This window comes from Capricornis sumatraensis, chromosome 17, assembly GCF_032405125.1.
Source record: "Capricornis sumatraensis isolate serow.1 chromosome 17, serow.2, whole genome shotgun sequence".
Lineage (NCBI taxonomy): Eukaryota > Metazoa > Chordata > Mammalia > Artiodactyla > Bovidae > Capricornis > Capricornis sumatraensis.
Window position 1 is genome coordinate 71381914 of NC_091085.1, and position 144179 is coordinate 71526092.

The window sequence follows — 144179 nt, forward strand, 5'->3', positions numbered from 1 at the left end:
GCTTGGAAGAAAACACTCCGGGGCAGGGGGTGGATAGTGGGTGGGGGTGGAGGGTGGGATCTCTTCTTTCTCAATGTCCTCAGAGCCTTGCTGGAGGCTAGCCCAAAATCAGCGGCAGGAAGCAACCTGGGAGGACCAAAGATGCCTCTGAGGGCTCAGTCCCTCCAGAAGCGGACTCTGGAGCCTGGCTCATTGGACTGTGCTCCTGAGATGCAGGGCCTGGGGGGCGGTGGGGGTGGGGCGGGCCCAGCGGGGGGTGGGGCGGGGGTGGGGGTGCCCTGGGCCCAGGACTCCTCCTGTGGGCAGCCACACTGTCTTTTCCGGCATCCCACTTACAAACAACAAAGGTGATGCTCAGAGTGGGGAAGTTACCCAGCGTCACACAGCCAGCCAGGGGGCAGAGTCTCCAGAAAAGAACAGAGCTGTTCTGTCATGGAGAATGCCTCTGCAGAGAATATTCTACACTGTCCTGGTAACCTACATTTATTTAGCACGTCTATGTTAAGCACTTTACGTGTGTATCTCATTCATCCCTCCCGGCAGCCAGCCCCGAGTTAGGTACAATTATCACTTCCCTTTTATGCAGGAGGCTTCTGGGGTTCAGAGAGTTTAAGTAACTGGCCCAAGGATGCCCAGCTGGTCTCTGTTAAGAGTCTGGACTTGAACCTAGGTCTGTCTGGCTCAAAGAAGGCTGCAGAAGCTTAGGGTTTTGAGCATTCATATATGCGTATCCCTCAGCAGATTCCTGTTAACATCTTAAAGGCTTTAAAGGCAGCTATGCAAATAGCTTTCAAAAATGATCCAAAGTGGCAGAGAAAATGTGCTTGGCTCCCAGCTCCCTTGGCACCCATCTACACCCACCCACCCTGGTTCCCACCTCCTGTGTCCACACACACCCCTCCCCACCGCCCCACCCCACCCAGCTCTCCAGGGAGGGCGGCGGGGAGGGAAGCCTGGAGGGAGGACCCTTTGGCCTCCGAGTGTCCATATTCCATTCTCTTCCAAGTTTCTTTGTTGTGAAACCATTTCTCCAACAAGATGCAATGAACAGATGTAACGTCTACACAGCGCCGGGCAAGTTCCCCAGGCCACGGGCTGTTTGGATTCGTACCTCATTTAGAGACAAACTGTTCCTTCACTCTGTTGGGTCATTGCGCTTGTGAAAGGCAGCTCTGAGTTGACCCTACTGGGGCCTCCAGTTGCTTCAAGCAGTCTGAACTTAGCTTGAGCAAAGGGAGCTTTCAATATTGCCCAGAGGCCCCTGTCACCCACTCCCCACCCACCCAACTTCACAGTGAAGAATCCAGGCCATGAGATGGAGTCAGGGGGGTTCCAGGCCCCAGAGACAGTCAACAGCCACTTGGGGAGGGCCACACTATTTGCTGGGGCTCAGTTTCTTGTTCCTTCTGGGCTGCGTGCAGGCCAGCCCAGGCCGGGGGAGCCAGGAAATCATTTTGTCTTTGGAAAAGCTGATGAACAGGAGCAAAATGAAAACCAGCTGTGTTCCTCCTAGGAGCCAGGCCTTGCTTTTTCTGGCTGCCCCACCAGTCTTCCTGTTCTGACCATCAAATGCTTAAGTGCAGCCGTGACAACCTTTTCAGTCTTGTCCCTACAGCTACTTCTGAGGGTCCCCACTGGTCATACGTTCGAAGACCCTGAGTTTCACACAGCACGTTCACCTGAATTACTCCACAGGCAGGTAAAATGGCGCTGTGTGCCCAAGAGCCCTCCCTCCGGGGCCAGGACCCCCCCCCCCCCAGTGGGTCCTGCAGCACTGCCTCCTGGGTGGGGTGGGGCGGGGTGGAGAGGGCATGGGGTTATGGGCAGAGGGATAAAAAGAGAAGATGCTGTTTGAGGGCGGGGGGAGAGGGAGGGAGGAGAGAAGTGAGAAGGAGAACAATGATGAAGAAAAGCAATCTGGCATTTATTAAGCACCTACTGTGTATCCGGCCCAGAATCTCATCAAAGCCTCAAAAACGACCCTGTCAGAAGAGGACCATCAGACCCGAGTGGGGGGTGCAGAAAAGGAGGTTTGGCCTGTGGACCCCACTTGATGAGAGTCACACGGTAGTAAATGGAACTGGGTCTGCTGCCCGAGAGAGTTCCCAGCTTCTTCAGCCCTTGGGAGGATGGAGAGGGAGGGGGAGGGAGAGAGGAGGAAGAGAAACAAGAGGGAGGGTCTGAGAAGGGCAGTCGGACCCAGGCGCCGGCCAAAGGAGGAGTTTGCTTTAAGCTGGACCCCAGGGTCAGCCTGGAGAGCAGAGCCCAGGATGGATGGGAGAAGAGAGAATCCAATCATGAGAGCCTCGAGGGCCGTTCAGGCTCATCCCCACCAAGTCCTCCCTGTTTCACAGAGGAGGGAGCTGAGGTTGCAAGAGCTGCCTTGGAGAAATCTGCAGAAGGAGGTGTGCTAGCTAGGATGGTGCGGTCAGTGGTTTCCCAGCTCCTGGTCCTGGCCTTCCTCTCCATTCCTCTCTGACATGCTCTGGCTTTGGAGAGCTGCTACTGGGACTGCTATCCAGGACGAGGGGGAATCAGGAGGCAGCTCGTCTGACCGCGAAATAATTCAGTAGGGGGTTTGCTCGCTTCCTCTCTGAAGACAACATTTCTCTTGAATAAACAGCCCGAAGCAAGCATGAGAACTCTCATTGCTAGAGGGTCCTGCCCCTTGCCTCCCCCATCCACCTCATGGAATGCCAGCTGAGGCTCAGAGAGGAGAAGTGTGCTGTCCGGAGTTGCACGGCTATGTTGTGAGATGGCAAGAGAACCCTTGCAGCTCCCAACCTCCCATTCCCCAAATTTTGGGCCACAAGAAATCCGTATCTTGAAAAAGTTCCCTCCACTCATGTAATTTTTCTGGGAACCAAGGATATAAGACAGGTAGTGAGTGACTTACCCAAGACAACACAGCCAGCTGCGGCAGAAAGGGGACTAAAAACTAGGACTCCTTGCAAGTCCGTGCTTTGGCCCCCCCAAGGACAGACACTCTCATCTGCACGTTCATCCAGCCATCCTTTCAGGCACCCGTCCATTTCCATAGCCACCTATGTGTTAAGTCCACCCATTCACCGGCTCCACAAGCATCCATCTAATACCCCTCTTTGCTGGGCCTTGTAGTCAACACCGGGGATGTGGGGATGGTCAGGACATTCACAGTCCCTGTCCTCTTAGCTCATTCATTGGACAGTAGTGCCAGCCAATTAAAAAAAAATACCCCAAACAGAAAGCAATCATAGTAAGGGTCACCCACATATAGAGGGAGACCCTGGCCAAGGCCAAGAAACTTCCCCAGGGGCGGCACCTGTGTGCCCAGTCATGTCTGACTCTTTTTGACCCCATGGACTGTAATCTGCCAGGCTCCTCTGTGGAATTCTTCAGGCAAGAATACTGGAGCCTGGGTTGCCATTTCCTCCACCAGGGGAATCTTCCAACCCAGGGATCGAACCCACGTCTGGTGCACTGGCAGGTGGGTTCTTTACTGCTGAGCTCCCGGGGAAGAGACTCCTGAGATTTGAAGGATGGATAGACACTGGCCTGGTGGGGAGGTGCTGGAGAGGGTGCTGCAGGTGGAGGAAATGGCACTGATGTGGGAGGGAGCAGGGTGACTTTGGGGGGCTGAAAAGGGGGTGAGGGACGCAGCCAAGTGAGTAGTGAGCATCGGCCAGGTGGGACGGAGAGAGGCAGGGCCAGACTGTGGGATGGGGTGGCGGGGAGGGGAAGCCATATGTAAAGGGGTGACTCAGATCTGTCTATTAAAAGGAAGTTTGGGACCTCCCTGGGGGACTGGTAGTTAAGACTTGGTGCTTCCAACGCAGGGCATGGGTTCCATCCCTGGTCTGGAACTAAAATCTCATATGCCACGTGGTGCGGCCCCCCAACAAAAAAAGGATAAAAGGATGCCTGATGCCCAGGGCTGCCCGGGAGGACTAGTTAGAGAGGGGCAGGAGGGGAAGCTGGAGGCTGCTACTGCATCCAGGTAAATGTCCTGCTACCTGGACTGTGGGAGCCGAGGTGGAGCCTGAGAGAAGTGGACTTCTCCAGAGGTAGTTAAAAGCTACCCAAGCTTTCTCTGGGGAGTGGTTAGTGGGAAACCAACTCAGAGCTCGATTCAGCTGCACAGAGGCCTTGGTGTGTTGCTTTATTGATGGAAATTAATTGTAAATATTATTCAAATTTGCCTCCCAATGCACAATTATATTTCTCAGGGGAGCCTTCTGAGCACATAATAAAGCCCCATAAATAATACATATATTAACCTAAGAGGAACAGAGGCATATTAATGTAGCAATTGTGGGTGGAGGCTGCGGGGAATTTAACAGACTGGATGCCAAGCGCTTGAACTTGGGGTTTAACCTCGAGGTCACCTAGAATCCTCCAGGCACCCACCAAGCACTTTCCTCTCATCATTTCACTGAATCCTTGCAGAGATCTTTGTGGTAAGGGCCATCTCCATCTCCATCTACAGATGAGGAAATTGGGGTTCAGAGAGGTGAAGTGACTTGCCCAGTGTCACTCAGCTAGTAAGTGATAGAGCTACAGTTTAAACCCCAGTCTCTTCGACACTAAAGCAACTTGTAAATACACATTGTCCTCTGAAGAGACTCCTCCCTGGAGAAGGACGATAAGCATACGCTACTTCTCCAGTGTCAGATTTTGAGGAGGTGAGAGAGGAATCTGAGAGGTTGCTTTTTCGTTTGGTGGAAGAAAATGTTGTCTGGGTGGACTTGTCACTTCCTCCTGACCGTGGACTTGTCACTTCCTCCTGACCCTGAGAATCTTAGGGTTGCTGAGTTTGCAGGAAGCTCGGCTTCATCAGGTTCATCCCTTCCCATCCCCCCATTTTGCAGATGGTGAAACTGAGGCTTCTTTGTAATAAGACTGGAGACCTCCTGCCTTACCCACTGCTGAGCGATGAGATATGCATGGAAATGCTCACATGAGTCACTTTTAAATCACCATCATTCTAGAGACCTGGGCCTTCACCAAGCCACCCTCTTCACTTCTTGGTCTGTTGACAAGGGCTTTGGTGCTGCTCTGCCCTGAAGGACCCCAGCCTAGGCTCTGGGAGTCACTTGGAGTTTCCAGTGAGTCTTCCTTCCTTGGGGAGGTAGGAGATCTTAGACAAACCTGGTACAGGGCAGAGACGTGCTGTGCTTGGGGCATAAACTGTACCCTTCAAAAGTGTTCTGGGTGTAGGCGAGAGGGCTTCCCAGGTGGTGAGTGGTAAAAACCCACCTGCCAATGCAGAAGACATAAGAGACGCAACTTCAATCCCTGGGTTGGGAAGATCCCACAGGAAGGCATGGAAACCCACTCCAGCACTCTTGCCTGGAGAATCCCCTGGACAGAGGAGCCTGGCGGGCTACAGTCCATGGGGTCGCAAAGAGTCGGACCCAACTGAAGTGACTGAGCACGCACGCAGGTAGGTGAGAAAGATGCTCTCTTTCTTGATCCAGGTGGTGGTTCCATGGTTGTCTTCATATGAAAACCCCATTTATCTGCACATGTATGATTAATGCCCTTCACAAGTGCACTGCACTTCATTATGTCTCAGTTAAAGGTATTTTTAAAAATAAAAAAATTCATGGCACCTGGAGGAATAACTTCCCACTTGCATTGGCACCCTGGGCAGACCCAGATCTGGGGGCTTCCCTCTGATTCAAGGGAGCAGCTCAGAGAAGGGTGGTTCTGAAGGGGCCCATCTGGACAGGCAGCATCTCAGGAAGGACTTAGCCCTTCCCCCTTCCCACTCTGCCCTCGGACTCAAAGGGCCTTTGATGGTTAAGACCCAGGATCACACGGGCTTGGGAGTCAGACTGCCTGGGCTGGAATCCCAGCTTCACCATTTACATCAGCTAAGGTTAGGGCTAGGGTTAAGGCGCTATGACTCTAAGCAAGCTATTCAACATCTCTAAAGCCTCAGTTTTCTCACCTGTACAATGGGTATAGTAAGGACCTACAGCTCACAGGGTTGCCATGGAGATTAAAGATGTGAAATCTAAGCATTCAGCAGTCTGGGCTCACACGCACTGCCCTCTCTCAGCAGACATGCGTCTACTCCATTACTGGTCCCTCTATTTCCAGCCTTGCCCCCCACCAACTCACTCTCCACAAAGCAGCTAGAGTGAGCATCCATCCGGTACAAAGTACAGCAATCCAAAACCCTCACTGTGACTTACAAGGCCCTAGAGGACTGACATCACCTCCTCCATCTTTATCTCACGATGCTCCCCGGCCAGGCATTCCTCTTTGTCTCCCCAGAACAACGCAACATCAACAGCGGCAACAACGCTAACACATCTGAGACTGTTCCCACCTCAGGGCTTCGAGTTTGCTATTCTGGGACCTCTGTTTGCATGACTGGCTCCTCCACTTCCTCCAGGTCTCAGCTCCAGTGTCACCTCCTGAGACAGGCCCTTCCTGACCCCTCCTCCCACTTAATGTAGCCTCCCCCTCCCCACTCACTGTCCATCAGATCTCTTGTTTCTTTTTCACCATAGTACTTCCTGTCATCTGGAATAATTTGATTTATTTCTTTGTTTAGTTGCCTTAAGACGGTCTGTCCAGGGACTACCTCTTGCCCACCTCTGTACCTCCAGCACCTAGAAGTGCTTTGTACAGAAAAAGTTCTCACCGTGTTATGTTGAACGAATGAAACAAAATAACCATCAGCTGGTGTTATTTTTGTCATCACTATCATCTAATTCATGGTGATGTATTAATCTAAATTTAATTCATCATCTAAATTGTGATTACATCATTTCCACAGTATTTTCACATTTTTTCTCATACTGGTAGGGAAAAGGTAGGACTATCCCCCATTTCACAGACATGGAAACTGAGGCCCCAGGTCACATAGTTCGGAAGTGGAGTAACCACAATTCTTTCCCTTGTATCTTTAGGAGCGGTCACAAGCGAAGGAGGGAGGCTACCATTAAATGCGTCTACCACCCCTGGCCTTTTCGCTTCCCCTTCGTCTGATTAATTGCAGCCTGAAAATAAAGGATCCAGATGCCTCCCTCCTCCTCCTTCCCCTCCTTCTATTGTTTCGTAGTTCTTTTCCGGTCCAGGATTCGGTTAAGGGTTTGGCTGGTATGACCGTGACCACACACTTCCTGTGTTTATCCTGCCACTCAGAAATCGTGGATGGAGCGGTCAACTGGGCTCCAGGTCTGTGCTGGGCCCTGGGAGATGCTATGGGAGAAAGCACAGCGGCACGATTAGTCCCCAATGCCCAAGGATCCCTGGAGTCCAGATGCCTAGCCTTGGGAGAGATGGCTTCCTGATGATCTTTTCCCAGGCGTCCATCATACAGATGTGTGACACCTACGGAGCAAACATCCAGATAATCGAAGGAATTTCCGGTTGACTCCCAGAGGCTGGCGCCACAAAGGAGGGGCTCACACAGGGTGGTGGGAAAGGGGCTCTTGGCCGTGGCTGGTGGCTAGTAACAGCCTAGGAGCTCCTGGTTCACGGCAGGGAGTTTACGATGGTCAGGCTCCAGTGCTTTACTGGGAAGAACGGACTCACGATGGAATTTTAGGCAATTCCACATCCATCATCCCATGCCATCCTCATTAGAAGCCTGATGCGTAAAAGCATCTTAACTTTGGAGATGAAGAAGTTGAAACTCAAAGAGGTCAACTTTCGCAGAACCACAGGGTACTTATCGCCATCTGGAATAATTTTACTTATTTCTGTGTTTAACTGCCTTCAGGCTGTTCCCGGCCCGAGTGGTGAGCTCCATCAGGCCACAGATTGTGCTCATCTTGCTTACCTCCAGCAGCTAGAGCGCTGCCTAGCACAGAAGAAGTGCTCATGATACCTGATGGAATGAATGAAGAAATAAGCGCAGACTGATGTTAAGTTTATCATTGTCGCCATTGAGTTTTATGACAATGACTATGACAATTCACTGTTTCAAATTTATTTTACCTTTTTTCTATATTGATTACATTGTGAAGCTAAATTGATTTTTATTGAGCACCTACACTGTGCTGGGCTTTGGAGATGTGAGAGCAGTCACTCTTCACTCTCCTGAATCTTACAACATGTTAGCATGGGGAAGAGCTGGAGCTTGAACCCACATCTGCACAGCTTGCTTTTTCATTAGGTAGGCTGTTTCTTGTTTCAACAAAGGAGTGCTTTGTCACTCAGTTGTGTCTGGCTCTTTGCGACCCCATGGACAGCAGCCCACCAGCCTCCTCTTTCCATGGGGATTCCAGGCAAGAATACTGGAGTGGGTTGCCATGCCCTTCTCCAGGGGATCTTCCCAACCCAGGGATCAAACCCAGGTCTCTTCCATTGCAGGCGGATTCTTTACCGACTGAGCCACCAGGGGAACCCCAGGAAAGGAGGGATGAAGGCGTTGGTACAGAAGGGAGAGAAAGACTTTCTGTTGTAAAGCATTGAAACTCTCAGGGGTTAGAGAAGCCTCATGTCTTGGCTGGGGTTGCTGACCTGGGATTGATTCTGGGGGCCAGGGTGCAGCTGTCAGTGACTGCTCCCCCATCTCTGACTCTTTAAAATAGGGGAGTGATCTGATCCAATACTCCTTCCCACCCTTGAAAGAGCAGCCGGGAGGTGGCACTGCTCAGCCCAAATGAAAGGTGTGGTAAAAGTGCAATTGCAGGAACCCCGAAGGTTGGTGGGGAGAAGGCGATGGCACCCCACTCCAGTACTCTTGCCTGGAAGATCCCATGGACGGAGGAGCCTGGTGGGCTGCGGTCCATGGGGTCGCGAAGAGTCGGACACAACTGAGTGACTTCACTTTCGCTTTTCACTTTCATGCATTGGAGAAGGAAATGGCAACCCACTCCAGTGTTCTTGCCTGGAGAATCCCAGGGATGGGGGAGCCTGGTGGGCTGCCATCTATGGGATCACACAGAGTTGGACACGACTGAAGCGACTTAGCAGCAGCAGCAGCAGCAAAGGTTGGTGGAATAAGAAAGTGGATACGGAGGTACCCTGCTCCATGCGGGGAATCCCAAATGTGGGTTCCACACTCCCCTACCAGGCTCACCATTGGGGCGATGGGTTTTCAGCTTGGGATCTTAAATGTCACACCTTTCTGGTTCCTAGATTTCCCAGTTGTGTCACTTGCTTATAAACCTCCTCCTGGTCCCCTGGCCACAGCATCTTCAAGGATGCAGAGAGTTCTATGGAAATGGCTTGCTCACACTTAACATGTCAAAGCTGACAAGACCGTTATGGTCAGTCTGGTTGAGTTGGTTCCCTGTATCCCTGATGGGAAACAAGTCCCACAGTTCACTGGAGGTGAGCTAGGGCAAGAACCCAGATGCCCACACGCCCAGCCCCACTGTTCTCTGCTCTTCAATGTGGGTATACATCCCCTTCAGTGGCTCCGTCTCTCTTTCTGTAACATTTTCACTCAGACATATCAATCAATGTCAATCGCTCGTTAGGGCATTAATTGCTGAGTTGCTTGCGTAGCAGACCTAGGAGAGAAGAACCACAGTTTATTCAGCCAAATCCTATTGAGAGGCCTGAAGACTGTTTCCTTTCTAGAAGCGTCATTGGTGCCGTTGTTTTTGTAACTCCCTGATGGGTTCTCCCCAGAGAAGCTAAGTACAGCCTAGCTTCTACAGCCTGACCCTCAAGCCCAGGGAAGCCTACAGATCTGGCTAATCTTCGCCTTCTGCACACCAGTACCCCACTTCGGGTCCCTGCCCCACCCCTTCCCTTGAGGGAGAAGGAAGCGCTGTTTAAGGCTTTAGGAAGAGGTCACCCAGCTCATGAAAATGAGGCAGGTACAGCGGGCAGTGTTCACACACACAACCTTTGGAATCAGGCCAGGTTGACCGGGCAAATAACTTTTCCTCTCTGAAACTTGGTTTCCCCATCCCTAAGCCTGGGAGAGTAGGAAACACGCCTTGTAGGGTTGCATGAGGATTCGATAAAATCATCCGTGTCAAGAGCTTATCAGAGCATCTGGAAAATATTACACATCCCCAAAGTTGCTAGCGCTCACTGTTGTAATGTTTTATTCCATTATTTTTCCCCTCTTTTACTGGAGCTACAAGACTGCAACTTGCTTTGTTATCTCTGGGGGCCGTGCCTAATCCAGGCTATTGTTTCAGGAGGCTGCACAAATCTGCTTAAATTATGTATTGGGGTTGCACGTTGAATGCTTGCTGCAATTTGAGTGTGCGAAGAAAATGTAATTGCTTTGTCTGCAGCTGATCTGATCTTCCTTACGAATTCCATTCCAACTTCTCCCACCCCCCTCCAACTTCTCCCACCCCCCAGCACTGGCGGGAACAAAACAAAAGCACAATTAAGCTTTACCCATGCTGCGGTTTGAAGTGTGTCCCCCACATTCCTGTGTGGAACTCCTGACCCCCAGTACTTTAAAATGTGACCTGCTTTGGGATCAGAGCTTTCACAGAGGTGAGAAAGTTAGAATCAGGTCATCGGGGTGGGTCCTGATCCAGTTTGACTGGTGTCCTCGTAGAAAGGGGAAGTTTGAACACAGATGTGTACAGAGAAAAGAGGACATGGAGAGACACAGGGGGAAACGGCCACGTGCAAGCCAAGGAGAGAGGCGTGGGGAAGACCCTCCCCTCCAGGCTCTCGGCAGGAACCAGCCCCGCTGACACGTGATCCTGGACTTCCAGCCCCCAGAATTGTGAGACAGTGTTTTTCCATGTTTAAGCTGCCCAATCTGCGGTCCTTTGTTACAGAGGCTCTAGCAAACTGATCTAACTCCGTTTTGACATTTTAGTCCAAACAATCTTCATATAGGCTCTGGAGGTTAAGTGTCCTCTTGCTTGTCTCCTGGGGTGGTTTCGGGCCTGTGGAGGGTAGGGCCTGGTCTGATGGTCCCAGGGGAGCATGGGGGAGTCTGGAGTTCCTGAGGGCTCTGCCCCAGTGCGTGTGAAGGAATGTCTCCACTTTCTCAGTTCCCTGCGCTGGCTCCCCCGAATGTAAACCCCGGCACCCCTACTCTGCCCTCCTCCCAGCTGGGACTGAGATGAAGCATCCTAGCCTGTGAGAAGGTCACTGCCCCCGCCCCATATCCACAGCACATGAGAACCGAGGGCGTCGAGAAAGCCAGAGAGACCAGACTGTGATCTGGAGGCCACCCCCTGTCCTCTGTGGACCTGGGGCAAAGCTGCAAGGAGGAAGCAAGCCAGGCAGTCCTCTCGCCTGCACCCCCCTCCCCTTCTGCCTCCCGGTTCTTGAAAAGCAGCAGCTTTTCTTTTCCTCTTCCTGTGCTCTATCCTATTATCCGGTGGTAAAGCCTCGGAGTTGTTGCAGGAAGGGGGTCTGCTCCTTGCCCTGGCAGAATCCAGGAGCTGAGCTTTCTTTTGTGCTAAAAGGAGAGAATAAAGGGAGGTGGGAAATCCTCCCTCAAGATAGCAGTACACCGTTAGCCCAGAGCCTGGCTGAAAATCTCATTGCATGCATCAGAGCAGATATCACATCATTCTTCCTCTTATGTAACTGGTCCAGCTCTCCTCCCATGCACACAGACTCCTGGGGCAGACTGGACAAAGATCTTGCATTTGCAGCACTAATTAAAAAAGCTCCTTCATCATTTGCAGAAGAGCCATCTATTACCAACACTTCTAACCCCCCAACCCCCGCTGCACCACACAGCGTGGCATGCAGAATCTTAATTCCCCAACCAAGGATCGAACCCGTGCCCCTGGAAGTCATGCAGTGGAAGCGCAGAGTCCTAACCACTGGACCGTCAGGAAATTCCCCCTTCTTGACTCTATCTGCCACTCCCAACAGGGTTTGGGTCTTAAGAATCGGAATGAAAAAGTCATAACAATCACTATTAAGATCATGACTAACAATCTTCAACAGTTAATGACAATTATTCTATATTTCACATTTGCAGGAGGAATGCAGGCTCAGAGGGGCAAAGTCTCTCGCCCAGGGTGACTGGGCTGGGAAGAGGATGTAGTGACTGGGAGCCAAACCCCCTTCCCCCCTACTCTGGTCTAACTTCCAGCTGTTTATCCTTGCACTATGAGGACTGCATCCTTGCAGCCCAGGAGGGTTTGGCATTGCTGTAATCAACGTATAGTTGTACATGATTTTTCTGCCCACTTAGGTGGAATTGCTTCCCAGATTTCTGAGACCTGGGAATCAGCCAGTGACAGGGCTGGGAAAGCTCTGCGGAGAGGACGGTGCTTCGTGAGGTCACCTAGGACTCCTAATGCCTCTGTAATAGGATTAACACTGCCTGGAACCCTGGGCGTCTGTTCTCCCTTCCTGCACTGTGTCCCCTGGGTCAGAGGGTTGCCAGGGATTAGAAACCCAGCCTGGAGTTTTGGAGACCACAAGAACAGATGCTCAAGACACTTCCCCCAGTGTCTTGTGTACAGTGCTGGTTGCAGGCAGTCATTCTGCCTTAAAGGGGGCTTTCCCCTGCCCGGCCTTGCTGCACCCTAAACGTTCACTGGGATGGGGTGACGAGCCCTGCTTTTAATGAGGAGAAACTAGGTGCTCAGAGAGGTTAAGACACGTGCCCAATCAACACAGCTAAGGAATGGCAGTGCCAAGAGGCTGGGACACAGAGGCTGCCAAGCTCTTGTGCTCGACAACAAACTATTTTTTTTAAACCATTTTAAAAGTCTTTATGAAATTGGTTACAATACTGTTTCTGTTTTGTTTTTTTGGGCCATGAGGCATGTGGGATCTTTGCTCCCTGACCAGGGATTGAACCCTCATCCCCTGCATTGTTAGACAAAGTCTTACTCACTTGACCACCAGGGAAGTTCCCTCAGCGTCAAACTTGATGACCCTGGCTACCAAGTGCCCTCTACAGTTCATGCCTCAGTGTTTTGGGCTTTGCTTTCATGTGGAAAGTGGAGTGGCAGTGCAGGTTCTGAAATAAAGTGCTAAATTGGAAGGGAAGAGACCCGTGCTGGAGTCGTACCGCTCTCACGGGCTCTCTGTGTAACTTTGACAGTCATGCTCCCTTTCTGGGTCTCAGCCTTCCTTTCTGAAAAAATAGGGAAGGGGAAGGAGATGGGTTTCGACAAGAGTGCACTTATCAGAAGTTAGCATGTAACAAGCACCTACTATGTACCAGTTACTTAAGACACACATCACTTCATCAACTCCTTCCCAAACTAACATGGCTGTATACATTTTCTGCTCTGCATGTGTGCTTGGAGTCTGACTCTTTGCAACCCCATGGGCTGTAGCCCACCAGGCCCCTCTGTCCCTGGAATTTCCCAGGCAAGAATACTGGAGTGGGTTGTCATTTCCTACTCCAGGGGGTCTCCCTGACTCAGTGGGGGAACTTGAATCTTTGGGGTCTCCTGCATTGGCAGGTGGGTTCTTTATCACTAGCACCACCTGGTTAGGTATATGTAAACTCAGGGTCTGTGTGTTTCCAGACCCTTGCTCCTGGCCAGACAACCTGGAAGGCTCCTTTAAGCTCTGACATTCCAAGATTCCAGGGAGAAGGTTTAGACAGATCAGGACACGAATTCTTCCTTTGTCACTTCCCAGTCGTGGGACATTCTGGACAACTTATTTCGCCTTTCTGAGCCTCAGTTCCTTCATCTGCAGAATGGATCAACTGTGTCCACCCCTTGGACTTACTGAGATAACTGGATAGGGAAGTTTGGCGTGCTGCAGTTGACGAGGTTGCAAACAGATGGACACGACTTAGCAACTGAACACACACACAGATAATTAAATGATACAGTACACAAAAGTCCACCCTCCAGCACATGGTAGATGGTGGATCTTTTTGCCCTTTTCCTACCCACACTCATGGAATGTTGGAGAGGCGTCTAAGTGGGGATGTTGGAAGGTCTCTTCTCTCCTCAGCAAAAATCCTTTTCCTCCCTCCTTCCCTTCTGTTCTGCTCTACCACACTCAAATTCCAGCAGCTGTGCTTAATTGGATTTAACTTAATAGTTTTATTGATGCCTTTTGGTTGGGGGGACGAAGAGGCCTCTGGGTAATTTGCACATTTTTAACAAACCCAATAAAGAGCTGATAAGCATAAACAAGTCCGTTTTAATTGGATTAAGGAGAGGCTTGGCTTGGGGACTGCAAACCTCAGAGGAGGTGGAGAAAAAGAAGGCTCTCGGAGATTTCAGATTTTCTGCTTCCTTGGACCTCCAAAGCGCTCTGCACAAGGCGCTGGTTTCTTTCTGATCAACAGCATTCTGGAGTATTCATGTCCATGTCTTACTTGCTACATGGGATGGCAGCATCTTTCTCCCCGCCTTCCTTCCCCACCTGCTGTCACTCTCCGTGTGACAAGTGGTTCAGCCCTCTGGACCTTTGTTCTTAGATCCACCGAAGTTCAAATCCTGGCCCTGACTCTTGCTTGCATCTCTTGAACAATTAAGTGATCATCTAAGCCTCCACTTGCTCAGCTGTGAAAGGGGCTCATGGTGGTTTCTAAACCGTAGGGTTAGTGTGAGAATCACATGCTGGGAAGTTGCCTGCTTCTGAATAGGTCCAGCAAAATGGCAGCCACTCATAGCAGGGGAAGGATCACAGTCCTTGTTCTTACGGGGGCTCACGTGTCTGTGAGTCAGATATTCTCATACGTTTTGTCCGAAGCAACCCCAGCTGATGGAGCAGGGGAGTGTTCTGTCATGTGAATCTTCTCACAAAACTTAAATATTCCAACAACTAAACTCTCATACCAGCTTCCCAGGTGGGACGGCAGTAAAGAATCTGCCTGCCAATGCAGGAGATGCAAGAGGCACGGGTTGGATCCCTGGCTTGGGGGAGATTCCCCTGGAGGAGGAAATGACAACACACTCCAGCATTCTTGCCTCGGAGAATTCCATGGACAGAGGAGCCTGGAGGACTTCAGGCCATGGGGTTGAAAAGAGTCAGATACGACTGAGCTCAAGCACTGAAAACTCTCATATACTCCTGGAGGGAGTACATAATGGTGTTGACTCTTTGGAAAAGGTTGGCAGTTTCTTTTATTAAACATATGTGTATCTTGTGACCTGGTAGCAGTTCCACTCCCAGGTATCTGCTCAAGAGATTGAGAATGTTACATTCACACAAAGACCCACATGTGAACATTTGTAGTACTGAATTGGCCAAAAAGTTCATTTGGGTTTTCTGAAACATCATATGGAAAAACCTGAGTGAACTTTTTGGCCAACCAAATAGCTTTATTGATAATAACCAAAAACTGGGAAGAAGTCAAATTGCTATCAATTGGTGAATAGGTTAAAAAAAAAAAGATGTGGTATGTCCATACAATGGAGTACTACTCAGCAGTGAAAAGGAACGAACTATTTATATATGCAACAACCAGGATAAATCTCAAATGTCTTACATTAGCTAAAAGAGCAAGATCGATATGATTCCATTTACATGAAATTCTGGAAAATTATGATAGAAAGAAGACTGGTGGTTGCTAGAGGCTCTGGAGGCTATGGTGGTGGAGGAAAGGAATCAACTGCAAAAGGCATCAAAGAATTTTGGGGAGAAATGATAACGTTCCAGGGCTTCTCATGTGGCTCAGGAGACGCAGAAGATGCAGGTTCGATCCCTGGGTCAGGGAGATCCCCTGGGGGAGGGCATGGCAACCCACTCCAGTATTCTTGCCTAGAGAATCCCATGGATGGAGGCGCCTGGCAGGCTGCAGTCCATATGGTCACAAAGAGCCAGACATGACTAACGTGACTGAGCACGCACACACCATAAGGTTCCACAGCAACACGGTGATGGTGGTGACATGCCTGTGTATGGTGGCAGTTAAATCCATCATACTGTATAAGTGAAAGTGGCAAATTTTGTTATATGCAAAATATACTTCAATAAAGCTGACCAAAAAACAAAACATCAACAGTGGAGAAAATACTGACATGGACAACAATAATAATTACATCCCCTACAGTGGGTCAGGCACTTCATATACACAGGTCTCCTTTTCTAGATCAGAAAACCAACGCTCAAGAGCATGAACCTTCATTTCTGAGGCCGCACTCCTGGGAAGTGGCAGAGCTCGGACTTGAACCCGGGAAGGTGAAGGTACTTCATGCAGGTTCCGAGACCCATGAGCTGGCCACCCTGTGGCTTGGGAATCTGGACATTTGCTTGGGAAAGATGCAGTCCTAACCCTTGCAGGGCTCCTGATATCTCCTTGGGAATTAGCTAACCATTATTGAATCCATGCATCTAATGAGGTAGAAAGCAACCTCTGATAACAATGATTAGTACTGAAGCACTGTTCTTTAACATTAGCTTGCTTTGAGGGCATGTTTAATAATTAAACACTTCCCACAACCCTACAAGGCGAGAGAAGAGTAAATGGCTGGCTTTCAAGGACAGCAACCAAGGGGAGAAAGAGGGTGTGAATTTCCCTAGGCTGAGCTCCTGCCAGCCCACCATCAGGACCCTGTGGCCTGAGTCCATTTAGCCCATCAACACACAAAGAAAGGGCGTGTGGAAGATGACTGTTCTCAGAATGGCAGGTTTGACATCAGGGAACATAGGTGTGAAACATGATTTGGGGCCAGGCTCCTCCCTCTCAAGGCCTTGTTCCCCAGTGGGCTGGCTTGTATAATTCTAAGTTGTCCTGTCCCAGGGATGACTGGATCCTTAGGGGGTCACCCAGTGCAGCGATCCCGGTTTTACGGAGGGGGAGACTGGGAAGTCCAAGGTCAAGGTGTCGGCGGGTTTGGTGGTGCCTGTTGAGAACCCCGTTCCTGGTCTGCAGGTGGCTGCCTTCTTGCTGTGTCCGCACAGAGAAAGAGACCTACTGCCTCTTCCTTTGATAATGACACAAAATCCCACGGACAGAAGAGCCTGGCAGGGTACAGTCCGTGCGTGCGTGCGTGCGTGCGTGCGTGCGTGCGTGCCCCGCCCCCCATCCCCACTGTATATAGAGTACTGGGCCCAGTACTTCTATTCCATGATCATCTCCATTTTAGAGATGAGGAAACGAAAGCTCAGAGATGTTTGGCAACTGGTCCCACGTCACACAGCTGAGTTCAAACATAAGTCAGTTTAGTCTGATGCTGAAGGAACTCCCCACTCAGTTCACTGAATGGGTGAGTGAATGAATGAATGAGCAGAGCCCCTTTTACTATATTACACCAGGGTCTGCCAGCATTGGCACTATTGGATATTCTTGGTTGTGGCGGTTGTTCCGTGTTTTGTAGGATTTTGAGCTATGTCCCTGGCCTCCACCCGCTAGATGCAAGCAACACCTCCCCGTCCCCAGGCTGTGGAAACCAAGGACATCTCCAGATATTGCTAGATGTCCCTATGGGAAGATCCCTCCTGAGTGAGAACCACTGTATTAGAGACTGGGATTTCACTTCTGACTCTGATTGAAGATAGGGTTCTGCTGCCCTAATTTGGAAGCCACTGAATTAGATGATTTATTTATTTCCTGCTGCTGCTAAGTCGCTTCAGTAGTGTCCGACTCTGTGCAACCCCATGGACTGCAGCCCACCAGGCTCCTCCGTCCATGGGATTTTCCAGGCAGGAGTACTGGAGTGGGTTGCCATTGCCTTCTCCTGTATTTCCTAGTTTAGGGAAAATCCCATGGGCGGAGGAGCCTGGTAGGTTGCAGGCCATGGGGTGGCTAAGAGTCAGATATGACTGCGCGACTTCACTTTCACTTTTCCCTTTCATGCATTGGAGAAAGAAATGGCAACCCACTCCAGTGTTCTTGCCTGGAGAATCCCAGGGATGGGGGAGGTGGTGGGCTGCCGTCTATGGGGTCGCACAGAGTCGGACACGACTGAAGCGACTTAGCAGCAGCAGCAGCAGCAGTTTAGGTCTCAAAGAGGCTAAGTGCTCCTTGAAACTCTTCGCAAAACTCTGCATGCGTGGGTGTATGTGTGCCTCACCTTTTCCTGGGAAGACAGTTCATGGCCTCCACGAGACCGATAAGCCCATCTGGAACCCCCTTCCCAGTCTGAGGAATGGACCTGTGAGGTCTTAAGCTCCTCTTTGTTCTTTCTTCTGCCCCCTCCGCCAAACTTTGCTCCTCCATCATGAAAGGGTCTCAAGGCCATTTCTTCTCCTCCAGCACAGTCTGTCCTGAGGAAGAAGCTGTCACCCTGGCTCTATTGGCTGAGAGGAACGGCAGTAAAAGAGAGTGGGATGGACTTTACAGAGAATCACTGAGCTGAGGAGTAAGAGAGTATTGCTTGGCAGTTGCCATGGGAACCTATAAACCACCTTGCTGCTAAGAAGCCAGAGCTGCTTGGAGTACCAGCTCCTGGCCTTGTCTCTACCCCCTCCTTACCCCAGGGGTCCTTGGCCCCAGAAAGGCCAGTCCTTTGCAGTTTGTTTTCATCCCTCATCTCCCGATGCAGCAATCTTCTCTGTGTTGACTTGCTAGGATCACCCTTACCTTCTGGGCTCTTGGACTGTTTCTCCCCACTGGGATACAGCATTGTGGCTAAACATATGGATTCAGGAGCTAGACTGCCTGCCTGAATTCAAAGCCCAGATCCAATCATTGCCCAGCTGTGTGACACTGGGCAAATTAGTTAACCTTTCGGAACCCCAGTTTCCCTCACTAAAAAGTGAGGAGACTGTGTCCCTGCCTCCCAGAGTTCTGGTGACGACTCAGTGACGTTATACATATGAAGCTCCTAGCACAGTGCTCAGTATATAATTAGTACTCTGGGCTTCCCTGGTGGCTCAGCGGTAAAGAATCCACTTGCCAATGTAAGAGATGCGGGTTTGATCCTTGGGTCAGGAAGATTCCTTGAAGAAGGAAATGGCAACCTATTCCAGTATTCTTGCCTGGGAAATCTCTCAGACAGAGGAGCCTGGCGGGCTACAGTCCATGGGGTTGCAAAAGAGTCAGATACAACGTAGCAACTAAACAGCAACAAATATTAGCTACTATCACCAAGGTCCGTCTAGTCAAGGCTATGGTTTTTCCAGTAGTCATGTATGGATGTGAGAGTTGGACTGTGAAGAAGGCTGAGCGCTGAAGAATTGATGCTTTTGAACTGTGGTGTTGGAGAAGACTCTTGAGAGTCCCTTGGACTGCAAGGAGATCCAACCAGTCCATTCTGAAGGAGATCAGCCCTGGGATTTCTTTGGAAGGAATGATGCTAAAGCTGAAACTCCAGTACTTTGGCCACCTCATGAGAAGAGTTGACTCATTGGAAAAGACTTTGATGCTGGGTGGGATTGGGGGCAGGAGGAGAAGGGGATGACAGAGGATGAGATGGCTGGATGGCATCACTGACTCGATGGATGCAAGTCTGAGTGAACTCTGGGAGTTGGTGATGGACAGGGAGGCCTGGCGTGCTGCAATTCATGGGCTCGCAAAGAGTTGGACACAACTGAGCGACTGAACTGAACTGAGCTGATGGCCAGTGTGAGTGGTTTCTCATTCCCCTATCTTCTGGCCCATTGTTTGGGCAGTAGGGGGGGCGCTTCTTCTAGCTACTCACCCCAAAGTCTGTGATGACTGAGAGGCTGGTGGATGGTGTTAAATGTAACTGACATATCCATTCTTCCACTGGGTCAACATTTGCTCGTCACCTAGTCTGGACCAGGAAGTGCGTCGGAATCCAGAGTCAAGGTTCCTGCCCTAACAGAGCTCATGCCCTGAGCTCTGAGAGAGACACCTGTACCAGATTACCGAAGAGATCACAAGAATGGCTACGTCCAGAGTTGTGATCGCTCAGGTTAGAGGAGGAGCTGAACTTGGCCTTTGGGATCAGGGGAGGCTGCCTGGAGGAGGAAGAGCCTGAGTTGAGTCTTAAGGAGGCTTTCCAGATAGAGGGGGACAACGTGAATCAAGGCATGGAAAAGACCAGAAACAGCATGCGTGTGCCTCTGTGCTTTGGGTACTGGTGTCCTAACGACTGGCTCTCGAAACAAAGCCACAAAGACACTCACCTGCTCTGTAGCAGTTGCCGATTTCCATGGTGTAAATATTCCCACCATGGCCAATTTTGAGCTACGGATGTGATGTCACTGAATGTGAGTTTGAGATGCGCACAGTGGGCTTTTGAGAGCCGGTGTAAGTGGACTGCACCACACCATCGGCTTTAGGGGCTCAGGCTGGGGGTGAGAGAACAGAAAATCAATTCAGTGTTACTGGAGAGAAAATTCAGGGCTGCCAAGGGCCTGCTCTGGCTGATGACTTGTGGTTTTTCTCTGAAGATCCTCTAACAGTCCTCGATTCACTCATTCCGGAAATCACCAAGCACTTCCATTGCACTTGTGTGCCCGGCACTGTGCTAGTTCTAGGGACCATGTCTTGAGGTCAGTGATTAAGACTGCCCTTCCACGCTAGGGGGCCTGAGTTCGATCCTTGATTGGGGAACTAAGATCCTGCATGCCGTACTGCACGGTCCAAAAAAAAAAAAAAAAAAAAACAACTACTACAGTGGCACGTAGATCAGGGCCAGGAATTATCAACAAGGCAACTGTAAATACAACTTTTCCTCCCAGTAAGCCCAGCAGATCCTCTCGTCCATACCTGGACTCCTAGGTTTTGGGAAATTTGATCCTTATCCCAAGTCTGGGATAAGGCATGGGCGTTCCACGTTTTGGAAGCCCTGGGAACTCTATGGGTCAGTTCCTAACCCAGGTCTCAGAAGAAAATCTGACCCCTAAATTGCCTCTCCCTCCCTCTTATCCCCCATTTTTCAGGACACACACACACACACACACACACACACACACACACACACGTCTCCACTAAGATCAATCCCCTCTCTCGTGTCTGGCAGACTGTTCACTCCCCATAATTGTTTAGCGAAAGACTCCAGAACACACAAAAATCATCTTGTTGCGACACGTTCCGTCCTATAATGACTGTTCGTTTCAATTAGCTGTCAGAGACCAGAAATAGAGACGCATGGTCCCGCTCAGATAAATCAGCACCGTGGTCTGAAAGTGGGTTTAAGGCAGCCTGGGTGTGGGGGTGTGGATGGAGGGGATAAATATTTCATTTCTTCACTCCCTGATGTTCTGCCAGTTTGTTCTCATTGCCATGTTTCCTGCCGCCCCCCAGCCCCCTGACCCTTGCCTGCTGGCAGATTGCAGACTGTAAATTTGAGGGGAAATAGTAAACGTGCAAACATGATAAATAAACATGTTTCTTTTGTGGGGACGGATATTATTATCATCCAGATTTATAGGTCTCCACGCCTGCACACTTTATTGCATTTGGGGAAAAAAATGGAGCGAGGTGTTGGTGTTACATCATTGATCACCTTTCTGCCTTTCGCCCCCGCCACCCGCTCGGAGTCATTTAAATATCAGCCTAGACTGGGGACACAGTCCGTGTCCCTGGGAGTGGATGTGTCTTGACAGGTGTTTTCTTTGGGGACAGTTATTTATAGCTGCAAAGCTATCAGTCCGTAGGGGGCTTCTGCTTCTTCCCTCCCCCTTGTCTTGTTTCTCTAAAATCGAACGTCTGTTTTGTTTTCCCAGTAGGAAACTGCCCAGTCGATGGTTTAAAATCTCTCTTCCTGTTTTCTCTCTCTCCCTGTCTCTTCCTGTCTCTTTATATTCTACCCCCTTCTGTCTCCCATCTTTGGGACAGGCTCTGGGTCCTTCCCAGGTTCCAATCCAAGGGTCACCACCAACTTCTTGTGCCACACGATCCAATGACGTGCCACCCCTGAGCCTCTCAACCCACCCTCGGGGCTGTGCTTTTTATCTCAGGGTCCTTGTTGCCAGTTTACAGGGCGAATCGTGTGAGATATTTCTGTGTCTGTTCCCACCTCCCCTCCCTCAATGTCACCCCAGCTGGATGGTGCACTCTTGGGGACAAGGAGCTTACCATTCCCCTCCCTCACCTCTCCTCTGCCCTCTGTTATGGACCTCAAAAGCCCTCCTTCTGAAGATGCTCAGACAGAATCTTGGTGTCTCTTTGCCTACCCACTCCATGTGTCCAGTCTGTCCCCAGGTCCTGTGGACTGCTTCCCTGTCTCCACTCTGCTTCTGACCCTGCAGCCCCTCCACCTCTCATATTTTTGAATGTCCCTAAAGTGCTTCTCTCTGACCACTGTCCCCTCTCAAGAGGACCCATACAGCAGTGTCTTTACTGACTTCCTCATCTCCAGGCTTGTCCCCCGCCCTCTCGGTACTTACCGTCACAGCTAAGGGACGGGGCAGTGGAGCGCGTGCCTGCAGCTTCTGTTGCTAAGGAAACCACTTCCTTGGTTACCAGGCCGGGTAGCATTCGTCTCACTGTGTCTGGATCCCACTGAGTCGCCCCCACCCTCCAGGAAGATGCGAGGGAGGAGGGAGGAGAGGAAAACAGAAGTGGAGAGGGAGAGAGAGGGAGCGAGAGACAGGCAAAGACAGAGACTGAGAGAGATGCAGAGACACGTGGACAACGAGAGGCAGAAATCAAAACAGAGAGAATGCAGCCAGGGAGACTGGTTCAGGGATGGGGCCAGGGAGGAAGCGACGGAGAGGAGAAAGACGAGAAAGAACAGAGGTTTAATGTGCATCTCGAGGAAATAAAAGAGACCACAAAGAGAAACTGAGAGCAGGAGGCAAGCGTGATAAGGAAAGACGGTGAGGGGGGCAGGGATGAGGATAAAATACATGGGTGCAAGAGAGAGGGGGAAGGAAGGAAAGGAGCTGGTTCCTGAAGGACCTTGCCCCTGGCAACCCCTCGGCCTCCCCACCCTTTCCTCCTGCCCACACTGTCTACCAGGGATGTTTGTAGCAGCTTCGGGGCTCCTGGAGAAACCAGGAGGCAACCCCTGCCATCGGCAGATGCAGGCCCTGATGTTCCTCCTTGGGTCCTGGAGTCACAACGCGCTGGGGGAGACAGCAGGGTGGGGTCCCAGCTTGCAGGCTGGGCATGTCCCGGGCTCTGGGGACCGCTGGACCACCGAGCTCTCCTTCCTCCTCAAGGGTCGGGGTTTGGAGGAGGGGGCACACAGACACACCAGACATGGGGTGGTCATCATGTCAGCTGGTGGGGTGCAGTCTCCCCACACAGAAGGGTGGCTGAACACAGAGGTAGAGACTGTTCTGCACACCAAGACACACAGTTCTTTAGAGCCGCACAGACACAAAAGCAATGATGCACCCAGAACATTCCCGTCTCACACACACACACACACACACACACACACAGCAGAGAGAACATCCCATTTGTGACCTTGCCTTACATGACACCCCATCACGTGGTAGAATTATCAACAAAACTCGCTTTTAATGATGGTGTTGACCTGAGGAGTCTTCAGACAGCGGCTGGCGGCCTGAAGGGGCCACCGGCAAAGAAATGGCCCAGGTCTTGGGCCCAGAGTCTCCCAGAGAGAGAGCTGACCTCTTAGAGGGCAGGGAGGCCAAGCCCTCTGGTGCTTCGAGAAAGAAGACTAGACATTTGCCTGGGGGAAAGAAATTTGGTACAAAATACATTCAGAGCCCCCTGGCCGGGCCTTGGGGTGGCCCGAATCCTAAAGAAGAGAGGCTCAGGGACGAAGACAACGGGTCTGATCCCCCAGCCCTTCTCTTTGCATGGCCGGGTTCCCAGGGGGTGGAATGTATGAGTCATATTCCTCTTAGAAAAATATATCTCTTTACACGCGCCTTCTCCATAGTCTCTTGGCTATTTGGGAATGAGCATTTACCTGCACCCCAAGGCTTCAGAGGGGGCTGCTTGGGTGGGGGGTGGTTCCCGACAGAACAGCAGAGAGCTGTGACCTATGGCTTTTGCATCTACATGGGGGTGGGGTGCAGGTGCGCAGGTGGGGGCCGGATGCGAAATCACGGGTACCCAAGGTGAGGGGAGAGAGGGAATCCTGGAACTTGATGCTTTCTAAGACAGATGATCAGCCACCCAGTCCTTTGGTTGGACGTCTCAGCATCGAAAGAGCAGCGTCTGTATGGACATGAAGAACCATCCCATTCACCCCTTTCCTTAAAGGGCACCCCCTGGACTATGACCAAAGCAGGGGCCGCTGGTCTGGGAAGGTTGTGGGGATCTCTTTTGGTCATAGGTCCACGTGATTTGGGGCACACTTGTTTCCCCTCCTGGACAGCAGAGGACCTGCTGGTAGGGGTCGGAAGGGCAGTGTCAGATCAATGTGTGGGACTCCACGGTGGAGAGAGGTGTCACCCCTGGAAGCGGGTCACCCCCTGGATACAGCGAGGGAGGAAAGGGCAGAATCCCAGGTCCCAAGGTGAGCATACCACATGGGGGCTCGGGATGACTGTGACCCCCCCCCCGGTGGACCCAGGTAACCTCCCCTGAATGCCACGGCCTCTTTGACCCACTCAGAATGTCAGAAACCTAAACCCATGGAGAAACCTCCCAGCAATCTTCCTGCAGACAGAAGCGGCCCAGATAAACCCTGTCACCTTGCATCCTGGGTGGGAAGTACGGGTGGCTACAAGCGCTCAGCCCAGCACTGGGGCGAGTCTGGGGCCACTCTGTTCTACGCCATTCCCTTCAGCTCTTGTGCCAGGGTCCCCCACACCCGCGGTGGGGAACCCGGATCTCCGGGACACCCAGGAGCCCTCCTTCCCACAGGTGCGGGGGTCAGGGACACGGGAGACAGAGCAGGGTCCAGGCGGCGGGAACTCCCCAAACTGGCAGCCCCTCCATCTCCAAAGGGTGTGGGGGGGCGGTTGCGAGTTGGTGGGAGGTGCCTGCACCATCTCTTCCCTTGAGCCTCCTTCGTCATGCGGAAAACTCATCGGAGGCCAACGCTAGGCCAAGGGGATGGTCCCTACCTACACGGGAGAGCGGACTGGCAGGTGGGGTTCCCCAGGGGCGCGGAGTGCCCGGTGCCTGCTCGGTCTGGACGGCCCGCCCCCTGCCCCGGTCTGATCACCCATCATCTGGGGTAGTAGTCTTCGGGCACGCCCGTGAGGTTCCTCCCCCGGAGCGCCGCGTCCACCGTCTTGATGTAGGCGGAGATGGTCCTCTGCATGTCCGCCGTGTAGGGGTCGTACTCCAGCTTGCGGAGCCCGGAGCGCTTGAAGTTGCCGTCTTTCTGGCTCTCCACGCACAGCAGCCGGTCCTCCCTGACGGCCACACCCAGCAGGCCCACCATGCGGCCCAGCTGGACGAAGAGGTCGCGCTTCAGGTCCTCAAAGTGCACCACCAGCACCTTCTTGCCGAACTTGAGCCAGTCCAGCGTGTGAGTGGCCCACCAGGGGGCGTAGTTCCTCACGAACTCCGGCCACTCTGCGTGGACAGAGAGGGGAGGCGTGGGTCCAACGTGCGTGCACCACCACCACCGCTCAGCCCTGACACGGCCAGACTCGCCTCCCGCCTCCAGCCTCCCGCCTCCCGCCTCCGGGCTGTTGCTTCTGCCCGGCACAGTCTTAGTCCTTCCTGCTCTTTGGGGAGACCCAAGACATCTGTCTGGAGAAGGCAATGGCACCCCACTCCAGTACTCTTGCCTAGAAAATCCCATGGATGGAGGAGCCTGGTGGGCTGCAGTCCATGGGGTCGCTAAGAGTTGGGCACGATTGAGCAACTTCCCTTTCACTTTTCACTTCCACGCATTGGAGAAGGACATGGCAACCCACTCCAGTGTTCTTGCCTGGAGAATCCCAGGGACAAGGGAGCCTGGTGGGCTGCCGTCTACGGGGTCGCACAGAGTCGGACACGACTAAAGTGACTTAGCAGTAGAAAGACATCTGTCTGGGCCTTACGCCACACCAGGCACAGACATATATAAATCTTTGCTACTCTGTTTTTATGTTTTAACAGGCAGGCATGCTCAGTTGCTCAGTTGCTCAGTTGTGTCCAACTCTTTTTGTGACCCCGACAGGCTCCTCTGTCCAGGGGATTTCCAAGGCCAGAATACTGCAGTGGGTTGCCATTTCCTTCTCCAGTGCATGAAAGTGAAAAGTGAAAGTGAAGTCGCTCAGTCGTTTCCAACTGTTCGAGATCCCATGGACTACAGCCTACCTGGCTCCTCCATCCATGGGATTTTCCAGGCAAGAGTACTGGAGTGGGGCGCCAGTGCCCTGTAGATGCTCAGTAAACTCTGGTTATCATTACCACTGTGATTATTCTGTTCTCAGGTGAGATGCCACCTTCCCTAACTCCCTAGGCTCAGGCAGGTACCACCTCTGGGCTGAGGGCATGGTTTGAGTCGGATTATTTACAGTGTCAACTCTGAATATTCATTGGAGGGACTGGTACTGAAGCTGAAGCTCCAGGACTTTGGCCACCTGATACGAAGAGTTGACTCATTGGAAAAGACCCTGATGCCGGGAGAGACTGAGGGCAAGAGAAGAAGGGGGCGGCAGAGGATGAGATGGTTGGATGATATCACTGACTCAATGGGCACGAGTTTGAGCAAACTCAGGGAGATAGTGAAGGACAGGCAAGCCTGGAGTGCTGCAGTCCATGGGTTCACAAAGAGTCAGATACGACTTAGTGACTGAACAACAACGAATTTACATTGTCATCTTGACACCTTTCTATCCGATTCGTTCTCTCTTTGCTTCTTATTGACGTATCACACACGGCTCCTCTGTGGTATGGTAAAAGCACAGGATGGATTGTCACGAAGACTGGGAATGTTTGTATGGGATCTCCTGGCTCCAAAGACAGGCTACAACAGAATGTGGGAAATTCCCTGGAGAAGACCTCAGAGAGACAGCCAGCCAGCCCCTGGAGCTGCTGAAACTGTGATCAAGGGGAACCCAAGAGGGGGGTCATGAAGGATGCTGGGAACAGAGAAGGGGATGTGCAGCCTCAATGCTGAGCCCCAGCTGGATAGTAGTCAAAGGGTTGGTCCTCAGGAACCCTGAAGGAACCCTCAGGAACCCTGAAGGAGCCCTCGGGCATCCATGACTTCTCACAGGGACAATGCCACCCTGCACCTTCCAGAGGGATCTCTTTATTGAATGAGGGTCAGCAAGTTTCCCAAGCTGGGCTGGGGAGCCCAGCTGGTCCTTCACAACTAAATCCTCACCCCTGTTGGGTGATGGACACCCCTTATCTCATTTAATCATAGTGACTACCCAGAAAGGAAAAGACTACTGTTCATTCGTCACCAGCGAGGAAATGGAGGCTCAGAGAGGTGAAGTAATTTGCCCAAGGTCACATAGCCGGGAAGCACCATCCAGACCAGGCCTGCCTCATTCCAGGCCCCCATCTCTCCCAGAAAACAGAAGCCTCACCCCCCCACTCCCTCCCACTGCCTTACACCCAGCAGGGGCTTAATAAATGGTTGTTGAACTAAATTGAAATTCCCAGCAGCCAAGTGGCGATGTGATTAAGGGTTCCTCTTTCTTTGCAGACCACATCAGAATCTGTGGCAAGGCTCCTGCTCCCCCAGCGCCTCCCAGGAACACCATGGCTGCTTGGAAAATATTTATGCTGATGACAGAGGTATTTTTTTTAGCCTTCAAATAGATTATTTACAATGTATCTGGATAATTGGGCCCTTACTGTTATAATGGGTTAAACACAGATGTATCTGTGTGATTAGGGAAAAATCTCGCATGTGTATAGTCTGTTTTCCTTATTTTGCAGAAGCATTTCCCTGCTGCTGCGTCATCTCACAGCATCCCCGGGGACTCAGGACAACTGCCGCGCCCACAGCAGAAGCCCAGGGGGACGGGGATGACCATCGGTCACCCAGCAGCCCACATATCTGGACTTCCAGGCTTGCGACCATCTCAAGAGGCCCCTGGAGAGTGGGCCTTAGGGAAAGGAAGGGTCCATCTGCACAATGGTCTGGGTCCCCCAGCACATGGCTCCCGCCTTGGATGCAGGTGGGAGGGAGATGTGGGTTCCAAACCTCCCTGGGATGGGAATGTACATTGCTTGAACACCTACTGTGAGCCGGGGGTCTGTGCCAGGCACTTCGCAGGCCCTGTCTCGGGCAGTGCACACAAGAAGCCTGGAGAGGAGGAAGCACCAGCTCCTTTATGTACACGGGAACAAAGGAGGCTCAGAGACATGAAGCCATCTGCCCCAGCCCACACAGTGGGCATCCGTGGCAGGATTCGTGCATCTATCCCAGACTGAGCCTGGCTCCTGCCCTCCTGGCAAACCCTTTAAGAGCACCTGATCTGCCCATTTCTAGCATTCTTTTCGCCCCAGATCCTAGTCTACGATCGCTTGCCTCACCTTCAGGTGTTGTCTAAGATACGGGGTCTGTTCACAGATGACTTTGAAGTCAGATTGCTAGGGTTCAAAACCCAGCTCCTCTTCATATTGGCTGTGTGGCCTGGGGATGCCAAGCACTGTCCTTGAGCCTCAGTTTACCCATCTTCACAATGGAAGCCTTGCTAAAACCTCCCCCGTACAAGCGGAACTGGTATAAGACTTGCAGACCCTGCCGCCAGACCTGAGACCCAGGAAGTGCTGGATAAATGTTGGCCACAATTATTGTTATTTTTTTGGCGGCACCGCATGGCACGTGGAATCCTAGATTCCCTGACCAGGGATCAAACTCAACCCCCCTGCAGTGAAAGTGTGAAGCCTTAACTACTGGGCCACGAGGGGAGTCCCGTGGCTACCACAGCCCTGATGTTGGCACCCAGCATCTCTGAGATGCCCCACATGGCCCATCCTTTATGGGCAGCAGATATTTGCTCCCTTCATACCTCTTCCTATAGCAGAGATACCTCACTTGAAGCTCCTGAACGACTTCACTGGAAAGAAGAACAAAAATGAAAAACAAAAGCCCTCAATTAGCTCGGGATTCCCGGTAATTAATGGCTGCCTTCAAATTGGGTAATAAAGGCATGCTACGCCATGGACCACTGGTAATGAGTGCTGGTTCCGCCGGAACTGCTCTTCACGTGGGCCTGGCAGGACACGGGCTGACCACCCTCTGCTTCATCTTGTCATCGGGAGGAACCGGGGCCTGATTAATAGCTTAACTGTATTTAATTCCCCAAGGAATGATTAAACATGGTCTCTGTTTCATTAAGCAGATCCAGGACGATTCACCTTGTGTAATCATATCACATAAAACTTTGCTTTGGACTCACTCCAGGGAGATCGTAAAATTAACGTTATGGAACCAAAAGCTGGGGGTGGGCGGGTGGGGGGTGACAGGAGCCTCGACCCAGCTGTAACCGGGAGGGGTCACAGGCAGGGTGGGGTGGACACACTCAGCAGGTGGCTGACCTCTGCCCTTAGGTGAGAGTGACCCTCACATTCTAGGCCGATTGAGTCCTGAATCAACGATTCTCAAACTCTAAAGTGCACGTGAGGCTTCTGGAAGGTATCTTGTGAAAATGCGAGTTCTGATCCAGGAAGCCTGAGGTGGAACCTGAGAATCTGCATTCCTAATTCCCAAGTGATACTGATGCTGCTGGAACAAGGACCCTAAAGCAAGGGTCTCAAACCCAAGTGCCGTCAGGGGTCAGATGTTAATGAAAAGGGGAGGGCTGGGCAGGGCGGGGGCCGTGAGGAGGGTGCTCTTTGGGGAAGGCGCTCAGGCAGAGCACTTGAAGCCCTGGGTGAGGTCTGGAAGGAAGCGCCATCCCAGACTGATGAGGGGGCCAGGCCCCCAGTGTGAGATGTGTGTCCCACACTTCCTGTCCCCTGCAGCCTCTGGACTCAGCCTCTCCTGCTGTCTCCCTTATCTCTGGTTTCAAAGCTCCCAGTCATCCTGAATAGGGAAGAAGAGGCAAGGTGGCTCCTGGGAATTAGGAAATTGCCTGAACCTGAGAGGAGGGGTTATGCCAGAAGAGGGGAACCTTTGAATGTACCAGGTCAGAGACACACCGGGGTAAGACAGAGCCTGGTGGCTAATGCCTGGGTTTGAATCTCAGCTCAGTCAACTCCTGGCGCCTGAGACACGTGACTCGCTCCCTTCCTGGGGTGACTTTCGGCTACCGGTGGTGGTGGCGGCCCTTCTCACCTCCCCAGGGAATTAGAAGGCTTAAATGAGATAATGACCGCTAAGTGCCTGGTCCCATGTGAGCTTCCCAAGTGAGTCCCGCACTTCTTATTTGGAGCAGTCAGCTTCCCTGGTGGCTCAGATGGTAAAGAAGCTGCAGGCAGTGCAGGAGACCCAGGTTCCATCCCTGGGTCAGGGAGATCCCCTCGAGAAGGGAATGGCAACTCACTCCAGTGTTTTTGCCTGGAGAGTTCCATGGACAGAGGAGCCTGGTGGGCTACAGTCTATGGGATTGCAAAAGAGTCGTCGGACAAGACTGAGCGACAAATTCTTTCAGTTTCAGGATTACTGGGAGCTGGAGAGCTGGGTCTGGTTTGCCATCGCATGCCTGAGTGATCCTGCCAGGCCCCTGTCTCTCTTTGGGCCTCATCTTCCCCATTAACAGTGAAAGTGAAAGTGAAGTCACTCAGTCGTGTCCGACTGTTTGCGATTCCAAGGACTATCGCCTACCAGGCTCCTCAGGCGACAGTCCATGGAGATTTTCAGGCAACAGCACTGGAGTGGGTTGCCATTTCCTTCTCCAGGGGATCTTCCTGACCCAGGGATCAAACCTGGGTCTCCTGTATTGCAGGCAGACACTTTACCATCTGAGCCACAGGGAGAATGAATCAATTTGCCTGCCTGCAGACTGCTTTAAAAAATACCGATGTCCAGGCTCCACCCCTGTAGCGGTCCAGTGTGCGGTCTGAGCACTGGGATTTTCCCATGCTCCTCCTGGGATTCAGATGTGCTGGCGGGAATGAGGACCCTCGGGTACAGCGACCTCCTGGGTCCTTTCCCGCTTGGCAAGCAGAGCATGTGCTCCTGGAGCAGGGTCCTGCCATTGGTGCCTGTGGGCTTCTCAGCCTGGCCACAAATAATGTTCATTTTCGATTGTTCTACAAATAAATAATTCAGAGACCTCTTTATCCCCTGGGAACAAATGTCACCCACTGAGGGAGTGGGTTGGCAGGGGAAAGGATAGACAAGCCCCCTGAGCAAACTGGGAAGCCAGGGCGCACACAGTTGGTCAGGCAGGCCCAAGGGTTTTCATCGATGACATCAGCGCTGAGTGTGATTGGCTGGGTTAATGTCATCCTGTCTGCTCTGGTTTTCTCTGGGGAGGGGCTGGAATGTGGAGCAGCTGTCAGGGGGCGGGGGGCATGGGGAAGGTTTGGAGGGAGTGGGAAACACCTTTGGGGCCAGAGGCTGCAGCAGCTTGGTTCCTCGAGGCTGAATGAGGCGGGGAGGGCTCACGTTTACAGACCAGCTACTCAGCATCAGGGGCTCTGTGTGGGAGGATTTGTGGCCATGGACGTTCTGATCAATTCTTTATCGTAGCTCAGTGGTCCCTGGGTTCAAATCCCTGATCCACCACTTCCGAGAAGAGCGCCTTCAACCTCCCTGAACTTAGCTTGCCCCATCCACAACACAGGGTTAACTGTGGGAGTTTGCAAACACTCACGGAGGTGACTGTCACTACAGTAATGGAGACATGGGTGATAGCTGATACGGGGGTTTGAGGGGTTTTGACTTTGGAGCTCTCCCCCGCTACGGTGGGGCCACTGCTCTGCACAGAGACATTCTCCCATTCTGGAATCTACTGAGCACCAGAGATGAACACCAATCTCAGATCATCTTAATGAAGTTCAGCGCTTGGAGACTGACAGTGTGACTTTCCAGCTGTGACCAAGGGCAAGTCACTTAACCTCTGCTGGGAGGGTTGATTGGAATGATGCTCACAGGAGCTCACAGATGACCTCTTGGCCACTCTGCCACTGACCTAGGTTCAGGTCTCTTGATTCCCAGGAAAGGGTCTGGAACCTGCTTTGAATCAGTGTGGGAAAAAATGAAAGTCGTTCAGTCGTGTCAGATTCTTTGTGACCTCAGGGACTGGGGCCTCCTAGGCTCCTCTGTCTGAGGGATTCTCCAGGCAAGAATGTTGGAGTGGGCTACCATTCCCTTCAATTACATGAGGGTCTATGGAGTGCTTCTAAAGGGCTGACTTCTTGAGTTTTATTACTTCCATTTTATAAACTGGACAATCCAAGTTCATGGAGGCGAAGGAGATTTTCCTGGAAGTGGTGGAGTTGGAATTCGAACTCTGGGAGTCTTGCTCCAGAGCCCAACCCCTAACCTCTATGCCATGATAACAGCCTGGCTCACAGAGCGTGATGCTCGTGGGCTGAGTGGCATGAAAGAAGCATACCTTCTCAGCTCTAAGTGGGACCTGGGACCTCACACACGCCCTCAAGGGTGTCCTCCTGGACCCCTGGCAGGAGACAGCCCAGGCCCCTCCCACTGCCCTCGGCACCCTGGTGCCCGGCCCCCGCTCCCAAGTGGTACCTTTGCCCTTCCAGTGGGCGTGGGCAGCAAAGCCAATGTGTCCGCCGTACTTGCGGTTGAACTCCGCCATGAGGGCCTTGTAGGGGTTGCGGATGAGCAGGATGGCCGCGTCGAAGGCCTCGATCTCCTTCCGGCCACTCTCATGCGTCTTGATGCAGATGGTCCTCCCACTGCGCCAGTGGTCCCGCTCACCCTTGAACCCTTCCCGCAGCCGGGGAGGGGGCCAGGGGACACGGCAGTGAGCTGGGGGAGACAGGAGGCCTGCCCCACCCCGTCCCGGGCCACCCCCGGAATCCTCAGACATTCACTCATCCACTCATTCAGTCACTCGCATGTTTGTTGAGCACCTACTATGTGCCAGGGAGCTGGGGAGAAAATGACTTGCAAAAACTCCATGGGTCACAGTTCTTGAGAGCCAGACCATTCGAATAGTGGCATGGATGTAAAGTCACTGCCCTGGTTAGGACTGCAGAAGAGGAGTATTCACGGCCAGGTGCCATGCTGGGGGGCCTGACGTGATGTGCCTGAGGGTTCCCCTTAGCGCAAAGTCCGCATTTCCACCCCACTGATGCTGGGAATGGCCGTATGGCTTGCTTTGGCCAATGGACGGGGTGGGAAATGGGTCTTGGCCAACGTCTTAGGACCCAGCACGTCTCTGTTCACTTGGGTGTGTTTTGGGGGCATCCCAGGTGGCTCAGCAGTAAAGAATCCCCCCCACCAAGGCAGGAGATGCAAGAGACACAGGTTCCATCCCTGGGTCGGGAAGATTCCCCATAGAGAAAAACGGCAACCCGCTCCAGTATTCTTGCCTGGAGAATTCCACGGACAGAGGAGCCTGCAGGGCTGCAGTCCCCGGGGTCGCAAGAGTTAGACACGACTAAGCAGTGAGCGCAGCACACGCGTGTGTTTCTGCTGTTACTGTGAGAGGGACACGCCCTGGAAAGCTGTTGGTCCCAGAGGGCGAGACACCCACGGAACAGACATGGGCCCAACCTGCAGTCCGCAGCTGGAGCGGCCCAGCCAGCCTGGCCAAGGTCACTGACCCAGTCAGGCACCATCCAGAAAGGCTTCCTGGGGCAAGAAGGTACTTAGGCTGAGAACTGAAGGATGGGGGAGAGTTTACCAGCCCAGGTGAGAAGAGCCAGTGAAAAGGCCCTGTGGGGGATGGGAAGAAATGTGTCACACATGAGCAGAGGGCGAGAGGGGAGCATGAGGCCAGAGAGGGTTGTGGGGGTTGTGATGACGAGTTAAGTCTGTGCTGAGTCGCTTCAGCCGTGTCTGACTCTTTGCGAACCCCATGGGCTGTAGCCCTAGCCTGCCAGGCTCCTCTGTGCATGGGATTCTCCAGGCAAGAATACTGGGTTGCGTTGCCGTGCCCTCTGGCAGGGGATCTTCTCAACTCAGGGATCGAGCCTGCTTCTCATCTGTCTCCTGCACTGGCAGCTGGGCTCTTTACCACTTGCGCCACCACTGGACCAGAAAGACTACATGGTCCTTGGAAGGTTTAATGCAGAAAAACGAGGGACCTGATCAGGTTTTCATTTCAAAAGCTGAGGAACTGAAAGAAGTTCTGGGTAGCCAGTGGTGGCTTCTAGAGCATGGGCTCTGTGCCGGACACGGCTCTAAGCCCTTTACATGTCGTAGACAATTTGATCCTGTCAATTATCCTATGAGGGTTTTATTTGATAGATAAGGAAATCGAGTCCCAGAGACATGAAATAACTTTCCCAAGTTACAGAGCTGGCAAGAGGCAGAGCTAAGGTTCAAACCCAAGCCACGATGCCGCCCAAGACTGTGCTCTTCACCTTTTCGGCCTCTCGTGCCCGTGAAGGCATTTGGGTGGTCTCTTCGAAGCCAATTAGAAAGCTAAGGTACCAGGCTTTCAAGATGCTGGCTGTGTTTCCAACTCAGTGAGTGATTTGGGATATCCTGTTGCCTTTCGGGCCTCACTGTCCCGCATGAGGTGCCCAGCATACAGTAAGAGCTGAAGGAATGGCTTAAATGGAGGGAAGGTCCCAGACACATAGTAGGTGCTTGATAAACAGATGCAGGTGAGATACCAACGGCATGATCTCAGGAAATGTCTGTGGGATGTAAAGTGAAGGGAAGATACTAAGCATGTGAAAGTGTTAGTTGCTCAGTCATGTCTGACTCTTTGCGACCGCATGGACTGTAGCCTGCCAGGCTCCTCTGTCCATGGATTCTTCAGGCAAGAATACTGGAGTGGGGAGACATTCCCTTCTCCAGGGATCTTCCTGACCCAAGGATTGATCCTAGGTCTCCAGCCTTGCAGGCAGATTCTTTACAATCTGAGCCATCAGGGAAGCTCACTAAGCACATAGTAGGTCTCTATCAACATGCCCGGGAGAGCTGAGCGGCTTGCAGTAGGTGCTTAGAAAGGGGTACTCCCATGTCCTTCCAGGGGGTCCAATCCCCATCCCCCGTGCCTCCTCACCTTTGTTGTACAGAGAACCATCGAAGTAGTAGCTGCCAGTGTAGAAGCCTGTGGCCAGCTCGATCAGGTGGCGAGCCCACGTGTTGCCAGCTCCCGGGAAGCTGGCCAGAGCAATGAGCTGCTTGGACTTGGCTGGGAGGAACCGTCTGTCCATGCAGCGGTTGTCTGCAGAGGGCAGGGCACAGACAGGGTTCAGGGGCAGGGGCCGATCGGAAGGAGACTGTCCAGAAGGGACTAGGGTGTGAGTCTCAACCCTGCCACTTCCCAGCTGTGAGAGCTGGTGCTTTCCGAGCCTGTCATCTCCTTATCTGGAAATGGGAACAGGGTTATGAGATAATATATGAAAGGAGGATGCACACACGGAAGGGATTCAATAAAAGCCAGCCAGGAGGATGAGCCTCCTCTCCAACCTGTTTATCACCTGAACAGTGAGGGTCTGTCTTATCATCCCCACACTTTCCTCCAGGTTAAAACCCACGCGTGGCAGCCATCTGCATGGGGCCCAGGCCGAGGTTCTCATCTGGACTTCCAAGCTCTGTGCGGCCTGGCCCTCGCCTCCTCCTAGGCTCATGCCACCCACCCGCTCTCCCTTCCCGCCTCTGCACCTGCCAGCGCCGGGCCCGTCTGTGCTCTGCTCCTGCCTGACTGGGCGGGGCCAAGTGCCCTGGTCCCTCAGCCACAAGCATCGGAGCTGATGCAAAACGTCACGTCTCGGCATCCCCCCACTGCAGCCGCTCCTGGAGCTAAGAGGCCACAGTGCTGACTTCTCTCTACAGACACAGGTGATGGCCCAGCAAAGGAGATTCGGCAGTAGGAAAGGGAGAGGAAGGAATCCTGGATTCTTGGTCCTACCACTGCTTCTTCAGTCTGGACCGATGACCTCGATCCTTACCGTAAAGTCACGGCAGGCAAGCCCCCTCCCTCCTCTGCCCTGGCTCTCCTGCCCCTTGAGCCCCAAGCCTGCTCTCTCAGCCTCTCTCCTCCCCTATGCCCCCACTTTCTGGGGAGAAGGGAGTGACCCCTGCTCTAGCGTCTGTTCCATCTCCTTTCTCCTCCCCCAGCTCATAACTCCATCTATTTTCCCCATGTCTTCTCTCTCTCTCAGCTGACTTGATTATTAGCATTCAAACATGAACAAATAACTCCATCGTTAAAAATAAAAGTCCCCCTCCAGTAAGCACACTTTCTCTGCACGCCTGTGGCTTCCTGGGTGGCTCAAACAGTAAAGAATCTGCCTGCAATGTGGGAGACTTGGGTTTGATCCCTGGGTTGGGAAGATGCCCTGGAGAAGGGCATGGCAACCCACTCCAGTATTCTTGCCTGGAGAATCCCATGGACAGAGGAGCCTGGTGGGCTACAGACCATGGGGTCTCAAAGAGTTGGACACGACTGAGCAGCTAACACTTTCACTTTCCACTTTCACTCCACACCCGATTCAGTCTCACTTTTGGCAGAGCTGTCCACCCCCCATCCCATTTCCTCCTTCCACCGTTTCATGGGGCTCTTTCCGGCTCTGCCCTGCTCACTGCGCAGAATCAGCTTCTGCTAAAGTCACCAGTGACCATCCACCATTCAATCCAGCCTTCCCTTGCTTTGTTAACTTGGCAGCATCTGCTACCTGCCATCATCCTGCCCTTAGAATCCTTCCAAGATGGTACCCTGGTCTTTCCTGTTCTGTATTAGCTGCCATTATCGAAGTCTCATCACAAGCCACACTGCTTTCTCCAAAGAGCCCTTCAAGGGGAAAGTCTGAAGTCGTAAACTTAAATTCCAATTCTGCCACCTCCTTGTTGGGTAGGCAGCCTTGGAAAAATGATGGATCTGAATAAACCTCAGTTTTCTCACCTGTAACATGGGACGCTGATAATGGTGACATCCTGGGGTTCTCAGGAAGGTTAGAAGAGAGAACGGGTATTGAGTGTGAACACAGGGCTCACACACTGTGAGCTCTTAGTAATGATGCTGCTAGCCAGAGACCAGCTCTCTTCCCCTGCCATGCATGTTTAATCTGTTTGTTCAGAGGAGAGCAGACTTTGGGAAAACAAACAAGCGGAAAAGCATCTTTATCAAGCCAAGCAGGTGTCTGGGAATAGTTTTCATGGGAACACACTGCAAAAAAGGAGCCTAGATACAAAACTTTCTGGAACGTGGTTACGTTTTATAATTCTGACAGGGGTGTGGATTTGATAGGACCCAGTTGGCATTAAACAGTACACTCAAAATTTGTGCATTTTGCCCCATGTAAATGTTACTTTGAAAAACCATAAGCAAATATTGAATTATAATTAGTGATATGAGGACTGAAATGTAATCATGTTGCAACTACTTTGAAATGCATCCAGGAAGAAAAATTGAGGGATGGAGAAATGAAGAGATGCATGAGAAAGTAAACAGACCATAACGTTGAGAAATGTAAAATCTGTAGGATAAGTCTAGCATGTTCACTGTGTAACTCTTCCCACTTTTTTTTTTCTGGAGCTTTGACATCTTTTTCATAATAAAATGTTGGGAGAGAGAAAGAACCGGGCCCCTCAATTTCCCCTGAAAACAGAATTCTCCATTTAACTACTGTCTGGAAGGTGAAGTAAAGGTGCTTATTTTCAGCATTAAAAAGGAAGTGTATTTGGTTCTTAAGTTCCACAAATCAAAACAGATGCTGGAGGCAGTGTAGTACATAGTTAGAATCAGACAGGCCTGGCCTCAGTCCAGGCTGATCATGGCCTAGCTGTGCAATGTTGAACAAGGCTTTCTACCTCCCTGAGCCTCAGTTTCCTCACTTCTAAAGTGGGGCTGACGGACCTTACAGGATCCGATGGACAACGCACGGGAAGTATGTGCAGGGCATGTTGAGAAGCTGAGATCGGGAGTGCAGGCTCAGGACCCAGATTGCCTCGGTCTGAATCCCAGCTCTGCTCTGTCCTAGCTGTGTGGCTCTGGCCGAGCTCTTCAGCCTCTCTGTGCTGAGTTGCCATGTTTGTAAAATGGTGATAATCGCAGTACCTATGTTGTTGGACTGTTGTGAGGATTAGATGAGTTAATTCAGTCTAAAGAGCTCAGGTAGTCCCTGGCACACAGTAGGTGCTCAATAAATGGCAGTCATCCTGGCACATGCTCTTGGTGGCTTCATGAACCACATGACTCTCAAACCTCCCCAAGGTGGGGGTCCTGCAAGTGCGACGTGGGAGCTGAAGAGCAGTAGTGGCCTGGGAATGAGCAAACCCATCAGTCAGGGGCTACTGACTAGGCTCCGGGTCCTGTTCACATCAGAGCTGCTCCTGGTCATGGGATAATTAAGCTGAGTGTGACCCTCCCCCCAACCTGTAGCTACACAGTTCTGTACAGACCAACCAACTCTTCCTGGAACCTAACAAACACTCATCCTTCCTCATTGGAGTGTAAACAAAGCCAGAGGCCACCCTGGTGAAACACATTCCTGCTCACTGAGCTCTTAGTGGGATTCAGCTGCCAGGGAGGAAGCCACAGTTGGCCACCACTACCCCACAGCAGGCCACACAGGGGCAGACTGCTGGTGGGGCTGCCGCTAGCTCTTACAGCACCTTTGTGCAAGTCAGATCAAGGTACCCACCCCTTCCCCTGAGCAGACGCAGTGTCGGCCCAAGTGCACAGCACAGCGGGCCGAGCACGGGCTGGCTCTCAAGCATCACTCTTCCTTCAGGCTGTGCCTGTGCAGTGCTCAACCTGCACAACTGTACATGGGCTAGGGTCCTGGGAGATGAAGAGGAAGTCTAGCCCAGTGGTGTTTTGTTAGTTCTCCAGGCTCCAGAAGGTGTGCGGAGTGCCCTTTGCCCTGTGGTCAGAGGTTTCTAGCTTGGCCTGTGGAGTCAGAAACCTGAAAGCAAGCCCCTCTTACAGATGTGTGATTATGGCCAGTTCTCAAGCCCTCTGAGTCTCAGTTCTCCCGTCTGTAAAATGGGGATGATACTGCCCTGATCATAGGCTTACTGTGGGCTTTCTGTAATTAAGTGAGATGAGGCTTGGCACAGGACTGACACACATAGGTGGAGAGTGTTCTCAGATGCTGGAGTACTCCTTCGCAGGTTTTCTTTGGGTCGGGCATCCCAACAAGTTACCTTTCCAAGTGCCACTCACCCTTCATCATGCCTCTAGCAGGAGAAAAGATCTTCTTCTAGAAATTTTATTAACCCCATGATCTCAGGTAAGTCCTGTTCTGAGTCTCAGTTTCTCTACCTGTAAAGGAGGCATAATGACTCTTCCTGCCTCATAGGAAAGCTGAGGGGAATCAGCGAGAAAATGCATGCGAAGGATTCAACACTGAGCCTGGAACAAAGAAAGTCCCTAAGGGCCACCACCACTACCACCACCATCACCACCATCATCATCACCATCATTACCATCATTATCACCATCACCATCATCACCACCACCATTATCACCACCACCATCATCACTATCATCACCATCATTATCACCATCACTATCATCACCATCACCACCATTATCACCACCATCATCACCACCATCATCATCACCACCATCATCATCACTATCATCACCATCATTATCACCATCACTATCATCACCATCACCACCATTATCACCACCATCATCACCACCATCATCATCACCACCATCATCATCACTATCATCACCATCATTATCACCATCACTATCATCACCATCACCATCACCACCACCACCACCACCATCACCATCATCATCATCACCACCATCACCATCACCACCATCATCACCATCATCACCACCATCACCATCACCACCATCATCACCATCATCACCACCATCATCACTATCATTACCATCATTATCATCACAATCACCATCATCACCACCACCACCACCACCACCATCATCACCACCATCACCACCACCACCACCATCATCACCATCACCACCGTCACCATCACTATCATCACCACCATCATCACTATCATTACCATCATTATCATCACAATCACCATCATCACCACCATCACCACCACCACCACCATCATCACCATCACCACCGTCACCATCACTATCATCACCACCATCATCACCACCATCATCACCACCATCATCATCACTATCATCACCATCATTATCATCATCACTATCATCACCACCATCACCACCATCATCACCACCATCACCATCACCATCATCACCATCATCACAAACACCATTATCACCACCACCGTCATCACCGTCACCAGCACTATCATCACCATCACCATCGCCACTATCACCATTATCACCACCACCGTCACAATCACTGTCATCACCATCACCCCCATGATCAGCGTCACCATCATCATGACCGTCACCATCATCATCTTCATCATCCTCACCATCCTCACCAACACCATCATCACCACCATCGCTATCATCACCATCATCATCACCATCATCACCACCATCATCATCGCTATCATCACCATCATCATCACTGCCTGGTGCCCCCAAGAGGTGGAAGAGGAGATAAACATCAAGTGTGGGTTCCACCGGCAAAGGGAGAAAGATGAAAGTAGAAAGGATGAGTAAGATGGAGAAAGAGAAGAAAAAATTATAAATTTGCAGGATTCTAGAACTGGAAGGCCAACAATCTACCGCTTCATTTTACAGATGGAGAAACTGAGGCCCAGAAAGGAGAAATGACTTGGCCAGGATCGTGTGAGTGATCTGGCTGGAGGTCTGGTTGAAGACCCAAGTCTCCCACTCCCAGTTCAGATGTCTTCTCGCTCAATCTCTCTGCCGCCTTTACAGGAAGAGACACCAAGGGGTGCTCAGTCTGAGGGCTGGAGAGGAAGGTCTCCAGAACCATCCCGCTTGCCGAGGGCCCTCCCTATGCTGCCCCTCCAGGATCTCTAAGCCTGGTCATGCCCGCTAGCCCTGCCTCTGCCCTCTGCCCCCTAGCCTGCATGCTTCTCTTGCTGACGGGCTGGCTGGAGCACCTCTGTGTGGGAGGCGGTCACTGGGAGAGCGTCTGGGGGCCTGCTGCGTGGGGTGGGGGCTGGCTTACCTTGGACCTGCGTCTGGTACACGATGAAGTAACTGGGGGTCCCACAGCTCTCGAACTCCTCCGCACTGCACTTCTGGGCACAGAGCTGCTCGTCCTCTCTCTCGTGGAGGGGGAACCGTGTGGTGGGAAAGCCACAGTGGCAGGCAGTGCCTGCAAGGGCTGCCAGCGGGTACTCCTGGGGATGACGCGAGAGAGGAAGGGAAGAAAGTCCCTGAGTCCCCCGGCAGCCTGGACTCTGGATGCAAACAGGATTTGCGTTCCAACCGCCGCCTTCTCCATCACCCTCTCCAACTCGAGGGTCCCCAAGCTTCACTAGGAAGATTCTGTCCTATCTGCGTACCTCCTGTACTATTTACATTTTCCAGCTTTCTTGAGCTATAATTGACAGATAAAAATCACATTTATTTAAGGCGTATGACTTGATGTTTTGATATATGCATACACTGTGAAATAATCACCACAATGAAGCTAATTAGCATGCCCATCACCTCACATAGTTTTACTTTTTTGCTTTCCCAGGTGGTGCTAGTGGTAAAGAATCCTCCTGCCAACGCAGGAGAAGCAGACTTGGGTTCAATCCCTGGGTTGGGAAGGTCCCCTAGAGGAGGAAATGGCACCCTGCTCCAGTATTCTCACTTGAAAAAATCCCATGGACAGAGGAGCCTGGAGGGCTACAGTCCACAGGGTCGCGAAGAGTCGGACATGACTCAGCACGCATGCGTGAGCGTGCACATGTGCCATTTGTTTCCTTTTGAGACACACATTTCCAGTCACGCTTTGAGACTCAGATTTCAAAGGGAACTTCTTTTTTTTTTAATCACTCTCAAAAGTAGTGCTGATTGAGAAGCAGCGTTTTCATATATTTTCATACTGTAGACTCTAATACTATAGAAAAAAAACCATGTAATTAAACTCTAACTAGGCACCCTGCCTGCCAAGAACTCCCTGGGGTCAGCTCCATTTTTCCTGCCAAAGGGAGATTAGTGTAGTGGAGAGAGGTGTTAAAGCCATTGCTGCACTGAGAAGTAGCTTTCTCCTGGAGGACCTGAGAGAAAACTGAAAAAGGAAAATTTTTCTCATGGCCTTGAATTACTCCCCAGTCAATCTTCCAGGGCTGATCATGGTATGAAGCCCATGCTTTGGGAAAAGCTGTCTGAAACTGTTCTTTTAAGCCAAAGAGGCTGTCGTTACCCATGTGTAACCACTGTCTTTGCTGGGAGTTGTGGTTCAGTCGCTAAGTCATGTCCGACCCTTGGTGAGAGGCTCCTAATTGCTTTAATTGCTCATTGGAAGAGCTAAGTGGGAGCAGGCTGGACCTGAGATTTGGAGGGCAACAGACTGTCCTTTGTCCAATTTGCTCAGACCCATGGAGCCGAATTCTCCCTGGTAGCTGGTCCAGGAATAATCTGCTAACAAACCAAGGTCACACCTCTGGGGCTGGATCCGGTGAGCTTGGCCACGGTAGGTTTGGTTTCTTTTTCAGATACTGAATCTGAGCTACAGCACCTAGCCTAAGATCAGAGAGTTGCTGCTGGGAGGCAGGTGGCTGAGCCTGGGCTGTCTTGGAGGCTGTTTTCTAGCCGGTGACACATACTGAAGCCCCCTCTGACCCCCTAAGTCTCAGACCCTCCACCACTTGGCACAAGCAGCTTTGGACCCCTGTCTACCTAATCCCCTCCAGTTTTCTCCTGTGGCCCCTTCTAAGGAGATTAGGGGAAAATAGAAGCGGGAGGCATGCAGCAGGGCCTTCCTGTACCCCACACGCCCCTACAACCTGCCCACACCTTCCCTTCCCTCCAGTTCTGTGTACAGCAGGACACTTTTCCACGCTGGTTTACCCTGTGACCTCACCATCTCCTCTTTGTCCCTCACCACTAGCTGATCTGTAGTTTCCCCTTGGGCCCTCAGGACAGATGGATGTCCACCTGGAGGGGAGGCCATGGGAGGGGGATTCCTGCCCAAGAGAGAAAGCTGGACCAAAAGATGGTCAAACTTTTAAAAATCTTATGAACAGCTCCCCTGACCTTCCAGGAGGCCTCCAGGGAGCAGAGCAAGCACTCAGGAAATGCTTGGTGACCTGAAGTTACCTGGCTGCCCTTGAACGGCTCCTGGACCTTGAGGAGTTCCTGCAAGCCTCTCTGTGGACATCTCTGACTGTGTGCATGCTAAGTCGCTTCAGTTGTGTCTGACTCTTTGCGACCCTATGGACCATAGCCAGCCAGGCTCCCCTGTCCATGGGATTCTCCAGGCAAGAATCCTGGAGTGGGTTGCCATGCCCTCCTCCAGGGGAGCTTCCCAGCTCAAGGATTGAACCTGCATCTCTTATGCCTCCTGCATTGGCAGGTGGGTTCTTTACCACTAGTGCACCTAGGAAGCCCATGGAGTCTCCAGAGGAGCTCAGAAGACCATAGATTTGGTGTCAGAACCCATTCTGCCACTTGCTTGTGCTGTGAGCTTGGGAAGTGACTGTCTGAGCCTTGGTTTTATCATCTGTGAAATGGGGAGGAAAATTCCCAGTTCCTAGCCTTGTTGTGAGAGGTAAGCTGTGTGACCCATGGGACAGAGGGGTGCATGGAGGGGCTCAGTAAGTGGCAGCCTCTACGACGTTGCTGCCTCTCGATCTTTCTGGAAGGTGCTTCGTGAATTAGGAGCCTTGATGAAAGAAACAGCCAGGCAGGATGACAGAACAGGCGGGAGCATTCAGGAGCTGGGGTGTGGGCTGAGCACCCAGGAGGAGCCACAAAGCGGCCCCCAGCCAATGCCAGCATCACTGAGGATAAAGACCACATCTCGCTAACGTTGCACTCCCCACGTTGAGCACAAGGGCCTGGCACAAGGGAGGTTCTCATCAAATAGTAGCTGAGAGGATGAATGAAATGGGTAACCATTTTCTTGTGGTGGGGAAGTGGGGGTTCTCCTGGGGACCATCATATAATTAGCTCACCTTGAATGTTGGAGGGAGCTTCTCAGATATCACTGGATGCCAGTGATGAGCTTAGCTCCATGCTGGGTATCAAGAGTGGTCACAAAATGTTTTAGGCATAGCCTCTACTCTTGTGGAGTTCTCTGTCTGATTTGGGAAGAAGGATAAACAGTCAGCCATCCATCAGGGATCTCAGGCTGAGAAAGGACCATCCAGTTGGATCACCCAGTCCAGCTGCTATCCAGCACCCGAAGTTCTTGATGCCACACCTGCCCTGCCTCTGCTTGCATACCTCCAGCGATGGGGAACTCACTCTTGTCCAAAGTGGGATTTTCCTGGGCTTTACCTGGCAATCCTTGATGCCTGCTTCTAGGCCCAGTTCACATGTCACCCTCACTCCTGAGCGGTCCTCACTATTAGAACAAACACACTTCCTCGGAGGGAAAGAAACAGACCCTGCACAACTCCCAGCCTTTGGATCCAAGTTCCCCTCCTGCGTCACACGTCACAGTCAAAACCTTCCTCAGAGCAGCCAGGTGGCTGCTCCCCCAGCCAAGCATCTCGCTTCTCCAGCTGCCCCACACTGCTCTCCCTGGAATTCCGTGTGTGAAAGCAGGCTCACCTTCTCTGTGCAGAAGTCCACACACTTGTCCACGGACATGTTGGGCATGGCAGCCGTCACGGGCAAGGCCAGGGAGAGGTTGTCGGGCCTGCGGAAGCAGCCTCGGAAGACTGCACTTCCATCTGGAGAGCCAAGGGGAAAAGGAACAGTCAGGTGCAGGCTGGGAGAACCACCTTCTGAAGGAAGCACTGATGAACTGACGCCCAGCGGAGGCAAGGACACACAGTGGAGATTCATGAGCTAGAAAATTCCAAGAATGTCCTCAACCCTAGGATCTCTGTCCACAACCCGGGTTGCTGAGATGTTCTTGCTGGGCCATACAATCCCCTTTTCTTTGCCACCATTCCTACTTCTCACTTTTGCATCCTCGGTGGTGGCAACTTAGATGCTATGGAGGATTTTCGTGATCTCAGGAGAGGGTTGGGCATTTGAGATGGAGGGAAGCCAAGGGGTCCAGGGTCCTCCCGCTCCTTCTTCCAGCACTGGGGTGCTCTGCCCCCTCATCCTGGGCTTTAGGGGAGACACTCAGTACCTCAAGAGTGTCTGCCCCATGCAGTGCTACAAGAGGCTGATTTACTGGAGAGATTCCCTTTAATTCCCTAATGTGGAAGCATCCAAGCTACATAGTAGAAAATTTGGAGGCCATTGCTACCTCTTGAATAAAATTTATCCTCAAAACAATACTCAGCTGTTGTCTTCAGCTGAGTTTACCTGAAGCACACCCTGAGACAGTGTTTTATTGAGGGCGTGCTCTCAGGAGAATGGTGAGAGGGAAGCGGGCAGAGGAGGGGAGGCGCTAAGTAAGCATGCGACCTTAGCTGGGTACCATCTTCAGCCTGGAGGGTAAGTGACATCACAAGGTTGGTTCCACTTTAAGGAAAAGGGTCTGACCTTGGCCTTGTCTGCCCACCCCTCCTCAGTGTCTGTCATCTGGGAAGCTGTTGGGTCAAGGATCATTTTTCAGGCAAGGGGGCAGATGTGAGCCACTGGTGGTAAAGAGGATTTGGGTGGATACCTTTTGCATTCACTACAGATACACATAAAGATTTCTCAGTAAGAATGCTCATTGCAGAAATGATTTAAATTAACACAGGAAAGACTGAAAACAACCTCATTGTCCAACAATGAAGTGTGGACAAATAATGTGTGGGATGATGACACACTGGGATTCATGCCCCATAAGAATAAGGAGGCTAACGTCTACTTTAGAGAGAGCTTTGTTTCTCCAAAGATGTATTCAAGATAGGATGCCAAATAAAAACTGAAAAGATGACACTCCACTTATTATAAAATGTCAGTTTTGTACACAAATGATCTCTCAATATAAATCTCTAGAGGGTTATCTCTGAATAGTAGGTGTGATGGTTACGTTTTATGTCAACTTGTGAGGCTATGATGCCCAGCTGTTTGGTCAGACACTGTTCTAGGTGTTGTTGAGAGCGTTTTTTGTAGATGGATTAACATCTACAGTTAGCTGACTTTAAGGACACTTTCCCTCTGAAATGTGGGTGAGCTGCATCCAGTCAGTTGAAAGAATGAGAGAGGAAAATAAAAGAGGTTTTCCAGGGAAGAAGGAATTCAGCTTCTGGATGTCAGGCCTGCCAACCTCCACAATTTCATGAGCCACTTCCTTAAGCCAATCTCTTAATTTATACATTTCCACACAGCCTGCTTGTTCTGTTTCTCTGGAGAACTCTGACTGACTGGATAGGATTATAGACAATTTTTATTTCCACCTTTTTCTGTAAACCTCTTTCCCAACCTTTTTGACAGTGCACATTTATTTTTTAATATAATAAAGACAAATTTTAACAGTTAAAAGTGGCCCCTGTCAAATTTATCTAAAGGCTTATTGATGCCCATTTTAAATTGGGTTCCATGGTTCTCAAATTTGAGCTGAACATGTTTTTCTAGAAGCACAGCTTTGGCAGAAAACAAAGGACGCTGTTGACGAGTGAATCCGAGCCAGGAGCACACAGGCAGGAGCCGTTTAGTGAGGGTCTACTACGTGTCGGTGACTACCGTGTGTTATCCACCCTTCCGAGACCTTTGCAAATGCCATCTCATTTTACCTTCTTGAGAACTCTGCAGGGTCCATAGCAAACTCTCATGTGACAAATGAGAGAGACAGGACTTAGAAAGGGAGGTTGTATGGCAATACTGAAGACCCACTGTCAGCAAAATCGTGCTGAGGATTATCTCAGAAACATGATGCTAACCCTTGGGGCAAGGGAAGCAAGCTGCAAAAATTGTATATCTCCATCCATGTATGTATCCGGGTCTATGTACTGGTAAGCAGCCCACCGCCACCAACCCCCGCCTTTTTTTTTTTTTTTTTAGCATACCTATATTTAAGTGCAGAGAAAAAGATATGAAATTACTCCTCAGGCAGAAGGATGGTGGAGGAGGGGGAGGGAGTCTAGGAATGGAAATTTTAAATCTCAGCTGTCAAAGGCACCCCAGTGATTATCCCTACAACCTGGCACCCTGGAGCCTGAAGTTGTTCGTGGTGGAGGGAAATCTAGCAAGCTGAGATGACATCTGGAATTGGGTTAAATGACTACTCTCCGGAGCATGCTGCAGACTCCTGCTATCAGCGCCATCTCCTCCACTTCCCCACCTCTCACTCCGGGCTGGGGAGAAGCGAAGGTGTTGGGTGCTGTGGTCTTGGCCTCAGTTTCCCCACGTGTAAATGATAAGGAGGAGGTTAGACTATGCAGATTCTCTTCTGTACAGGACGGCCTTCCACCTTCCAAATGAAGAATCGCCACACCCCCAAATGCCACTGGTGTCCCGTGGTCTCCCATCCCATGGCCCAGGGTGCACAGAGGTGAAGCCCCATTGCATTGGTCACCCCAGTTCAGTTCAGTTCAGTTCAGTCGCTCAGTTGTGTCCGACTCTTTGTGAGCCCATGAATCGCAGCACGCCAGGCCTCCCTGTTCATCACCATCTCCCGGAGTTCACTCAGACTTACGTCCATCGAGTCCGTGATGCCATCCAGCCATCTCATCCTCAGTCGTCCCCTTCTCCTCCTGCCCCCAGTCCCTCCCAGCATCAGAGTCTTTTCCGATGAGTCAACTCTTCACATGAGGTGGCCAAAGTACTGGAGTTTCAGCTTTAGCATCATTCCTTCCAAAGAAATCCCAGGGCTGATCTCCTTCAGAATGGACTGGTCGGATCTCCTTGCAGTCCAAGGGACTCTCAAGAGTCTTCTCCAGCACCACAGTCCAAAAGCATCAATTCTTCAGTGCTCAGCCTTCTTCATAGTCCAACTCTCACATCCATACATGACCACAGGAAAAACCATAGCCTTGACTAGACAGACCTTTGTTGGCAAAGTAATGTCTCTGTTTTTGAATATACTGTCTAGGTTAGTCATAACTTTTCTTCCAAGGAGTAAACGTCTTTTAATTTCATGGCTACAATCACCATCTGCAGTGATTCTGGAGCCCCCAAAAATAAAGTCTGACACTGTTTCCACTGTTTCCCAATCTATTTCCCATGAAGCGATGGGACTGGATGCCATGATCTTCGTTTTCTGAATGTTGAGTTTTAAGCCAACTTTTTCGCTCTCCTCTTTCACTTTCATCAAGAGGCGCTTTAGCTCCTCTTCACTTTCTGCCATAAGGGTGGTGTCATCTGCATATCTGAGGTTATTGATATTTCTCCCAGCAATCTTGATTCCAGCTTGTGTTTCTTCCAGTCCAGCGTTTCTCATGATGTACTCTGCATAGAAGTTAAATAAGCAGGGTGACAATATACAGCCTTGACGTACTCCTTTTCCTATTTGGAACCAGTCTGTTGTTCCATGTCCAGTTCTAACTGTTGCTTCCTGATCTGCATACAGATTTCTCAAGAGGCAGGTTAGGTGGTCTGGTATTCCCATCTCTTTCAGAATTTTCCACAGTTTCTTGTGATCCACACAGTCAAAGGCTTTGGCATAGTCAATAAAGCAGAAATAAATGTTTTTCTGGAAGTCTCTTGCTTTTTCAATGATCCAGCGGATGTTGGCAATTTGATCTCTGGTTCCTCTGCCTTTTCTAAAACCAGCTTGAACATCAGGGAGTTCACGGTTCATGTATTGCTGAAGCCTGGCTTGGAGAATTTTGAGCATTACTTTACTAGCATGTGAGATGAGTGCAATTGTGTGGTAGTCTGAGCATTCTTTTGCATTTCCTTTCTTTGGAATTGGAATGAAAACTGACCTTTTCCAGTCCTGTGGCCACTGCTGAGTTTTCCAAATTTGCTGGCATATTGAGTGCAGCACTTTCACAGCATCATCTTCCAGGATTTGAAATAGCTCAACTGGAATTCCATCACCTCCACTAGCTTTGTTCATAGTGATGCTTTCTAAGGCCCATTTGACTTCACTTTCCAAGATGTCTGGCTCTAGATTAGTGATCACATCATCATGATTAGCTGGGTCGTGAAGATCTTTTTTGTACAGTTTTTCTGTGTATTCTTGCCACCCCTTCTTAATATTTCTGCTTCTGTTAGGTCCATATCATTTCTGTCCTTTATCGAGCCCATCTTTGCATGAAATGTTCCCTTGGTATCTCTAATTTTCTTGAAGAGATCTCTAGTCTTTCCCATTCTGTTGTTTTCCTCTATTTCTTTGCATTGATCGCTGAAGAAGGCTTTCTTATCTCTGCTTGCTATTCTTTGGAACTCTGCATTCAGATGTTTATATCTTTGCTTTTCTCCTTTGCTTTTCACCTCTCTTCTTGTCACAGCTATTTGTAAGGCCTTCCCAGACAAGAAAGTTTTAATGATGCTCAGAGAATGTGCCATACAAGGCAAGGACAGGCAGGAGAGTCAGGTATTTGAGAAAAAGTGAAAGTGGACATCCATGGAATTCTCCAGGCCAGAATACTGGAGTGGGTAGACTTTCCCCTCTCGGATCTTCCCAACCTAGGGATCGAACCCAGGTCTCCTGCACTGCAGGCAGATTCTTTACCAGCTGAGCCACAAGGGAAGCCCATTTGAGCTAAGGTTTACAGCAATGAGATGGGAGGCCAGAAGTGGTGTGCACAAACCTTCTTAACCAAACAACTCAGTTAGCTGGATGCCAACTCAGGTGCCAGGACAAAGAGATGCTGGCCTTGCTCTCAGAAATAAGGGGGCTCCCCTTCTCTCTCTAGACTCTACTAGTGTTTGTTGAGCCTCCACAGATGCCAGGCTCCTGGCTGGGTGCTTTGGATCCATTGAATCTTCACAGTAGCCGTGAGCCGTAGCTGCCACGGCTGGTTCAAGGAGGCACTCTGGCTTCCAGGATCACAAAATTGGCTAAGGACAGAGTGAGATCAAAGCCAGGTTACTCGGTCTCCCAATTCGATGCTTCTTCCAATAATAATGATGCTACTAGAATGGTTAGATGCTTATGCTTGCTCTTTCAGTCCTGTCTGACTCTTTTGTGACCTCATGGACTGTAGCCCACCAGGCTCCTCTGTCCATGGCATCTTCCAGGCAAGAAGACTGCAGTGGGTTGCCATTTCCTCCTCCAGGGGATCTTCCTGGCCCAGGGACTGAACCTGCATTTCCTGTGTCTCCTGCATTAGAAGGTGGATTCTTTACCATTGTGCCACCTGGGAAGCCCCCTTAGATAGTTATAGTCACATCAAACATGCTATTAGCTGGGAACTAAGCTGAATACACATGGCCTCGGTGAACACTTGCATTGCCCCGGTGGTATAAGGAGCCCCATTTTTAAGACAGGGAAACACAAGTCTTAGACGACTGAAACCACTTGATGAAAGTCACCCAGATTATGAGGCAGAGCTAAGACTGGCATCTAAGTCTAAGATCGTTCCACTTTTGATCAAATACTCTTCATGTGCCAGGCACTGTGTAAACACGTGATACACTTTATACTCCTAATGACAAAGCAGGTCTCACTCTCCCCATCAAACAGAAGGGGAAACAAGCTCAGAGGGGGAAGTGATTCCCTAAGGCCACAGAGCTGACAGGTATCTGGATTCCAGCCTGGGAACATCTGAGCTCTGAGTCCCTACACTCTGGGCTACCCTCTCTAAGAAACCAGCCCCAGACCCTGTTTGGGCATTTCCAAAACACTGGGGTGTGTACTCACTCCCCTTTGACCACTAACCATTCACAAAGCCAAGGCTGTCACTCTGGGGTTTCTTGACATTGGAGTTTGATTCTCTTTGTGAAAAGTAAAAGTGTTAGTTGCTCAGTCGTGTCCGACTCTTTTTGACCTCATGAACTGTAGCCCATCAGGCTCCTCTGTCCATGGGATTCTCCAGGCAAGAATACTGGAGTAGGTAGCCATTCCCTTCTCTGGGGGATTTTCCCAATCTGATCCGGGGATCAAACTCAAGTCTCCTGCATTGCAGGCAGATTCTTTACCATCTGAGACCCCAGGGAAGGGGCAGGCAAAAGTCTATGGATCTAGCTCCTTAGAGAAAGTAGAATTCCTACCCTGGCATCTCCTAGGTGGTCTTTTCCTGCCTTCCTGGATGCAGGGAGGCCAGACTGCAAGCTGGGAAGAAGGAAGACTCTGTAAGCCCAGCACAGCTCAGACAGGTCTCCCTTTGACATTTCAGCATCTGTTAATGAGTCCCTGAACCTCCCAGCTTAGAAAGCAGAGCTGAACTGAATGCCCTGAATACCAAGTAAAGTGAGGTTTTCCAAGGCCTTAAAGGGCCAGAGAGGGATCAGAAGCTCCTGTTGCGAGTCTCCCCTTGGTCAAGGTGTCCACTGGGGTGGGGGTGGGGAGGCGCACAGGTTTGGGATGTTAGTTCTAGGAGCACTTAACCTGCCAATGTGCGGTGTTTCTACAGTCCTGCCCATTCTGTTTTTAGAGGGAAACCATGTGGATTCACAGAGAGCCTTGTGATGCCCTGTGGGAAGGCTGGAGTCCCAGGGGCCTGGGGAACACTTTGGAGGGCACCTCTCTCTGCAGGCTGCTCTCCATTATGGCTTGGTGATCGGAACACTGAGAATATGCAAGGTGGCCAAGATGCTGAATCATCCTTCTAGCCTCATTCCTTCCATCTGTATAATGGGTCAGGGCTTCCCTGGTGATCAAATGGTAAAGAATCGGCTTAGAATGCAGGAGACCCATGTTTGATCCTGGGTTGGGAAGATCCCCTGGGAAAGAGAACGGCTACCCACTCCAGTATTCTTGCCTGGAGCATCCATGGATAGAGGAGCCTGGCGGGCTATAGTCCATTGGGTTGCAACGAGTCGGATACGACTGAGCGACTAACACGTTCAGAACGGGTCACTGGTTCTCCCTACTGCTGGCGCAAGGCTCTCTTGTCTCTTACATCTGAAAACACATGAGAAGCGGCCAGCCTGGATCCCTTAAATTTCCTGACACTCTCTGGTGATACAATTTTGGACTTTCACAGCACTAGGTGGATGCCTTCCTGTTTGCAAAAGGTCTCTCATGCCCAGCAGAAAGGGCACTGGTTTTAAATCCAGACGGACCTGGATCCGCACCTTCCACAGCTGTGTGTCCTTGGCCTGAGCCTTGGTTTCCTCGTCTGTACTCAGGGATCATCATCTCTAGCCTGTACAGTTGGGATGGAAGTTGATACAGTGGCGTCGACAGGGCCCAAGACCTACCAGGATTTAGCCAATGTCTCTTCCCGCTCCTTCTCCATCACTCGATCATGATTAAAGGGTGGCCAGACCCTACATAGGAGACACTATCAGTGCCCCATTAATACACTCCTGGCACTCACCATCCCAGAACAGGCTGCCAGTGACGTCCTGTAAACACCTAGGGTGTGTGAAGGATGGACTACGCTTCCAGTGGGAGCCACCCTCAGCTGATGTCGGGTGAACTTTGTAGCATAAATATTGCAGCTTCCTGCCCCTCTGATGGTACATCTTTGAAGAACCCTCTCTACTGCCTTCCCAACAGGATTAAGCTTCCTCAGTAGTGACTTGCTTCGTAAAGGGTCTGTGTTGACTCCTTCCCTTCCCTGGTCTCATGTCTTCACTCCCCTGGAGGTCCATCGTGGGGTCATCGTTCAAGTAAACCAAAGCTCACAGCCTTGTCTCTGGGGGAATCCAACTCAAAATATTTTGGATCTTTGTGCATTCTTAATTCCCAAGGGGAATCCTGCATGAAGTTCAGAGCTGCTGCTCTTCACAGCCTGCAGCCCGTGAGAATGGCGCCCCCTGGAGTTGTGCAGTACACAGTTCCTGGACAGTAGCAGTAACCCTGAGTAATGTCTTCCTAATGAGCAACCCTTGCTGAAGGAGAGCAACAAAGGAAAATAATAACAGCTGTTAACTCTATGTCGTTGATGCCAAGTATGTTACACGTGTGTGTCTGTTTATCACTCAGTCATGTCCGACTGTTTGCAACGCCACGGACTATAGCCCACCAGGCTCCTCTGTCCATGAGATTCTCCAGGCAAGAATACTGGAGTGGGTAGTTACTCTCTTCTCCAGGAAATCTTCCTGATGCAGGGATCGAACCGAGGTCTCCTGTATTGCAGGCAGATTCTTTACCATCTCAGCCACCAGGGAAGCCCCGATGTTACACATGTTCCCTCAGTTAATCCTCAGAACAACCTAAGCAGTAGATGATGCTATTATCCTGTTTTGCAGCTGGAGATCCTGAGACATAACAAGATTTGATTGGTATTACAGCTCACACAGCTAGTGGGGCACAGAGTTGGGATCTGGCTCCAGTCTTACTTGACGTCACATCCTAGGTTCCCACCTCTCTGCCATTCTGCAGGAGGCCTATCAAATTCCAACTTGGTTGGGCTCCGGAGACCCTGTGCCAGCCACCTGAATTTCCCAGAAACCCTCTCAGGCTCCACAGGAGGGGTCCAAGGATCACAAAAGCCCGTGCCCCACATTCTGATAATGTCAGCTCTTCATTGCCAGGCCAGCTGGGATGGTGCATGACCTCGGCAGCTTGGGGTTTTTTTACTAGCAAGAGGCGAGCAGAGCAACTGTTCATCAGCTCTCTTGATGGGGGGCAGCGCAAGTCTCTCTGAAGCCCATCACCTCTTTGTTCTGGGGCTTCACAAAAATGAGGGAAATGCCACCAGGCATCAGCTTAAAGGCAGGCGAGGAAGAGTTCTCCTTGGTTTGAAAGAGGCCACCACCCCCTAGGGTAATTAGGCCAAGCTCTACTGCATTAAAGATGCTGGTGAAGAGGAAAGGCAGTGAGCTGGGAGCTGTTAATGGCTACCTATAATCAGAGGGAGATTGAATTACACAAAGAGCCTAACTGTCCGAGGAGAATTCAAAACCAGCTATTTTTAGGCATCACCAAAGGCTCCTGTGAGCTGTTGGAAATTCAAATAACTTGAGCTGGGTGCTGCTCGGAGTGAATTGAGGAGTTTTCATTTTAGGAAGGAAGATGCATGACCATTACTCCAAACAGGCACTGTGCTTTCTCGATTTTATCTCACATGGACGTCATAGCAATCTTTCAGGGTTGGAACTATCCCCATATTACAGATGAGGCTCTTGGGGCTCAGAGGGAATGAGTGGCATGGTCAAAGTCAAAATAGCAAATCAGTGAAAGAGCTGGGATAGAAACAATGTGTGCCTGATCTTGAAACCTACATCCAGAGTCTTCCCTGGTGGTCCAGGGGCTAAGACTCCATGCTCCCAATGCAGGGGGCCCGGGTTCAATCCCTGGACGGGGAACTAGATCCCTTATGCTGCAGCTAAGACCTGGCACAGCCAAATAGAGAAATGCAAAAAACCCTATATCCATTGCTCCCATAGCCTCCCTGGAGTTTGGTTTAGGGAGAAGTGCAAATTACTTTCCCCCCACCATGATACAGAAGGAGAAAAATTTTCTGGCTCTCATACCTCGACCGTACACAGCAGAACTCATGAAGACCCATCTGAATTATAAAATTCAGGGATCGCAGGCATCTATCAAGGGAAAGGAAAGACCTCCAGGCCTGGCAAAGAAGGAGCTAGACATGGCCCCTCCCTCGACCCAGTGTGACTTTCCATGGTCATCTGAGGCTAGATGGTGAGGAGGTTAAAAAGAGTATAGTGAGCATAAAGGACAAGCGTTGTCTCCTTCAAGAGACAAAAAATCGCTAGAACTAAGAACAGTGCGCAACAAGAACAGGATACAAATTACACTACGTGAACTGTAAGCCTGAAGTCAAGGTCTATCTTTTCAGTGATAGCATAAGCTTCACAGAGCTTTCCTCGTGGCTCAGCGGTAAAGAATCCGCCTGCAATGCAGGAGCCGCAGGAGATGGGGGTTCGATCCCTGGGTCGGGAAGATTCCCTGGAGGAGGGCATGGCAACCCATTCCAGTATTCTTGCCTGGAGAATTCCATGGACAGAGGGGCCTGGCAGGCTACAGCCCATGGAGTTGCAAAGAGTCGGACCTGATTGAAGCAACTTAGCATGCACACACAATGTAAGCTTCATAATACTTTCATCAAAGAGAAAAAAAAAAAAAGAGGGAAAAAGGCTGAGTCCTGGGAGAGGCTGGTCTGCAGTCACGGGGGTTTTGTTGTTGTTTAGTCAGTAAATTGTGTCTGAATCTTTTGTGACCCCATGGACTGTAGCCCACTAGGCTCCTCTGTTCATGAGATTCCTCAGGCAAGTATGCTCGAGAGGGTTGCCATTTCCTTCTCCAGGGGATCTTCCTTCCCCAGGGATCAAACCTGCATTGGCAGGTGGATTCTTTACCACTGAGTCCCCATAAAGCCCGTGAGGGTTTTAGGCGGCATTGAAGGGTGGTCAGCACCACGGACAGCCACCCATACATATATACACATACATATATATGTATGGCACCACATACATATATATATATATATATTCCATGTAATTCTAGTGAACCTTGCAAAGCAAATCTTGCAAGAATCTTTCAGGCAAATGGAATTTCTTGCAACGTCCTATAAAGCCATAATATTCTCAAATCGCCAGCAGGTCTCTGCCCCTGGGAGGAGAAGCCGCACTTGCTGACACATTTAGCAAACCGCTGTGAAAAATGTAATCCAACCAAGAAGGAAGTCCATTTCTCGGTCCTTTTGTAACAAGGGCAAAGAGCCCCTGTGCCTGAGAGTCTGTGTCAAGGAAGAATAGCAGGGTTCCTGCAGACATTTGCTCTGCCAACCTTTTAATGCTTTCACTACTGTAGGAGCATTCCATCACCTCGGAGACACGGAGGCCAGCTCCCCCCACGAGGCTGGCTCCCCATACAAGGCCGACACCCCATGCAAGGCCAACACCCCACCATAGGGGTGCTCAGGAGACAGTAAGCCTCCTTTGGATCTTCACAATCATTAAGAGTTCTGTGCCACTGCCCTGGGAAACACAATTAGGACACAGTGTTAATACAAACTAATGACTCTACAAATGGAATCTGGTTTCCACCACCCTTGTTTCCTGGAGCGTTTGCTCATTACCCTGCCTAAAGTAATACATGCCAGTGTCACATGGTGGTGGAAGGCCCCCCTTTCTAACTTATTTGTGTATAAATCAGATCTCAGGAGTGGGAAATCAAGCATGCCACTGAGCCGTAGCAAAGACACTGGATATTCTGTGTCGTGTAGAGACAGCAGACAGGGCAGAAGGAGAGAGCAGGGGCCAGGGAAGGAAGGCGGTAGATCAGACCAAGGAGCGCTTCCAAAGGAGAGGCATGGGGTCCGGAATCCAGCACGAGGCCAGGGTGTTGGCAGCACTATATCGCATTAGCACCCAAACCAGGAGTCGGAGAACTGGGTCCCAGCCTAAGTTCAGTCCCTGACAAGCACTGTGGCCTTGAGAACATCAGGCCTGCCCACTGTCCACTAAAAGTAACCATTGGCATTTGCACACTCTGCTCCTTCTGCCCTGATTTCTCCCCCACCCTCTGGCAATGTGTCTCGAGTCTGAATATCCTCCTCTTTCACACGAGGCAAAATCCTGTGTGTCTTTCAAGGCCCTAACCAGTCAGCCTTCTTCTGTGGAGCTGCCCCCAGGGCTGTTCAATCTGGCCACTTGTGCTTTTTAGGCCTCAGTTTCTAAAGCTGCAAAATGGAACATCAGCAACGAAGGTGCTTCTAATAGGTCATTCAAAACATAACCTTTGCTGATCCTGGATTTTTGCTCTCAGCTGGATATGTGACTCTTCCTTTTACCTGGAAATCTTAGAATGAGATTCGGCACAAATGTTGCTTTCTTGGCTCCCATATATACGTCACCACCCCCTTGCCCACTTGAGCAGACCCGACTGGTCTTGGGTCTGCCTGTCCACTAGACGGTGACCTCCTTGAGAGCAGGGACTATGCTTTCTTTTTTATTACCCATTCTCCTCTCCAAGCCTAAGCCACAGGGGAGCTCATCAAATGTTTTGGTTCAATGAACAGTCCTCAGGCTCTCTCCCAATACCATGTTGCCAACTGGGAGCCCACGAGGAGTTCCAACTTGACCAACCATCTGTCTCCTTATCCAAGCCACTTGCATTCTCATCTCAGCCACAGTAGCCTTGAGGTTAGCAAGGCTTAGATTCCGTTCTGTAGTCTCCTGCTGGAGGTGCCCAAGCTTCCAGCCTTATACAGTGACAATTCAGAACAACTGGGGTGGGCTTAGACTCCAGGACTCCTCTCTTGGTAGAAATGAATGGGTTCCCTATCTTGAATGTATGGATGGAACGTTCCTTTCTCAGATGGAACACAGTACCACTGCAGAGGTGGGTGAGCTGAGGGGCACAGCAGCATTCCCAGCAGCCTCAGGGGTCTCTTGCCAGCAACCACCCAATCAGCCCACCCCCTCACTGCTACTGGGGCAAAACACACCCGACTGTAAGAGAATCTCATAGTTTATGTGTGTTGAGGCTTTTACATTTCAGGTAATTGAAAAAAAAAAAAAACCTTTGATGGTCCATGAGACTGCTATTGCTTGGGCTTCTTAAGTGGCTCAGTGGTTAGAGAATCTGCCTGCCAATGCAGGAGACCCGGGTTCGATCCCTGGGTTGGGAAGATCCCCTGGAGGAGGAAATGGCAACCCACTCCGGTATTCTTGCCTGGAGAATTTCATGGACAGAGGAGCCTGGCAGGTTACAGTCTATGGGGTTGCAAAGAGCTGGACACGACGGAGAGACAAGGAACACACGCATGAGACTATTATTATACCTGATGATCTTAATAGTGTGTGTATCTGAGTGTGTGTGTGTGTGTGTGTGTGGCAGGGGAGAAGAGCGAGAGGCAGAAACAGAGGCAGAGAGACAGAGGCAAGAGAGACAGGAGGATGTTCATATCACCCAGCCACTCTGAACAGTAAGCAAAAGGAGGTCTGGCTGAGAGTGGCTGATGAAATATTCTTGTTATCTAGCTTAGCATCATTCACCAGAACGTTCTAGTGGCTGCAGCTTTCCCTCTAAATACACATAACTTTGAGGTCATCTCTTCTTATGGTCAAAGTCGCCATCTGAATAATGTAAATACTGGCATAAAGAGAGTCAGTAGTGGACTTCCCTGGCAGTCCAGCGGTAAGGAATCCGCCTGCCAATGTAGGGGACAAGGGTTCGATCCTTGGCCTGCAGGAAGATTCCACATGCCGCAGAGCAACTAAGCCCGTGTGTCACAACTCCTGAGCGCTCGTTCTGGAGCCTACGAGCCTCAGCTACTGAGCCCGGGTGGCCTAGAGTCCGTGCTCCCAAACAAGAGCGGCCACGGCAAGGAGAGATCCATGCATTGCGACGAAGAGCAGCCGCCACTCCTCGCAACTGGAGGAAGCCTGCGTGTGGCAAGGAAGACCCAGCACAGCCAAAAAAAAGCAAATACAGTTAAAGAAATCAGTATCAGGGATGATGACTCCGCCATCAAACCAAGACCTCACTACCCTAATGGCCAAACCAGAAACTCGCTGCACGGACATTATCCAGCCTGGATTTCACACACCCACCGTGTCCTCTGCCAGCTGGGCCCTCAGACCTGGGTGAACTGAGGCAACGATGGACAAGGAGATGACAGTACCTCCGTTTCTAGTAATCAGCCACTTTGCAAATTGGCAGCACACTTGACCCTGCTGCAGAGCGAAGCATGAACAGAGCTTTAAAAACATAGGGCTTGGAAAACGACACATTATCAAGGAAACCAGCGATGAATTTCTATCAGCGGTGACATTCACATGGAAGAGGCCTTCTGCTGCACGCACACAGGTGTTAAGGTTCTGCCACGTTCACCTGAGTGGGCAGGCCTACATTCTGGGCAGAACTTGTCAGCTCCACTGAGGTCTAAGGCCTTATTATTCAAGGTGTGGTCTATGGACCCGCAGCCTAGCATCACCTAGGACCTCCTTGGAAAGCTGAATCAGAGTCTGCATTTTAACAAGATCTCCCTGGGATTCCCCAGCACGTTCAAATTCGAGATTTGTAGTTCTGGATTCCTGTTTGCACCTCAGGACCACATCAGAAGAGGACCCAGGACAAACCTCAGCCATCTGTCTTTTATCAAGGCCATTAGCTCTGCTTGTAGGTCTGAACATCAGCTCTGAGGTCACGAGGCTGTGTGACCTTGGGCAGGCTTACTTAAATTCATTAAGCCTCAGTTTCCTCACTGTAAAATGGAGATGATTAACCATGGCAACTGCCTGAAAAGTCTGTAGGGAAGGGAAACAAAAGCAGGCTTGCAATGGGCTTAGCACAGTGCCCGGTGTACAGCAGATGCTTGAGAAACAAACATTAAATGCTACTAAACAGCCAGAGAAGGAACAGTGGGACACTATCCACAGAGGCGGGGGTGGCTCCTGTCCTCGCCTAATTACACCCTTCCCTCCCTCAGTCTGAAAACTGGAGAGTTTTTCTCATAAGACCAAGACATTGGCAAGCGAGGGATAGACTGTCTCTGCATGCATGCGTGCTAAGTCACTTTGGTTGTGTCCAACTCCTCTCGACCCCATGGACTGTAGCCCGCCAGGCTCCTTGGTCCACGCGATTCTCCAGGCAAGAACACTGGAGTGGGTTGCCATGCCCTCCTCCAGGGCATCTTCCCAACCCAGGGATCGAACCCTTGCCTCTTACATTTCCTGCATTGGCATGCCGGTTCTTTACCACTAGCGCCATCTGGAAATTGTCTCTATGGAGCATTAAAGGCATAATCTATGGGACGTCCCTGGTGGTCCAGTGGTTAACTCCACGCTTCAGTATAGGCAGCCTGGGTTCAATCCCCAGTCAGGGAACGAAAATCCCACGTGCTGCATGGCATGGCCAAAAGAGAAGAATTAAGAGAGAAGCTCTGGAGTTGGTTTAAATCCTCTGCTGCTTGCGTGGCACCTAGCCTCAGTCTCCTTATCTGTAAAGTGGGTGAGTAACTGCTGTTTCAAGGGCCATCGCGAGGGTCAGGCGTGCTCTTGCAAAGAAGGCACTTGGAAAATGACAGAGTGCTTGCTGCCGTCATTATCATCGTCACCATCAGTAGGGACAACCTGCTCTCAGCCAATCAGGAAGGGTAGGCCCAGGTCAGGCTCTCGGTCTGTGGAGGCGGAAGAGGGGTTCGGCTGGAGGCGAGGCTGGGGCAGGGTGGTGGCAGCTGGGGGGTCGGCGCCCGAGGGCTCAGGAGGGGTGGGGGCGCGGGTGGGGGAAGGGCTGACTCACGTACACCTGCGGGCTGACTCTTGGGCCAGCTGCAGCCGGTAGACGGACAGGCGGTTGGCTCCCCCGCACACGCTGCCCCGCTCGCCCTTGCAGTCCATGTCACACTCCGCCTCGCTGACGTTCGCCGCCTGGATCTTGTGGCCACAGTAGCACTCGGCGCCGAACTCCAGCCCAGCATACAGGTAACCCCTGGGGGAGGCTGCTGTCAGGCCGGGGTGCCTGCCCTCATGGAGACCCCGGGGGAGGGCAGGGAGTTGTGGCCAGGGAGGAGGTCCCGGGGGATGAGTCGGCTCTGGGGACTCGGAGGTCCCGGGGGAGACGGGGATACAGATGCTGAAGGTGGGATGACAGAGATACTCCCCCCCGCCGAAGGAGGAAAGAGGGAACCTCAGGGGACAGGAGACTCATCACAGTGGAGAGCGGGTAGACAAGAGGCTTCAGGAGATGGGGAGACCACAGGGAAAGGAGGAGACTGGGGTGGGGGGCTCTCCCTATTTTCCTGGAAGCGGGAGGGGGGAAAACAAGGAAGGCTGTGGGGGTCAGGGAGACCTAAGGAGATCTGGGAGACAGGGATGCTCCAAGGGACATCAAGATCGAGAATTAGGAGACCCTGAGAAGGTCGTGGAGGCTGAGGAGTCTGAAAGTCTTGCAGGTGCAATGGGCAAGAAGCCAAGAAGGATTACAGGGAGGTCCTGGGTGGGGGCAGGCAGGGAGACTCAAGGAGGGGACGAGACCCCAGGGAGACCACTGGCTTCCCTCTCTGTCTGAGGCCTTACACCCCCTCTACACTTCGCCACACAGACACAGCACGTCACATTCACACCCACCCACATACACCTTCAGCACCCTTGACACACACCACACCCTTCCGATCCTGTGGTCCCTCTGTCCTCCCTGCTCTCTGATCTTTCCTTCCTCAGCCAGGAGCCAATCACAGGTGCAGAGTCTAGCCCCTTTGTTCTGGGAAACACCACCCAGGGATGATACCTCTGGGTCCCCTGAGAGAAGCTGGGCCCAGGAGAGGGGGCAGGGGACTCTCGCATCTCTCTGGAAAACCAAGGTCACATATCCAGCCAAGTAAAAAAACTTTCCTTAAAATAAAAAAGAAATCCAGGCACTGCAACATTTTCCATTTTTCTTTTTTCACAGCTATGGAATCATTTCCTAAAAAGGACTCTTGGTAAGGATCTGTCTGTAAACAGATGAAAAGGGAATTGCTTGTTCTGGCTCCAGGGGTGGGTATGAAGTGGTGGAGGGGAGGGGAGTAGGACAACCCCTGCTCAGCCCTCCTGCTCACTGCATTCTCTGAGGCATGCTCCAGAACTGAGAAAGGTTCCTGGGGGCAGGGGGTAGCCTGCAAATTACTGGTCCTGAAAGACTGGACTTCCAGGAGGTGTCAGCTCATGCCTTCTGGGGTCTAGCTGGAGACACAGACCCACCCAGACTCATGTCTCCGAACATCCCAACAACTCAGGGTGGTATGCAACCACAGGGTCACCTGGGCAGAGGCAATTGTTGTTCAGTTGCTCAGCTGTGTCTGACTCTTTGCAACCCCATGGACGGCAGCACTCCAGGCTTCCCTGACCTTCACTCTCTCTTGGAGTTTGCTCAAACTCATGTCCACTGAGTCAGCTCTTCGCATCAGGTGGCCAAACTATTCGAGCTTCAGCTTCAGCATTAGTCCTCCTAATGAATACTCAGGGTTGATTTCCTTTAGGACTGACTGGTTTGATCTCCTTGCAGACGCAGTTCAATTCAGTTCAGTCGCTCAGTCGTGTCTGACTCTTTGCGATCCCATGGACTGCAACACGCCAGGCTTCCCTGTCCTTCACCAACTCCTGGAGCTTGCTCAAATTCATGTCCATCAAATCAGTGATGCCATCCAACCATCTCATCCTCTGTCATCCCCTTCTCCTCCTGCCTTCAATCTTTCCCAGCATCAGGGTCTTTTCCAATGAGTCAGTTCTTCCCATCAGGTGGCCAAAGTATTGGAGTTTCAGCTTCAACATCAGTTCTTCCAATGAATATTCAGGACTGATTTCCTTTAGGATGGACTGGTTGGATCTCCTTGCTGTCCCGGGGACTCTCAAGAGCCTTCTCCAATACCACAGTTCAAAAGCATCAATTCTTCAGCACTCAGCTTTCCATAGTCCAACTCTCACATCCATACATGACTACTGGTAAAACCATAGCTTTGACTAGACGGACCTTTGTTGGCAAAGTAATGTCTCTGCTTTTTAATACGCTGTCTAGGTTGGTCGTAGCTGTTCTTCCAAGAAGCAAGCGTCTTAATTTCATGGCTGCAGTCGCCATCTGCAGTGATTTTGGAGCCCCTAAAACAAATTGCAGACGCAGCAGGAGCATCTTAAACTATCTGGGCATCTTGGGGCTGGGTCAGCCTCCTCCTCCTTCCACCTCTCTGTCTCTCCGAAGCCTTGGTTCTCAGGTGTCCCTGGGGCCGTCACATATAACTGGACCCACTGGTGGAAGGACCACTACTGGGCAGCAGGAGCTTTTAAAGTTCCCCAGCTGGATGTGAAAGTCAGAGCAGCGGGCTCCAACCATGGTCCCGGGACCTGCAGCATCCAGTATCATCTGGGAACTTGTTAACAATGCAAATTCTTGGACTCCACCTCAAACCCAACAAATTGAAAATTGGGAGTGGGGTAGGGCCCAGCAGTTTGTTTTGAAAGATCCCAGGTGAGCTTCCCTGATAGCTCAGTTGGTAAAGAATCTGTCTGCAGTGCAGGAGACCCCGGTTTAATTCAAGGGTCGGGAAGATCTTCTGGAGAAGGGATAGGCTACCCACTCCAGTATTCTTGGGCTTCCCTTGTGGCTCAGCTGGTGAAGAACCTGCCTGGAATGCCAGAGATCGGGGTTCGATCCCTGGGTTTGGAAGATCCCCTGGACCAGGGAAAGGCTACCCACTCCAGTATTCTGGCCTGGAGAATCCCATGGATTATATAGTCCATGCAGTTGCAAAAGTCGGACACGACAGCGACTTTCACATCCCAGTTGATGCTGACATGCATGTCCTGGAGCTCACATCTTAGAGGCAGAGACAAGCACGTAACTAGAAAAGGGCTGCACAGTGAGATGAGGGTGAGATGGAATAAATCGCAGATGGTGGAAATGCAGGAGGCACCCAACATGCCTGGGGTGTCAGGAGAGACTTCTCAGGAGGCGGCAGCCAAGACTGAGCTTCAGAACATGAGTCAGTTCAACTTGCGTAGTTCAGTTTGGTTCTGCACAAGCTTGTTGGCAGCCCACACGTGCTTCCAGATAGAGCCAGAGGTGAGTCAGCCAAGGCCCTGCCCCCAAGGGGCTCCCCAGCTAGTTGCAGGGACAGAAGCATAAGCAGGCTTGGGCCGCAGAACAGCAAGAGCTTACGCTTACCGTCTGCCAGGCGCTGTTCTCAAACATGTGCTTGGCAAATACTAACTCTTCAGCCCCCACAAGACCCCTCTGACGGCATGGCCCCTGCCATTTACCTCTGTCTCCCCACAGTCCAATAAATAGATTAATCAATATCCTAGAGAGCTGGGAGTCTCCTAAGCTGGAGGTGGTCCTGAGTTCAGGATTTTGATGGTGGACTGTTCTGGAAGCTAATTATCAAGCGGACAGTTTTTCCTAATCAGGGAGAGAGGGAAGGGTCCCTTGGCCACCCGCTTGCCCACTTCCACTCCAGCCGTGCAGCCGAGCTCTTCCAGAGCTTGTGACCTCCAGAGGCATCAGGCTCGAGTCAGCATGTGAGAGGCCTTCTGCAAACCGCCACGGGTCCGGGACCCAGGGCATGGGGGAGGGGCAGGTCTGCTCACTGCTCGGCGCCTCCCAGACAGCAGGGCTGGTTCCCAGGCCTGGCCCCAGGGTCCTCACTAGCCGTCCCCTGGGGCCTGTCTACTCTCGAAACGTCAGCTCCCTCCCCGTAGGGCCTGTTCTCATCAAGAACATCGTTTTCTCCTTAGACTGGAAAACATTGCCTGGACAGGTGAGTGTTTCGCCCTGGGACAACGAAGAGTCTCTTGGCTGGGGAACCACGAAATATCCCTGATTGCAGGCTCCCACCTCAGCTTTCCCACAGGCATCTCACAAGCCTCATGCCCACAGTCTCACACTTGCCTGCACAGAAACACTCACTTGTGCATGCACGTAAACACTCACTTGTGCTTTTCCCACAATTCTGGACCCTTGCCAACATGACCACAGAGACTCCGGCACTCACAGCCACTATTATTTAAAGGCAATTTGATGTTGGCCTTAACCTCACAAACATATCGCCCTGAAGAGTGTACACTGTAAACTCACACCTAGGCATAGCCTCACACAACTGCACAATCACAGATTCCTACAGACCAGCTCCCTACTCTTGATCTCCAGCGTCCATGAGACAGGCTCCTCTGTCTATGGGATTTTTCAGGCAAGAGAATGTACACAAGCCTGGCCCCCCCACCACCACACCCTTGCATCACCCTTCTGTTAAAGTCACATGTCCATCCTTCATCATGCCCTCCCACAGAAAAAAGAAAGGCCACCACAGGTAGGGAGCTGCGAAGGAAGGGGTCTGAATGCAGGGAGCTTGGGACACTGGGGCCCTACCGTTCTGCACAGTTGTCCTGGCAACGGAAGACGGTCATCTTTTTGTAGTCGAAAAAGGACACGCCTCGAAGGGCCCGGCTCTGGGTGTCATCCAGGTAGCAGCCGATGTACTTAGCTTTGGGAAGATGAGAAAAGTCAGATCTGGGGTGGTGGGGGAAGGGGACAAAGCTGAAAGGGTTTCAGAAGTGACGAGTATGCCTCTGGCTATGTGGCTTTGTGGACCTCTTGGTACCAGTTCCTTCCTCTGAGCAGTAAAGTGGAAACAAGAGAGCCTGAAACTCATGTGCATTGGCAGAGCTTGGCCTACGGGGGCAGTGGAGTCCCGTGGGTAAGGCTGCGGGCCCCTGGAGGCCAACAGAGGGGAGGAAGGGACCTTCCATAGCCAGGGTTAAGGTCACACCCCTGGGCTCTACTGATGGCAACTGGGTGCCCAGCAACCCGAGCCAGCCTCATTCCCTAAGCACCAAGCACACGAGACTCTTATTAAGACAGCTCTGAAGACCTTGATCCGTTGACAGCCTGCTGTCACTTCAGCAAGATGACTTAAGGTTTTTGTTTTCTTGGAAGGAACACTGGACTTGGACATCTCAAGATCCAAGTCACCACCTCACTTTGGGAACATTCCAGTGCATTTGGGCCACTTAATCTCTCTGAGGCCCAGTTTCCTTCACTGTGGGGATGAAAATATTGGCCCAGTGAGGTTAAAATGGACTTATCTGTATAAACATTTCCTCCACAGGGTCTTGCATATAATAGGCACAAAGTTAAGGTGAGTGGGATAAGAAACCAGCCATTCACGGCGCTGTTTTAAGTTCCTCACAGTTTTCCCACCTTGTGAGCCAAGGTAAATGCTTTCATTCAGAAGCAATTTTGTTTTTTTTTAAAGATTCTGTTTGATGTGGATCATTTTTAAAGTCTTTATTGAATTTGTTATAATATGGCTTCTGTTTTCTGTTTTGGGTTTCTGTCTGTGAGGCACGTGGAATCCTAGCTTCTCAACCAGGGATTGAATTCACGCCCGCTGCACTGGAAGGTGAAGTCTTAACCGCTGGACCACCGTGGGAGTCCCCCAAATGAAAATTTTAAATTATGTTAAACAACCATCCAGTGATGCACCATTCACTTGGTTTTCATAGATTAGTACGTGTGTTCCTATACTTCATGGTAAATAGTACATGAAGATGGTACTTTACAGTTCATCAAGTCTTTTCCCGAGTGTTCTTACAATCATTATTAATTTGGACATGCCCTTTGCTAAGTGCTTTACACATACTGTCTCAATGGATCCTTAGAATGAGCCTGTGAGGGAATTATTAATATTCCCCATCAGTGTAGAAGAGGAAACTGAGGCCCCGAGAGGCTAAGTGAGCAGCCCAAGGAAACACAGCTTATACCCGTGGGCCTGGGTTTGGACCCAAGCAAGCTGGCCGCAGAGCCCATGTCCTGAACTACTGCACTCCTTGTTTCTCTTTGCTTTTTCTTTTTTTACAGATTTTTTTTTTTCCCTGCTGTGGACCATTTTACAGTCTTTATTGAATATGTGACAATATTGTTTCTGTTTTATGTTTTGGTTTCTCACTGGGAGGCATGTGAGATCTGAGAGCTCCTGTCCCCGACTGGGGATCAGACCTGCGTCGCCTGCACTGGAAGGTGAAGTCTTAACCACTGGACCACCAGGAAAGTCCCTCTTGTTTCTCTTTGAATCCGGGGACCTTTGCAATGACCCAGGTGCAGTGGTTCTTGGCATGCTTAAACTCTGTTCTTAGATGATTGAACAGAGGCCCAGAAAGGTGAAGTGAGCTGTCCCAGACCTGAAACTAGCTGATGGTAGAATAAAGATTTTAATTTAGGTCTATTAAGCCCCAGACCAGTGCTCTTGCATTTGGGAGTCACTGGAGGTGAGCCTGAGGACCCTGCCAGCCCTTGGAATTAAACAGCCCTCCTGGAGAACGATGGAGGAAAATGCTACATGCTGCCTGATCTTGTTCAGGCCTAGGCGGCTGCTTAAACTGTGGGCTCCTCGCCTCTCCTCCCTCCACGTGCGGTGGAGAGCAGGGTCTAGCAGAGGATACAGGCTTGTTAAGGAGCAATTGTGTCCCCTCAACGCCACCCTGGGAAGTGCAGAATTTGTCAGCCTCGCTGGAGATTCTCGACCCTGATCACCTTGAATTTCTTCCATAAGACAGAGGTGATTTGGTCGACTAAGAACAGTCCATCTTTAAAAGAAACATTGCCTCCCAGGAGCAGGGACGTCAGATGGTGACAGCTCTGGAAAAGCCGACATCTCGTCACTGTGCTTGTTCAACAATGGATGACTCTCCTGTGTCACAGAGGGAGACATGGCCCGGGGAGGGGGGTGTGTGCGCACGTGCGCACACGCGCGCGCGTGTGTGTGTGTGTGTGTGTGTGTGACGTTTACATCTGGGCTGGGAGAGAGAACTTCCATGGGCCGTGGTTGGCAAGTAACCTTAGTTCAGTGGTTCACTAGAGGACAGGGTGTCCAAGGATGGGCGTTTGTGTGTGTGTGTGACGTTTACTTCTGGGCTGGGCGAGAGAACTTCCATGGGCCGTGGTTGGCAAGTAACCTTAGTTCAGTGGTTCACTAGAGGACAGGGTGTCCAAGGATGGGCAGGAGGAGGAAATAAAAGAGGAGGAAGGAGAGGGAGGGAAAGGGAAAGTGAGGGAGCCGCTGTTTATTTTGGCAGAATGAGGTCATTGTCATCAGATCAAAAGCTGTGTGTGTGTGAGAGGGAGAATAGGCATTGAGTACCTACTGTGTGCTGGCTACTATGTGCCATGCCTCATTTAAAAAGATGCAGTCCTCACACCCTTCTCATTGACCCATCTTCTAGATGAAGAGCCTGATCCTAATGACTGCTCTCTCTCTCTGTCTTAGGGATAAATCTTTGTATTTGGCATGCGGTGTATGCTTTCCGACTGGTCCCCACTCATGTTCCTCCGTCTTACTTGTTTCTAAGTAGAATTAGAAACTATGCAATCTGCCTGTGTGCCTACCGCTTGAAAGCATCTCGCTTAAAATTTAAGCCCAGATCTGTCCTCCAGCCATTGTCCATTTGAGGAGGCTTCGCTTCCATTTGACCCACAGGCCTTAGGATCATAAGGGACCACACTGAGTCCAGAGGGAGATGAGTGCTCACAACCCAGAAATGCTGGGCTTGGAGGTACTACGACCATGGGTGGTCTCGCCAGAGGTGAGGGTAGGTGCATGTGACTATAGGTGGGATTGTGGATTGTGTTAGATGAGAGTCTTATAATCAAATTAATAGGAGTGTGTGCGTATGTACGTACATGTCCACTGTAGGGTGAATGGGTGGACTGTCACGGTACTCTTTGTGCTTTCAAAGCACCCTATCCTCGTGTTTTTCTGTTGCACGCACATGTGCATGCTCAGTCACGTCCCACTCTTTGCAACCCCCATGGACTGTGGCCCGCCTGCCAGGCTCCTCTCTCCATGGCATTTTTCCAGGCAAGACTACTGGAGTGGGTTGCCATTGCCTTGTCCAGGGGACCTTCCTGAGCCAGAGGTGGAACCTGTGCCTCCTTCATTGGATTTGTACCACCAGTGCCACCTGGGAAGCCCTTGCCTGCTCTGATCTTGGGGAGACACTGACCTTGGAAGAGCCAATCATATTGTACCTGCCACCAGCCAGTGATTGATGGCTCCAGGGAAGGACACATGACCTACTCTTTGGATTCTTATAGATTAAAGCTGGGAGAAAGAAGTCTGTCTCCCTTGAGTTGGGACACTGGTATTTTCTAAGCCCAGAACTACCAACAGCCAAGATCCCTGGCACAAAGTCAGTCTGTGCAGGAGAACCAAGCTAAGTCAGAAGGAAGCAGAGATGAGAGTTAGGAAGAGAATGGCACAATTCATTCATTTGACAGCCTAGCCCCTTTGGTAGTTTGGTGACAAGACACACTACCTTTTCTTCTTTGGCTGAAGCTGATTCGAGATGGGTTTTTTGCCACCTGCCATCAAAGGAGCACTGACTAATATGCTGACTGCCCAGCTAAGTTGCTTGAGTCCACCCAGCTGGGAGAGTCCAGACCATGTCCCTATTTAGGCTGCCCTTTCTTGTGTACCACACTTAGTCTCGGCTTGGGAGAAAAGCTTCTCCATCCCGCCAGAGAGACCTTCCTGGAGGGATGATGGGAGACGGAGGGTCTTTTGGAAGAGGAGTTAATATTTGACCATAGGTCCATCTGCCCCAAAGCCTGGGCTTTTAATGCTGTGCCACCCCTCCCCTAACCCTCGCACCAGGCCAGGCATCAGGCTGAGATGACCCACACAACAGCCGCTCAAAGACTTGTTGTGGGAACAGATGAAGCTCCTCTTCTTCCTCTGTCCACAAGAGGGAAAAAGAGACTCACGGTCCCCTTCACGGATGCTCTGGAGAAGCGTGGCATGCTAGACACTGTGACCTGATGGATGGGCTGAGCTCTGTGGGTCAGGAAACGGATACTGAGTCTATTTCCTCCTTGCCTTGTGCAAGGAAGGGCTGGTGACTCTTTCCCTCCAGACCCTTCAGTGCAGGCTGTGGCCAGCACAACCGGCGCCCCTGTCACTGGGGCTCTATCACCCAGTTAGAGATAAGCTCGTGGTGGGCTGGGGGGGTGGGTGGGAGGGGGTGGGCTTCCATCCAACCCACTTCTGATTTTCCTCAAGTTCTGCTGTAGTGGCAGAATTTCCCGGAGATGAGGGGGAGGTTTGGTATGTAAAACAGGGACAAAATTCACAGGCCACTCGAGGGTGAATTAATGGCTGAGTTCATATAATCTATCAGCTCGTCGGAGCAGCCATCCGAATATCGCTGAAACGGCAAAGTCCCGTCCCAGCCTGGCTATTTATCTCAAGCGCAGAAACCAGCGAGGGGTGAGCCCAGGAGAGCACAAGCATCTGGGAAAGAGCTTTCCTGACTATTTTCTCCCCTTTCCTGTCCTTTTTTTCCCTCTTTTGCTTCAATTAATCTTCCTTTTCAAGCAACGTTGCTCTCTTCAATAAAGGTAATTTGTTAAGAGGATAGCTAAACATGTGCAAATTTGTATTCCTCTTATTTATTGTTTGTGAGCAGATTTGCAGACAGGAGGTATTACAGTGCCCTCAAGGACCAGTTTCGGAGTCTGCCAGATCTGGGTTCTATCCTGCCACTGCAAGGAGGCTGGCAGTCGTACTCAAGGTCCTGCTGAAAAAGTGGAAATAAAACATAAGCGTGTAGGAGTTCCCTGGTGGTCCAGGGGTTAAGAATTCTCCTTGCAGTGCAGGGGATGCAAGTTCAATCTCTGGTTGGGGAAATAAGATCCCACGTGCCTCGGAGCGACCAAGTTCCTGCTTGCTGCGACCACTGAGCCCACACCACAGAGTCAGTGCGCCATGACCAAAGATGCCACATGATGTAATGAAGATCCTGTGGACACTGCCAAGTAAATGAAATAAAAGTTGAAAAAAAAAACAAAAACCAAAAACCAACATAAGGGTATTTTGGATTGAACTGTGCCCCTCGTAAAAAAAGATCAGTTGAAGTCCTAAGCCCAGTACCTCAGAATGTGACCTTCTTTGGAAATAGGGTCACTTCTTATGTAATTAATTGCGAAGTGAAACTGGAGTAGGTGGGTCCCATCCAGCTCGACTGGGGTCCCCTCTGAAGTCCCAGAGCCACAAGGAGGAGACTACATGAAGACAGAGGCAATGACTGGTGCTTTACAGCTGTGAGGAAGGCCATGGGTTCCTGCTGATGCCAGGAGCTGGGGGAAAGGCGTGCAAGAGACTCCCTCTTAGGGGCTTTGAGAGCCCATCTTGATGTTGGACTTTTAGCCTCCTGAACTGCAAGGTGATATATCTCTGTCGTTTCAAGCCACCAGCTCAAGTCCCAGTTCTTGGTACTTTGCTACAGCAGCCCTTGAACACAAATATGGGGGTATTTTTTTAAAAAAAATACTTATTTATTTGGCTGCTCTTAAGACTAGAGATCTCTTCAAGAGAATTAGAGATATCAAGGGAACATTTCATGCAAAGATGGGCTCGATAAAGGACAGAAATGGTATGGACCTAACAGAAGCAGAAGATATTAAGAAGAGGTGGCAAGAGTACACAGAAGAACTGTACAAAAAAGATCTTCACGACCCAGATAATCATGATGATGTGATCACTAATCTAGAGCCAGACATCTTGGAATGTGAAGTCAAGGGGGCCTTAAAAAGCATCACTATGAACAAAGCTAGTGGAGGTGATGGAATTCCAGTTGAGCTATTTCAAATCCTGAAAGATGATGCTGTGAAAGTGCTGCACTCAATATGCCAGCAAATTTGGAAAACTCAGCAGTGGCCGTAAGACTGGAAAAGGTCAGTTTTCATTCCAATCCCAAAGAAAGGCAATGCCAAAGAATGCTCAAACAACCGCACAATTGCACTCATCTCACATGCTAGTAAAGTAATGCTCAAAATTCTCCAAGCCAGGCTTCAGCAATACGTGAACCGTGAACTCCCTGACGTTCAAGCTGGTTTTAGAAAAGGCAGAGGAACCAGAGATCAAATTGCTAACATCCGCTGGATCATGGAAAAAGCAAGAGAGTTCCAGAAAAACATCTATTTCTGCTTTCTTGACTATGCCAAAGCCTTTGACTGTGTGGATCACAAGAAACTGCAGAAAATTCTGAAAGAGATGGGAATACCAGACCACCTAACCTGCCTCTTGAGAAATCTGTATGCAGGTCAGGAAGCAATAGTTAGAACTGGACATGGAACAACAGACTGGTTCCAAATAGGAAAAGGAGTACGTCAAGGCTGTATATTGTCACCTTGCTTATTTAACTTATATGCAGGGTACATCATGAGAAATGCTGGGCTGGAAGAAACACAAGCTGGAATCAAGATTGCTGGGAGAAATATCAATAACCTCAGATATGCAGATGACACCACCCTTATTGCAGAAAGTGAAGAGGAACTAAAAAGCCTCTTGATGAAAGTGAAAGAGGAGAGCGAAAAAGTTGGCTTAAAGCTCAACATTCAGAAAACGAAGATCATGGCATCCGGTCTCATCACTTCATGGGAAATAGATGGGGAAACAGTGGAAACAGTGTCAGACTTTATTTTTGGGGGCTCCAAAATCACTGCAGATGGTGACTGCAGCCATGAAATTAAAAGACACTTACTCCTTGGAAGAAAAGTTATGACCAACCTAGATAGTATATTCAAAAGCAGAGACATTACTTTGCCGACTAAGGTCGGTCTAGTCAAGGCTATGGTTTTTCCTGTGGTCATGTATGGATGTGAGAGTTGGACTGTGAAGAAGGCTGAGAGCCGAAGAATTGATGCGTTTGAACTGTGGTGTTGGAGAAGACTCTTGAGAGTCCCTTGGACTGCAAGGAGATCCAGCCAGTCCATTCTGAAGGAGATCAGCCCTGGGATTTCTTTGGAAAGAATGATGCTAAAGCTGAAGCTCCAGTACTTTGGCCACCTCATGTGAAGTGTTGACTCACTGGAAAAGACTCTGATGCTGGGAGGGACTAGGGGCAGGAGGAGAAGGGGACGACTGAGGATGAGATGGCTGGATGGCATCATGGACTCGATGGACGTGAGTCTGAGTGAACTCTGGGAGTTGGTGATGGACATGGTGACCTGGCGTGCTGCGATTCATGGGGTCGCAAAGAGTCAGACACGATGAGTGACTGAACTGAACTCTGGGTCTTTAGTTGCAGCACACAAGGCCTTCTTTCAAAAAGAAGTCTATTTATTTATTTTTGGCTGTGCTTGGTCTTTGCTGTTGGGCGGGCTTTCTTTCCCGTGCGGTGCTCGGGCTTTGCTGCGCGCTGGCTTCGCTTGCTGTGATGCACGGTCTCCAGGGTGCTTGGGCTTCAGAGGTTGTGGCACACGGGCTCAGTAGCTGTGGCTCCCGGGCTCCAGGGCGCAGGCTCAGTAGCTGTGGCACGTGGGCTTAGTTAATCCGTGGCGTGTGGGGTCTTCCCGGACCAGGGATTGACCCCGTGTCTCCTGCATTGGCAGGCAGGTTCTTTACCACTGAGCCACCAGGGAAGCCCATCCTTGAGTTGAGGCAGGTTAGCTCTTAGTTGCAGCGGGATCTAGTTCTCCCTCCAGGGATCAGACCTGGCCCCCCTGCACTGGGAACATGGAGTTTTTAGCCACCAGCGAAGTCCCTACAGGGGTATTTTAAAAATCGACTGTAAGAAAAAAAAGATTGACTAGAAGATTGATCTCTTTGTGGAAAAGAGAAACAGTTACTTTCCTGCTGGGGATTCTTCACTATCTTGGAAAGTTGTCCTTCGGGAGGATCACTCCAGTGCTATCTGGGCTTCCTTGTGCAGGAAATTCCATTCCTGGAATTCCTGCTCATATCTAGGTTCCCTTGGGGTAGAAGGGAGGCATCTTTCACTTTGGTCAGGGCCCGAGGATCCTACAGGCTCAGCTCAACTATCTCCTCCCCGCAGGAAGGCACGATACAGCCCCATGACCCAACCAGATCCCTCCCTTGGGATCCCAGAGTTCCCTGGTTTACCCCACCTTAACACTTTTCGAAACAATTTTCCAAGTACTGGGCATTATTTTTTCAGATTATGAAGAATTTAGGCTCACTGCGAAAGAATTTTTAACAGAATGAAAAAGTGCTATGGTGGGCGAAGCTTGACATGATGCTACATATATACAGTGTCCAGCCTTTAGAAATCACCGACTCAACCCTGTGAGATGGCGAAGGACAGGGAAGCCTCGAGTACTGCAGTCCATAAGACTGCAAAGAGTCAGACACGACTTAGTGACTGAACAACAATTTGTTAGAAATAAACCCATAAGGGAGGAAACAGGACCATAAAGGTGATACCTCAACAGTGTTGATCATGACTGTTGTTGGATGCTGGGCCTCTGGGCTATTTCAACTTTTCTCTCTTTTTGCTATGTATTCTAATTTTTCTATGATAAGCATCTGTGACTTTGATAATCAAGAAAAAAGCTATGTTTTAAAATATAATTCATCTGTTTACTTGTCTTTCGTTCCTCTGGAGGGTATGACTATTCCTCAGACCAAAAAAAAAAACCAAAACAAAACTGTGCTTGAATCATTCTTGTGTCTCCACTTCCCAGCACAGGGCAGGGCAAACAGACATGCAAGAAATACAGAATGAATGAATGAATGGAGTTGGGATTCTATTAAGAGTCGGACATGACTGAGTGACTGAACAATGAACAACATAGCTCAGTGGTTAAGAATAAGAGCTTTGGGGGCTTCCCTGGTGGCTCTGGATCTTTTTAAAGCAACAGTTAGAACTGGGCATGGAACAACAGATTGGTTGCAAATCGGGAAGAAGTATGTCAAGGCTGTACATTGTTACTGTGTTTATTTAACTTAAATGCAGAGTACATCATGCAAAATGCCAGGCTGGATAAAGCACAAGCTGGAATCAAGATTGCCAGGAGAAATATCAATAACCTCAAATATGCAGATGATATCACGGTTATAGCAGAAAGCAAAGAATAACTAAAGAGCCTCTTGATGAAAGTGAAAGAGAGTGAAAACTTGGCTTAAAGCTCAACATTCAGAAAACGAAGATCATGGCATCTGGTCCCATCACTTCATGGGAAATAGATGGGGAAACAATGAAAACAGTGAGAGACTTTATTTTGGGGGGCTCCAAGATCACTGCAGATGGTGACTGCAGCCATGAAATTAAAAGACGCTTACTCCTTGGAAGAAAAGTTATGACCAACCTAGATAGCATATTCAAAAGCAGAGACGTTACTTTGCCGACTAAAGTCCGTCTAGTCAAAGCTATGGTTTTCCCAGCGGTCACGTATGGATGTGAGAGTTGGACTATGGGAAGCTGAGAACCAAAGAATTGATGCTTTTGAACTGTGGTGTTGGAGAAGACTCTTGAGAGTCCCTTGGACTACAAGGAGATCCAACCTGTCCATCCTAAAGGAACTCAATCCTGAATATTCATCGGAAGAACTGATGCTGAAGCTGAAACTCCAATACTTTGGCCATCTGATGTGAAGAGCTGACTCATTTGAAAAGCTCTGATGCTGGGAAAGATTGAAGGCAGGAGGAGAAGGGGATGACAGAGGATGAGATGGTTGGATGGCATCACCGACTCTATGGACATGAGTTTGAGTAAACTCCGGGAGTTGGTGATAGACAGGGAGGCCTGGTGTGCTGCAGTCCATGGGGTCGCAAACAGTCGAACACGACTGAGTGACTGAACTGAACTGAACTGAACTGAACCTGTGGCTCAGTGGTAAAGAATCCACCTGCCAATGCAGGAGACATGGTTTGATTCCTGATCTGGGAAGACCGCACATGCCTCAGAGCAGCTAAGTGTGCTCACTACAAAGCCTGCACCGTTGAAGCCTGCTCGTCCCAGAGCCCGTGCTTTGCAACGAGAAGCCCGGGCACCCTTGCTAGAGAGTTGCTCCCGCTAGCTGCAACTAGAGCAAAGGGCATGCAGCAGCAAAGACCCAGCACAACCAAAAACAAATAAACAAAATTATTATTATTTTTTTTAAAGAAGAGAGCTTCGGATGTAAAAAGAGTTGGGTAGGAGTCTCCTCTGCTGCTTGGCAACTGTGTGTCATGGGACAAGTCCTTTAACCTCTCTGAGCCTCCGTTTCTTCACCTATGAAAAAGAGTTTAATACTTCCTACAGACATAAGGCTGAGCATGAGCACACAGTTTGACCCAGAGCTGACCCTCCATAACCTGCAGAGATTGCATCTTTTGCTGGAGGAGGTGGGAAGTGGGAGCCCTGCGGTCACTTCCAAAAATGCTGACTAAATCTCTTGTGTCCTTCTTCAAGCCCAGCCCAACACCCTCTGTAACCTGGGGTGGGGGAAACAGAAACAGCACAGACTTTGAAATCAAGCTGGAGTCGGTTCCTGGCTGTGCTCCCGACAACGGGGTCACCTAAGGCAAGTCACATCGCCTCTGTTCTCTCCTACAGGATTACAATATTAATAATAATAGCCAGCATGCACTAAGTGCTTACTGGGTTCCAGGGTCTGTGCTGAACACTCTCTGTGCACTGAGAACTGAGACGACATAGTGCTTAGGGTTCAAGTGTAAGATCCAAACCTCCCGGGTTCAAATATTGATTTAACCTCTCCTCCTGCTGGTTAACCTCGGGCAGGTTACCTAACCTCTCTGTGCTTCTGTTTCCTCCCTGGAAGGGGGAGTTAATGACAGTGTCTACTTAACTGGGCTGCCAAGAAGACTATGGGATATACCAGCTGCAAAGTGTTTAGAACAGTGCCTGGCCTTTAGAGAGCATGCCATCGATTTATCTTATATAATCATCACAACAGACATCTGATGTTAAGTATCTTTTACCTCCCAAAGGAAACTGAGGTGACCTGCCCAGAGCTTCACAAGCCACCGCAGAACTGGGATTTGAACCCTCATGTGGCTGCTCAGAGCGCAGGATCTTGAAAGCCTAGCAAGGTGACTGGCATGTTGCAGGTGCCAGCTCCACCCAGGAAGTCAGACTTCCTGACCAACCCCAGCCCAGCCTGGGAGCAGCTCCACCCTCCCTTCCTGTCCCATGATGGGCTCCGAGTCCTTTACAGCTTGAGTCTTGCATCGTTGCATCAAGCAGAGCCCTTGCCAACTTTAGATAAAAACCAAATGTGTTTAGCATCAGGTCAAGGAAGCGTCTCATTGTGATTAGCGTTAATCTAATATGTTGTCGTTCCTTGCCGAACTCTGAATAAGTTAATCAAGGACAGTCTGAATTTGTGTTTTCTTAATAAGACTGCCTGATTTCAAAGCTGCCTGCTGAGAGCTCTGCGCTCCAGGCTTCTTTATTTTCTCTTCTGTCTCTCTTTATACTTTATAAAATATCTAAGATTTCCAGAAGCAAGGGGTGGGGTAGCATGGTAGAGAAGAAGGCTCACAAGCTTTGGAATTAAATGAATCTTGCTTCAAACCTCAGTTCCTCTACTCACCACCTGGGTAACCTGGGGTAACTGACTTCTTCTGAGTTTTTACTTTTTGCATTTGTAAAATAGGATAATAATAGTCTTTAACTTGTTGAGTTGTTGCGATGATTACATAAGGCAATGACGGTCTAGCCTATAATAACCATTCAATATATATTTAGCCACTATTTCTACTACTATTAATATTAGTGGCAGCAACTGTTAAGTGACCTATTATTATAAATCAGGAGATCTGATAAGCATTTTAAATATATCATTTCATTCAAATAACATATGAAAAGCAAATAGAACAGTGGCTGGCATAAAGTAAGTGCTCAAGGAATGGTAATAATTACTTGTAATGGTGGTGGTGGTATTTCATCCTCATAATAAATGGGGGTGGTGTTTCTGTTGTTGCTGGATGTATCAACCACGCCATTAGGGAATTATATTCTCTTAGAGGACCTCAACAAACACAGGAAATTACCGTTCATGTAAGGGCCATGACAGGGAGCACAGAGAAGGAACATTTGATTAAGCCTGGAGGGGGGTCAGGACAATTTTCTGGAGGTGAACTAAGCTGAGACCGGGAGGAAGAGCAGAGCTGTGACCAGGCAGCAGGCTGGTCATTCTTTCATCTGTCCATCCAGCGACTCGTTTATACAGCCAGGAGGCACTGAGCACCAGCTTTGTTTCTGGTGCTGTCCAAGGTGCTGGTAGAACGAAGCAATCAGGACAGGTACTGTCTCTGCCTTCATGGAGCTGACAGTCTAGTAGCAGAGATAGACTATAAGGAAGAAAAGTGCTTCCAGAGGTTAAGAATCCACCTTGCAATGCCGGGGACACTGGTTCGATCCCTGGTCCAGGAAGATCTCACATGCCGTGGGGCAACTCAGCCTGTGTAGCACAACTATTGAGTCTGCCTGCTGCAACTACTGAAGCCCGCATGCCCAGAGCCTGTGTTCCACAACAAGAGAAGCCACTGGAATGATTAGCCTGTGGAACTAGAGACGAGCCCCTGCTTTTCTCAACTAGAGAAAGCCCGTGCAGCAACCAAGACCGAGAGCAGCCAAAAATAGAACAAGCAAAGAAAATTTCAGGAATTAAAAATCTAAGGAAGCAAATAGAAGCAAGATACTTTCAGATGGTGATACGTACTGTGACAAAAATAGAACTGGGGATAATGTGGTCCTGACCAGGCACAAAATGGGGCTACTTTAGGGCATTCCAGGAAGACCTCTACGGGATGGCACGGTTTGACTGGAGACCTGATGGAAGGGAGGAAGGGGGCCATGCAAAGATATAGGGAAGAGCATCCCAGATGGAAGGGACTAACTATAAAAAGATCCTGAGGTAGGACCGGGATTGATGTGTTTAATGAGTAGCAACAAGCAAAATAGAGAGAGATGTGTGGTGAAGTGGGTGGGAAGTGTTACACGTTAATGTTACAACATGTAATGCCAAGTGTTATAACATGGTGGGTCATGCTGGGGGCTCTGGAATTTATCATAAGTTTGATGGGGCTTGCAAAGTAGCAGAAAGAGTTTGGAGTGGCTGGGATGAGATGAAGCTTGGTGATTGGAGAAGGCAGTGAGGGAATTTCTCCATCAGGGTAGCACCTCACACCTCAGCTATGCCTACAAGATGGGGTCCCTTACCCAGGTGGATCCGCAAGACCTTCCCGATCACCCCTAAGACTCTCCTCTGTGCAGGCATCATGCTAGGTGTTTCCATAATCATGTCTCATCAAACTGTCAGGAGAAGCCTGGCAGGAAGGAGGCCATTGTTCCCATTTTACAGATGACAAAACTGAGGCATGAAAAGGTCAAGCCACTTGCTTGGACTACGTGACTGGTTGGAGTGGAGCTGGACTATGAATCCAAGTCCTCTAAGCCATTCTGCTGCCTCTCACCTTCTCCTTCACTGCCCTGTGAAGTTTTTAAGGAAGTGGAATTCTAGGAAATTCCTGAGGGTAAGATGATGGGGTCTTCTTGATGGCTCCTGAGCCAGACGCAGGTTGGGACTGAAGCAGGGAAACATGCTCCCCAGGACAAGTCCCCTCCAATAGCCCTGCTTCCTTCCACGGGGGCAGAAGGGGTTTTTCCACAAGTTGAATCACAGCGGAAGTGTGATGTGTGGCAGGGAACACAAGGGTTGGGGAGGGTTTCCTTCTGTCCTGATTGGTGGTAGATCCTCCCAAACCATCTGGCTGAGATTCTGGAAATGTCCATTCGTGTTAATCTCATGAATTGCAGGAGTTGTGGGGTCCTCCCCAGAACGCTGCTCCGATGAGGGGACATCGGTTGACCCTGGGAAGTAGTCATAGAGCCAGCATCCAGGCCAGATGTGTCTGCTTTGAACTTGTCACTGACCAGCTATGTGGCCTTGGGGAATGTTTGCACTTCTCCAACCCTGTTTCCATGTGTGTTAACTGGGCATAGGATCACATTCCTTAAGACCATGGAGTGTAGTGAAAATCAAGTGAGGTGAGGTACTTAGGAAGAAAAGCCCAATTTGAATGTGACAGGCTAAGAAAATGCAATGAAACGAAGTCCTCTGAGCGCCCTCACCAAGCGATCCAGCTAAGTGGACGGGGAGGCAGACTGCAGGGAACAGAAGCTCTGCCACTAGCTAGCTGTGTGACCTTAGGCTCCCGGGGCCTCAGTTTCCTCATCTTTAAAATGGGAATAATAGCTCCTATCACATGGAGTTGTGGCTGTAATTTGATGCCTGTCAAGTGCTTGGAAAAGTACCTGGCCCTTAGTAAGTGCTCAACAGATGCTCAGGGTTTTGATGTTCAGCTGCATGTAACAAGGGCTATAAAGGCACGGGAGGGTCAGATGTTGACCTCTGACAGATTCAGGGTTCAGCTCTAAGCGTGGATGTTTATAAGCTGTGTGACCCTGGGCAAGCTACCTAATGTCTCTGAGCTTCAGTTTTCTCCTCTGCGAAACCTCCTGCATATATGATGGCTGGTTCCTAGGCAACACTGAACGCTGGCAGCTGTTACCATAATATCATGAGTATCATCATCCCCCTCCCTTGTCCGCGGCCACCTTCCAGCCCAGAGGCTCACCCCTCTTACCTCGCTCCTCCTCCTTCTCCCGGACGACCCTCCCCTTGAGGGCCCGGCTCCAGGCTCCCCCGTAGTCCCCTAGCTTGGCTCTCTCATTCCCGTCCTTGCCCTTGAACCAGGGTCCGTACCTGCGGGCGATGCTTGAGACTTCACCTGTGTCCCGGAAGCCTCTGCCCAGATTTAAGTCACCCAGGAAGGTCAGCTCAGCGCCCTCCACTGGGACCCCCACAGCGGGGTTGGCCTGGTTCTGGGAGACGGCAGGCTGACCCACAAAACCAGAGTGAAGGAAAACAAGGCTCCCAGCCGTCAGGTAGAGCACCAGGAAGGTAAAGAAACGCACAGGCTTCCTGCGGAAGTACCGCTGGAATTTGAACCAGAGCTTGGCCATAGTGGGATCATTCCGGACTGGATCGCTGGGGCTCAGCTGGGGGTTGGGGGGTGTGGTCCAGGGAGAGAATGGAGGAGGGCTTTGTTCCTCAATCTTCCCTTAGGGATGGAGCCCCTGGGGGTCTTCAGTCTTAATCCCGCTGTGAAGGTGACTGCCAAGTCCAGGGCAGGAGGGCAAGTCCAATGCTTGGCTGACGCCAAGAGAAGAGAGGACAGGGTTCAGCAGCCCTCCCGAGGTCAAGGTGAGCTTCTTTGGGCCAGGAAAGCGGTGCTGAGGTTCAGGGCACTCAGGAGTTGGTCCCATTTTCCTGCATCTTGTTCTCTGCCTCAGAATTCCCAAAGAACTTGGAAAATAGCAACGGGAGGAGGATGCTGTGAGGGTTCACAGGCAGCTGGAGTTCGCTTCTTGCCCCTTCTCCGATGCTCAGGCCTATAGGAGCTGGGTTAATGCACAGAGGGCCTCTTCCCCAGCTGGGGACCAAGCTCGGTCTGTCCGCCTGGTGGAAACACAAGCGGCAGCCTTTCATCTGGTGAAGTGTTAGGGCTCAGGGCTGCCACCTGCAAAAGAGCACAGGTCCAGACATAAGAAACCTCCTGGCAGAGGCCAGAATGTGAAGCTTTCTTGAACATTCTCAGGGGAGGGGGCCATGCAGAGTCCAGAGAGGGAGGAAACCAGTGGCCCAGAGAACCCAGCAGTGCTGGGTAAAAGCGACCCCTACTGGTCCTCGTCTCGGGACAAGCTTTATCTCGGACAAGCTCAGGTCCTTAAGCCCCACTGCTCAGTGCTCAGTCATGTCTGACTCTTTGTGACCCCGTGGACTGTAGCCCACCAGGCTCCTCTGTCCAGGGGATCTTTCACGCACAAATACTGGAGTGGGTTGCCATTCCCTTCTCCAAGGGATCTTCCCAACCCAGGGATCGAACCTGCACCTCTTGCATCTCCTGCATTGCAGGTGGATTCTTTACTGCTGAGCCATGGGGGAAGGCCTTCTTAAGCCCAATACATCTGCATGTTTGTCAAATATATGCTGACTCATGGGGGTTACTTTAAGTCCAAATGTACTTCCTAGGTCTTTGCCAGACTGTCTGCTGGACGTGGCTGATACTGAACTAGATCAAATTTGTTCATCTTTCCCCCCAAACACATATTTATAGAAGACCTACTATGTAGCAGGCACATCCTGCACGTGTGCGAATTCGCTTCAGTCTGTCCGACTCTTTGGGACCCCATGTAGACTGTAGCCCACCAGGCTCCTCTGTCCATGGGATTTTTCAGGCAGGAATACTGGAGTGGGTTGCCATGCCCTCCTCCAGGCTCTGTTCTAGGTGCTGGAAATAAAGCTGTGAACCCAAGAGACACAGTTCCTTCTCTCACCAGGATCACATTGTAATGGAAGAGTTCAAATCCAGAGTCCCTCTCTTCTGTCCAAGGAGGAAAAGGAGAAGGAAGGAAAGCAGATTATTTAGCAACATACGCATTCACTCAGTATTTGTTGCACTTGGCACGCTCTGCTTTGTACTGAGCCTTCTGGGTGTATTACTCTTCCCCACGTTCCCACGGGAAGTGACTATTTCCCATTTTACAAATGAGGAAACTGAGAACACACAGCTGGTGAGTGGTGGAGGTGGGATTGGAACCTAGGATGGTCCTAACACCAAAGCACAGCTCCGAACCCCCACTTTTTGACTCTTTCTCCCACACGGTCAGGGCATCACTTGGGAGTTCCGAGACAGCCCCCGAAGCAGCAGCCCGTCTCCACCTGCTCCCGGTGGCCAGTGGCGGCTCATTCTATGAGGGCCCCTCAGAGTGTGGTCCGAGGAGCATCTGATTCAGCATCCCCTGGGAGCCTGGCTATCCATGAAGATTCCTAATGTCTCCAATCGGAATTTCTGGTTGAGGAGGAAACCTACAGGTGTAACCAGGTGCTCTTAGGTGATGATCACGAGCACAAAGGTTTGACAACCATGGTTTTTTCAGTAAACACTCAGGATCAGCAGTCTGGAAGAAAATAGATTGTAAATTAGAAAGTGGAAAAAAAGAAAAAAGAACTCCATTTGCCTTATGTGGTTTCATATCACCACCAGCAGGGGGCCTCATGACAATCTTGGCCACTGCAAGGGATTCAAGTGTCAGCCAGCCAATGGGTGATTTGAATGGTGACAGCCCCTACCAAATCCAGAGAGCAGCATGAGAGTTTAACTGGGGTTCAAGGTAGAGTCCAGCGTTCCTCCATATGCCATCCTATTCATTCAAGAATTAAGCACTGAGCACCTACATGCGCTAGCTATCGTTGTAAGCGCTTGGAACTGTTCAATGAACAAGACAGCCCCAAACGCATGCTCTTGTGGGGTCAAACTCTCTGTTCATCCATCCATCATTCTTTAATCTATTCAGCAGTCCACCTACCCATCCATCCATCCATTAAGTCACAGTCTATTCACCCATCCATCATTCATTCTTTAATCTATCCATCAATTCCCCTACCCCTCCATCCATTCATCATTCATCTGTTCATTAATCCATCCACCCATCCATCCATCACCCATTCATTCATCTATCTATTCATCTGAATTGGAGCAGCCCACTCATTCACCCAGCTCCCCACCCACCCATTCATCCGCCCATTCCTCCATTCATTTAGCAACATGTCTTACTTGCCTACCGTGCATGTGCTTGGAATGCGGAAATAAATAATTTGGAAGAAAAATAATTCAGAGTTGCTGCTTTCAAAGAATTCAGAGTTTACTGAGAGAGAGAGCAATTTAAATGATCACCACATCAAATCACTATACTAGAGCTGCTGCTGCTGCTGCTAAGTCGCTTCAGTCGTGTCCGACTCTGTGCGACCCCATAGACAGCAGCCCACCAGGCTCCCGCATCCCTGGGATTCTCCGGGCAAGAACACTGGAGTGGGTTGCCATTTCCTTCTCCAATGCATGAAAGTGAAAAGCGGAAGTGAAGTCGAAATTAGTTGTGTCCGACTCTTCTCAACACCATGGACTGCAGCCCAACCTCTGTCCATGGAATTTTCCAGGCAGAGAGACAAAGATAAATCCCACAGTAGCTGTATGTATAAGATATAAAACAGAAATTAATATTAACAGCTAATGTTCATCGAGCACTTATTATATGCCAGATACCGCTCTACAAGCATAATGCTCTGATTTAATCGTCGTATCAATCCAACGAGGCAGATCTAGGTCCATTTCAAAGCGGAGAGGAATGAGGCACAGGATGATAAAGTAACTTTTCCAGGGCCACACAGCTGGTACGTGGCAGCTGGCTTGTGAACCTGGGCTCATCTGATTTCACAGCTTGTGTCCCTAACCACACATCTATTCTAGTCTTGTATTCCTTTGAGAATATGGTTAAAAAAAAAAAAAAAAACCTACAGGCATATGCCCAGAGAAGAGCGCTTGCACAAAAGTTCCTAGATATTGGCTTACAATGTCAAGGGGTTTCTGCACCCTGGGGTAAGAGGCCCCGGAATGTGGGAGCCCCGAGAAGTGAGGGTCTGAAGCTGCCCTGACGGGAATCAGAGAGGGCTTCCCTCCAGAAGGGGTCTTTAAGCTGGCAGGTCTTGCAGGAAGAGTCAGCTTTCTGGGTGAATAAACAGCAGAAGGACACTTTAGGGAGGAGGGACAGCACATACCCAGGGCAGGGAACTGGGTTGGAGGCAGCTGAGGGGCTTAGTGAGTGAAGTCAAGTTGCTCAGTCGTGTCTGACTCTTTGCGACCCCAAGGACTGTATATAGCCCACCAGGCTCCTCCGTGCATGGGATTCTCCAGGCAGGAATACTGGAATGGGTTGCCATGGCCTTCTGCAGGGGGGATCTTCCCGACCCAGGGATCGAACCTGGGTCTCCCGCATTGCAGGCAGACGCTTTACCTTCTGAGCCAATAGAGGAGCTTAGGGCATGGTAAGAAGGCAGTGAAGTGGTGGGTTGGAGTCAGACCCTGCAGAGCCTTGAATGCCAAGCTCAGAAGTCTGCCTGGACTATGCTCTAACTGAAGTTTCATGGTCACACCGACACTTTGGAAAGACCAGCCTCTTATCAGCTTAAAAACCTCTGGGCAGTGAGGGGTGTCCCCTGGTATTCCATGTAAATCACGCCCATGGCAGAGATTTCCGCAGCTGGGCCAGGATGAAGAAAGACCAGCAGCCCTCATGGGAATAGGCGGTTGGGGGGACACCAGCCCTTCCAGAGGCATGCAGGCAAGAGCATGGACTCTGCAGGCAGAAGGACCTGGGCTCAAATCCCGCCTCTTCCATCCACCACTTGTGTGGCTGGGGTAAGACACCTCTTCTCAGCCACCGAGGCTCCTGACCTGTGAAGTGGACATAAGAAGCTTGACACCCCCCCCCAAATAGATTGCTTGGAGGATTGCATTAAAAACTAGGAAGAGCACAGGGGGCTCAGCTTGGTGCTCCGTGGTGACCTCGATGGGTGGGATGGGGGTGCAGGGTGGGAGGGAAGTCCAAGAGAGAGGGGATATATGTACACATATAGCCGATTCACTTCATTGTATACCAGAAAACCAACACAGCGTTGTAAAGCAACTATACCCCAATTAAACAAAAATTGTACTCTGTGCATCTGGCACATAGTGGGTGCTCAAGAAAAGCCCTCAGCCCCTCCCCTCCCGTGAGCACACGTGAGCTGCCTTCAGAGCCCCTTGCCGCCAGCAAGCCCCACATCTGCCGCGGGTAAGGAGACAGCGAAGATTTCCGCTGTGGTGTCCCCTGTGGCTCTCTGTCTCTCTGAGGACGTTTCTGGGTCTAGCTCCTTTTTGTTGTTCCTTTCCCGTTCTTTTACATTTCAACACATCTTTTCTCTAAGTGGGTGCCAAATGGGTTTTAAGAAGATAATGAGCTCATTAGAAGCTGGCAGGGAACAGAGAGACTGAGGCAACGGTGGTGCTGGACGTGGGGTCGGGGAAAGCGGGGGCGCGGATTCTGAGGAAGGGGGCTCCTCCTGGGGAAGGCGGATGCTGACTCGAGTTGCCCACACCAAACTGCCAGCGCTGGGAGGTGGAGGAGGGCACCTGGAAGGAGAACGCCCTGGAATCTGAGCCCCATGGGCATGGGGGAGGGGCAGGTCTGCTCACTGGGACCCTGTGTGTGCTCTCGCTACGTCAGCCCCATCCTCTGGAGGCCGGTAAGCCCCCAGGGAACACTGGCACAGAAAATAGTGAGAAGAATCAGAGAACTTGAACCTCCACCACGGGTCCCTGCCATGAGCCAAATCCCCGAGTGACAGCCGGAGGGAGTTGCAAATGCAGGGCCCCCCGCAGCAGCATCCTGCGCTTCTCAGCTCCGGGTGGTCCTAGGGTACAGGGGCCCCCGCTGAGCCTATCCCACCTCCCCCAGGGAAACGTCTGTCACTCTTGTCCACCCATCATCCTTCCTCTCCCTTCTCTCTCTTTCTTTCCAAGTCTCTCTCCATCTCTCTTTGTCTGTGTCTCTCCAGACAGAACTGGGGAATGGAAGTAACTGCCACTGGCTGAACACTGTGTTTGAAGGTTTTACAAACCTCTAACCAACTCCTTCCTCCTGGCAACCTGCAAAGTAGGTGTGATTGGTGTCCCGGACTCCGTAGCTTATGTATGTTCCACCCTGGGCTGGGGGCACGCCTTGGCCTCCAGCTGCCCCTTCCCGTCTGTTTCCGGCTGTTCATTACAAGCTGGAAGCCAGAATCGCATTAACAAGACTCGACAGGTGTCTTCACCTCTCTGAGCTGCTGTTTTCTCTCAGCAAAGTGGGTAGCCCCTAGAAGTCTCCCTCGCAGGGTCTTGGGGAGGACTTGATGAGATCACCCACAGGAGCAGAGATGGTGTTCCTTAAAAGCTGGCTATCACAGCTTCATCCCTTTGCATTTCACGTGAGACCTGCTCTGAGCATCAGTTTTCCCATCTGCTGAAAGTGGCACAAACCCCCTACCCTGCCTCCCTCCCTGGGTTGGCATGAGTTGCCGTGACAGGGAGGCCGAGAGGCCCTCTTTGCAGGAATGACAGTGTTTGGTTACTGCAGTTCATGTTTCTAGCTGGAGCCCCAGAGTGTCTAAACACAGCCTATTTTTAGCACCAGAATGAACCTCGGGTGCTGAGCTGCCAAGAATATGATGGGCAGGGCAGAGCTGCCCTGAGGGAAGGGAAAACGGGAGGTACAGCTTGTCCCACGGCTCCCTCCCTGGTGGGGCTGTTGTGCTTCCCACTCCAGATTCTGGGGAGCAGGTATGTCTGGCTGGAAGCCCATAAGGCTCGGCAGGGGCCTGGTTCTCTTTCCACAACTCCCTGAACTTGACCTCAGGGCACAAGCCCAGACACCAGCTGATTCCCTGACCATCCAAACTTGCCAAGAAAAAGATGCTGAGGAATCAGGTTTGCGAAAGTTCAACTTCTTCATGGTTCTGGGTAAGAGATCCACCTGGGGACCTCCAAAAAACTGGGAGCCCAGGTCAGTGGTTACCTTTTGGTCTTGGCTAAATAGTAACAATATCAGAAACCACTGGCATTTGCTAATACCAAATACACAGGAATTCCAGTTGAATGAGCTATTTCAAATCCTAAAAGATGATGCTGTGAAAGTGTTGGACTCAATATGCCAGCAAAAAGACTCAATATGCCAGCCAGGAAAACTCAGCAGTGGCCACAGGACTGGAAAAGGTCAGTTTTCATTCCAATCCCTAAGAAAGGCAATGCCAAAGAATGCTCAAACTACTGCACAATTGCACTCATCTTACATGTTAGTAAAATGATGCTCAAAATTCTCCAAGCCAGGCTTCAGCAATACGTAAATCGTGAACTTCCAAATGTTCAAGCTGGTTTTAGAAAAGGCAGAGGAACCAGAGATCAAATTGCCAACATCCGCTGGATCATGGAAAAAGCAAGAGAGTTCCAAAAAAACATATACTTCTGCTTTCTTGACTATGCCAAAGGCTTTGACTGTGTGGGCCACAACAAACTGTGGAAAATTCTGAAAGAGATGGGCATACCAGACCACCTGACGTGCCTCTTGAGAAATCTGTATGCAGGTCAGGAAGCAACAGTTAGAACTGGACATGGAACAACAGACTGGTTCCAAATAGGAAAAGGAGTGCGTCAAGGCTGTATATTGTCACCCTGCTTATTTAACTTCTATGCAGAGTACATCATGAGAAACGCTGGACTGGAAGAAACACAAGCTGGAATCAAGATTGCCGGGAGAAATATCAAAAATCTCAGGTATGCAGATGACACCACCCTTATGGCAGAAAGTGAAGAGGAACTATAGAGCCTCTTGATGAAAGTGAAAGAGGAGAGTGGAAAAGTTGACTTACAGTTCAACATTCAGAAAACTAAGATCATGGCATCTGGTCCCATCACTTCATGGGAAATAGATGGGGAAACAGTGGAAACAGTGTCAGACTTTATTTTTGGGGCTCCAAAATCACTGCAGATGGTGATTGCAGCCATAAAATTAAAAGACGCTTACTCCTTTGAAGGAAAGTTATGACCAATCTAGACAGCATATTCAAAAGCAGAGACATTACTTTGGCAACAAAGGTCTGTCTAGTCAAGGCTATGGTGTTTCCAGTGGTCATGTATGGATGTGAGAGTTGGACTATGAAGAAAGCTGAGTCCAGAAGAATTGATGCTTTTGAACTGTGGTGTTGGAGAAGACTCTTGAGAGTCCCTTGGACTGCAAGGAGATACAGCCAGTCCATCCTAAAGGAGATCAGTCCTAAATATTCTTCGGAAGGACTAATGTTGAAGCTGAAACTCCAATACTTTGGCCACCTGATGCAAAGAGCTGCCTCATTGAAAAAGACCCTGATGCTGCAAAAGATTGAAGGCAGGAGGAGAAGGGGACGACAGAGGATGAGATGGTTGGATGGCATCACTGACTCAATGGACATGAGTTTGAGTCAACTCCAGGAGTTGGTGATGGACAGAGAGGCCTGGTGTGCTGCAGTCCACGGGGTCGCAAAGCGTCGAACACAACTGAGCGACTGAACTGAACTGAACTGAAATACATAGGCACTGTGTTGAGCATCTTATTTCCACTGCACCACTTGATCCTCCCTAGAATGGTTTGAGGTGGTTATTAACCCCTGTGTGCCTCAGTTTCCCTGTCTATAAAAAGGGGGGAATAGCAGGACACACTGGTATAAGGACTAAATATTGAACTGAACTAATATATGCAAGTGTCAGTGTTACCTCTTATTATGACTTACAGAGAATATGTGTGGTTTTGCCTGTCACTGCCAAGGATCTCATCTTCCTTCCCAGGGCTTCCTCATCATCAAGTCTCAGCTCATATAGCTTGGGCAAAACGGAATGCCCTCCCTAGTCGCTGCAAACACTATTATCTTTGTTTCTTTGTTATCTTTGATAATGCAGGGTGTGTATATATTTAGAAGTACAACTCCTGGGTCCTCCTGTGAGAGCATCTTATGACTATCCCAGGAAATGATGATCTGTTCTCTAAAATGGCTGTAGTGACAATCCCCCCACACCACCTTCCCCAGTAATGTACGATGAGCATGCCTACGGCTACAAATCCCATCAACACTTAATGCTGTCACCCTTTTTGTTTCTGCCAGTCTGGTAAATCTGTAATAGAGGAGGTCTGTGCCCTACCTATAGAATTGACTGCCAAATGCCATTTGGAAGCAGACTCAGTCGATGACGGATGGGAGTCGGTGTGTAAATGCCCAGCTCCTCGCCCCACTGATGGAATAAGTCAGGCTGTCTTTGCACAGGCTCCCTGAGCTTCCCCAGCCTCAGGTGCCCTCAGTGGTAGCTGACTGATGCACCACCTTGCCTTGGTGTTTTCCCTTCCCTGTTTTTCTTCCTCACTCAGGGTGTGGCTCAGCTGGTAAAGAATCCGCCTGCAACGTCAGAGACCTGGGTTTGATCCCTGGGTTGGGACGATCCCCTGGATGAAGGCAAAGGCTACCCACTCCAGTGTTCTGGCCTGGAGAATTTCACAGACTGTATAGTCCATGGGGTCGAAAAGAGTCAGACATGACTGAGCAACTTTCACCAGGGAAGGAAAAGGACTAGCGTGCTCTTCACCTAAATAAACTACTTACCCATGGTATCCTTTACTTGGAATATACCCTGACTTGTCCAATCTTTTCCTTATCGTTAGATGTGTAAAATATTTCATTTTTCTTCCCTGTACATAAGTAGTGCTATGCTAAACCTCCTGAATGTAGATCTTCACCCAGATTCCTAGAAAGCAATACATGACCTCCCATGAATGTGAAGTGTGGGCACGACTACGCCCATCTTACAGATGGGCAAGCTAAGGCTCACAGAGATTAAGTAGCTTGTCCATGCATTCAGCTAGCAAGAAGTGGGGCATGAATTCAAGGACAGAACTTAGTCTTAATGTCATGAGGTGACGGCACGCACACAGCAAACCACCAGGAGAGCCAACCCTCTTTCTCACACTTTGCACCTCTCAGTTGAATTCCAGCCTCAAAGGAAGGATCCTTCGTGAGTTTGGAGACATCCCTCAGACACTTCTTCTCCAGCTAGATGGACCCCCAGACTCCTTTAATCTAAGTTCCTCTCATCCTTCCTGCTCCTGGACCACTCACTTGGCCGGTGAAAGAGGTAATGAAATAGTCTGAGAAATAACCATTATAAATCCCAGTCCTGTGGCTTTCACTCACAGTCTTCAGGAATGGAGAATTTCATTCACCCAACTAACCCTGGGGAAGAATCTTGCACCCTCATCTGGTGTGTGGACCCCGCTTCTGGGACACACTCCCCTCTCTCATGGGTGTGCTAGAGTGTAAGGAGCCCACAGTGCCCACGATGGGCGTGCATACCCTTTTCTCCGATTTCTGGCCACTGTGTGAAGCTGCAATGGGCACTCTGTATACACAGATTTACTTCCTGGGTCCAAAAACACGAGATTGCTTTCATCCAAGATTCCGCATATTTGAGCATGTGTACACAGCTTGTGCTGTCTCTTGCATCCTCACCCCTCCCAGGAAGAGTCTCCAGAACCCCGACTCTTCACTCCCTCGGTTTCCAGGACAGAGACTCACCCACCACTGCCCAGAGCTCACAGCTCACCATCGACGTCTCCTTTCATTCATCTTTCCCAAAACTCGAGAAAATAAATGAGAAGGCAAAGTGCCATTAGCTTAATGGCCTTTAACACCCAGCCATCTGCCATGATGTAATTAAATAAAAAAATCAGAGGGAACATATGGTGCCCATTATGAATAAATATTAAAATTTTGTTTCCCCAGCTAATGACTCCGGCATCTCTTGCTCCACAGGCAAACTTTACGGCCATCGTCGCTTGTGACAGGGAATCGGGCTGAGCCTTAGTGAGAAATGGTGTCAGATCTGGGGTAAGATCTAGTTGTCAGACGTTTCTGGCTTGACCCTGCCTCAGCCACGGGGTGGCTGTGTGATCTCAACAAGTGGTGTGAGACTCAGTTTCCTCATCTGTAAAATAGGAACGATCCCCTCTGCCTTGTTAGGAAAGTATAGGGGTGAAAGAAGCTAACGTGTTTAAAAGACATAGCAGGGCTTCCCCAGTGGGTCAGTAGTTGAGAATCTGCCTTGAAATGCAGGGGACGCCGGTTTGATCCTGGTCCAGGAAGATCCCACATGCCGCGATGCAGCTAAGCCTGTGAGCCACAACTACTGAGCCGGCCCTCTAGACCCTGAGAGCTGAAACTTCTGAAGCCTGTGTGCCCTAGAGCCTGTGCTCTGCAACAAAAGAAGCCACTGCAACGAGAAGCCTGCACTCTGCAACTAGAGAGTAGCCCCTCCTCTCCCCGCTTGCCACAACTAGAGAAAGCCTGCATGCAGCATCGAAGACCCAGCACAGCCGAAAATAAATAGATAAATAAAATACATAGCGCTCCAGTAACCGCATGTGCTAATACTCATTGAGCGCCTCCTACGTCACAGAGTCGGACTTGACTGGAGCGACTTAGCACACAGGCACGCACGCATGTGCAAGGCACTGTTCTATATATCAGCTTGTTTGATCCTTCCAACAATCCTATATGAAAGATCTCATGTGTTAGCCTCATTTTGCAGATGAGACAGCTGAGGTTCAGAGAGGTTAAGTCACCTATGCAAGGTCACACAGCTAAGGAATGGTGGAGCAGGGCTCAAACCAAGGCTATCTGGCCTCAGAACATGCACTCTTAACCAAGGGGACTCGGTAAGAGTTAGTTACAGTTAGTCTTCAAAGATACACTACACAAAAACTAGACACAGTCTAGCCAGATGCTCCAGCAATCATGCTCCTTGGTACTTACCCAAAGGAGGCCAGAACTGATGCCCACACAGAAGCCTGCACAGGGAGGCTTACAGCAGCGTTGCTCGCAACTGACAAACCCTGCAAGCAACCAAGAGGTGCTTCAGTAGGTGAATGATAAATAAACTGTGGTACATCCAGACAATGGGATAATATTCAGTGTTAAAAGGAAATGAGCTATCAAGCCATGACAAGACATGAAGGAAACTTCAATGTATATTCCTAAGTGGAAGAAGGCAGTCTGAAACGGCTACACACTGTGCGATTCCAACTATCAATATACGACATTCTGGAAAAGCAGAACTGTGGAGACAGCAAAAAGATCAGTGGTCGCCAGGGGTTAGGAGGGGATGGATGCATAGGGGACCTGACGATTTTTAGGGTGGGGACTCTCTTCTGTATGATGCTACAATGGTACGTGTAAGTAAGTAAATGTTAGTCGCTCAGCCATGTCCGACTCTTTTGCGATCCCATGGACTATAGCCCGCCAGGCTCCTCTGTCCCTGGGATTCTCCAAGCAGGAATACTGGAGTGGTTGCCATGCCCTTCTCCAGGGAATCTTCCCAACCCAGGGATCAAGCTCGGGTGTCCTGCATTGCTGGCAGATTCTTTACCATCTGAGCCACCAGGGAAGCCCACTACAATGGTAGATAAACATTACAATTTGCCAAAATCTACAGAGTGTACAACACCAGTAATGAATCCTAAGGCAAACTATCGACTTTGGGAAAATACAATGTGTCAACGCAGGTTAATCAATTATAACCAAGGTCCCACTCTTCTGGGGGATGTCGATGGTGTGGGAGGCCATCTGAGGTGGGGGGCAGGGGATACATGGGAAATCTCCCAACTTTCTGCCCAATTTTGCTGTGAGAGTAAAACTTCTCTAAAAAGCAAAGTCAATTTTTTTTTTTTTTAAGGGGAGGTAATCACATGCTTGAAAAGGCATGGACCCATTGGAGTAGCTGTCAGCGAACCGTCTAAACTCTGAGGTGGGGAGAAGGGAAAGAGTTGCAGGAAGGGACAAGGGTGTGGCGGGGAGATAAAGGTCATGATGAAATGACGGTTCTGGGTGCCCCTGGTGGCTCAGGGGCAAAGAACCCTCTGCCGATGCAAGACTCAGGTTTGTTCCCTGATCTGGAGGATGCGACATGCCACAGGACGACTAAGCCCAGGCGCCACAACTACTGAGCCCAGCACGGTCAGTAAATAAACAGACAAGTAATACATATATATAAGAAATGGCAGTTCCCCTTTTCCAGTGGTTTGATGAAGGGTCACCCAGTCCACTGGGCTTCCCTGTCAGGCAGCTGGCAGCTCTCCTCTGAGCCCAGATCACTTTCTTCACCAAGAGGGACTTTGAAAGAAAGGCCCCAAATCCCTATCATCAAGCCATCTGGAGTCATCCTTCTCCCTCCAGGAGCTGCTGTGTGGTGGGTCAATTAGTGTGTATTTGCATAGAGGTCCTTAATAGGCTGCTAATTGTCTAGGGGAGAAAATAGATGGCTCTGCCCGTTCTGGGCAGAATGTTTACCCAGAGGGGCCGACCTCCAGGGGGTGGCAGAGAACTGCGGGGAAGGAGGGAGGGGAGGGGTGGGATGGGATGGGAGGGAGTGAACTGAGTGAATTACCACCGACTCAGGTGCAGTAAGGAGCAGGACTGTGTGAATTTTTGCTTTAGTTTCTGTGTGTGTGCGTGCGTGCTGGCTCCTAAGGCAAACTGCATTTCTCCCTGTAGGTCCATAAAAATCATTTGAAGGAGAATTAGTTCGGGAGAGCTTCTCTGGGTAGAGTGGTTGCAGAAGACCCTACAGAGTAGAAAGCGTTTGAGCTGAGACCTGAAAAATGAGAAGGAGGCAGCCATGGATGATCTGGGGCAAGGCTCTTCCAGACAGAGGTGGGAAGGGACCCTGAACACCCCAGGGACCTGCACTGGGGCGGGGTCAGTGTGGAGAGAGCAGGGGCTGGGCAGCGGGCTTCCATCCTGCAACGGCCGTGGATTTCACTCAGGACTGGTTCCGAACTGCAGAGCGACCCATCCCTGTTTCCTATGGTTTCCATGGGGATGGAGCTGAAGGAGTGCCCAAAGGACCCTCCCTGCCCCAGCGGGGTATGGCCACGTCTCTGCGGCTCAGGGAGGCTGAAAGGGTGGCCCAGGGTCACACGGCCAGGCCAGGGCTGTGCTGGCTCCAGGTTTCTTCCCCGTGTGCCCACGCCGCTCCCTGCCAGCCCCCATCACCCCCTGCCCGGCCATGACTAGCGACTCGCGGCTTGCAGGCTCCATGCTGGCAGCGGAGGTTTAAGCTCTACTTTAGAAACAATGACGGCTCCCAGTAGCTGCTCTTCTCAGAGAGGAATTTTCCGCCAGGGGTTTCCCCAGCAAGAAACACTGTCCCCACCCTCCAATCAAGCAAGCCTAGTTTTTCTGTCTAAGCCAGTGCGCAGATGTGCGTGTGTGTGTGTGTGTGTGTTGGAGGGAGGGGTCTCTGCCCATGGCCCACCTGTGTGGGTTCAAGTTCTCTTCCACCATGGGGCACTCAGTGCCCTTGCAGGGGCCACCAGCCCCTGCAGCTGGCTCAGAGCAGGTCTACTAGGTGGGCTCAGAGCCCATCAGAGCTGGAGGGAGGACCCTTCACAAGCCCCAGGCCGGCTTCCTTACTGACAGATGGGGAAACTGAGGCTCAGAGGGGAAAGCAGAGGGACTCCTCATAGTCATCCAGTCCCAGACCCAGACCTGAAGCCTTGGCACCTTCCCTGGGAAGGAAAGAAAGTGGACAGACTACTATTTATTGCACACCTACTATATTCGAGGCCCCTCCATCTAAACCGCGTCATTGACTCTCCCCAGGGGCTCTGCTCGGCAGGTTGGTTTATTCTCACTTTACAGATGAGGCAGTCGAGGTGGGGAGGCTCAGCCCACTCTCCGGAAGGCAGAGCCGGGGAGCAGTAGCGTGAGACTCTAACCCGGGCCCGCCCCACTCTGGCATGTCAATCATAACTTCCTGCAGCAGTGCCCCCCTCTGCCCTCGGCAGGGAGAGTGGCTTGATTCAGAAGCCCTCACGGTCCAAGGGCCTTTCTCCAGGGAGTCTGCTAGGTCACCTGGCAATGCTTCTTGAGGCTCCTCAGCTGGGAATGAGGGAAGGGAGCGCCTTCTAGAAGGCCCAGGGGTCCCCAGGCCCCTGGGGTATCTTCACCACATCCTTCAGTGGCCCAAGGAGTTCTGGCGTCCCACGCAGACAACCACTGCCTGAAACTGACCAATGCTTCAGCCTCTTGAAGTCTTCTCCTCACCTCTGAGAAGGTGGCACACGACCATACGTGTGCAAGTGCCAACACAGATGCACATGCGTGAACACAGGCATTCCTCACACCCCCCCGCCCCCCCGCAGCATGTACACACGCGTGCCCATCCCTGTCGGTCCATCCCCATGCCTGCACAGGGCAGGCATCCTTCAATCCACTTCGCAAGTGAGCTCAGAGGGCGCTCGGTGACTTACCCAAGAAACGGGTTCAGTGTTGCAAATGGGAAACGGAAGCTTCCCATTTGGCCCAAAGATAGTTTCTTAACCCCTGGGATGGTCAAGAGCATAAACCAGCACATGTCTTCAAAAGTCTAGGCCAGAATTTCTCAAGCTCAGCACCACCGACATTGTGGATACTGGACAGTTCCTTGCTGGCAGGGGTGTGGAGGCCATCCTGTGTATTGTAGGGGTAGGTGTCTCTGGCCTCCGCCCGTTAGATGCCAGCGTTGTCCCCCCAACAGCTCCACCCCGCCCCCCAAGTTATGACAATGGAGAATGTCTCTAGAGAGTGTTCTAGATTTTGGCCGTGGGAGTAAAGAGAGGTGTGGATCAGAATACCGCCCTTGGACCCATCTGACTCCAGCTTCACAAAGTTGTCGTCTCTGCTTCTAAAGCTTAATTCTAGATTTTATCCTGGTGCTCTTTCATAAGACTCTGTGAGAAGGCCCCATGCTAGGATCCCTGACCTCCAGCATTCTGTGCTGGGATTCCAGGGTCAGTTTCACCGTTGGCAGGTTCTCTGATTCTGAAATTCTTTTCTAAGCCCCTGAGATCCTGTCTCCTCCCGTGTCAAGGTTGAAACTCTCCCTGGGAGACGGCCATGCCTCGCTGCCTTCCAGCAACCAGGATGAAAGATGTGCCCATGAATTATATATTTCCTGTCATCCCTTAATTGCTTGGCAATTATAGACTACCAAGGGTCATGTGCCCGGAGCAAGAACCTCCCCTTCGGCAGAGGAAAAGCAGCTGGATGGAAACTCACCAATGTACATAAAGACGTTACCTCTCGGAGGGTAGGTGGAGGAGTGGTTTTGGTTTGTTTTCTTCATTTTGTTTATCTGTATTTTCTTTTTCCACAGTCAGTTGGGTTCAGAGAAAGAGATGGAGAATGCGTGTGCTTTGATGTCGGTAAATCCCATGGACAGAGGGGCCTGGCTGGTTGCAGTCCATGGCATCGCAAAGAATCAGAGTCTCACACACACACACACACACACGACTTGGGCTGGAATCTTGGCTTCATCACTTACTAGCACTGAGAAGGTGAGGAAGCCACTTATCTTTTCTAAGCTGCGGGTTCCGCACTCATAAAATGGGATGAGGATGACTGTACCCACTGCTGAAGTTGTTTAGGGGGTTAGACCACATAATGCATGTAAAGCGCTTAGCTGGGAGTCTGGCGCACGTACGGGTGGACTGAACCCAGGTCTCCTGCATTGCGGGCAGATTCTTTACCAGCTGAGCCACAAGGAAGCCCAACACAGTCACAATGACTGCTAGCTTCATTTTTGACCCCACCCAGGCAGCTATGGCATGGTGGCGGGCATGTGGGTTCTGCACTACGTCAGTAATTCTGCTCTGTCCTGGGGAGGGCACGTCCCCTCTCCGAGCCCTCTTTACACATCTCTTTTCCTGATGTGTAAAATGGGCAGAAACATGCCACTTCTCAAGGTCTCTCACAGGCATCTGGTGCCAACAGGAGTGCCCAACTATTATTACCCCATTCCGGAGGGCTGGCAGGCACAGAGCCAGGCGGGGTGGGACTGGGGGCAGAAGCTGGAACTGGAGGCGGCATCTTATCTCCCAGCTTATTTCTGGTTCTTCTACAGCACAGCCTCCCCTCCCACCCCACCAGCCCCAACATTAATAGGTCGCTGCTGTCATGATGTCTTTAAATTTAGAACACTCCCCCACACACACAAACACACATCCACCCACACACCCCCAGGAATAAATCTGCCAGGGTGGGAGAGAGAAAGGTCTGTCTCATTACAGACCTTCCTCATTACAAGAGGAAGAGGGAGGCAGTTTGATGCTGGAGGCTGCGGCAGCCAGGGTCTTGGGGTAGGGAAGCTCCCCTCCTCCCTGCCCCGAGTGCTAGACAGGAGGTCGGGGTGCTCGGATGCTCACCTCATGGGGCCCACCAGCAAGGCCAATCCAGGGAAGAAAGGGGTGGACTAGGTAACCACTAGGGTCTGTGGGCTTGAATCTGGACATCCTTGTAGGCAGGCTGGGTCCCCTGGGTGAGATGTGCAGCCTCTCCGAGCTGGAGTTTCCTCATCTATAAATGAAATTTTTGCGGGGTCGTCTTCAAGGGCAGGTGACCCGTGTGGTCCTGCAGGGCTCTGCACTAGGTTTTAGCTGTCTGCTGTCACTGTCTTGAATTTCTTAATAATTTTTGAACAAGGGACATTTTCGTTTCGTACTGGGCTCTCTGCAAGTATGTCGCTGATTTGGGGTGGTTGTAGAAGTTGAAGGAGACTCATGACTGAAATTCCTAGCCCAGTGCGGGGCACCGGTGGAGACACAGGCTTGGTATCTCCCTTCCCTTCGTCTTCCAGCTCCATCTTCCAAGCTCATTCTATGACTGTGTGGGCCAGGGCAAGTGGCTTACCCTCTCTGCACCTTCAGTTTCTCCTTTGACAAACACAAAAACAAAAACTGACTTCAATTTTCTCTGGCTCCACTTAGTGTCCCCCCAACCCTCTCCCCTGGCCATTCAGACTACAATGCACTCATTCATTGATGCAGTCATTCAACAAACAGTCGCTGAGTGCCAACCCCCTGCCACATCAAGGTTTGCCATACAGATCTGCCTGAATTAGCAGATATATCCATGGGGAGGGTTTATCCTGCACAAACTTCACAAATGCATCATCTCTGGGGGTAAAAATGTCTCCTTCCTCATCTCGAAACAACATTGTTCGGATCCACAGGAGCCCAGGATTCTCCCCCAACTCCAGTCTGGCACATTTATACAAGAGAGTATTACTCAGTCATAAAAAAGGACAAACTATTGATAGACATTTGGGACAGTACTGATGACCCTCCCAGACATTATGCTGAGAGCAAGAAGCCAGACTCAAAAAGATATATGGTTCATACACATGACATTCTAGAAAAGGCCAAGGGAAAACAGACTGGTGGAGGCCAAGGGCTAGAATCAGGGAAGAAAACGACGGCAAATGGGCACAGAGGAATTTTTGAGGGTAACAGAAGCCTGTATATCTTGACTCTGCTGGTGGCTGCATGGTGAAATGCATTTCTATGTTTCTGTTTGTTTGTTTGGTTGGTTTATTTATTTATTTATTTTGTCTCCCCAAGAGGCATTATGAGACCTTAGTTCCCCGACCAGGTATCAAACCCTGGCCTTCTGCAGCAGAAGCACCGAGTCTTAACCCCTGGATCTCCAGAGAAGTCCTTGAATGCATTTGTTAAAAAGTCCCAGAGATATAAACTACAATGGGTGAAGTTAACTGTAGGCAAATGATACTCAATCAGAGACATTAAAAAAAAAAAAAACAAAAAAAAAAACCACTGTGCTTTTTCCTGCAATGCCGGCTGAGCTCTGAAGGGAAGAGATGCTTCCCAGAGAATCAACACCTGCTCACTTCTCATCCTGGGCCTCTGGGATGCTCACCTGGTGGGAAGGGATAGCTCAGCCAGGGCAGGGACAGCTCCCATGAGCACCTGGGCTCCCACATGACCCTCATCCCATTGCCTGCTCCGAGAACAAGAACATTCGGGGTTATTTTTGCTCTGAGAAGTACCAGCCGCAGGGTACTTTCTCTGCAGGCAGTCGCCACCCCCTGCTGTGTTTACATAAAAACACATTTGCACAGGGTTTTGTTTTTACATTTGCCTCCAGGCCTGGAGTCTATTAAATGTGGGAAGGCCTGATGATCTGGCTGGAAGCAGCTGATGGGAGAGGGCAGGCTGAAGGAAGATGCTCTAGGCCTGCATTTCCTCCCAGTCCCAGGGAGCCCTGGGTCTCTGCAGAGGTGATCAAAGGGCTCACTGAACTCACTTGTGCATGCGCCCGGCATTTCTCAACCTCAGCCCCACTGACATTTGGGGCTGGGTGATTTGTTGTTGAGGGGGGCTGCTCTGTACATCGCAGAGTGCTCAGAAGCACCCTTGGCTTCTGCCTACCAGCATCCTTCCAGTTGAGATGATCAAAAACATCTCCAGTTCAGTTCAGTCGCTTAGTCGTGTCTTTGTGACCCCACGGACTGCAGCACGCCAGGCTTCCCTGTCCATCACCAGCTTCTGGAGTTTGCCAAATGTCTCCTGCAGGGCAAAATCGCCCCCACTTGAGAACCACTGGCACACACACGCAAGCTCAGCTCAGGAACTCTCCGCCTTTCAACACCCACCTAAAACGAGTGCCGAAGCTGTCTCCCGCACCGCTGCAGCCCTGGCTCTTTCCCCAGTGCCTGGCAGGCAACGTTTGAGAGGCTCAAAGGCGTTTTGTGGGATGAGCAAACCACGGGGGCACAACTGATACCGACGGCCACCGGCTTTCGTGGCTTGGAGGACACTGTCCGGCATTCGGACTCTGGCCACCGTGCAGTTTTGCACCACATGCCAGGCTGTTCCCACATCACCTCACCCGGCCCACAGATCGAGGTCCACGACTATCTCCATTTTCCATGTAAGGAGACTGAAGCACTCAGCTAGCGTGTGGTAGAGCTAGGACTTATGGGCTTCCTGGTGGCTCAGTCAGTAAAGAGTCCGCCTGCAATGCAGGAGACCCGGGTTCAATCCTTGGGTTGGGAAGATCCCCTGGAGAAGGGAATGGCTACCCACTCCAGTATTCTTGCCTGGAGAATCCCATGGACAGAGGAGCCTGGTGGGCTACAGTCCATGGGATTGCCAGGAGTAGGACATTACTGAGCAACAGAGCACGCATGCACGCTGAGCTGGGATTTAAGCCTAGAAATGTCTGTTGCCAGGGCCCACTCTCTTAATTATCACATTCCATTTAAGGCACTTGCAGCCTTAAATACTCTTTAAGGATGGGATGGGGAATAGAGACAATGATTCCCTCCTTAACCAAACTCTGCACAGGCTCCCCTGAACTCTTTTTCACATAGAAGTCTCTTGTTGTTGTTGTTTAATCGCTAATTCGTGTCTGACTCTTTGTGACTCCGTGGACTGCACCACGCCAGGCTCCTCTCTTCTCTGCTATCTCCAGGAGTTTGCTCAAATTCATATCCATTGAGACGGTGATGCTATTTAACCATCTCATCCTCTACCACCCCCTTCTCCTTTTGCCTTCAATCTTTCCCCAGCGTCAGGGTCTTTTCCAATGAGTTGGCTCTCGCATCAGGTGGCCAAAGTATTGGAGCTTCAGCTTCAGCAACAGTCCTTCCAATGACTGTTCAGGGTTGATTGACTGGCTTGATCTTGCAGCACAAGGGACGCTCAAGAGTCTTCTCCAGCACCACAGTTCAAAAGCATCAGTTCTTCTGTGTTCAGTCTTCTTTATGGACCAACTCTCACATCCATCCAATTTACCTTGATTTATGGACCAAACATTCCATGTTCCTAAGCAATATTGTTCTTTACAGCATCGGACTTTCCCTTTACCACCAGACGCATCCACAGCTGAACGTCATTTCTGCTTTGGCCCAACTATTTCATTCTTACACGAGCTACTAGCAGTTGCCGTCTGCTCTTCCCCAGTAGCACACTGGACACCTTCCAGTCCAGGGGGTGCTCATCTTCCCTTGTCATATCTTTCTGCCTTTTCATACTGTCAGTGGGGTTCTCCATGCGAGAGTCCTGGAGTGGGTTGCTATTTCCTTCTCCAGTGGACCACATTTGATCCCTGGAGGGTGATCACCCTGTGACCCATGAAGGGGAGGTATCTCTGCATTGACCAATGTTAGTGAGGCTTCTGCAAAGTCAGTCTAGCAGAATTCCCATCCTCCGTATCTGCTCTAATTGGGTTTCTCACCCTCCACCATTCCCCAGGTAATGTCAGATCACCTGACCTGCCTTCAGCACTGCCTTCAATCCTGTTAGGTTGGTTCAGTCAGAATCCTCCCCAGTTCTTTTCCTTTCTGTAATTTTGTAATTTTCCATCCACTGACCATCCCCCTATGTCTGGCCAACCTTATTGCTTAGTTGGATACGCCCACTTGCGCATGCTGAATTAGGAGTTGAGCTAGTTCTCTCCAGAGGTCTCTTTTCTCCGATTGCAACAGTCCTGAATAAAATCTGCTTTTTCCACTTCAGCTACTCTCCAGCTCTGATTTTTCTTTAACAATAGATCCAGACACATATATCTACACACATCAGGGAGGGACTGTGGTTGAAAAGCAGAAAGTCAACCAAGATTAACATGGTAAGGAGTGTGGATTTAGGTGCAGGACCTACCAGCATCCAGATCCCTCTTGGCCACTTACCAGCCCTGTGAACACAGGCAAGTGGCTGGGGTTCATTTCACCGTTTGTAAATGGGGACCGTGACAATAACACAGGACAGGATTTGCGTAAAGGTTAAATGATGATGCTGTAAAGTGCAAGCTGTCCTGCCTGTGCTCAGTCATATCCAGCTCTTAGGGACTCCATGGACTGCAGCCCGCCAGGCTCCTCTGTCCATGGGATTTTCCAGGCAAGAATACTGGAGTGGGTTGCCATTTCAGATCCTTCCAGGGCATGTTCCAGACCCAGGGATCGAACCCAAGTGTCCTGCACATCCTGCATTGGCAGGCAGATTCTTTACCACTAGCTTCACCTGGGAATTCCATAGAAAATAGCCTGAGCTCAATAAATATTGGTTGGATAGGTACATTCAATAGGCTTTGGGGAGAATAGTCCCAGATAAGGCAGAAATCAGTAGGAGAGGTGACTTTACATCAAATCACCCATCAAGGCAAGGGTATTTGAATCCCAAAGAGTCCCCACCACACACACACACACACACACACACACACACAAAGTGAGACAGCTGGTTACTCCTCCATGGCCTCCTGCCCTTCTGATGGGACTGAACAGAGGTCCACTGTGCATGTGCTGGCTATTGACAGGCCGCCTGGGTGGGTAAGAGGCCCCTGCAGGTCCCTGTACCATAGGAGTCAGAAGGCTGCTGACGCCTGGAAACTGTGGAGCCTAATTCAGCATCCCTTGACTCCCTTCTCAGCAGACGTGCTGAATGCAGGCAACTCTGACCTGACCTCAACTGTGACTGCCCTTTTGGGAGCTACCGAGAGGCACCGCGATCCCTCCCAGGTCTGACCAAGGGACAGGGCAAAGGGGGGCCTCCGGGCCATCAGCCATAGAAGGTTCCGCTCCTCCGTGTTAATTCAAGAGCATCCACAGCTCCTGCTGAGCAGCTGAAGAGCTCTCTTGAGCCTCTTTTCGAGTGAAAACAGTCATTTGCAAGAGCTCACGATGCAAGGAGCAGACGGAATGGCACGGTTGCACTCCAGCCGGCCTTTCTCTCAGCCCAGAGCCTGTGGAGCCACTTGGAGGAACGGCAGCTGCCGCGGGCTGGTGGGAGGGTCTGGGGACACGGAGGAGGGCCCATCTCCACGGCTCCCCAGAACAAGCCAGGGCTTTCACAGCAAAGGGGCAGCAAGATGTCATGCCTGGCGCATTTGTTTCCTAGGGCGGCTATAACAAATCGCCAAAACTAGGGTGGGGGTGGTGGTGCTTAAAACAATAGGAATTTAGGCTCTCAGAGTTCTGGAGACCAGACATTCCAAATCAAGGAGTCAGCAGGAGGCAGGATTAGTTTCTTGTGGAGGTTCTGAGGAAGAATCGTTCCATGCCTCTGTCCTAGCTCCTGGTCGTTGCTGGTCCTCTCTGGCATTCTTTACATGATAGAGGCAATACTCCAATCTCTGTTGCCATCTTCAAATGCATTCATTCTCTGTGTGTGTGTCTGCTTTTTCTTTTCTTTTTTCAAAAAATTGTTATTATTCTTATTTTTGTTTTTGGCTGTGCTGGGTCTTTGTTGCTGTACGCGTTTTTCTCTAGTTGGGGCAAGCGGGGACTACGCTCCATTTGCGGTGCAGGGGCTTCTCACTGTGGAGGCTTCTTTGTTGCTGAGCGTGGTAGGCTCTAGGCACGTGGGCTCCATAGCTCCAGCTCCTGAGATCTAGAGCGCAGACTCAGATCTGTACAGGCACGATTGCGGGGCACGGGCTTAGCTGCTCCATGGCATGTGGGATCTTCCTGGATCAGGGATCAAACCCATGTCTCTTGCACTGGCAGGCAGATTCTTTACCACTGAGCCATCAGGGAAGCCCAGTTTTCTCTTCAGTCATCGAATTAGGGCCCCACTTGAATCCCATGTGGCCTCATCTTAACCAACGACACATTTTCAACTAAGGCTCTGAGGTTCTAGGTGGAGGTGAATTTGGGGGAGGACATTGCTCAGCGTAGCAGGGATTGAATTTCACTCCTGCCACTTGAAGCTGTGTGACGGTAGACGCGTGACTTAACCTCTCTGGTCCCCTTTCCTCATCTTTAAAAAGCAATAATGACAGGATTATTGGGACGATTGGATCCGTTGCTGCAGTAAAGTGAGCGGCTCCAGGCACAGACGACTGGAGCCAGACGACTGCTGCCTGCTTGCTGTGCGACACTGAACAGGTTGCCTACACTCTCTGGTTGTCTATTCCCCTGTCCACACGGGTGAGGAGACTGAAAGACATTATGGCCCTTCTCTCCCTCCCATAGTTCCTAAAGCTCCCCAAAGGCACTACAGGGGTCCATGGGCTCTCCTAGGATTTCTAAAGCCCCCAAATTATACTTTAATCCACAAAAAATGGTACAACTCTGTGCTTTTTTTTTTTTTTTTTGGAATTGGATTGACTCAATGTCAGAGTCCATTCATTCTCAAGACAAGTAGAATTTTTCATCAACAATTATTGCTCTAATACTTACTTTTAATTTAGCGAAAAAATTATTTAAAATCATGAAGCTTGTTCAAGAAACAAAACACAGACACAAATAACAAGACAGTCCTTGGGTCTGGAGAGGTTTGGGCTCCATGGGGTTGGCTGATATCAGCTAAAATGAACAACGTTAACGGCTCTTAGTTGTGAAATACTCACTTCATACCAGGCATTTCATTCACCATTGTCCACAACACCTCTCATTTACCCACGAAACAACCCTATGAGGCAGGGACTCTTATTAACTGTACAGGTGAGGAAACTGAGGCCCAGAGAGGGGCAGTGACTTGCTCAAGGTCACACAGGTGCTCAGGGGCTAATTGGGGGTTTGAATTCAGGTCTCTTTGACTCGAGGGCTGAAACTCTTAACCAAGCTGTTAAGCGGCCCCGGTTGACTACACGCTGTAGAGCAGAGCAATATAACATGAGCTGTGTGCATAACTTAGAATGTTCCAGAAGCCACAGTAAAAAAGGTAAAAAGAAACAGGTGAAATTAGTTCAACAGAATACTTAATTTAACCCAATATGTCTAAAAGGTTGTCCTTTCAACATAAATATAAAATAATTTATCAATGAGATATTTTATATTCTGGGTTTTGTTTTTGTTTTTTAACATGAAGACTTCAGACTCTGGTGTGCATTTCACACGAACAGCACGGCTCAGTTCAGTGGCCGCCATAGCGGATGGTGAGGCTCAGGAGAGCTGAATCTCTGCTATGGATTTGCAGAGCTGGAAAAACTATCTAGATTCATCAGTTTCCAACCAAGAAGCATCACCGCTGCAGCTCGGTGGCCTCCTTATGTGGGAGGGAAGAGAGGTGAACAGTTTGTTTCTCTGGCATCCAGACTAGTGTAGGTACCAGATGACTCATTCCATGGACCCAAGAGCTCCAGCCTCTTCGTCCGAACCCCACCCTGTGGGCAGCTCCAGGCCACCCCAACTGTGACCTCGCTGGGAGCTGACTGAGCCCAGCTTGTTCTGGAGCCAATCTGGGTTCCTGTGGGCCCCCGAGCCCAGCCTAAGCCCAGGAATCTGGTGGATCAGAAACAGCCCTGCGGAAACAACTAAGACAGCTGCTGGAGGCCAACGGGACTGAGAATCTACACCTGGCTTTGAACCCCAGCTCAGCCACTCCTAACTGGGAGAAGTTGCCCACTGTAACACTGGGGCCGTCATAGTAGTGCCTTCTTCACAGAGTTGGCAGGAGGGTCAAATTGATGCAGAGAGAGGAAAGGGACAAAATAGGTGATTAAATAGTTAATCTCACTAGGGGATCGTAAGAAGAAAAAAACACGGGAGACCTCTGTAAGTTAATGATTACTCAGGAAAGCAGGCTTGCCTAACTGCAAAGCCAAGCAGCTTCCTGAGCGACAAAACCATGAGAAGCACAGGACATGCCCCCAGATGGCAAAACGACGGCAGAGTGGGACGCGCTTCCTGCCCAGCGAGCCCAGTGAGCTAGGACAAGCTCCCTGCACACATTAGCTGTTGCTGAGTGGCTAAATTATTCTGACTCTTGCGACCCCACGACTACAGACTGCCAGTTTCTCTGTCCATTGGATTTTCCAGGCGAGAATACTGGAGTGGGTTGCCATTTCCTCCTCCAGGGGATCTTCCCAACCCAGGGATCGAACCCATGTCTCTGGTACCTCCTGGATTGGAGGCCGATTCTTTACCAGTGTGCCACCTGGGAAGCCCCTCTGCACACATAAAAAACAATAATTAGATTGCCGTTGTAGGGACAAGGATACTCACCTCCTCAACCTGGAGGAGGAACCCATGGTGGAAGCATGACGTCCACTCAAGAAAGATAAAAAAGCTCTTCTCCCCCTCCCCGCTTTTCCTTTGACTACAAAACCAGAGCCCAGCAAGTTCTTGGGGCATGGCACCCCGTCACCCACCTGCTTGCAAGCCTCACAAGTGTCCTATTCTAATAAATCACTTCTTATCTACCACTTTGCCTCTCACCAAATTCTTTCTGCACTGGGACATAAAGGACTGTGGTACCAGAGTTCTTCAGGGTCCCCCAAAATGACACCCGGTGGTTTCAAAATGAGGAGCTATAAGAGTCACTTTTATCTCCTATCCACTTATGTCAAACTACATTGACTACATTACAGAGAAATGCTATTTTCTCCCCATTTTACAGATGCAGAAACGGAGGCTCTGAAAGATGAACTACCTCGCCCAGCATGACACAACCAGCCAATGATGGATTCAACGGTTATAGACCCTTTCTCATAAAGAGGTTGTGAGGATGGAATGAATTAGTAAAATAAATGGAAGCACTTCAAAGAGGGCTGGGTACACAGTATGAGCTCTGTAGACTTTTTCTCCCATCACCGTCACCATCCTCACCATCCTCACTGTCATCGTCGTCATCATCAACATTGTGGCTGCCATCGCCTCTGTCGTTGTCATATCATCTGTGTTATCACTGCCAGCCTCACCTTCTGCCTCCCCACGTGTGTTGTGAGCACAAGGCACAGTGATGGGCTCAGAGCTGCTGAGCCTCCCCTGATCCTGAGCAAGTTTCTTAACCAGGTTAAGTGCACACACACACACACACACACACACACACACACACCCTTACTTCTAGGGCACTTTCTTTGGCCGAAGAACGCTGTACCACACGACTTTGAGAATGTCTTTAGGGAGAGAAAAGTAAGTCACCCACCGCAGGTCCTGCGGATTTTCTTCTCTCCTCCTAGCGCAAGAAGGCTCAAGGAGAGCAGCCGCCATGCTTGGCTTCTTGGCCACCCGCGGGGGAAGCTGCCAAGTGAAATGACCTCCCTCGGGTCTTTGATGGGCCATTCAGACAGAAGGGGTCTTGTTTGGGGCATTTTGTTTATTTACTGCTAGCACTGCTGCCAACCAAGTTTATACAGAGTTGCCACAGGTCAAGGTCTGGGCAGAACCTAAGGTCTGGGCTGCCTCTCCTCTCACCCAGGGAGGTCGCCTCTTGACAGCTTTTCCATTCCTTCATCCCCGACTCCACAAAGTCCGTCAGCCCACTGTCTTGCTCCCCTCCCCGGGCTGCTCTTCTAATTAATTCTTCAAAGCCAGTGACACCAGGGTGATAATGAATTTATGCACAGATATTTGCATATTAGTGGGGGTCTTCCAGAATTTCAAGGCTCTGGGTGGGTGGGAACTGGAGAGAATAGAAAATGGAATTTCAAAGAAGGGAAGTAATTTTTAGCGCTGCTCAAACTGTTGCCCAAGGAAGCCTCCCACCCCCACTTCACACTGGCCTTGCAAACTTGACATTTCTCTTGAGACCTGTGGATAACTTAATTGTGCAATTCTGGGCTCTCAACAGAACTAGGGGAATTCCCCAGAATGCACTGAACTGGGACATTTATTCAACATAGTCTATTGAGCATCTGACTTAAGCCAGGCACACTTCTAGATGGTGAGGCAGAGGAGAGAATGAAATGAAACTCTGCTTCTGTGCATTTTAAATGATAGGGAGCAGAAGCTTGATTTTGCTAGCTTGATATTCTGTGTGATTTTCAGAGCCATCATTCATTTAAGCTAGCGTTTACTGAGGCTGGCCATGTGTTAAATGCTTACAAAAATTGTTGCTCAGTTGCCAAGTTGTATCCAACTCTGTGACCCCATGGACTGTAGCACGCCAGGCTCCTCTGTCCATGGGGATTTCCAGGCAAGAATACTGGAGTGATTACCATTTCTTTCTCCAGGGGATCTTCCTGGATCAAGGATCGAACCTGTGTTTCCTGCATTGACTGGGTGGGTTCTTTACCACTGAGTCACCAGGGAAACCTCTTGCAGAAACTACCCCAGGTAATTACCACAACAACCCCATGAGACAGGCACTATTCACATCATCCCCATTTGACTGATGACAAAGCTGAGGTGCAGTGAGGCTGACAAACTTGGCCCAAGTCATTCACCGAGAAACTGGAGGAACTGCGTCTTGAACCCAGAAACCCAGGGCTACCAAAGTACCTGGAGGGACTTGCAATCTAGTTTTGAAGTGAGAAATCAGGCTGTGACCTGAGAGATGTGTAGGGCGTGCCTGGTGAAGAAGGTGGGCGCGGGAGGAAAGGGCCCCTCATGGGGGATGGGGAGACAGTAGCCTGGGGCAGGGTGAGCGACCTGCTTGAACATCTGGCCCCAGGACTTCTGCCTCCAGGCCCATATTTCTGTTCCTTTTTATACCCTTGACCTCATGAGCCCTGCTCTCTAACCAGCTAAGCTAAACCAGGGCTCAGCAGGAGCCCAAAATAGCCATGGCTTCCAGGCAAAATTAGTGCCGAGTCAATCCTGCCCCATTCATCACTCTGACTCCAACCTTGTTATTTTCAGGCAACACGGCAACTGGGAACAAGTTAGAGAGAGAGAGGGAGAGAAGGAGGCTCCTTCGATTCTGTTATATCACCAGGTTTCTAGTGGAAAATCTGTTTCTTGAAGAAAGTTTTTAAGACATTGGTTTATGCAGCTGCAGCATCTTTTGACCCCTGCCCGCTTCCTCTGGCTTCAACACCCTGCAGAACCCACATCTCTTCCAGCCAGTGTGGTCTGAGTAGGGTTAACCCCACATTCAGCTCCAGAGATGAGTCTTGACTAGACTAAGCCGATCAGCATAGCCGTCTCCCTCTCCTACCGCAGTGACTGGTTCAGGAGCAGGCAGATCCTCTAATTAGAGACTGGCTGGGAGAGGGAGGTTCTGGTTTCTTGTGGATTAGGACAAGTAGGGGAAATGAGACTGGGCTCTTGGGGAAGTCAGGCAGCCAAAGACCAGGGTAAGGTAGAGACGCAGAGAAACTAAGATCTGATGCTTTTTGTTTCAGCCTGGATCAAGCCGCACCTGAAGCAAGTGCTTGCAGCTTTAGATGGCTGTGAGCCAAAACAAAAGAAATCTCTTTTTAGAAAGTCCATTTGAGTTATGCGCTTACCACTTTCAATTCCCCAGCTGGCTCAGTGGTAAAGAATCCTCCTGCCAAGCAGGAGAGGCACGTTTGATCCTGAGGTTGGGAAGATCCGCTGGAGAAGGAAATGGCAACCCGTTCCAGTATTCCTGCCTGGGAAATCCCACGTACAGAGGAGCCTGGCGGGCTACGGTCCGTGGGGTAGCAAGGAATAGGACATGACTTACCAACCAAATAGCAGCAATTTTCAATTTAAAAACGTTTTACCTGTGTTAGAGCTATTGCAGGATTCTCACCCAGGTTTGTGAGCACCTGTGGTCTGGGCTGTGGGGAAAGCAGATATCTGGGATGGAACTGAGGTTGGACAGTGAAGGGCTTTCTGAGTCAAAGATTTAGGATGATCATGAGTCTCTGAGAGGAACAATCAGCTCTGCAGAAGTTTAAACGCAGCCCATGGCCTCCTTAAGAAAGAAGAACCACAATAATGCTTTTCGTCTATTAAATATCTGCCTGTTGTATTTTGTGCATTATCGATTCTGATCAATCTCACCGCCTGAGGAGATTGGAGTGAGGACTCACATTTACAGTTGAGCAAATTGAGACCCAAAGAGGAGAAGTCGGACACTCAAGACACACAGTTAGCGGAGAGCTGAGCTTGGAACCCAGGTGGGTCTGCCGTGGAAACCGCCGATCCTGACACATCACCACCTCCCTAACAGCAGCTGCCCTGGGGAGAGCCTGTTTACCCTCCGGGAGACAGGGTTTCACATCAGTGCCTGGAAGCAAATGACACAGCGAGTGAATTTCACCAGGACCATTTTCTCCACTTAACCTTGGCAGGGTCCCAAGGGCAATAAACACTTCCCCAGAAAGTCTGAGGACTTTGCTGAACCTAACAGATGACGTCGCTTAGGAGTGGAAGCTCCAGCAGAATCACAATGCAGGAATGTCCTTGTGGGTACCACCCGTAAGATTCATGAGATGTTCCCATCACCATCATACCAAGACCAGAGTCGTGGAATGGGTACCTTATAGGTACGGAGAGAGGCTCAGGCTCATAGTCCCTGGACATTAACTGTATCTGGCTGGAACTGATCAACTTTGGTTTGTTTTTTGTTTAGTGTTTATAGTCATCAGCCTCTCTTTAGAGAGAGTCATCTTGATTTCAGAGGCATACGATGGCTCAGAGGGTAAAGAATCCACCTGCCAGTCAGTGTAGGGGACACAAGAGATTCAGGTTCGACCTCTGGGTGGGGAAGATCCCCTGGAGGAGGAAATGGCGACCCACTCCAGTATTCTTGCCTGGAGAATCCCATGGAAAGAGGAGTCAGGTGGGCCACAGTCCATGGGTTTGCAAAGTGGGACATGACTGAGCACATGGCATATATTGACTTACAGTCTCAGGTAAGTTACCTTCTTAAGTAAATGGTTTTCATAAAAAAAAAAAAAAGTAATTAAATTCAAAGAAAAATTAGCAAATGTGGCAAAAATCACAAAGGTGATACGCTGATGCGTTAAGTCTGGGAGACATCTCCCCCACCCCCTCAAATGAACCCCAAACTTTTATCTCATTAACTTAGCAAATGGGAGAACCCAACAGATAAAGAAAGAGGCCTGAGTGAAAAGGAGAATGGGTCCCCTTTCCTCTCCATCCTCTCCATGTCCTGCCTGCCCCAAACCTCCGAGTCAGAAGGTTAGGTGTCCTGAGCTAGGCTGTCTCCTAATCCCTGTTACCAGTGCAGTGCGGAGCTGGAAGATGGATCTTCTGGAGAGAAAGCTGAAGTGGGCAGGGAAGGTGTTTCTAAGATGAGCTCCAGGTGGGAGGACCAGCAGTGTCTGTTAAAGCTAAGCATCCACCTCGCCCATGACCCTGCACTTCCACTCCCAGGCACACGCCTAAAAGCAGAGTGTTCTGTCTACTGAGAGACTTGTACAAGAATATTCCTAGCAGCTCTGTTCCCTATGGCCACAAGCTGGAGGAACAACTCACGTGTCCTTCAACAGGACAGTGGGTGAAAACAAAACGAAAGGAAATGAATTGCTGTGGACTGAATAAATACAGAGAGGGTGAAAAAGAGGAAGGACTCGTGTATGATGACTTGGGCAGATGACAAGATTTTGGTGCTGTGGGAAGGAGATACAGAGGACCCCATTGGGACATGACAGGCCCATTTATTCTCCCGAGAGATAAGCATTATTACTGCCTTCGTCGTGCGTGTGGGTGTGTGTGAGTGTCTGCATGCCAGAGATGGAAATGAAGACTCAGAAGACAAAGCAACTTGCCCAAGATCACTCAGCACGGAAGGCGAGCAACTGGACTCTGCTTCCAGCGCTCTCTTGACCGCTCCCCAGTCTGTCCCAGACGCCCTGATGGCAAGGACCGTTCAGGGGCTTGCTGTAGGCAGGAGGGAGGAGGCACTCTCACATCAGTCTGGTTCGCATTTCACGGCTTGGAGACTCAGGTTCTTCCCTAAAGTGAAACCCTGAAGCCAAGTTAAAAGGCTGGCTTCATTTCCGCCTGTGTCTTGGCAAGTGATGCTCTGGCCTTGAACCTCCTCCTGTCTCTGCACTTGTCACCATCTACTCCCTCCGCCCCCATCCCCACCCCTCCGCCTCCAGGGGCAATTTAATCTCTGGGTGTCCAGTTCCCTGACATGTTCCAGGAAGGAGGTCAGTAGGGTGAATTGCAGCATTAGCATAAATTATTGACCCAGCGCGTGGCGGCCACTGAAGGACATTGTGCATAACCCACGCCGGGGCCCCCAGCCTCAGATCACTGGTAAGTTCAGGTTGTGCAGAGAAGGCAGAAGAAACCTGCCAAGTGTAGGATGTTGGCTGACCCCTTTCCTGCCTCAGACATCCCTCCAGCTGGCTCTGCGGATCTCGGATGAGCCTCCCACAGGTGACAGAACAGTTTTCAGAGGATTTAATTTGGGAGTGATTTCCCTAACATGGTTCTCTCTTCCCCACCTCAAGCAGGTATCCGGTCTTGTTGTGACACCTGGTCTCAGGGATATATTTGCAGGGCAGGAAATAGAAGCAGCCCACGAGTCAAAGGCTGTTCTGGTGTTTGCAGGAGGCCAGAGCGGGGCTGCAAACTCAAATGCCCACAGGGGCCAAGGAAGGGAGTGGGGGGGCCACATGTAAGTTGATGTAGAAACAACGAGACCCCCCACGTGCCTTGGAGAGGGCAGCACTTGGTACTCAGCTCCAGGCCGAGGTCACCTGCTTCTGTTCGTGTGCTTAGTCACTCAGCCGTGTCCAACTCTTTGCAACCTTTTAGACTGTAGCCCACCTGTCCATGGGGTTTTCCAGGCAAGAACACTGGAGTGGGTTATCATTTTCTCTTCCAGGAGATCTTTCTGACTCAGGGACCGAACCTGCATTTGGGCATTAAAAGGAGTGTGTCAAGGCTGTATATTGTCACCCTGCTTATTTAACTTATATGCAGAGTACATCATGAGAAACGCTGGGCTGGAAGAAGCACAAGCTGGAATCAGGACTGCCGGGAGAAATATCAATAACCTCAGATATGCAGATGACACCACTCTTATGGCAGAAAGTGAAGAGGAACTAAAAAGCCTCTTGATGAAAGTGAAAGAGGAGAGTGAAAAAGTTGGCTTAAAACCCAACATTCAGAAAACGAAGATCATGGCATCTGGTCCCATCACTTCATGGGAAATAGATGGGGAAACAGTGGAAACAGTGTCAGACTTTATTTTGGGGGGCTCCAAAATCACTGCAGATGGTGACTGCAGCCATGAAATTAAAAGCTGCTTACTCCTTGGAAGGAAAGTTATGACCAACCTAGATAGCATATTCAAAAGCAGAGACATTACTTTGCCGACTAAGGTCCATCTAGTCAAGGCTATGGTTTTTCCTGTGGTCATGTATGGATGTGAGAGTTGGACTGTGAAGAAGGCTGAGGGCCGAAGAATTGATGCTTTTGAACTGTGGTGTTGGAGAAGACTCTTGAGAGTCCCTTGGACTGCAAGGAGATCCAACCAGTCCATTCTGAAGGAGATCAACCCTGGGATTTCTTTGGAAGGAATGATGCTAAAGCTGAAGCTCCAGTACTTTGGCCACCTCATGTGAAGAGTTGACTCATCGGAAAAGACTCTGATGCTGGGAGGGACTGGGGGCAGGAGGAGAAGGGGACAACAGAGGATGAGATGGCTGGATGGCATCACGGACTCGATGGACGTGAGTCTGAGTGAACTCCGGGAGTTGGTGATGGACAGGGAGGCCTGTCGTGCTGCGATTCATGGGCTTGCAAAGAGTCGGACACGACTGAGCGACTGAACTGAACTGAACTGAACTGAATTTTCTCAGAGATACTAGACATCTAGGGGCTTCCCCAGTCGCTCGACGGGTAAAGAATCCACGTGCAATGCAGGGGAGACAGGCGATGTGGGTTCCATCCCTGGGTCAGGAAGATCCCCTGGAGGAGGGAATGGCGACCTGTTCCGGTATGGGTGCGTGAGTCACTCGGTCATCTCCAACTCTTTGCGACCCCATGGACTGTAGCCTGCCAGGCTTCTCTGTCCATGGGATTGTCCTGGCAAGAATACTGGAGTGGGGTGCCATCCCTTCTCCAGAGGATCTTCCTGACCCAGGGATCGAACCCTCATCTCCTTCATTGCACGTGGATTCTTAACCATTTGAGCTACAGGGAAGTCTGACTGTTCCAGTATTCTCACCTGAAAAATCCCATGGACAGAGAAGCCTGGTGTGCTACAGTCCATGGGGGTCTCAAAGAGTCAGACACGACCGAGCGACTAAGCATGCATCAGACATCTAGATTTTTATACAAAATAGTCCACTTTTTAAATCTTGGAAGCTACATTATTCATTTGAAAAACAGAGAAAACTCAAAATTATGGAGACAGTAAAAAGGTCAGTGGTTAGCCAGGGGTTGGAGGGAGAGAGGGATGGAGCAGAGGGGTTTTCTAGGGCAGTGACATGATTCGGCATGATTCAGTAATGGTGAATACATGTCATTATACATTTGTCAAAAGCCACAGGATACACAACACAGAGTGAACTCTGGCGTAAGCTATGGATTTTAGGTAATAATAATGCACCAGTGTGGGCTCACCAGTTGTAGAAATAGACCACACTAACACAAGATGTTAATTTCCAGGGGAACTGGGAGGAGGGGGCTGTGGGGGTGTGTTGGAAGGGTGTATAGAAACTGTTTGTACTTTCTGTTCAATCTTTCTGTAAGTTTAAAAATGCTCCCTCCCCCAGAGACTTTCCTGGGGGGTTCAGTGGCTGGGACTCCATGCTTCCAGGTGCAGGGGGCCCGGGTTCCACCCCTGGTCAGGGAACTTGATCCCACCTGCCCCAGCTAAGGATCCCACATGCCGCAACTAAGACCTGGCACAGCCAAATAAATAAAAATGTTCCCCAAATAAAGCCTATTAATTAAATAAACAAATATAGCAAGCCAGAGAGAAACATCTGGGAGTCTCGTTCAATCTTAGAACTGTTTATCAGCAAACCCGGTTGAAAGCTCTCTGATGGGCCTGCAGGGGGGTCTTGGAGAGGAGGTTGGGGGAGCGGAAACAATTTTTCTGAGACAGGGAACCAGACCAGAAGTGGAAAACAGGTCCTGGCAGAGGCCCAAGGGGAGTGGGTGGACTCTTAATGCCAGAAATACTGACCTAGGCACAGATTGCTAGCTTGGCCCAGAAGCAGCACCTTTGCAGGCTTGGAGGAGACAGACAAGATCGATGAATGGGTTTTGATGGTGACTAGGTGGACCCAGTGATGATGAAAATTAAGTCTCCTGCAACCCAGTAGAGACTCCAAGTCTAATCTGAATTCACTCAAAGAGATATAGGAAAGTGGATGCTTCCGGTACACCTGAATTTGTGGCCTTAAATAGATTCCTTGATACTCACCGCCCACAGCTGCCCGCTTCAAAGGAATTCAGCAATCTGTCGAACCAGATTCTTAAATGCACTGGCTCCTCAAATAGACAGACAGGGCTGGATTTCAACCCATTCTTAGAAAGGCTCTGCTCAAATCCACCCAAAATTCATCCACTGATCCCCCTGCTACTGAGTCCAGCTTACGGGATAACTAACATCTGGGAAAGCCATTTCACAAGTAACCTTTTAGACGGTTTTAACAGCTACCATTCATAGGTGCTGAGCTGTCCGGATTGGTTAACCTGCGAATAACGCGTCGTTCGGGGAGGAAGCATCTCTGAGAGGCTTAGTGGTGCTTCCGAGGATACCTGGGCCACCAGGGCACAGTCAGGTGTGCACCCAGCACCTCCACCTCCTCTCTGGGGTGGCGCTGAATCAACTGCCTTCATTTTCTCTCCATCTGACAGTCTATTTCCACAATGCAAAGCTGATGAACGATTTTATTTTTTGTTCACGTGGGACCGTTAAGAGTTTTGGCAAGCATTTAGGAAGCGTCTTAAAAATAGTTTCAGAAATATTACATTTGAACAATATTTGAACGGCACAGATGGCTTGCTGATGCAGAATGATGGGGAAGGGAGTGCTGCATCGGGGAAGGTGCTCAATGTCGGTTTCAAAGAACCTAACATGCTTCCTTGTACACGGGGTCAACAACAGGTCCCTACATCCCCTGAATGGCCCAGAAAAGGCACAGGCTTTTACTGAATCATCTACATCTTCCCCAGACAACCAGCATGGGAGGCAGAGTGGGAGCAGTAAGAACAGTCGTCCACGACCATCCCAAACTCCCTGCCCAGCCCTTCCCTCGGCAATCCTAAGTTCGTTTTATATGTCTGTGAGTCTCTTTCTGTTTTGTAAGTTCATTCGTATCGTTTCTATTTAGACACACTGCTATATTTAAAATGGATAACCAACAAGAATCTATTGTATAGCATGTGGAACTCTTAATGTTATGTGGCAGCCAGGGTGGGAGGCAGGGTTTGGGGGAGAATGCATACATGTATATGTATGGCTGAGTCCCTTCTGTTCCCCTGAAACTCTTATAACATTGTTAATCAGCTAGATTCCAATACAAAATAAAACGATTAAAAAAAAAAACCATCGTTCTTGCTATTTATGGAGCACTAAGTGCGATACTTTGGCCACCTCATGCGAAGAGTTGACTCATTGGAAAAGACTCTGATGCTGGGAGGGATTAGGGGCAGGAGGAGAAGGGGACGACAGAGGATGAGATGGCTGGATGGCATCACCGACTCGATGGACATGAGTTTGGGTAAACTCCAGGAGTTGGTGACGAACAGGGAGGCCTGGTGTGCTGCGATTCATGGGGTGGCAAAGAGTCGGACACAACTGAGCGACTGAACTGAACTGAACTGAACTGAACTAAGTGCGAGGTACTGGGCTGTGCCTTTTGCATAGATTGTTGTTGTTGTTCAGCCACTAAGTGATGTCCAGCTCTTGTGACCCAATGAATTGGAGCCCCCTGGGTTCCTCTGACCACGGGATTTCTCAGGCAAGGATACTGGAGTGGGTTGCCATTCCCTTCTCCAGGGGATTTCCTGACCCAGGGATTGAACCTGCATCTCCTGCAACCTCTGCACTGGCAGGTGGATTCTTTACCACTGAGACACCGGTCAAAGGTGTCTCAAAGGTTGAGACACCTTTCAAACTTATGCTTCAGTTCTACTATTATCCCCATTGTATGGATGAGAATGCTGAGGCCCAGACAGCTGAAGTACCTTGCTCAAGGTCACGTAGCTCCTCCTAAGCAGTGGCTCTAGGATTTACCCAGGTCTGTATACTCACCACTCATTTATGAGGGTTTCCAGTCCTATGAGGGGCCTTTCAGTGTATGTTGACTTCTTGGCATTATCTCACACATCATGCTGACTTTTCTTCCATCAGTCAATTAGTCTTCAGCAACCAGATAATATACTGAGTCCTTATTCTAAGCCTGGTGAGATGGCTACAAGACCAAATAAAACAATCTCCCCACTAACAGCCACAACCTATGTGTGCATACGGTGCCAGGTGAGGTCCAGGAAGAATGAGTCAGGCTGGCTCTGGGGTTGGAGAGTCCTCTGATGCCTCCAATTGTACCGCATATTCTAGGTATCCCTGTCAAAACTAGCCTGTCTCATCTTCCAGTCATTAACATACAGTGGGCTAAAAGCAAAACCACATCATGTCTGAGCAAGAGGGAAGCTTAGGGATCATCCCCATTGTACAGATTTGGAAACTGAGGCCCCAGGAAAGAATGAGTCTTGGCTAATGTCACACAGCAGATCCAGAACCCAAACTTAGGTCTCTTCACTCCCCTCTCAGCCTTCTTTTCACAACATCACTGTGATGGTTGATTTTATGTGTCCACTTGACAGTGCCTGGGTGCCCACACATTTGGTCAAGCATGACTCTGGGTGTACCTGAAAGGGTGTCTCCGGATGAGATTAACATATGAATCCATAGCTGAGGAAAGCAGATTGTGCTCCCCAGGACTTGTGGCCCTCATTCTTGGGCATGGCAACGGGAAGATATTTTCCTTCTGAGAAGCTTTCTAGAACCATTTTGTCTTAGGCAGAATGAAGACCGCCCCCCCCCCCCCCCCAAGAGATGCCCATGTTCTAATCCCTAGAACCATTGACTCTTTACCTTACAGGCCAAAGGGACTGTGCAGATACGATTAAGTTAAAGGTCTGGGGGTGAGGAGATAACCTGGGGTTATCCAGTGGGCACAACATTATCACAAGGGTCCTTAGAAGAGCGAGGTGGGAGGGTCAGCATCAGAGAAAGAGATATGACATGAGAAGGTGGCCTAAGGGAGAAGTCACTCTCTGCCTGAGTGTCTTCCAGCTAGGACACCATGTCTATCTTCTGCCTTCAGCCTCAGACTGGACCTTATACCATCATCTCTCCTGGATGGTCAGCTCTCTAACTGCAGACCTCGAGATTCAAAGCTTCTGAAATTAAGTCGATCCCTTATAACACATCTGTCTCTCTCTCGGTTCTGTTTCTCTGGAGAACCTTGATTAATGCAAGGACTGCGGGCAGCAGGCTGGGAATCAGGGCAAATTTGCCGTCTAGGAAACCTAGTCGCCTTTTCCCGTGGCAATCCAGAACTCTCTGCCGTGTGGTATACACATGCTCATAGTATTCCACGAGGCCCTTTGAGGTGCTTCACACATCAACTTCCCCTAAAATGTCAATAGTTATGCAATTATTTAAATGGGAATACTTAGAAAATTTATAAGTGAACATCGAACCTTGATTTTACATATATTATCACTTAGGATGAAGCTGAATAAAATAGTGAGTTGACAGAAGAGGACTTTAAGAGGAACATGCGGCTCTGGGGAGTTCTCTGAAGGTGGATCAAGAAATGCTGGAGTTTGGGGACTTCGTTCCTCTAAAAAAGATACGTTAATGCAGGGGATTTTGAATTCCTGGGCATGGGGGTGGGAACATACCCCCCCTCTGGGAAGCTTCCTAGAACCCTTTTGTCGTGGGCACAGTGAAGACCCCCCCAAAGATGTCCATGTCCTAATCGCCAGAACCTACGACTCTGTCACTCTGCATGCAAAAGAAACTTGGCAGTTAAGCGTCGTGAGATGGGGATTATCCAGCGGGCACAACACCATCACATGGGTCTTTAGTAGAGGGAGGCAAGAGGTCAGAGGTCAGACAAGGAAATGCAACATCAGAAGTTGAGACCAGAGTGATATGGTTGCTGACTTTGACAACATAAAGGGGTCATGAGCCAAGGAATGTAGGCAACCTCTAGAAGCTGGAAAAGGCAAGGAAACAATTTCTTCTAGTGCCCCCAGAAGGAACACAGCCCTGCCCATATCTTGATTTTATCCTAAGGAGACCCATTTTGGACATCTGAGTTTCAGAACTATAAGAGAATAAATGTGCGCTGTTTTAAGCCATTGAGTTGGTGTTGTTACAGCAGCAATAGGAAGCACACACACCCTTTATCATCTCTAAGGGGCCGATCACATACTCCGAGGACACACAGAGGGACTCTCCACTCTCCCTTCCAGCGCCCCTGCCTTCCCTCCTGCGAAAACAATGAGAATACCTTCAGCCTGTCGCTACAACTTTGTGTTAGCATCACCTGTTAGCTGGCTAAGGAAAACCTTCCAGAATCCAGGAGGGTGGTGGCATCACCTGTTGTTCATTTGCCCCCACGTCGACTCCTCCCCTTCTCCACCCCACCCTCTGCCTTAGTTAGGGTGGTCTGCACAGACCACACCCACAGGCTGTCTGACTTCCACTTGAGTTTGGCCAATGTGAGGGCAGGCGAGGAGAAAGTGGGTATAAAATGGGCAGGGCACTCCCCCAGTCCCTCTCTCTCTGTGCAGTCACCAGGGCTGGCTGAGCCCCTCCACCAAAGACCCGATCCCTCTCCACGCACTTTGCTCTGGGCTTCTGCCACCTCTCTTGCGCGTTGCCTTTTCAGGACTAGAGGTGGTAACAGCTCCCCTCGGGCACTAACCCTGGGGTGCGGCACCATCCGCTGTGATTTCCCCACTTCGCACACCGTCCCCCTTCATAGACTCTCGTCTGCTGCCCGATCTGAGTGAGTCATTGCTTTCTCCAGGCTCTTACTGATACTATAGGTATTGCAAACACGACACAGACAAGTGAAGCCACTTGTCCAGGGTCAAGAACCAGGCAGCGGGACAGACAGCGCTGGAGCCCAGGTCTGTCCAAAACCCCTGGCTCGAGGGTGCCAGGGCAGCCCGTGGGCTGTGGGCTGCAGAGAGCCAGGGGACAGGCTGTTCTTGTTCATTTTCCAATTTGAGTTCACGGCCAACTGTTAATGATTTGGTGCTTTGGAACGCAAACCCAGAGGCCCTGCTTCTCTCGGAAGATAAACCAGCATTGCTGGTTCTAAGTGCTTTTGTGTGTTATGCCACCCTGGCAATGAGCGCAATGAGGTAAGTACTAGCACTGACTCCATTTCCTATATGGGTAAACTGAGGCACGAAGATTAAAATCATTGGTCCGAGGTGACTCAGCTAAGCAAGCCGAAGAGCTGGGAGCTGAACCTAGCTCAGTGATCAACCATGGTAAACTGAGTCCGATGGGGCCTGCGTCAGGTCACCTGCACGGCCCCCAAGGACATCTGAGCTTGCCACTCCTTCCCTGGGCTCTTCGATGTTTCCAGGGCAGGAAGATCCAGCCCTCCCCTCATCCTCCTCGGTGGGCTCGGCTCATTCCCGGGAGTCCCACCTTCATCCCTAGCAGACTTGGCCACCAAGAGGGGGAATTTGTCATCATCCCAAATGCAGCTCACTTTAAAGAGCTCTGCTCACGGCTATCTCGATTACCACCAATGCCACCCACCCCAGTATTTCTCCAGCCTCGTGGATTTCTGAGGGCATCCGGCACCTGGCTGGAGCCTGTGGTTCCCCTCCCTGTGCCTATGAACACACACGGCCCTTGTTCTCCTGGCCCCTGCCCTTCCCAGCACAGGTTGGACCCTTGCCTCGCTTGTCTGAACAGAGCCTCTAACTTGGTCCTGCCTTGGGCGCCGTCCCCTATCAGCCTGCCAGTGGAGAAAACAAGCTGTGCAGAGGCACTTTCAAAAAAAAAACAAAAAAACAAAAAACACAACTCAGAAATCAGAGCTGGTCAGGCGTCCTTCTCCCACTGCGTCACCTTCGGAATGGGCAGCCTTGCTGGGTTTTGTTTCCCTCTTTCTCTTACTCTCCCTGCAATTTCTGCCTCTGTGCATCCCGGAGGAGGAGGGTCTGGCTAAATGCTGTTATTGTGAGGGTAACTGAAGCTCCCTAGTCACCCTGAGACGGGTCCAGGAGGGTGGAAAGGGGATCGATGGCCCGCTTATCGCAGAGCAGCCGTCCTGCCGTCTGGTGTCCCAGTGTGGGCAGGGGCGGGTGCGGAGAGAGTAGAGGGAGCTGCTGCGAAGAAGGGATCAGACCCTGGTGGTGGTGGTGGTGGGAGTGGGGAGGGGGGAAGGAATTCCTAGAAAGAAAAGATGAGATGTGTTATCTGGCCAAAGAAAGTAATTAATTGGCCATTAGCGTCTGGAGTAGGTTTTCATCTCCCAACCTCTCAGAGATTAGGGAGGGAACCAAATTAGCCCTAGGGAGCACCTCGGTGGAGTCCCCGGCCAGCATGGTCACTAAATATTTATGTGGCGTCTTTGTGTGCAAGGTATTCTGGGGTGGGGTGGGTGGAGGTGGCCACAAAGAAGGGGACCCTGGGCAGAGTGAGCCCTAGGTTCTAATCTTGACTTTGATTCTAACTGGCGATGTCTCCTGGCAAGTCCCTTCCCTGCCCCAGGTGTCAGTTTCCCCAGATATAAACTGAGAGGCTGTGTCCAGGGGATCCTGGCTCATCCGCCTCTGGCCCAGCAACTTGAGAATTTCTCCAAAGATGCTGAAGCTGTGCGACCGTGGGGGTAGCCCAAAAGTATGAGTGTACCGAATACACCAAACTGTACACTCACAAGCGGTTAAGATGGCAAATCTTATGTGTATTCTACTGCAATTTAAAAATTGGGAGGAAAGGGTAAAAATTTTTTAAAGAATGGATTTACTGTCTATTGCATGGGTAACACTATATAAAGAAGGTGGTGAATACGGCAGTGCCAGCCTTACGATGGGCCATTTTACCTCAAGGAAGAGAGGCTTTTGGTTTTCTTTGGTGGTTGTCATTTTAAAATAAATTCCAAGAGTCTGTAAACTGCATCCAAAGGGTCAAATGCCAGATCTGGCTGCCTGTGTTTATAAATAATGTACAGAAAGTTTTGTTGGAATAAGAAGGAAGAAGGAAGGAAGAAGAAGGAAGGAAGAAAAAGACAGGAAGAGAGGGACAGAGGGGCAGAGGGAGGGAGGAAGGAAAAGGAAGAACTCTCTACAGCAGTAAGCATGGCACACTATTACATATCTCATGTATATATATCTTCCCTCTACTTGGATAACAGAACCCCTATCTTTGGAAGGAGGTAGCGATTTGCCAATTCCCAAGGAATGGGTTATGATTGATCTAAACCAGTGGTCTTAATTAGAGGCAATTTTGTCCCCCAGGGGGCACGCGGCAATGCCCGGAGAAATTTTGGTTGCCACAATTGAAGGGGGTGGTGTTCCTGGCATTGGACGCTGCTCAACATCCTACAAGGCACACAGGACAGCCCCCCACAACCAGGAGTTATCCAGCCCCAAACGCTCCTGCTATAGATGGGAGATCAGTAGCTAGACCAGTAAACCAATCAGCAGGACCTCATCAGAGCGAGAATCTTAGGAGACAGCATGAGATGCGGTGAGGAATAGTCTGAGGAGCCTTGAAGCATAACAACACTGGGCCCCCACAGAGCAGAGGCTGAGCCCTGGGGACGGGGTAGGGAGGAGAGGCAGCCACAGAGGGGCCAGGAGCCCCATCTTGGGAGACAGACTCAGGTCAGAGGAAGGTTTATGAGGCAAGGACCCAGGGCCAGACCAGTGGCTGCAGAGGGAGGCTGGTCCACGGCTCCAACAGGCTCTTTTTTTTTTTTTTTTAAGAGCCTCTCACGGAGGTCTGCCCAGCGTGTCTGCTCAACCTGGCCACGGCGAGCCACAACGGGCTTCGGGCCTGACTTCCAAGAGGGGGCTGTCTGTGTTGCTTCTGGATCCAGGGTCAGGACGGGATGCGCAGAGAGCCTGCCAAAGGGAAGGCCAAAGCGAGGACCGGGATCCACTCCCAAGCACGCGCGATGGCATCTGGAGTCCGCCTGTCTCTCTGCAGCACCTCCTCCCTCTGCTGCTTCTGAGCTGCTGCTGGAGAAATGCACGATGCACCCCTGCAACACGCCATCTCCCCGAGCTGAGCTCCCCCTGGCCCGCAAATATTCTCCACCCCCTTCCTTTGCTCAGTCAGTTCCCACCCATCCTTCTCATCCCTGTCTCCACATCTCCTCCTTGGAGAGCCCCTCTTGACCCCCTGAAATAAGGTGAGTCTCCTTCCTGTAGGTTCCCACAATGTGCCAGTCTTTCCCCTTGGATAAGCTCATGACACATCCCTGAAATTATTTATTTAAAATCTGTCTGATCGGAGGGGAAGGAGAGCAGAGTGGTTAAGAGTAACAGCCTTCCCCATCAGACAGAGGCAGGGGGCCAGGGAGATGAAGGTTAAGCAGAAAGAGGTTTTCCGTGGCTAGGGGGCTTTGTGAAATTTACAGAATCTCCTTGCAGGACACTTCAAAATGCAGCCTTGAAAATTAACATGTCAGTGGGAATCCTTTGATCATTTCTCCTTTGCAGACTGGAGGGAAAGGTTAAAGCACTTTGGGGTGAAGCCATTACTAACAGGGGAAAGGGGCGTCAACCTCAGATTCCTGAGGCAGACAGCTCTGTTCCATTCCTGGCTGTGTGACTCTGGGCAACTCACTCCACCTCTCTGATCCTCACAGTCTCCACTTGTAAAAATGGGATGACAGTAGTAATCTCACGATGTTGTCAGAGGCTTTAACGAGGCGATCTATCCAAAGCACAGAACCTGGCATGTAACAACCGCTCAATAAATAGTTGTTATTATATGACAGTATCTGACACCTGAAAAGACCCTGAACTTGGTTTCTAAAGATCTGGATTCAAGCTTGATTCCACCACTCATTTCCTACGTTTTTTCTTTTCTCACATCACTTAACCACTCTGACCCTCCTCTGTCACATGATGAAAGGACTATGAAGAGGGCTGCAATCACCACCATGATAAATACAAAGGTAGTTCTATTTATTGATCCAATCACTTTACCATCTCCCAAGCCCTTCACAGTTTTCCAAGCCCGTCCCCGACCCTATCATCTCACACTCATTCATTCAACAAACATTCAGTGAGCACCACTATGAGCGAGCCGAGCTTCACGTTCTAGGTGCCAGGGCAACAACGGTCAAGGACAGCAAGATCTCAGTCCTCACGGAACATATATTCCTATGCGATAGGTCTTGCCTCGGGGGCGATGTTGCCCCCTTGCCCTGCCAGGGACATTGGTCAAAGTCTGGAGAGGTTTTTTTTTTAGGTTGTCACCTCCCAGGAAGAGGGGTACTACTGGCATCTAGTGGGTGGAGAGCCCAGGGATGCTGCTAAAACATCCCAGAATGCCCAGGACAGCTCCCAGCAACAAACAGTTACGTGGTCCAAAATGTCAACAGCTTCGAGGTTGAGGACACCTTGTTCTTGAGGGAAGAAGCAGAGAGTAAACAAAATAAACATGCCAATCACATGGTAGATTAGAAGATGATAAGAGCTTCGGAGGAAAAGGGTGTGGGAAGCCAGGAACCGGGGTGACGGTGGCGAGGAAGGGCTGGATTTACGCAGAGTTGCTTGTGGGGCAGCCGATGAAGCACGGGAGTCAAAGATGCCTCTGAGGCTCTTGGCCTGAGCATGAGGAAGCTTCAGTGAAGAGCCCTGCCCAACAGCCTCTTTCCAGCCATTCTTAACCCTTTCCCACCCCCTGCCTCCACTGTCAATTACTCCTCCACGCTTTATACAGCAGCCCAGGCAGCCTTTCAATAGAAATTTGGAGCTTTCACTTCCCTTCTCCCTTCCCTTCCCACCCAGGTTTCCCAAATGCCAGGTGAGTGCCCCCCTAACTCTAAAGGTCATCCATGACCTACCCCCCTCCCTCGGTCCTCTCCCCAACCCTACTCTTCTCTACCACCAGCCACAGTTCACCTGATTCACCTCTGAAAACAGGCCTCTAGCTCTCTTTCCCATCAGGAATACTGTCTTTCTCCCTCACCCACTCTCCAGCTCTGCCTGGCCCTACTCCTCCTGAAGGGCTTGGTTCAGATGCCACCTCCTGCAGGAAGCCTTCCTGGAAACACTCCACTGGTATGAGAGACCTCCTTTGGAACCCACACCTCCTGATGCACTGGTTTGTAATTGCCTACCTCCTCCACTGGACTGAGAGCTCTATGAGGTTGGTCATCAGAAGTATCCTGCTCACCACGGGCCAACCGTCCAGGTTTGCGGGGCAGTGAGGGGTTCCCGGGACACTTAGACATTAAGTGCTTAAACTGGGAAAATCCCTGGCAAACCAAAACCAGCTAGTCACTCTCATCATATCCCTGATGCTTAGCAGAGTCCAGCAAAAAGTAAGCGCAATTCATGTTTATTGAATGAATGGTAAGTAGGAGATTTATGAATATTTCCTAAAGAATGGATGAAGCTCATCATCAAGGGAGTTAATAACCCAAAACCATCAGCCAGGCTTCTGGAAGCATCTGGAAGACCTGATACATCCCGTGTTGAGCTCTAAAAGGGAAAGTCACTCAGTCACGTCCAACTCTTTACGACTGCATGGACTGTAGCCCACCCAGACTCCTCTGTCCGTGGAATTTTCCAGACAGGAGAACTGGAGTGGGTTGCCATTCCCTTCTCTAGGGGATCTTCCCAACCCAGAGATTGAACTGGAGTCTCCTGCATTGCAGGTGGGATCTTGACCATCTCAGCCACCAGGGGAGCCCTCTCAAGCTCCAAGGGCAAACACAAATCACGGTATTTCTGCTCTCTAGCTAAGGTTCAGGTTCAAGAGCAGGGCCCAGGACCACCCTCCTATCTGCACAGAAAAGGAGGTCAGGATGGCCGGAAAAGATCTGGGGCAGTAAGTCTGCTGACCCAGTTCTCCTGGATGGGGGGCCAGCCCCTCCCCAGGGCCGGGCACTCAGCTGCCCCACCTTGGAGCCCCAGTCCTCATTCTGAGCTCTGCCCCAGCCGTGTTATCTGACCCTCCATCCAGGACAGCTGATGCCCTGTCTTTCGGCAGCTTGCAAAACTAGAAACTTGAAAATGCTTCTCAGGTTTTGTTTTTCTCTTTGTTTCCTAGTTTCTTTCTTTTTTTCTTCTTCTGGGGCCATCAACCCTCACCCCATGCTTATCAAGTTCTGAGAAAAAGGGGATAATTATGTTCTCCAGCCAGGTGGCCTCCATGCCAAAACAGAAAGCTACTGGGTTGTTTTTACACGTGTAAATTTGGAATCCTGGGGGCTTATAGGATAGAGAGGCACACCCCACGCCACTGAAAGTAGAGAAACCTTTGCTTAAACAGGATGACAGAGATGATCTCTGTGCATAAACCAAGGCAGTGTGGTCTAGGTGGCATTTCCCCCCGAGAGGCAATTATCTGCGGTGGGTATAGGGGGGTCTTTCCATGAGACCTATGACCCACAGACAAAAGAAAACACAAAACAAAGAGGTACAATTTGATGAGTTATTGCAAAGTGAACACACACCCATGTAACCACCTTCCAGGGCCGGAAACGAAAGCTAGCTCCCCAAAGCCCCCTCTGTGCTCCTTTCTAATCACCCCTCCCTCCTTCCTCACCCACGGTTGTGACCGTCCTGACGATTTCTTCCTTGCTTTTCTTTATAATATTTTCACCTAAGCATGCATGCGTTCCTAAACTCTATAGCTTAGTTTCTGTTTTGAGCTTTGTGTAATGCGTATTGTATAGTATATGCCCTTTTGGGCTTCCCAGGTGGTGCAGGTGGTAAAGAATCTGCCAGCGCAGGAGATATAAAAGAAGTGAGTTTGATCCCTGGGTTGGGAAGATCGCCTGGAGGAGGGCGTGGCAACCCACTCTAGTGTTCTTGCCTGGTAAATCCCATGGACAGAGGAGCCTGGTAGGCTACAGTTCATAGGGATCAGAAACAGCTGGACACAACTGAGTGACTTAGCAGGCATGCATGCACATCTGTCCTTTTGTGTCTGGGTTTTTTTGCCAGGCATTATTTGTGGCATGAAGCTGGAGCCAGTCCATTTTCACTGCTGTGTACTATTCCGTGTTATGATGGGACCTCATTTTATTTATCTATTCTACCATAATGGACACTTGGGTAGTTTCTGGCTTCTCATGCTTACAAACACTACATGTATAAAAAGAACATATATCCTCGTTTCTATTGAGTCTCTATCCCAAAGTACAAAAGCAGATTAGAGGATGTATGTAACGTTGCACAGCAGTTTTTCAAAGCAGTTGTACTAATTCATACTCCTACCAGCAGTATCTGAGGGTCCTAAGGGCTCTTTTTAAGTTTTGCTGTAAATATATGGCAGGCTTGGAGTGTGGGTGTGGGAAGAGATCTAACTGACTCCCTGATCCCCCTCAAGTGGGCAGTTCTGGCAGAGCTGACACAGGTTACTTAAATCATCACCCAGCACTGGACTCACAAACCCTGGAGGAAGGAGGTGGATCTGGGGAGGCACGCAATGGAGGAGATCTGATCTGGCCCAGGGGAACGCCACCGGAGTTCTCAGAAAGCATGCTTCACCCGAGACCCGAAGGTGGAGTTGCAATTAACCAGGTAAACAAGGTTGGAGGCGGAGAGGGGCCCATGCCGGGCAGATAGCACAGCATCTGCAAAGGCCCTGAGGCTGGAAGGGAGCAACATGAGTCTAAGGAGTGGAGGAAACAAAGGCCAGAGAGGCCCAGAAAGTCTCCTGAGGTGACGCAGCAAGTTAGCAGCAGAGATGGGTCTAGAGCCCATTGCTAAGGGGCCCTTGGTGCCCATGAGTTTCTGTGAATGCAGCTGGTTCCCGTAGAAGGTAACGCCCCTCTCAAGAGCCAGGGCTGCCAGACGCAGGCACGCTAGAGTTCAAGTCTGAGCTCTGGCATCCCCTAGCTGTGTGACCTTGGGCAGATCCCTTCTCCTCTCAGAGCCTCAGTTTCCTCATTTGTAAATAAGAAGAATGATACAAGGCCACAAGCTTCAGGGCTGCTGTGAGCCAAAAAGGTCCATATAGTCAAAGCTATCATTTTTCCAGTAGTCATGTAAGAGTTGGACCAGAAAGAAGGCTGAGTGCCAAAGAACTGATGGTTTCAGACTGTGGTGCTGGAGAAGACTCTTGAGAGTCCCTTGGACACAGCAAGGAGATCAAACCAGTCAATCCTAAAGGAAATCAACCCTGAATATTCATCGGAAGGACTGATGCTGCAGCTGAAGCTCCAATACTTTGGCCCCATGATGCAAAGAAGCCAACTCGTTGGAAAAGACTCTGATGCTGGAAAAAGCCTTCCACAGAGAGGGTGTTAAACACAGACGAGAAGCACGAGCGTGTCTCTCATTTTCCCAGGTCACTGGGGCTGGAGTTCCACAGGAGGAGCTGAGGTTGGTGAGTGCCTGCCGTGTGACCGACACCTCCTCAGGAGGCGGGAGCTCTGAGGACCTCCCCCCCAGGTTGCAGAAGAGAAAATCAAGGCTCAGAGAGGCAGAGTGATTTGCCCTCTGTCACACAGCAGGAAGAGGGATGGGAGAGCCAGGATCCAACCCTCCCTCACATGGAGGGATGCAGCTGAATTACCTTCACAGCCTCTGCAGAGAAAGTTTTATCCCAGGAAATCAATAGAGTGAAGCAGGAAATCAGAGAGAACATTAATAATCTCAGGCAGTAAAATGAACTGCTTCTAAGCAGCCATTCGCACTGAAGACATCTGCGGAGCCTGTTACACATGGTGCGGCTCAGAATGAAAAGGAACTTCTGTGGGGACATCCAGGGGGACGCTGAAGGCGGGCGGCACACGACTCGATTCTGGAACAACGGGCTGGCGCGTCTTCCGAGGGCATCCCCAACACCAGCTCTCTGTGGTTCAGACAGAACAGGCTCCACGTCACCCGTGTCGGGGAGACCTGGGTTTACAACAGAGGTCCAGCTGAGCCCACAGACACGCCTGTTTGCTCTGTCCTGTGTTTCAAAATTGCCTGAATTGGGTGACCAACATTTACAAGCAGGTAGAGGCTGTGCATAACACCTTAAAGACCACTGAGAGGCGTGGGGAGACAGCTGGGTGGGAGTGGGTGCTCCCTGTAGCTGGTCCCCCAGGTTTCTGGTTCATCACTGCCCCTCCTAGGGGACCTGCCTGCCCCCGGCAGCATCTGTCACCCCTCCCTGCGTCCTTTGAGCCATCACCAGCTTTTAGCCGGTGAAGTGATCCATGACATGTGGTTTGTTAGGGAATGATGGCTTTTGGCAATCAAAACTGGAGGGGAATGGACAGGCCCAAGACTCCCAGGGGCCAGTGGGGTGCCGAGGCTGAGTCGTCTGGTCATGGGCGTCTCCCATCACCCTCAGTACTCACAGAGCCCCTCCCTGGCCTATATTATCACAGGTCAATCACAGCACAGAAGTAGCAGAAACAGCACTGACTGTGTACACGGCATGCTGGGCTCAGCGCTAAGCACCTTCGTGATCAATATCATTTACTCTTCACCTCACAACAACCCTCTGAGGTGACAACAGTAGAAAGGTCATTTTAGTGTGACCAGCATTTACTTCCTGTGCTCAGGTTAACTGGGTCCTGATTATCCTTTGGGGACCCATCCTGCTTCTGCTATGGGTCTTTGTGATTCAGGAAACCACAAGAGCTGATTCACAGCCTCCGCACCCAAGGAAGGTCCAAGGTGGCCATATGACCTCAATCCGACTGAACAGTATAGTCATTTTCTCTGATTTCAGGAAACCTGCTGCTGCTGCTAAGTCACTTTCACTTTCAGGAAACCTACAAACTCTCAATTCCAGGACCAGTGGGAGGAGGGCTTGCGGCCGACACTATGTAATTATGGAGTTACTGGTAGGCATTTGTGCAAAGATGAAGATAGCCAGAGCCACCGGAGAAGGAAAGCCCACCACCGAGCAAAAGGAGAGTCAAGAGATCGGGAGGGGGAAAAAGAGACACACTGGGAGGGAGGGAGAGAGAGCAAGTGAGAGAATGACCTGTGATGCTATCAAACTCCTGGATCAAGCCACCTCTGAAGCTAGTTGCCAGTTACATGAAGCTATACAGTCCTCATTTGTCTGAGAATAAGAGTGTAATGATATTTAAGTCGGACTTTCTGTCAGTTACAACCGGAAGGATCCAACGAATATAACTACTATCATTATTTCCACTTTACATATGAGTAGTGGGAAGCTAGGGCTTCCCAGGTGGTGCTAAAGAACTCATCTTCCAATGCAGTAGGCATAAGAGACCCAGGTTCAATCCCTGGGTCAGGAAGATCCCCTGGAGGAGGGCATGGCGACCCACTCCAGTATTCTTGCCTGGAGAATTCTATGGACAGAGGAGCCTGGTGGGCTACAGTCTAAGGGGTCCCAGAATCAGACACGACTGAAGCGACTTAGCATGCATGTACGCAGTTAGAAGCTAATTGAAATGAATTACCTGAGGTCACACAGCTGTGAATTTGCAGCGCTTGGATTCGAGCAACTTTTGCCCTGAACCTGAAGCTGTTAGGTCAGAACTCTCGGTCTTTTATCCGGAGAAGGCAGCGGCACCCACTCCAGTACTCTCGCCTGGAAAATCCCATGGGCAGAGGAGCCTGGTGGGCTGCAGTCCATGGGGTCGCGAAAAGTCAGACACGACTGAACGACTTCACTTTCACTTTTCACTTTCCTGCATTGGAGAAGGAAATGGCAACCCACTCCAGTGTTCTTGGCTGGAGAATCCCAGGGACGGGGGAGCCTGGTCTGCTGCTGTCTATGGGGTTGCACAGGGTTGGACACGACTGAAGCGACTTAGCAGCAGCAGCTCAGTCTTTTATAGGGCTGTCTCTCTCTCTCTCTCTCTGGGGGCCAAGAGTTGGGAATTTTAGAAGCATCCTATGTGTGGAGCAGCTGGTACACTCTGGTGATTTGGGGGAGGCCAGGAAGGGCTGAGGAGAGGCTGCATCAAAATGAAACATATAATTATTATTTAAATCAGTTCAGATACAGAAGGAGAAAAGTCAGAGCTTTCTGTGGCATTCCCCCCCCCCATGCCGTTTTTAATTCTATCTTATCAGAACACAGCTGGGATTTGTTTTTCAAAAGGAAAAACTCCTTTAATTAAAAAAAAAAAAATTCTTTGATAAAAGTGAAAATAGCCCACAGGCCGTCAGGTGACAATGGAAGGGAGACAGGGCATTTTAGCAACTTAAAGCAGATTAAAAAACTAATTTGTTGACTCTTTTTTGCCAAGCCTACCTCTCCCCTGGAAAGCTGTGTGTTTTGCATAATGAAGCTGAAATCCTGAAATCGCTGCAGTAGGCCCAGCTCCCTCTTTGTGGGCATTTCAATGGGCTCCCACCTCACGTGGGGGTGCAGTTTCTTCTTATTGCTCTGGCGGGGGTTTAATAGAATCATTTCACTCCCTGTACTTAAAATCTGTCCAAGGCCTCCCATTGCTGGAAGGATAGAGAGCAGAGCGCTCATGGGGCTGGTGAGGCCCTGGGAATGGTCCACTTGGCTGTGTGCCAGCTCTTTCCTAGTCTGGAAGTGTGTCCGTGTCTTTGATTCATGCCGCTGTCCTCACCTCAGGGCCTTTGCATGTCCTGGCTCTGCTATCTTCCCAGCCTTCTCCACCTGGTCAATCCTCTTCATCCTTCAGAGCCAGGGTCTGTTTTTTTTCTCTCTCTCAAGGAAGTCTTCCATTTCAGAGGCCCTAAATTCTGGCAGTTACTTCAAGTTGTAATTATATGCAGGTTGGGGTCTTGTTTTTCTCCTCACTTTCTCCACAAGGTCTGGCATACAGTAGGTGCTCAATAAAAATCTGTCGAATAGACCAGTGGGTGAACCTTGATGAAAGGGAGTGCATGGTGCCAGCATGCCACGGGTTCCTCAACACCTCAGGTCTTCCCTTTGCTGCGTGCAAAGCACCAGTCCACATTCTCCCAGCTTGTTTTCACACTCTCCTTGTACACCCACTTTTGGGTGTGCATAGTGCTCTGGGGGGTGAGACCATGTTGTATGGGGAAGAGAACATGGGCTCTAGGGTCAGATCCTTGGTTCCAATCTTAGCCTCTCCAGACTTTAGGAAAAATTTTTTTTTAAATTTATTTCTTCATTTTTGGCTGCACTGGGTCTTCATTGCTACGCCCAGGCCTTCTCTAGTCTCAGGGCATAGGTTTCTGCTTGCAGTGGCTTCTCCTGTTGTGCAGCATGGGCTTTAGCGTGCATGGACTCAGTAGCTGTGGCCCAGGGGCTTAACTGCCCTGCAGCATGAGGAATCTTTCCAGACCAGGGACTGAACCCGTGTCCCCTGCATTGGCAGGTGGATTCCTATCCACTGGACCACCAGGGGAGTCCTCTCTAGACTTTTACTTATTTACTTCGTTTTCATCCTGCCAAAATCTGTTGTTGGTGTTGTTCAGCCGTGTCTGACTCTTTGCCACCCCATAGACTGCAGCATGCCAGGCTTCCCTGTCCTTCACTGTCTCCCGGAGTTGGCTCAGACTTATATCCATTAAGTCGGCGATGTCATACACAACATAAAATTTCCTACAGTAACCATTTTAAGTGTGCAGTTCAGTGGTGTTAAGTACATTCACAGCATCGTGCAACCGTCACCACCGTCCATCTCTAGAACAGTCATGTTCCCAAATGGAAACTCGATCCCGTTAAACACCAACTCCCCATTTCTCCCCTCCCCCAGCCCCCCGGAGACCACCATTCTACTTCCTGTCTCTCTGAATCTGACTACTTTAAGAAAATCAAAGTGGAACAATGCAGTGTTTGTCCTATTGTATCTGGCTTATTTCACTTAGCATAAACATCCTTGAGGTTCATCCTTGTTGTGGTGTGTGTTAGAATTTTGCTCCGCTTTAAGGCTAAATAATATCCCACGGCATGGATGGAGCATACTTTATCCCATGTTGATGGACACTTGGGTTGCTTCCACCTGTCTGCCATTGTGAATAAAGATGCTGTGAACGTGGCTATACTCCTTACCTGAGAAAGAGGGTAAAAGAGCATTTTCCTTGGAGGGATGTTGTAAGGATCAATGAGTGTGCCCTGCACAGGGCACATTTCCTGGCACATCAAAAGCACCCGTATTGGTCAGGGACCAGCGGGTAACAGCTCACCCCAATGGGGTGACCAAGCACACTTACAATGGAGGGCAGAGTGTAGAGAAGCCACCAGGGGTGGGGAGTGCAGCACCCAGGGCCTGGCAGCAGAGGACGACCATGCCCACCTCCAGACCAGAAGGGGTAGGGGAGGAAGGCTCCTCGGCGCAGAGGACCCCGACAGGGGCTGTTAGAAGACACCACCTCCACGCCTGCTGTGTTTTCCTCACTGAACTCATCACTATTTAAATTTAAGCTGTTCAGTTATTTATTTATGCATTTCTGTTCTGACTCCCATTCCTGGAATCAACCCCCCAGGACAGCAGGGCCTCTGTCTGTTTGCTCAACACTTCATCTTCAGGACCTAGACAGACCTAGGTACATGGTTGATGCTCAGGAAATACTCAAGCCTGGTGCACCTAAGCACTCAATAAATATGTATTGAATCAATGAATGGGGAATGATTCATTTGTTTTTTCCCACCGTGGTATCCAAACAAAGAAAAAGAAGTGAAAATGTTAGTTGCTCAGTTGTGGCTGACTCTTTGACCCCATGGACTGTAGCCTGCCAGGTTCCTCTGTCCATGGGATTCTCCAGGCAAGAATGCTGGCGTGGGTTGCCATGCTCTCTCGGTCGGGATCTTCCTGACCCAGGGATCAAACCGTCTGAGCCATCAGGGAAGCCTGAGAGCCAAATAACTACTCCCCAAAGATATCCGTGTCCTAATTCCTTGAACCTATGGTGATGTTGCCCTACATAGTAAAAGGGGCTTTGCAGATACGAGTAAGTTAAAGATCTTGAGATGGGAAGATTATCTTGGATTATCTGAGGGGGCCCAATGCCATCTAATAAGGTGGTGGTGGTGGTTTAGCCACTAAGTCGTGTCTGACTCTTGCGACCCCAGGGACTGTAGCCCACCAGGCTCCTCTGTCCATGGGGTTTTCCAGGCAAGAATACTGGAGTGGATTGCCATTTCCTTCTCCAGGGGAACTTCCTGACCCAGGAATCAAAGCCGGGTCTCCTGCACTGCATGCAGATTCTTTACGGGCTGAGCTACGAGAGAAGCGCATCTAATAAGGGAGGCAGGGAACTCAGAAGCCAGAGATGGAGACATGACCGTGCAGGCGGAGGTCAGAGTGACGTGGGGCTACCGGCCTCGGAATGTGGGCAGCCTCCAGGCCATAGCAAAGGCATGGAAATGTTCCTCCCCTTGAGAGTCCAGTAGGAACAGAGCCCTGCTGACCCATTCTAGGTTTCTAATCCCTAGCAATGAGAATAAGTTCACATTGTTTTAAGTGCCTGTACTTGTGGTCATTTGTTGCAGCAGCAGTAAGAAATGAACATGCTCACATGCGAAAGCAGCGTGGGATCTAAGGGACTGTGGCCCTGTCACAGGTCAGGATGTAGAAGGCCCAGGTTCTGACCTCAGCTCTGTCACCAACCCTGTGCAGCCTCGGCCAAAGTCCCCTTTCACAATGCCCAGGGCTGACAGGCTGAGGTTACTTAGTAAATACTCATCACAACTCTGGGAGAAGGCACTGTCATTATCATTGCCATATTACAGATGAGCAAACTGAGGCAATCCTTATGTTATTTCCTAAGTCCATGGGGTTCGCACAGAGTCGGACACGACTGAGCAGCTTCGCTTTCACTTTTCACTTTCATGCATTGGAGAAGGAAATGGCAACCCACTCCACTGTTCTTGCCTGGAGAATCCCAGGGACGAGGGAGCCTGGTGGGCTGCCATCTATGGGGTCGCACAGAGTCGGACACGACTGAAGCGACTTAGCAGCAGCAGCAGCAGCAGCAAGGTGGTACACTGAAGCTTCTGTCCTCAACCCGAGACTCAAGAAATGTGGGTCTCAGATAGTAATAGGGAAGCTGGGCTGGACTCCAGTTTAATCTGCCTCCAGAACCCAGAGCCTACTGCTTCCTCCCCAAACTGTAGGGTCCTCAAGGACAGAATTGGGGTCTGCCATTTCTGTATCTTCAGGGCCCAGGACAAAGTACGACTCTTAGAAGACTCTGAGCAAATGCTGAGCATCAGCAGATCTTGACATTCAATATAGAATGAATACGTGGATGAGAGAATGAACAAGTCTCCCCTCAACCAAAGAGACGCTTCTCATGTCTGTGATCTAATTCATTCCTGCCCACCTAACCTCCAGGTGAGCCAACATGAAGGCCAAGTGTGTGCTTGCTTCCCAAGAATGGCAAACATGCCTGCCAGCATTGGGGAGGCAAGATGACGTCGTGGTTAAAGGCATGGTCTCTGACATCTGGTGATCTGAGTGCAAATCCCAGCGATGCCTCTCCTGAGTTGTCAATTCATCTCTCTGAGCCTCACAGGTTATACCAGAAGTCATAACAGAAATATCTCAGAGAGTAGTTGTGAGTATGATGAGATATACATATGTATATGTATACATATACATATATGTATATGTATATAAAACCTCTGGCATGGTATATGTATATATGTATATGTATATATGTATATGTATGTATGTATATATAAAACCTCTGGCATGGTATCTTGTAAGCACTCCATAAGCATTAGCTGTTATTATTATTATTAACACTGCTGATGTTGGGATGAGCAGAGATCCAGGTAGGAATGGGGTATCCATGGAGAGAAGTACACAGTACACCTCTGAATGAGTACCAGGGGTCCCACAGGAGCAGGAAATACAGACCACTGGCAACTGCATCAGTTAGCTACAATCACAATAATGTAACAAACAACCAGAAAGCCCCAGCAATATACGGATTTAATTAGTTGATCTGTTAGTGGCAAGCTGGAGCATGGCTGAGCTAGACTCTTCGCTGAGGTTTCGGCTAAGGGTAGTTCAACATGTGTCCGTTCTGGGGCCAGGCTAGGGGGAAGGGGCAGCTACCTTGGTGGAGCGCCTCTCCCAGCCATGGCAGAAACATGTAAGGCCCCTGGGCACCTAAGCTTGGACAGGACACGCTATCACTTCCACCAATGGCCAGAGGAAAACACAAGGCCAAACCCGAAGTGCAGGATGAGGAGCACAGACCCTGCCTGCCTCTTGAGTGGGAAGAACAGCCACGTCTCATGGCTAAGGGCATGGATACAGGGAGGAGGGAGGAATTGGGGCCAGGGATGTGTTTCCCCCAACAACCAAACACTAGGCAAACCTCAGAAAGGGTTCTCACACTGCCCTGGCCTGCTCGCCTCGCCAGCTTCTGCAGCCGCTGTGCCATCAACTCCTGGTCAAAATCTGGAAGACCCCAGCAGCTACACTGGCAGTCTGTGGGGACCCCCAACCTCACCTTCCCAACATCTGGACCTGCTCCGGGGAGCCAGTAATCTCGGGCAATTTCTTTCCTCACTTGATTTGTTTATTTAAGGAAAACAAGTTGCTCTTAATTAGAAACACTGCTGTCGAAATGTTCATTGCATCCTAGGCTGCCTATGTTCAGACCTTCTGCCTAAAATTATACCTGCGCTCTGAACATCTGTGAGTCTGTTCGGTGAGTGGCCTAAGTGCAGGCTTCTGGCGGGGGAGACGTGGGTTGTCCTGGGGGCTGAAGGAGCCGGGGGCAGAGGAAGACACAGCTTCAGAGCAAAGGCACTTGGGAAAATGAACATCCGACACCCCAACACTCTGTTCAGAGCTGGCACCACCGATCGCTGAATCAACGCTCGGCAGGTACACACTCGAGCACAGTGCAGACGTGCAGAGCACACAGAAGAGGAGCCTTTAAAGGCTCAGAGACGTGTTCTGTTAGGACGCTCTCAGCAGTGTTTACAGCGCCCTCAACACCTTATCAGCCCTGTGGACACCGAGTCTCACCTGCACAGATGCACGTGTTCAGAAACACACACACACACATGCGACACACACAGAAGTTACTTTGCCCCACAGACAGGCAAACACACGAAACACACATCCTACACCCAGGGACAGGTGAAAAGACACAAGGCCCCATCCTAGGCACACACATTCGGAAACTCACGCACACACAGGAGACACGCACAAATGCCACACTGCAACATCCAGAAACACATTCGGAGACACCTCACGTGCACACTGAGACACACTCAAATGGACACAGCAACACAAACCCAATAGCAACACTAAGAAACACACACATATACACAGAGACACAACCAAGCACAATGCTTCGTGCAGGGGCACACACTCAGAAACACATGTATACACACACAGATGACTAAGTTTACACTGCAAAACACACAGGTACACATCCATAGAAACGCACACATACCCAGAGACACAGTCAAATGTGCCCTCTCTCACTCACAGACACACGTGCTCAGAACCTCACACATGCACACAGAGACACTCACAGAGGCTGCACCACAGCAGACAGGCACATTCACACAAAGGATGAGGAGTGTGCAGTGCTGTACACACGCACGCGCAGAGACACAAAGGTGCATCGAGAAACATGTAGACGCAACGGTAAGTTTACACTCATGTCACTGCACACAGATGCGTATGTGCACACACACGCAGGTGCCCACAGATGCCCACACAGACAACATACACGTGTGCCCTGGCCACTCTGCATAGCTCCTCAAACACAGAGACTGGCACACAGACCCTCACGACACATGTGTGCATCTGATCACACACACACAACTGCTTAACACTCACAGTTGCTTATGCATACCCACACTCACACTGCCTCACACAGGCACGTGCACACACACACAAATGCCTAAGTCCATGGGCAGGCAATCTCACGAGTACACACTCATACGGACACTAGTCTCACATGTGCCCACACATGCTCCAGGGTTTTATGTGAATCATACTCACATGAGCACACGTATGCATACTACATGAGAACCTATACAGAGGCACACGTTCACACACATGTGTCTACACAGACACATACGTCCTATTCCACCAGGAAAGCAAACTGTTCGTTTTCTGAATCCTGGAAGTCGAGCCCGCAGATAAGAGCTAACACACGGTGGAGCTGCTCCCACTCCAGGCCAGGCTGCATGCCTGTTAACTCACTCCGTGTTGGCCAAGATGAGGTCTGTCTTCCCTGTGGAGGTTTTAGCACGGACCCAGGGCTTCCCTGGTGGCTCAGACAGTAAAGAATCCGCCTGTAATGCGGGAGACCTGGGTTCAATCCCTAGGTTGGGAAGATCCTCTGGAGGAGGGCACGGCAACCCACTCCAGTATACTTGCCTGGAGAATCCCCATGGACAGAGAAGCCTGGCGGGCTACAGTCCAGGGGGTCGCAAAGAGTCGGACATGACTGAGCAACTGAGCACAGCACAGGGGTTACCTAGTACAGGGAGGGATGTAGATATCCCAAGCCTTGGAACCATTCAGAAAGAAATAAGACTGGCTAATTGACAGCCTTCCTCCACAATCTCAGCCACCTGCCCACACACACACATACACAAGACACTTTCCCGGCGTGGCTGTTCCTGCAGGGAACAGCAGCCTCGCCTGATCAGACAGCCTCAGCAGATGGAGGACTGCCCAGATATACTGAACTTCTCTGCCCTGCATCCCTCCACAGCTGCAAAGTTGGAGCCATGGAGACAGCTCACCTCTACCTCCTGTTGTCATGGCGACGCAGCAGCTGGATGCATCCAGCGCTCCTAGACCGCCTGGGGCTCCCCGCCAGGAGCTGCGGGTCCAGAAGTGCTTTTATGAGGAAGGGGCGAGTAGTGGGGGGGCGGAGGGGGAGACTGCAGGTGTCAGATGATCCGCGAGAACAAGGGCCCTGCTCCCCAGCCAAGGATCAGTCACCTGGTGCTCAGGGCCAGCCTCCCTGGGGACAACAGCACCCAGAGGCCCATGTGCAAGACTCAAAACAGACAGCCTTGCTGCTGCACTCGTGCAGCCCCAGCCTCACCAGGGGCACCAAGCACCTCCCACGCACTGTCTCGGCTATCAGCTCCTCACTGTACTACGGAGGGACCGGGGTTCAGAGGGCGAAGTGATGGGTCAGACTCAGATGTGCCTCAGTCCTAGACCTCTTACACACTATGTAACACCACCTGCTGGGATTTGAAGGATTTCATCTCTGACAGTCACTCGGGGCTGTAAGAATGTCTGGATCTCTGAGGATATAGGAAATCTCTTCCTTTTTACAGAAGCAGCAACTGGAGCTCAGAGAGGTCGAGTGATTTGCCCAAACTCACATAGCAGATTGATCGCCGACTTGACGTTCAACCTCTTGACCCGAAGACGGGGTTTCCCCAGGACATCAAATACCAGCCTCTGACACCCTCGAAGCATCCCCGGGTCCTGGCAGCCTAGAGAGGCAGCTCGTAGCCTGCCTGGCCCCAGGTCAGAATCCCAAGCAACAGCAGCAGGTCCTCAGACTCCCACCTTATGCCTCAAGCACTGTCCTGGAACCACGCAGCAATGTTGTTCCCTAGAGGCAGACACCAGGTCTGCCACGAGGCCAGGGGAATACATCCGTTAGGTCCGTTAGGTCACGAACAGAAGCACCTCCACTGCCTGCCTCACGGACCAACTAGTTCATGGAGATGACCCCGGCCCCAGGCTGGAACCCTAGGGAGTGAAGCAAGACTCCATCTTGGGGGCTGTGACAACAGGGATGGCTCCAAAAACGACCCCTGGAGACCAGGTGGCCTCTTTGGAGCATGTTTTTCCTTAAGAGGAAAAAAACGATCTGGCCGAACTCATGAGCTATGTGCTGGGCTCTGCAGAGCCTCGAAGGGCCTGAGGTGTGACAGACCACCCACAGCCTCAGAGTTGACAATGACAGTGCCAGGAGTCCCCATCCAAATGTCCATTCCAACCTCTTTTCTGCTGAAGTTTGCACCTCGCCAGGCTCCAATCTGAATGGTCTCATTGAGCAGCTCAGGAAACTTCTCCCAAATTTTTAGCTCATCTAAGGAGCTGCAAGGAACGGGAGCTGATCCCCTGTCTCTAGCGTCTCTGCCAGCGAGGTGATTCGGCTCCGGCGATGATGCTTGGGGCTGCTGGAAGGGCTTGGATGGGGGCGATCTGTCTGGACAGGTCCCCCTGCTTCCCTCTACACACACATACACACACACATACGCACGCACGCACCAGAATGGACATAAGCAAGACTGCAAAGCACTCTACACAGAATTCATCACCCGGGCAGCCCTGGCTTCTTCTCCAGATGATGGGGAATCTCGTTTACCAGAGTATTACCCCCAACAAGGACCCTGTAAAGTCAACTTGAAAATACGTCCAGCTCCTTCTCCCTCAGAACTCTAACTGGCCAAGAAGGGGGTGATTCATGAATCAAATGAAGGGGGCCCATTGCCTTCCCCCCGGCCCAGGTCAGCTGAGAAGCCCTAGACGTCCTATCTTGGGAACCGAGGGGGTGCCTGGAGGAAGGACAAAGGATAAGCCAGCACGTCCAACCCCCTGCGGGAGGAGAGAAAGTTTGTCATCCACCCAGGGCCGGGCTGTCACCACTGGGGGTTCTCTACTCACCTGGCTCTGGACACTGAACCCCAGGCTCCAGGCAGCTTCTGGAATCGGCAGCCCAGGTCGGGGACAGATACCCTTTGCAGCAGCTCTATGCCCTCTCCCTAAGGCCCCCCTGCTAGCAGGACCAGGCCCCTTTGCCCTTACCTGAGGGTCTCAGTCACTTGCAAACTCTGCCAACGGAGCCCAGCCAGCGCCCGGGGTCTCTCTCTGCGACTCCCGCGTCCCGCTTGGCGCACCCGCTCTGTGGGCGCCTTCCCAGCTGCCAGCTGCTGCAGCGGCATCCAGGAAAGAGAGACTGGATTTTCTTTCTCGCCGCCCAGTCTCCTCCCGGCGGCCCGGGGGGGCTATTTCTTCGGGTCTGGTGCAAGGGGCATCCTCCGCACCTCCAGCGGGAAAGTGGAAGAGTGCGCGTCCTGGATTGCAGCAGCGGCGACCGCGGTGGCCGGGGACGAGGAGGCGGTGGCGACGCCAGCCGGTGAGCCGGGGAGGCGGGCGGAGGCGAGAGGAAGTGCAAACCGGGCTCCTGCGAGCCTGGCGCTCGGGCGGGCTGGCGGGCGGGCGGCACTGCGGGTGCCCCGCGCCAAGGCGAGGCCCCGCGCAGGCACCCGCCCGGGGATGCCCGGGCCCGCTGCGCGCTGGGCGCGGGCTGCGGCTGAGCGCGGGGCTCCGGCTGCCTCGCCTCCCTCTCTCTCGCTGCCTCCCTCCCTGCCTCGCTCGCTCCCCCGGACTTCACGTCTCTGGAGCCCGAGCTCCCAGCGCCGCTGCCGCCGCCGCCGCCGCCGCCAGCAGCACGCCTCAGCCCGGCGCGCTCCTCGCGCGGAGCCACAGCACTGCCTACCGCTTAACTCCTTGCATGCCACCTGGCCCTCCCGCAGCCTCCCGGGGAGCTGGGCAGGCCCGGTGCCAGGCCTGCTGCGGCCCTGGGAAAGGGCCTCAGCCTCTAAGCCTCAGTTTCCCCATCCGTAAAATGGGCTCGAAAATTAACTGAGACGATTGTGGGACGAGCCAAGATCCCTGACATTGCGTAAGCGCTGATAAACGGCAGCGGATTTGTTGTTGCTGCTGCTGGTTTTGTTCAGGAGGCTTGCCACAGTGCCTCATTAATGGTAACCCCCCCAATAAAGGGCACTCTGGGGTTTTGGGGGGGTGGGGGCGGGTGTTTAGTTTGTTGTTTTACAAGCTACATAGGCAGTAAGTTTAAGCTGTGTGACCTCTGTCTGATCACTCACCCTCTCTGAGCCTGTTTCAGAATTTCCCTTCGGAGCTCTGTGACCTTGGACAAGTTTCCACCCTGAATCCCTGTATCCTCCTCTGTAAAGTGAGATGGTAGGTAATGCCCCCCTTCGAAGGATCTCCACTGAAACTCTGGGAAAGGAGCCCACCTAAAGGAGGGGTCACTGCTGGGGGAGTGCCTCCTAAGTGCCACGTACTTCCGCACATATGAAGCCCTTGAAAACAAGCCTCGAAGGCTGCTAGTTCCATTTTCATTTTTCAGATGAGAGAACTGGGGCCAACAGAGGTTAAGAGACTCGGCTAGCTTAGCACAGCTAGAAAGGAGCAGAGCTGGGATTGGTACTCTGGAATTTCTGACTCCAAAACCATTGTCTGTTTAAGCTTGGAACTCAAGGAGAGGCTTTAAAGTGACCCTTTGCAGACTCTTCTTCATTTAAACTAACAAGAAGAATTCATTCCTGCCCTTCTTCTTTATCAGAGCAATCATTTCCCCAACTATAAAATTAATTCTCATCTAATGTACATAATTCAGAAAATACTAAATAAAAAGAAGAAAAGCAAATCAACTCCATTCTTATCACCCAGAGATGATGATTTTTAACATCTTGGTGTAGTTCCTTCCAGTCTTTTTTCTATACCTACATGTAAAAGCATGTATAATCATCCATTCTGTATCAGGAGATGGGTAGGGCTTGGCAAATGCAACTCATAAATCCTTTGTGAAGGCTGAGCCCCCAGTTTCACAAAGAAAAAGACATGTAAATGCTCGATCAATGGCAGCTGCTGCTTTTTATTAGAAAGAAGTGATCTGAATAATACTAACACCAGTTGCTGAGAACTGCTGAGTCCTTACTAAGCAATAAGCACCATTTCTGTTAATTCTTTACAAACACCTTAAGGGATACATCTTGGAGTTGGTTCATTAGAAGATGAAAGACTGGAAAGATGGTTCATTTAACGATGAAGACTCAGAAAACTGAGGCCCAGAAAGGTCAGGTCAGTTGTTCAAAGGCACACAGCAAATTCATGGCAGAGCTGGAATTAGAACTCCGGCTCATCTGCCCACGCCACCCCAGTCTCCAGCATGGTTACAAATGGCAGATCCTCTGTGCCTTTCCCACGCCATCCTCTTCCCACCGCAACTCACAGCCCTCTTGCTCTATCTCGGGGACAACTCCTCCAGGGAGCAATCCAGGGACTGACACCTGGTCAAGGAGCCCATTGCAGGGTCTGAGAAGTGTGCGACTGACCTCTGGCCATTTCCAGTCCACCTCCACCAAATCCCACTTCTCCCCGCCCCTCTGTCATGCCCCTCAGGAAGGAGCAGTGGGCTTCTCACAAAGTGGAAGAAGCCGCAGGTGAAGCTCAAGGGCTAGGCAAGTGTTCTTGGGTTGGTCACTCGCCCCTTGGAGTCACCGCTTCATTATCCATGAAAAGGCTAATGTCTTCCCTGCTTGCTCCTTAGGGTTTGGGGAAAATAACAGACTGGAAAGCACTTTGAGAGTGGCAAAATTGTCATATATAATGGTGATGTTATAACCATCACTGCCATCATCATCCAAGCATTTAAGGACAGAGTACCCTGGTTGTGCAGTGTTGAAAAGTGGGAGCCCTGGAGACAAGCTTGTTCTTCCCATATGGATGACCCCTCACAATGTATTGAAAGAATGATCTTTCCCCCACTGCCCTGTGGGCCCACTTGTGTCGCAGAACATATGTTCCCCACACGCATGTAGGCCGGTTCCGGGCTTTCCATTCAGCTCTGTTGGTCGACTTGGTTATGTTTATATCAGTATCGCACGGTCTCAATTATTATAGCTTTATAATAGTCTTGATATCAATAAAACACATTCTTTTAGCACTCTCTCTACAATATTATCTTGGATATTCTTGACTTTTTGAATTTACCTATCAATTTTAGAATTAGTTTATCAGGTCTCTCATACGACAATGACAAATACTGGCTGGGTTTGAATTGAGATGACATAGAGTCTACAGATCAATGTGAAGAGATTTGCCATCATTACAGCATTGAGTTTTCCAATCCCTCTACCTCACACCACATGCAGAAATGAATGCCAATTGAGCTGTAGATCTAAACGTGAAAGGCAAAATAACAAAGCTTCTGGAAGCCTATAACAGAGGCAACCTTTATAACCTTGGGGGTAGGAGAAGACTTCTTGTTTAAGAAGTCTTGTTTAAGAAGCACTATTCAAAAAGGAAAATACTGATATATTTCACATATTAAAATCATAAGAACTCCACTAATAGACACCATTTAACTGCATGAGTCAGGGCGTGGAATGGGAGCAGATATTTCCAACACCCAGAACTATGGGCTCCTATTCAGAATTTATTAAAAATCTTCCCACAAATCAATAAGTAAAAGACAAAACAGCCAAATAAAAGGCTCAAGAAACTGGGACAGAGGCTTCACAAAAGAAAATGTTCAGAGAGCCAATAAACTCATTAAAAGGTGTTCAGCCTAATTAGAAATCAGGGGCACGCCTATTAAAACTGCAAGGAGATAATCATTACACTAAAATTACGAAAACTGACAATCCCAAGTGCTGGTGAGAACGTGGAGCAACTGGAAATTGAATGTGCTACTGTTAGGAGTGTAAATTGGTGCAAACATTTTGAAAAACTGGGTGGTATATCTACGCAGTCTGAATATACACCCCTTTCTGGCTGGCATTTCCTCTTGTAGGTATACAGCCAACAGAAATGAATGCTTGTGTCCACCAAGAGACGCGCAGGAGAATGTTCACAGCAGTCATGCTTTGCTATAACAGCACATTTTAACCACACAAATGAACATACTTGCAAAACACAAACAGACTCACAGACAGAGAGAACAGATTTGTAGTTGCCAAGGCAGGCGGGGGGAGGGACGGAGTGAGAGTTTGGGATTAGCAGATGCAAACTATTATAAATAGGATGGACAAACAACAAGGTCCTATTGGACAGCACAGGGAACTATGGTCAACAGCCTGTGATAAATTATAATGGAAAAATATGAAAAGAATATATATATAATATATGTATAACTGAATCACTTTGCTGTACATCAGAAAATAACAGCATTGTAAATGGACTGTACTTCAATAAAACAGAATATCACATTTTAAACTAATCTCAAACAATGTAAATCTTCACCAACAATAGGATGGATTCAGTATGTATAATCAGCTGGTGGAGCACTATACGGCAATGAAAAGGACCAGATTCCAGAAACACACCACCACAGGGTGAGTCCAACAAGCAGTGCTGAGGGATAGAAATGAAACACCAGGGGGCACTTCCTGTAAGGACTTCACTCACTTAACGTTCGGAGGCAGGCAAACTCAGCTGGAGGCTGGAGGCCAGAGTGACGGAATCTCTGAGGAGGAGGATGAGCACGTGGGACTTCTAGAGTGCTGGACATCTTTTCTTCCTGGACCTGGTTGGTACCTACACAGGTGTTTGCAACATATCATTGAACCTTCTGTTTAGATGTTGAGCACTTTTCTACATGTGTGTTAACTCAGCTTTTGAAAAGGCTGTTTCTTAAGTGACCATGCTTAGGCAAGACAGTAACAATTTCAAATCTGAGTTCTGTTACTTTCTGGCTGTGGACTGTGGTCAAGTTATTGCATCTCACTGAGACTTAGTTTCCTCA

At 50.4% G+C, this 144179-nt stretch overlaps 1 protein-coding gene across 1 annotated transcript; it reads right to left on the reverse strand.

The window, feature by feature from the left end:
• Positions 1–24681: 24681 nt before the first annotated feature.
• Positions 24682–79971, reverse strand: WSCD2 (WSC domain containing 2). The gene is made up of 8 exons (XM_068990131.1): positions 79311–79971; positions 64289–64403; positions 59697–59881; positions 44143–44264; positions 40598–40772; positions 34597–34761; positions 32142–32342; positions 24682–25120 (listed from the first exon to the last, which is right to left on the reverse strand). The coding sequence occupies exons 1-8, from the start codon at positions 79687–79689 to the stop codon at positions 24768–24770; spliced, it is 1695 nt and encodes a 564-aa protein (XP_068846232.1). The 5' UTR covers positions 79690–79971; the 3' UTR covers positions 24682–24767.
• Between the last annotated feature and the right edge of the window lie 64208 nt (positions 79972–144179).

Excerpts from the sequence above, each read along its gene's own strand:
- WSCD2 (XM_068990131.1), bottom strand. The coding sequence starts at position 79,689 with ATGGCCAAGCTCTGGTTCAAATTCCAGCGGTACTTCCGCAGGAAGCCT. Across the intron at positions 59,882-64,288 it reads CAGGACAACTGTGCAGAACG|GGGTTACCTGTATGCTGGGC; the intron begins GTAGGGCCCCAG and ends AGCCTCCCCCAG. Across the intron at positions 44,265-59,696 it reads CCAAGAGTCAGCCCGCAGGT|ATGGAAGTGCAGTCTTCCGA; the intron begins GTACGTGAGTCA and ends TTGGCTCTCCAG.